Below are 128,526 nucleotides of genomic sequence, written 5' to 3'. Positions count from 1 at the left end.
GGATGGAAGGATGGGGCAAGATTTGGAGAGGGTGTAGGTTGGAAGTGGGAAGAGACGCGGCAAGGCAAAATGCAAGAAATGAGGCTTCTGTGAGGAGAAGAGGAAAATAGGAAAATGAAGCAGAACTAGAAAAATGACAAAGTGTTGAGTGCTGATTTATTGCAGAAGCCTCTGGTCATTTCCATATATTGAAATGCGCCCAAGCGGCCAGTCAGTCAATTTCTTTTGAGCTGCTGCCGCCGCTGCCCACGGGCTGCCCACGTGACTCCCCCTCAGTCAGCCTCTTTACCACCCAGCCCCTGATACAGAGAGGAGGAAAGAAAGAGAGTGTGGGGCAGAGGAGGCATCTGTGTACTCTAGTGGGTGATCTGGAGAAGCAGACGTCCGTGTGGGTCTTTGGGAAAGGAGGAATGTGGCCTAGGGAGGGGAGAAGAGGATTTCAAGCTCCATTCAAGTGTTACATCGTTACCTCTCTCTGTTTGGCATCTTTCCATCTGTTTCTCTCTCCTCTATGTCTCTTTTCTCTGACTTTCCTCTTTCCCTCTTTATCTCTCCCCTCTTGATGGTTAAAAAAGGGGTCAGAATTCAGAGATGGAGAAACCCATCTATCTAGAAATAGATAATGAGGATGGGTGTGGAGATGTAGGATATTCAAGTCAGATTTGATTTTGGTATCTTTGATACTATCCATTTCTTTGGTAGATTTTTCTTAAAGAAAGGCACATGTGCACACATGCACACACACACATACACAAATCCTAGATAAAAGCCAGTGAGTTGTTAAAAATGAATTTGCAGCATTAGAGCTGTTAGCATCATTCAGCAAGCAGGAAGCTTGATAATTTCCAGGTGTTGGGGAAAGCCGTTGTCCGGGAGCTCTTACAGAGCTTATAAATCCCTGTTGGGAGGGAGAAAAAAATCTTCGGAGGTGAATGAAATATCAAATCACAAGACTCCTATGTAGATTTATGATTGCATAAGAGGCTTGATCATTTCCATATACTGAAATGTGCTGTTCTCCTGAGTCTGCCTAGCCCTTCCAGGAGACGAGGCGCTCCGTTCTGCCTTGATCAATGTTGACTATGAAGCAAAAAAGGAGGGGGGGGGGTGGTGGAAAGCAGGCTGGCACCAGATGGAGCGGGGTCTCGGAAAAGGTCAAGGTTAGCCCAGGCTGCTATTGAGTCGGTAGCAGCCTCACAGATAGATCTCTGCCTCGAAGGCACCCACTGGGGCTTCTCAAAATCAAATCTAATAGAAAAGGCAGTCACAGAATGAAATCGCTTCATCTGAATGCTAAAATTGTTATTAGGCTACATTAGAGAGATATCAGGCACGTGGTTACCAAAAAAGGGAGCATGCCTAGCAGTTTGTGTCTGAAAGAAAAGCTATGAATATGTTGATAACATCAGTAATGGGCAAGTAGAAGGGATGGATATCTTTTTTTTTTTTTAATCTGAAGACAGATTAACATATTAAACGAATATTCCCCCCCACCCTTTAGCAGGACTACCTATAATTCTAATTGCTTAGAGTTCTTCTTTGAGGGGGGGGGGCAGTGAAAAATCATTCATTCCAGCAATAGGTGATCCTTATTGATCCAGAAGTTTGACTTACTGGGGGAATTTGTTGAGGTTTTTTTTCCAGGTGTGTGCCTTTGGAAATTTATTCCTTAGGCATTACATGAGGGGTTGACACTGGCTGGAAATCAGTCTTTCTGGCTTTGGACCATTGGAAATCTGTTAGAGGACTCCTTCCCTTTCTTCTTCCCCCTCCTCTTTTTCCTTTTGCATTGTTTTCAGAGACTGAACTGTTTCTGGAGAAAATTTCATTTTACAGGCAAACCTCAGCCTCGGAGAATGCCTGGGATCAGACATCCATAGCCTGTAAGGGTAGCCACACTAGTATTTTTCAGACAGTCTCTCCCCCCAATTATCATAATGAAACCCACATTAGCTGTTTTTAACCTACAGCACAGCCATATCTTAAAGAAGGATTTAGTCTTGTAAAATAAATGCGGGCTACACTAGATTAAACATGATGACTGCACTCCAAGGGTTAATAAATTTAGAATTAACAGATCATCCCAGCTTGATACAGCTACTATAGATGATTTAATATGCAGCCTAAGCAGGTTGACAGTCAGCTCACAGATGCAGATAAGATCAAACAGTCTCTTGATTCAATAGATTGAATGGTTGTACGGAGTGTCTAGAAGGTGAGCGACAGAGCATATATGGCAGGGGTTCTGGGAAAGAGGAGCTTCCATTCCCAGCTGCTGTTTTGTGCATGCTGGTTTTCTTTTTCTAACAGTTCACCTTCTGTGGCAGTAAAACCTGGAGTAGGGGTTTAAAAATTCTCCTCATCATATAGAGTGATGGGTACTTGTGTAAGTTTTGGGTAAGGAAAGGATTGGTACCTTTAATATCAGGATCTATTTCTAATTAGTTCTGCCTGGTAAAAGCATCCACCAGTTTCTCTTCCTTTCTCTCCTCGTGGGCCCTCAGGTCAGAGTGCAACACACAGGATACAAGATTCCTGGATGGTGCAGATAAAGGCAGGCTCATTGCTGAAATTACATAGGTAATTTCCTCAGTCCTCTACTTTGTTGTAGCTGTAAAGATCTGAATATGGAAAAGAAGTACAGAGCTAAGTTGAAATTCAAACTTCAGTATGTAGCCACGGTGAGATGTTTACACTAGGAGAGAGCTTATATTCCTAAAACTGATGTTAAAAAATAGCAAAATTAGGGAGCGTGGGGCCTTGGGGAAGATTGAGGTGAGTCTAACAGAAAAACTTGAGTGTCTTTCATCAAGGCTTGCCTTGGTGGCTCAGAATCTAGAGTTTTTAATGTACACCTGAGTTTCTTTTGGTAGGTTTAATTTCCTTTTATCTATTTCCACTTTAGAATTTAAATAAGACAAAAAAAAATACCCAATTTCAATAGAAGTATATGTGATTTGATGTGATAGACAAGTTTTAACAGTTTTTATGATTTGATCAAGAGCAAGGACTCCTCCTCAACCCATTAGATTCTGTCATGTGAATATATATTCAGGCAATTTAAAAATGCATATTATATATTCAATAGACCATCACAGGTCTGAATTGTAACATATTATTCTGTTCTGTCAGCTACCCCCCGCCCCGCCCATCTTAATATGAAAATCTGTAATAGAGTGACTATAGAGCTTTGGCCATCACTTTTTCAATGTGCCTAACTTGGTTGTTTCATTTATTTATTTTATTTCATTTTATTTTGAATATCAAAATGTCCAGTCTACACTATAAGCTAATGGGTCACAAAATTTTCCTTTAATAGATAAAGCCATTTAAAGCTGTGTAATATCTGTACATGCTGTTAACACTAACTTTTCCCTTTCTGTTTTAATGTCCTAGTAAGTGGCAGGAAATTCTTCTAATTCAGAATTTGTTATCATTAGGTAACCTCTAGGAAATTCTTAAAACATTTCATTCTTTGAAAATGCTGTTTGGGATCTTGGTGAGATTTTTTTTTTTTTAAAACCTATCTCTATGTAACATGCATCTTTAAAGGGTTTGAGATAAAAGCAAATCTTCCAGATTTTAGGCTGAGGAATGTTTAAAGTGGAATTGTGGCTGATGAGAGGAACTCTGAACTCAGGTATGGCTGTTCCTGGAGCAGGGGAAGTGGGCATTTATTTCACATATTAACCAGATCTAAATGCTTCTGAATTTTATTCTCCCTTTCTTGGACAACCTATGATTGCAGCAGGGGGCACCACCAACATACGAATTACTTGAAAGTAGGAAGCTCTGGCTTTCCTGTTTCCCTTACTACTTGGAGGCATAACCACTGAAAACAGTTATCTCTCAGAAATTTGCATATTTATAGTGCCTCCTGCAGGTTCCTGTGATTGCTTTACAGTCAGGAAAGGTAACAGAAAAATATATATCCTCCTTTAAAACATGAAAAAGGATCATATAGGAACAGTGACTCTAATAGGAGACTAATCCTTGCAAAGCCGGTAGCATGAAATTTGTTTCCTGAATTTTTTTTTGTTTTGTTTTTGGATTTGAAAGGAATATTCTGAAAGTTACAGGACTAAGTCCCTGATTCCTTGGAAATAGGTATAGGAAAATACTTAATGTTTTGAGAAAAAAATCAGCATAGACTTACTTATTCATTGAATGACTACCTCTAAAGAACAGAAAATTCCTTACAGTTAAGGAAAAGCCATGCAATAGATCATTTAAAACCCTAGTTCCATGGCACATACATTTTTTTAGTTCTCGTCATAAGCAAAGAACAAATGTGCAGTGAACCTCTGGATATAAAAGTTAATTAGGTCTCAGAAGAGAATAGTTTCATTTTTATTGGCTCTGAGTTCCAAGGATACTTTTGATATACCTTTTCTTTCAGCCCTTCTTGACTGACCCTCTTTGTGGAAGCTGTCCATGGTCCAGACACTCAGGCCTGTTTGGTTGTGGATGCCAGATTTTTGTTACTCAGCTTGCTCTCTTGAAAACCATTCCACCAAAAATCAGCATCATAATTGAAATTATACCCAGAAAAATCTAATCTTATCTCCACCTCAGGACCAAGGTGCAGTTAATCTGCTGTTTCACCAGGGGTTTCAGTTCAGTGAGAGATTTCATATACTCTTTAGTTGGCGATACTTGGACACAGGAACATTCAGGGAGGATGAGACTGAAGCTTTAATTCTGAGTCATCCTGCTTCCTCCCTGTATCTTTACCAGAACCTCTTTCTTATTTTATCACAAGTCTATTGTACTTAATTTCCTTTTCTTTTAAAAGGCCGGTGTACACGCTGCTAATAGAACTGGTATCAGCAATCATCAGCACATCCTTCGTGATAGTGGAATTCCATAAGATATGGCCTTCGCTGTATCTTACCCTTTCTGTGCAAATGCCTATCAAAATCAAGAGGATAAAAATAATTTTTCCTGCAATTAGGTTTTATGTAATAAAGATACCATGTAGTAAAAATAATATGTGCTATCAATAATACTGGAGACACAAATGCCCAAACAGCAAGCAGAAGGATTCTCTTATCACCCATTAGTCACCACAGCACTACGTGTTCTTATATTCTACCTCTCAGTGTAACATTAGGTGATCTCTCTGCTTGTTACTCTGGCTGGGGAAATTTTCAGTGAAATAATTACTGCCATCATCTTATTATTTCAGTGCAAGTTTACACACAATGTTTAGGCATTTGGTATTATGTTGAAAAAAAATGTACCTCAGGATTAATATTTGTTTCCTGGCTGCTGGTTAATCTCATCCCTAAAAAATTAATAAAAGATACCAACTAAAATCAGGATCTTTTTTCCCTTTTAGCATCCATAGTGACAATCTTCTTCCTTCTAGAATGTTTAAAAATTGGAAGTATTGAAGCACTACTTTTTAGCATTGTCATAAATGTATTGATTTTGGTTGTTACTACAAAGCAGATATCATGTCAATCTTACTGAGGGTAAAATAGCTGAAAACGCAGTCTGGACTCAGCATTTGAATTTCTTTCTTTGTCACATTAACTTAAAGAGATCTAACCCCTTATATGTGAAGATCAGTGGAAAGAAACGATCCATCTTGGAATTCTGAAGACATTACTAAAGCTAAAATCATATCATTTTTTTTAAAGAAAGGAGTTCCTTTTTGGTTTGAGGCTGCTTCTCAGTTTATTTATGCTAAAATAAAAGAAAAAAATGGAGAGCTGCATGTTCCTATGAAGGAGAGTTGATTTCTTATAAAACATGTTTTTAAATGAGCATATTTAAAATTTTCTAGAACCTTTATATCAATACAAGCAGAAGATCTATAATCTTCAGCAAAATCCCCTTATGTGCTTAATATTCAAATAATGTATATGCTTCCCCCTAATATATTTGTAGTCAGAAGCTGAGTTTATTTTAAAAATCTACTAATTTTGTGTTTTCTCCTACTAATTAAGCTCTGAGTTCAAGATTCAATATTTTGAGAAGAGGAGGTCATACTTCTTTCTTCATCATATGTCAAGAGCACATAGTGATATTTCCCTTGCTCCCTGAGCCAGGACAGAAAATCACTGTTTGGGGGTGTATGGGAAGGGGGTTGCCCATATCAAGCTCTGTGAGCTTTGCCTGTTGCAAATGAAAACCAGCTAGACAGGTCTTGATATTTAAAGAACGTAGTGTCTGGAGAATCAGCCTCCAGAATTAGTCTCTCAGAGTTACTCTGTTATGATGCTCTTGAAATTTGGCTCTTTGAATATTTTGCTGCATTTCAAAATCTGAGAATTGAGAACAATAAAAAGGACATTTTGTCTATGGTAGATAGGATTTTGAAGTTCCTGGGAATCTAAGTGGTTTACTTTGTAAGTCTTTGTTCATGTACCAGACATTTTCCTAAGGTTCTACTCTGTGCTGAGGGAGAGAAAGATGAAAATGACAGAGACTGTGCCCTGTAAGCCCTAACATCTTAGGACTTGGGTGATGTGGTAGCTTTTATGACATATATACAAAGATATTATACACACATATATACACAGATATTATATGAAATATACACAGAGAGACACGTAATTGTTTCCCGCTGATGGAAGTGGGTGTGGAGTTTATAATATGTAGGTTAAATAGCAGTGCAAATGGCCCATGTTTCTTAACTATTTAAAAAATGAAATAAAATAATTTTCTATTATTGAGTACTTATTAGTGAGCAAACGCAAATACCCATGTCTTTTTCACTGGCAGCAGCAACTGAAAATATATCTGTGGAATTCATTCCTTGATTCAGCAAATGTATTAAGTGCCTACTATGTGTTAGGGAACCAAAATAATGTCACTTAAAAAATGGGCTGGGCGCAGTGGCTCATACCTATAATCCCAGCACTTTGGGGGACCAGGCGGTTGGATCACCTGAGGTCAGGAGTTCAAGGCCAATGTGGTCAACATAGTGAAACCCCGTCTCTACTAAAAAAAATACAAAAATTAGCCCGGCATGGTGGTGGGCACCTGTAATTCCAGCTACTCAGGAGGCTGAGGTAGGGAGAACTGCTTGAACCTGGAGGCAGAGGTTGCAGTGAGCCAAGATTGTGCCACTGCATTCCAGCAGCAACAGAGCGAGACTCTGTCTAAAAAAAAAAAAAAAAAAAAAAAAAAAAAGGCACATTCACAAATACATGTTAGGAACAGTCCATAATATTGCCTACAAAATAAGTGGTAGCACAGAAAGCTCATTTCTCAAAAGTAACTAGTTAAGCCATTTGAAAACATTATAAAAACTGTGATAGTGATAGATGATCACAGATATCTATGACCAGACCTCATTATTTACCATTCTCATTTAAGGGAAATCAAGTTTTTCTCCAGAAAGTACAAATCTGGTGTCAGAGTGACCAGATCTGTGTTGCTTCACATAGATCCTTGCTATAGGTTTAGAACCCCTTAAATCAGTAATATGAAGCTAGGGCTATACAAAATAGGATAATAGTGTGCATTTGTATGGCTTTGGCATGTATGACTGGTGAACTTTATGTGAAATGCTTGTGCCTATGTATGTGTGTCTTAGTGCCTTAAAAAACAAAACAAAACAAAACAAAACCAATCATCCAAAAGCAGGGACCACATCTTATGTTTGCACAGTGCAGTGCTCCATAAAGAAGGAAAGAATAACAATTCTTAGGACCAGATTCTTCATTTTATAGGAATCTGGAGGTTTAGATAACTGAACTTGTGCAATGATTTTTTTTAAGAGAAAGAGAAAACAGGCGGGTTGTGTGCAACTGGGAATGGGAGAATAGAGAGATTTGTTTATTCTCTACTAAGCTACCAAAGAAAGATGACAGAGGGATAGGTATTTTATCCCAGAAAAGTTCCCTTTGCTGAATTTGACAAGGAAAAAAAAAAAAAAAAAAAAAAGACTTTTGACTATCATGGAAAAAAAAAAAAAGTCTTAATTTCTAGAGAAGGGACCAGAATAGTCTGGGTTGTGCAGTGCCCTCTGGGAATGACTGGCATGCAGCTGGAGTGGTTATGGGGCTAGGCAATTGTGGAGTTTATGAGACACTGGTAGAGAAGGAACTTGAGCCTGGTGACATGTTTTGATGACTGCTTCCCTTTTATCACCCATTGAATTCCAGAGGAGACCAACTAAAGCTATTGTGAAGTGAGAATGATCAAAGCCTGTGGTCCTCAGTGGTCTAATTTGGTGGTCTGATCCCAGTCAGAGGGAATAGAGGAAAGGAACTGCTCTTCTGAAAGTGGAAAGATTTCTGAACGCACATGTGGTTGCTGCAGAGCTCTTGGTGGGCCTTTCTGTGTGAAGTCAGTGACCTTAGGGGCTGCCAACAACACCCAGCCAAGGCCACATCTTGGTGGAGGGGCCATGAGCTCATGCATTTAAAAACTTCACTTTAACTTGTCTGCCACCTGATCTTTATTATAGAGTGGCTTTTCTAAAGCAACAAGATTTGGAGAAACAATGTGTTAGAGCTTCTAACCTTAGCCCATCTTTCATCCTATTTCTACTGCCCTCTGGTGGACATGTTAATTAGAGAAACTGCCACTCCCCACCCTGTCAGCACTACCTTCTCCACCACCATCACCACCAGTATCATCACTGCCACCACCGCCACCCCTATTGCCACCATCATCATCGTTACCACCACCATCCTTGTTTTCCTCATGCACATAATCAGCATCAGTCACATCATCACCCATAAACATTAGTTTCATATTGTGGTGATACACCAGGTTAATAGTACATATTTCAAAACTCTGGTCCACCGCATAATACAAAGTAAATTCTTCATCAATCTGTCAACAATCAAAGTCAAGCAGAGAAATACATGGTGTTTGTGTACAGTCCTTGGGTAGCTCAGGGATGACTGCACCATGCTATTGCCTTCCAAACAAACCAAGCGATGCTGGAAAGCTATACCTTTTATGAAATAAGATGTGAATACTAACTCTTATTTTTACCACACGGTTGATAGACAGGATTAAGATGATCTGAGGTGCTTTATTTTTCCTTTCTGGTAAGTTCATACTTTTTCATCAGAAGGTAGCACAGAATACATACCTCTGTGTATATGTATGAGGTCGCAACATTCCTTGGCATATAATCTTGATTTTTAAGTTGCTTCTTTCTGTGTGTGTGCCTATATATATGTAGGAATACACACACCCACACATACATACTCCAGGACAAAATAATAAAAACTTATAAAATGGCAAAGAGTACTTGTCCAAATAAAGGACTAACCGCCTATAAAATTTCCTTTTAGACAGTGAAGTCATAGCTAGAAGCTGGCAATAAGACCATCTGAAACTACTAAAAACATTCTGAAATGTTCTGGAGGAGAAAAAGGGAGAGAGAGAGAGAGAAACAGGAGAGAGAGAGAGAGAAATGGGGGGGGGCGGGGAGAGAGAGAGAGAGAGATCGATCCAAATCCAAAAGCTTCCTCAGCTGAGTTATTCTGCCTTTTATAAAACAACTTCACATCTGGACTGATAACTTGAATTCCACCCAGTGCCATTTAAATAGCCTAAGTTATAAACCTCTTAAACTTGGGGTTTATAATAGAAACACTGACAGACCCTTAACTATAGTGCCTCTATAGTAATGAAAGCACAACTATTTCATTATAGCAGTGTCTGGCAGGGCTGCTATAATTAAGAGTCTGTCAGCGTTTCCATTATAAACCCAAATTTTAAGAGGTTTTTAACTCACATTGTTTTAAATCACATTGGGCTGAAGCTGGCTGTACAAAATGTCAGACCAGATGTGTGTGTGTGTGCATTGCTTTTCTTTTTATTTACGAGAGAGAGGGGGAGAGAGAGAGGCATATAGGTGAAGGTTGTTTTTAAGATTGGGTTTGAAAAACATGTATTAAAAAATTATTCCCTTGCTAAAGGTAAAAGATGCATGGGGTGGGGAAGCATAGAGAATCAAGTTTGGAATACCTTTTATTTTAGATTGTTTTGATTATATATTTTTTTCCTTTAAAAGTAGTCTCATTTGAGAAAGCAGATCTGTACGTATCCAAAAAGGAATGTTAAAAAAAAGAAATCATTTGATAACAGGTTATTGATACTGGCTTATTTGGAAGATATTTGATAACGTATGCTACTGGAGATGATGGAAATATCTTGTATTGTTACTTGTTCAGCTGCTCTGATATTCGAGATAATCTTTTCTGAGCTCACCATCCTTGGTGGGAATCACTTTTATGTTTAAACACACTCTTGGAATAGGGTTGCCTGATCAAAGCCTTATTAGTTTTTGGGGAAAATGAATAGAATTTGGATGGTTATGTTGGTTTCATGTATGTGGTGATAGGATTTATTAATTTCTTATTTATCAAATTATTGTTTATCAAATAAATTTATTAATTTATTATTTTTCAAAGACCATTTATTGAGCATCTACTGTGTGCTGAGTATTGCACTAGGAACTCTCTAGTGCAGTACATTCATTGGACTGGCAGCATTGCCCAGCACCTACGTGTCTTTGATGTCAATATTAGGAAGCTAAACTGAGCATTTGTCATTCAGTAGTGTTCTAACTAGAACTCTTTGTCTCTTCCAAGGGGCCCCTTACTTATGTGGTAAGACTACTGCTCCCTCTTCCCCATACATTGTTGACTTAGCACACAGCAGCCTCGTCTAGAGGCAAGTATAGACTTAGAGTAGATTCAGCACCTACCTTCCTTCCTTCCTTCTTTCCTTCCTTCCTTCCTTCCTTCCTTCCTTCCTTCCTTCCTTCCTTCCTTCCTTCCTTCCTTCCTTCCTTCCCTCCTTCCTTCTTTCCTTCCCTTCTTCCTTCCCTCCTTCCCTCCCTCCCTTCCTTCCTTCTTTCCTTTTCCTTTGGATGGGTTCATTCAGGTATTTGAAGCGCTGACTGCCAGCTAGCTAAAGGCCTAGGAAACCTGGAGAGAAAGATGCCAGACTAATGGTTCTCCCAGGAGCCTCCTTGGGGGAGGTCTGTGCCTTTGTAGAAGGTATAAATACTGTCCTCCAGGGACCTCCCAGCCTCTGGGTCACACTGGGAATAGAGGAGGAAAAAGAGGCTCACCCTCTTCCACAAGCAACTCCCCAACATTTTTATTATTATTTTTTTGAGACAGGTTCTCACTCTGTAACCCAGGCTGGAGTGCAGTGACATGATCTTGGCTCACAGCAACTTCTGTTCCCCAGGTTCAAGCGATTCTTGTGCCTCAGCCTCCCAAGTAGCTGGGACTACAGGCCTGCGCCACCGTGCTCAGCAATTTTTTGTATTTTTAGTAGAGATGGGGTTTCACAATGCTGGCCAGGCTGGTCTTCAACTCCTGACCTCAAGTGATCCTCCTGCCTCAGCTTCCCAAAGTGCTGGGATTACAGGTGTGAACCACCGCACTCAACCATCCCTAACATTTTAAAATTCATTTTTCCTTTGTCTCAACAGCAGCCTAGCACTCCCATCCTTGAGAACCCAAAATACAAAGCCTATGCCAAGCATAGAATCCAAACCTAAGTTTTATTTATATGAAGATGACGGCCTGTTCTCTATTTTGTGACCTGCTGATTAGGAAAAACAAAACAAAAAATAAAAATAAAATAAAAGAAATAAAAAGAAGAAAAAAGGCTAACGTAAAAATCAAGAAGGGAATGATTGTATTTTTAATCATTCGTTCAGTCATTCACTTATTTATCTTTAAGTCTATGAAGGTGTTTCCCCCTAAAGGCAGACAGCGAATATTTTATTTTAATCTTGTAGTTTCCATCCTGACAGACCTTTTAACCCTTCATCTTCCAGCTCAGCCCGAGTCCCTCGCGCCAGGCGATCCTCAGTCCGAGGCTGGGACTGTATTAAGTCTCCCTCTTCGAGCTGTTTGTTGACCACATTCACGTTCAGAGCCCTGGAGCTAAAAGCACTTTACACCATAAAATAAAAGCACTGTCTTTTTTTCTAAAAGGTTACGTCTGGAGGCCACGCGGCTCATACTTCATACCGAAAACTACTGAAAGGACTATGAAATCCTGTATGATTTACACTCTCTCACTGCATTAGGGTATAGATCTACTCAACTCTAAAAATACGGTGGGTTTCTAACCGACGTGAATATATGTACATTATTTCAGAAAGTCTGTTAGAAAACTTGTCAACACATTATAAAGCATAAACTAGGACTTGGCTATTAAGTACGGAGATCAGAGGCAGAATATATACTGCAGGAAGTCCTGGGGCGTCTCCTCCGCGGGCAAGATAAAAAGGGGGAGGAGGGAAGGGGAGGGGTCGTCTGCTGGCCTGGAGTTTACACGCAGTGTCGTCACCAAAGGTTTGGGAAAGAACCCACGGAACGTAATTACCCTTTCAATGGGAGCAGCAACAGCTCCACAGCCCCAAACGAAGTTAACTGAACGGCCAGAAAATAATTTTAACGTTGTCATAAATTATGACTTTCTAAAAGCCATTTCTGGAAAGGTAAATATACTTACTGTGTATCCAAGTGTGCGCATTTAAAGTGACCTTTCACCCCCTCTACAAAACCACCTGCATCATTAATCAATACTTATGTAATATTTTAAAATCTCTTAAAACGACACATCTTTCTTTAAACACACATACAAACCCTCCCCTCCCCCACTTTCGGGCGCTTTAGCGAGCATCCAGCAGTGCTGAGGGAGGGGGTGTCGCCGTAGAGGAGGGCACCAGGGGCCGAGGAGGGGGGTCAACGACCAGGAGGGATCAAATGCCGACACACAGCCGTGGTTTTCTGGACTGGGTGAAATCTGGCTGGGGGAGGGGCGGAAGCGGAGGGCACTTCCCATTTCACCCTGGGTATATTATGATGGTGAAATTAAATATATGTTAATCGGGGAATAGTCACTGCTTACCTCTCCATTGGCACCCAGGGAAAGCAGCTGCAAAACTGGCTTTTTAACGTATGTTTTAAGATGTGGTTTCGGAAGGAACCCCCGGAATCTGAAACAAGTGCAATAACATAGCAGACCTACTTGTAACTAAGTGCTTAATTTCCTATGATTTTTTTTTAAAAAAGGAAAATCAATAAAATGTTGCCAGTTATTTATTGGAAATAACCACAGATAGCGGCCCTGATAGGGTGCCGTCGTTAGAGCGCACACAATTGTGTAATGAATTGTAATTCAGAAGACTGTTAAATGTGAACCACAGAACCTTTCAGAGGTAATAAAGTCATTACTTTTTACACTATAGCCAACCCCAAAAAGCTTTACACACACCATTATATATAAACCACACATATATATATATATATTTCCACAACACTCACTCGCTCATTTCTATATCTTCGTCATAGATGGATTTTTATGGATGGGTGGGAACAATATTCAAATCTGAAAAGCCTGGTTCTGAAAGAATCTGGCTCACTATTGTTACCTGAAGGGGCTTTTCTTTTATTTATTTATTTTTCAAAGGCCTCCCAGTTGCACTTTCTTCTTCCCTCTCTTCACCTTCCCTCCAATTGTCCCCCACTTCGTCTTCCCCCGCCACCCCCCAAGAAGACATTCTTTTGGTGACTCCAAGGCTGGTTTAACAAGACAAAAAACAGACTGTGATGGAATAGAGATGCTGACCTGCTCTGAAGAACTCAGTGAAAAGGGGAAATGGTGTCACACACAAGCTACAGAGCTTAAGTTCTAGTGAATCTTCCCGCTTCTTAAACAGAATTTGAGGTCTCACCGCCCCCCGCAAACTGGAGGGAAACAACAACAAACAACAAACCACATTGAGACAATCCCAGTCCAGCCCACATCACTCTCAATGTTGAGCATCAAAACCTCCTTTTCTTCCTTAGAGGGGTCCGAAGCTCCACCGAGCTAGGCAAGCCAGTCATTTTCTAACACAGTAGACTTGAAACTTTACTAAGACGACACAGGAATAAACAGCCGCTTGCCGGTAGGGTTGCGGGATGGGTGAGCGCGCGCAAGCCGGGGACCCTCGCTTAAAACAATAAAGCCCCCCACCGGGTGGGTGAGTTTCCGGAAACGACACCCCTTAGACTGAAGAGGGGGATGAGAAGACGGGGGTTGTGGAACCGCTCCGAGGAGAGGGAAGGAGGGCTCCTCGCTCTGTAGACACACTCACACATATCCACCTGCAGCTCAGGGTCTCGCGGGCCGTGGCGACCCGCCACCACCCTGCACCCTCCGCACCTCCCTTGGACCTGAGTTCATTCTCCTCTCCCCCCAGCCCCTTCCGGATTTGGAATCGGACCGCGATCTCCCCGGCGGCGGCGGCGGCGGCTGCAGAGTGGTGCTGGCAGGCAGGGAGGCTGGGAGGCGGGAGGCGCCGGGGGACTTTACAGGCACGTTTCTGAATAAACTTTCCAATCGCAGGGGGTGCTGTTGCTGTACATTTTACGTAAAACTGAAAGTATCCCACGCCAGAGTGAAGCCCGCTTTTTGACAGCGGCAGCACGCGCGTGTGTGTGCGTGTGTGCATTAAAGAGACAGGGTTTTATTTCCAACAGGTCTTCCCTAATTTCCAGGGAACGTCTGCAGAAAGGCGAGAGGGGGCTGCTGGCTCCCGGGTGTGCGCCTTGGCGGGCGGCGCCTGGGGAGCGCGGCGCTGACCCGGGGCGGTCATCTCACCACCGTAGCCTCCCCGCTGCTGCTGCGAGCCTGTCGCTCTCTCTCCATTCCCCATTTTCTTTTTCCCTGGGTAACAGCACAGGAACAGTTGTGTTCTGCCCGTAAGAAACATTTTCTTTCCATCCCTCTGTGCTTTTGCAGTTGCTCTGGAGTGGGAGGGGGTGTGTCCCTCCCAGGGACCCGGCTTGGGGACCTCCCGCGGCGCCGGGAGCACATTCCCAGGGACTGGGACTCCCGGGACTGCCCGCGCTTTGTCCTCGGCCGCTCAGAGAGGTGGACGCCTCGGCGCCTCTCTCGCCCAGGCCCCCGGCGCTCCCCTCCGGGGGCCAGACTCTGGCTCCTCGTTCTTTATTCCTCGTGCTCTCTTTCCGCGACCCTTAGGAGCCGGGGACTCGGCACTTCCAGTTGCATTCAGACCCAGTCGCTTGGCGGGGCGCTCAGATCCCAGATCCCTGGCTCGGCCTTGGGGGCGCCCTCGGGCCCTGGCCTGCGCCGCCTCCCTCTCCCTGGTCCCCTCTTTCCAGGCCGCCCGGGCTCCTGGAGACTCGGGCGCTGCCCTTCCGGACCTGCAACCCTCCAAACTTGGGCTAGATTCCGCGTTGCCGTGCGCTCCCTCCCGTCTCCCCTCGCCCGCTGCGGAGCTGTAACTTGGAGGCTCAGCTCTCAACTTCGGGTGATTTTTCTTTGCTGTCCTCTCCTCGGGCAAAGTTTCCCGAGCGCAGCCGCGGGCTCGGGGCTTTTACTTCGGCCCCTGGCGTCCGCACGCGGGGAGCAAGCGCGGCGGCGGCGGGGAGGGGAAGTGGGTGTGCGTACGGAGGAGGGTGTCCGGGAGCAACTCTACCTGGCTTCCCTCCGCCCGCGCTTCCCCAGCCCGGGGCTGCAGCCTCCCGGTGCACTCTCGCTCTATTTTTTCCTTTTTTGAATAATCTTTCATTTTAGGGCCCGCGTGTGTGGGGGGGAGCAGGGCGCACGTCTTGCTCCCCCCCACCCTTTCCTCCCACCCCTGCCACCCCTTTCTTCTCTCCCGGCCACGCCACCGCCGCGGCGCTTGCTGCGGCCACTGGTGAGCCTGCGGCCCCAGCGCCCCCTCCCCTCGGCCCGCCCCTCCCCCGGGGGCCGCGTCTGGCGTCCGCGGAGCCCCCCGCCCCGCACCTCCCCCGCCCCGCACTGGCCATTGGCTTGTCCTGGTCTCTTTTTCATGTCCAGCCCCTGATGTGTGTCCATTGGTGTGAGCTTCCCCTTCCCTCCTCCCCTTCTCTCCTGCTCGCCCTGCCCATGTTTTGTGTGTCTCTGTCCATCCAGACTCCTGACGTTCAAGTTCGCAGGGACGTCACGTCCGCACTTGAACTTGCAGCTCAGGGGGGCTTTTGCCATTTTTTTCATCTCTCTCTCTCTCTCTTCCTCTATCTCTCTTCTCTCTCTCTCTCTCTCTCCCTTTTTTTTTTTTTTTTTTTTTTTTTTGCTTAAAAAAAAAAGCCATGACGGCTCTCCCACAATTCATCTTCCCTGCGCCATCTTTGTATTATTTCTAATTTATTTTGGATGTCAAAAGGCACTGATGAAGATATTTTCTCTGGAGTCTCCTTCTTTCTAACCCGGCTCTCCCGATGTGAACCGAGCCGTCGTCCGCCCGCCGCCGCCGCCGCCGCCGCCGCCGCCGCCCGCCCGCCCCGCAGCCCACCATGTCTCGCCGCAAGCAAGGCAAACCCCAGCACTTAAGCAAACGGGAATTCTCGCGTAAGTAACCCAATAATAGTAATAATAATTATTAATAATCACGAGAGCGCGCAGGACTAGAAGCAAAAGCGAGGGGGAGAGAGGGGTGTGTGCATGCATTTTTAAATTTTTCACGAGAAAAACCTCCGAGAGTCGAGGTAAAAGAGATTAAAGGGGGAAAAACCCTCATCCCATCTCGAACCATTGCCGTGTATGCACTTTTGAGACAGTACGCACCTTTTAATTTTATTTAATTTTACAAAAATTTGACTCCTCCTCTTTCCTCCTTTCCGCTGCTTTATTTCTCTTTTCGAAAAGGAATGCAATGATTCCACCGCCCCCCCTCCCAGTTTTGCAAAATAATGAACAATGCTAAGGATGCGAACAACTCACATGCAAACCTGGGGGTGGGAGCTGGTGGGGAAAGGGAGGTTGCTTCCCACTCACCGTAAGAAATTGGCGGGGGGGGGGGGGGGAAGTGAGTGAGTACAAGTCTAAAAAACGATTCCCGGGGAGAAAAGAGGTGAGACTGGCCTTTGGACACCAGCGCGCTCACGGTCAAGTGTGCAGCGTGAGGAAAGTAGTCATCCCCACAATAGTGAGAAAGTGGGACTGTGGAAAGGGGCCCCCGGCGCTCCTGAGTCCGCCGAGTCGGGAGAGGGGCCGCGGCGGCGGGGAGAGCCGTGGGACCGGGAAGGACAGGAGACGCGGCCGGCACTGCCGCCTTTTGTTCCGGCCCGAGGTGGGTGTTTGTCCCGCTGCCTTTTGTGCCGGCTCCTCGCGCTTGCCCTCCCGCGCCGCCGCCGCCGCCGCCGCCGCCGCCGCCGCCGAAGGGCAGGAGCCAGGGCCGGGGGAGGAGGCGGCCGGGGGCACGCGGGAGAGGGAGGGAGGGAGCCGGGACTGCTGCCGCCTGGGTTGCCGCTGCCCTCCCCTCCCGACCGAACCTCAGAGGCAGCAAGGAGAAGACTGGCACATAAACAAACAAATACATAAAAATAAAATAAATAAAACAAGGCAAGAGAATGTACAATTTCTTGCCCCCAAATCGAAGCCAAACGCTCTGCCAACCCTTTTCTGTGACGGCCTTCTCTTTGACTCCCCCACCAGCCCCCCTGCAAAAATCTCACAATCTCTAATCCAGAAAAAAATTTACAATCACCCTGTTCCCCAAAACCCCTTCAGTTGCAAACTTAGGGCGCCGGCGGCACGGAGAGGGAGAGAGGAACTCCCTCCTCTTACTATTTTTTGGAAGATTTTCAAAAAAAGTGGAAGTGGATTTTGATTGGGAAAAATCTCGTGTCTGAATGTTTACAAGCACCGCGTGTGCGGGAGCCTCCTGCCAACAAACAGACAGAGGACCGAGCGCGGCGCGGCAGCCCCGGAGCAGGCGGCAGCGGCGGCCTGGCCTCGCCCGGGCCTTGCCCCACCTCGCCGCGCCCCAGCCCAGCCCCGGATCGCCCACCCGGTGCCCGCCGCCCACCCGCCAGGCACGGCGGCAGGCCACGCAGTGACTCCGCGCTAGCCTGGCCCGCGGTCCTGGTCCGCCCCCAGCACAATGCCCAGACCTCTTCTCGACCTCCCAGACTGCGAAATCGGCTGGGTGAAACTCGGCTTTGCAAAGCATTTTTATTTTGCAAAGCAACTGTAAAAGCGCGTTCTGCGCCTCCCCTCCCCTCTGCCCTGGGTACTCTCTCAGATGTCTCTTGTCCACAGCTCGGGACCGCGAGGAGGTCACCACGTGCTTTCCCTGCCCACCCCCCACCCTGCCCGGTCTGGCCACGAGTCCCCCTGCTCCCCGAGCACGGCCAGGCCAGGTGGCGGGGTTGCCGGGAAAGGGCAGGGCAGAAGTGTGTTTGAGTATGCATTTTGAGGGTGCTGGATCCTGGGACCCCGAGCACTTCACCCTTTGGGGCTTGCCCTCTTCCCCAGGCCTGGCTCGGTCTGAGGTTCTTGTGAGTCTATATAAGAGGTGGTGGTGTTGGCTGTCTCCCGCTGACTGCGCCTGAAAGGCGGGCGGTGGGCACTTAGGAAAGTTTGGCAGCAAGGGAAAGAAAGGCGTGAGGGCCCACATTCCCCCCCTACCCAATTTATGATTCTTACTTTAAATTTTTGATGCAGTTTTAAAGGACCACCTATACTTGGTTCTGTGTTTTTTTTTTTAAAAGGGGTGGTGGTGGGGGGTGCGCACAGGGAATTGAATTTTTCACTGGGCCCTGGAACTTGTCACACACTTCGGAAGCTCCCCCGCCCCGGCACGTTGCGGGGCCCTCCCTCTCCCCACCCCCTCGCATCCCTCCCTCGTCGCTCTCCCCCGCCCCCCACTCCCCCGGCCGCGCCGGATGCGGATCAGACGCGGCGCGCGGCGGTGTGAAGTTACAGCCCGGCCAGGTACCGGCGGGAAGGAAGGGCAGTGTTCGCAGGACTCGGGAAAGTCAGGCCCTTCTTCGGAAGGATGCAGTGGGGGCTCAAAGGACAGACTGGGGCGCGCAGTCCGGGCTGCTCCCTCGTACCCCTCTCCCTCTTGGGTCCATCTTGGGACACTCTAGGCAGGGAGGGTTAGTTCCCCTTCCTCCTGTCCCAGGGTTAAAGGGCCAGTTTGGGAGGGGATGAGGGGGCTACTTTCTCTCCTCATTTTCTGGGTGCGCAGAGGGGGCAGGAGCCATCCCGGTCCTCAGGACCACCCCCCCGCCCCCCGCCTTTGCTCTGTGGGCTGAATGAGCCATTCGGTCGCTAGGAGGCAGAACAAGATCAAGAAAGCTCAGCGAACTTGAACCTGTACCAGAGCCTCCCCCACCTCCTGCCCGGCGATTCTCGTCCGGGGAGGAACAAGCTTTGCGAGGGTGGGGGTGGGGGGAACGAACGGTTAGGCAGAATTCCCTTTCTCTCCCCCATCACCTCGTATGTCTTTGTTCTTCATTTTGACTTTAAAAATGCTTCTGGCAGGGGCCGCGGAGAAGCGACCCGGCGCGCGGCCGACACCCCCGTGCGCGAGCTGAGACCAGCGCGCGCCGGGCTTGGAGCGGGGTGCAGTTTTTGCTTTCTTTCGCGGCCGGCATTTTTGGTAGGGAGGAACCGGGAGTGCGCGCTTTAGGGCTTCGGGGCATGGCCAAAGAGGGAGATGTGGCAAGTTTGCACTTGGTCTCCAGGCTCACTTCTTCCATCCCCTCACCCCCATGGAAAGCACAGACCTCGGTGGCCTCGGCTGGCTTGCTCGGCGGCTCTGCAGCCTGGCACCCCCCTCCCCGCCTCCCGTGGCTCTCGCCTCGGAGCTCGGAATCACAATAGTAATAGTTATCATCATAATGATGCGGGCAAGCAGCGTCATTAATAATGAATAACCGCAGCCACCTCTGCGCGCACACCCAGTGCTCAGAATTGCGGGGGAAACGCATTTGCAGAGATCCCCCAAAGTAAAAAGTGTAAGCTTGTGGACACAGAATGAATTTCAGGACCCGCACTTGAGGTGTGTGCGGAGATACTGAGACTGCACCAGGTTAACCAGCCGGTTTTTCCAAACCTCACTTCCTTTTTCACCCACTGGCGGGCCCAGGGAACCGTCACCCCGCGGCCGAGCTGGACGGGCATGGAGGCAGCAGTCAGGGCCCCTGGCTGCCCTCTGCCGCCGGGCCCCCGGGCCGCCGGGCCCCAAGACCCCGCGGTCGCTGCTGCACGTGTTCGCAGCAAGCGCGGCGGGAGCCTGCAATCAGCACGCTGCTCGCTTTGTGCCTTAGAGTCCCCGCGCCCAACTTCACTTTCTGCACGGTCCACCCCTGCCGGGCCCCCTGCCCCGGGCCCGTAGCCCCCGGCTTTGCTTTTGTTTCTTTGCTTTTCCTCTCTGAATTTCAGCCTCCTTTTGCTTCTTTACCCTGTTAAGACAATCAAGGGGAAGGACTTGGAAAGCAAACTTGAAGACACATCTCCCTTTCCCCCTCCCCCTCCGCTCCTCGGCAGCTCTCGTTTCCCTCGCTCCTTACCAACATTTCTTATCAGGATTATTTTTTTTTCGTTATATTTATTCTTTTGCAACTACACAGAGAGGAAAGAGATCTCAGTCTGCCACCGAGAGACATTGAGACGTTCCAGGCTGTCTTGCTGTTTGAACGTAGAAGCATTTTATTTTCTATTTCTTCCTCCCCTCGTAGAAAGAATTCGCGGCTAATTATTATGATTATTTGCTCACTCCCTTCCACTTCAATCGAGGACTCCCTGCTTTGTAGCCGGAGTTTAGGCCGGAGCTTAGAAACGTTGGTATTATTGGGGCGAAGGAGGATGGAGTTGAATTGAGGGAGGGGGTAAAATGGCTGAGGTTAGTAAGGTTTTTAGGGAAAGGGGAATTTGCATTAAAATGCAGAGAAATTATCAGATGCCCAGAAAGGAAATGTTGATTGCCACTGAGAAAAGATGTCAATGCAAATCAGTAGACTACACTATGAGAATTGTGTTTTCATATTTTCTTTGTGTCCCACTTTGTCTGATTTTTAATAATATAGCAGCAATATTAAAACACGGTTTGGTATTTCTCTGAACATCACTAGCCAAATGTTTTGCAAGGAGACCGATGTTAAACGTATTTCATACATCAGGATATAATTCTTGTTAATTAGCAATAATTTACGTTAAGAGCATAGAAAATGTTGAGGTTACAGGTTTTATATCTGTACATTTGATCATCTTGTTATTTTCAAGAACTTTGCCTCCTATAAAATTAATTAGGTGAAATGTGGAGGTGTAATCAGCAACCTCTGAATTACCACTTCATTTCCCGGTTTTGATTGTAAATCAGTTCAGTCACTACATTTAGAAGACTTTAACCAAGTCTGTTTTGAACCACATTACTTTTAACTATTTGATACCTAGGAGAATATTTCCTTTTGCACCTAAATAATATTCCCACTTTTAGAAATGTGTCAGGCCTTGGGAAAAAAAAAAAAAAAGAATCTTAACGGTGGAATTAAAAATTTTTTTTTTTGCAAAGGTTCTGTGTACTACTAACTTTGATAAAATAAAATATTTTCCTGAGTTTTCCTTCAGTCTGAAACCTCAGAACTTGCAGCTAATGCTAAACAAAAAAGCCACATTTATCAATGTGTACTTAAAATCCTTAATTCAGACAACAGAAATATTTTGAGAATGAGTTCCCTATTCCTCACTTGGTCAAAATGGAAGCAAATGTAAGAGAAGAATGACATAAAGGCACAATGCAGAAGCACTTCCGTTTGTCTTCTTTTATTTGAAAAGTATGCATATGTATTCTGTATTTATCTTTTGGCCAGTATGTTGGGCAAATAAACATAAATGCTTACTTTACTGTCTTTATTAGTAGGAATATAACCTTCATATTCCTGTGGTGACCTTATGTTAAATTAGGAGGAGTACCAGAGGCTAGAAATTATGAGATGTCCTACTTGAGCACAGGTGCAGCTAGGCAGGGCTCTCTCAATATTATTTCACCTAGCACATCTGGGAGTTACTCCAGATCTTCCCCCTCAATATTCAGCCTGGGTAGGGTTGAAATAAATTTAACCTGAGTTCACTGGATTTTTGCACTTTATCAAAATCTGTTCCAATATTCTACACTCAAATTAAAATCTATTTTTTGATTCTCTGTGGCTTTAAGTTCATTAAATGTGAAATTGGCAGCTTGCTAAAGAAGGTCAGACTGATTAACTGTTTAAGACTTGTACATTTTCTGCTTCAGTTTTATTAACTGGCAGCATCCTGGATGTGTTTTGTATTTTGTGATTTTTTTTTTTCTTTTGATAGAGCAAGCATAAGATTTCATAAGCAGAGACTTACCAACTCTCTTTTCCCCTTTGGAAGGTTAAAAAATGATAGAAGCTGGTAAAGTAGATGCTGGAGTATTTTAATACAAAGTTAAAAAAAAAAAGCCAACAGGAAAAAAAGACATGGCTACCTTGTTATACCATCCGCTGGTGATTATGTGTGCAGAAATAGTCACATAATGAAGCATTTTGGAGCTCATTCAGAAAATTAGTCAACTTTGACAACATTAGGTGAAGTATTTCAAGTCTAAAGAAAGGACTTCTCAGCCTTGCTCTGAAATGTGGTGTTTGCTTGACCATTCTGATTTTTATGTCATGGATGCCACCAAGTACAAACATATTTAGAATATTTTAGGCATTCCGTTTCTCAGAATAAAAAAAAAAAAGACTAATTGGCTTATTTTCTTAAGTACTCAAAAGTATCCCATTTAGCTAATGTGTCTGAGAAGTATTGCCAGTGAATTTGGTATTTCTTTGATTTTGTGGCACTGCTGAGAGTGAAAGCAGAAAGGTTTTTGGCAGTGTGAATTATGCTGCGACATGATTATTATTTAGATCCGTTTCATAGGTGCATGCAGTCGTTTTCTTATTACGGCAGTGTAAATGTGGCACATTTTTCGTGTGACATAGTAGCTTTCTAATTTATGAAGCCTTGTCTGTTTACTTAGGAGTATATACATTCACACACAAAGGGTGTGTGTGTTTATTCACCTCTCCTTTCATTCTTTGGCACAATGGACAACTTAGTGTATAGGAAAAAAGAAACAAATTTGGTTTCTCTCCATTTTTTTTTTAACCAGTTTTTCTTGTAGTTATTATTTAAACTTCCTTTATGTTCCCTGTGTTAACTATTTAAGTAGCATTCTTTCTAAACTTACAAACCAGACACATTTGTTGCTGTGTGTGTGTGCATGTGTATATGTGTGTGTGTGTGTGTTCTCTGGAGTTATGCAAGGAAGACTGTTTTCTATACATATATGATGATTTGCCTCATTGATAAATTTGCTCTCTGGTTGATAACCTTCACATCCTTGTACATCTTGTATACTCACATTTTCTGGGTATTACATAGAGAAGCCTAGAAACACTTTACATGATGTGGTAGGATGGCATGGGGTTGAGATGTGCTTTTCCCCCTTTCTCTCCTCTCTGGCACTCTAATAATTGTGCTTTTGTTTTTCCAACCACAGCCGAACCTCTTGAAGCCATTCTTACAGATGATGAACCAGACCACGGCCCGTTGGGAGCTCCAGAAGGGGATCATGACCTCCTCACCTGTGGGCAGTGCCAGATGAACTTCCCATTGGGGGACATTCTTATTTTTATCGAGCACAAACGGAAACAATGCAATGGCAGCCTCTGCTTAGAAAAAGCTGTGGATAAGCCACCTTCCCCTTCACCAATCGAGATGAAAAAAGCATCCAATCCCGTGGAGGTTGGCATCCAGGTCACGCCAGAGGATGACGATTGTTTATCAACGTCATCTAGAGGAATTTGCCCCAAACAGGAACACATAGCAGGTAAATGAGAAGCAAGGAGAAAAGCTGTTTGCATGTTTTCTTTTCATTTTCAGAGGTGCTGTAGCCAAGCAGTAAGGAGTGGTAAAGTGCTTTCTCTATTTCTCCATGTGACTGTCCATGACAGCCCTGTAATGTTAAAATAATCATTTCTGTTGCTTACGTCCAGAACACAGAAAAATAAATATTTTCCACCTAACTGAATCAGATGTAGGCAGGACAGGTACACACACCAGACACCCTCTCTCTGGATCTGTCGATTTTGGATTTCTTTTCTTCCCCATCCCCACCTTCTCATTTCGAAGTATTGAACTTTACTACACCTAGTCCAGTTCCATTGTCCATTTCCAGACTTGGTGACATGTCAGAGGCAAAGTGGCCATATAGGCATTTGCAGTTCAGCTAACGACTTGTTTGACTCAGAACATCTGGCCAGGCCTCCTTAGGGGTTCAGCTCGTTCTCAAGGCTTCCCAGAAGTAGACTAGGCTGGCAGGGTAGTTGGAGGAGGTGGAAAGAGTTAACTGAGCTTCAGGGCTAGCCTTGGATCCATATTGGCTGTCAGCCCGGATGGGGCTGTAATTAAACACAGCCCCGTGGTGGGATGACACCATGACCTTGACTTTAAGATGCCATTTTCGACTGGCCAGGCCAGAGTAGAGAGGGCAGTTGCTGAAGCGCACAGACATGCTTACTCGAAAAGTTTAAGGGCATGTTGGAAATTTCAAAAGGTTGGTTTGACAGGAACGGCTGCTCCCTGCAGCCTGCCTCCTCAGCTAAATGATAAATGCTTCTCTGTGCTCTCTCTTGTCTCTGATGTGGTTTTGACAGATGTATCTTGATTTTGTTTGTGGTTTACACAGCCACATGTCACCCTTACAAATGTCCAGTCCAGACTCCACTGTTTCTGCTATAACACAATGTAAAAATTTTCTTGGAAAAATCCACACGCATATTCAACAGCCCTCCCTCCTTCGGTTAATTTTAGCAGGGAGGTAGCTAGGTGTGTGGGTTTCTCGGCAGCTCAAGGGAAAAGGAATTAAAGGCTAGCAGTGGGACTTAAATTCCCTGCTCTAAGTGATGAACAGCAACGCTATATAGTGACCCTCAAAACATTTTTTGATTGAGCACATTAGACAAAGTCGATACAGATTCTGTGATGACCGACATGCCATGCCTGTTGGTGGATCGCTTTCTTCCATCTGCCCCCCACCCAGCTCCCGAAAGGCAAGAGGTTTGTTCAGTTTTAGGAAAGGTGGTGCATATCATCAGTTGATTCACTGGAACTTGTCTCTCTGACCTAGTTTGACCACAGAGTTGAACCATAATAGGTCAGTGGTCCAGAGGGGATTAAATGTCATATTATTTCTCCTCTCCCCCTCTAGAATTTGATCATTAAAACCAAACGTGGCATTTTCTTTCTTTTTTTAATGCTTTCTGTAATAACACTCAGATACACTCCCTTTAGTGAAATGGGAAATCTGCTACTGGGGAAGCTGCATTTGCAGAGTGTATTTCTTGAATCCACCACATTTACCTTATGTGACATGTAGGTGAAGATTTTATCTTCCCTACCCCCCAGTAGGATGTGGGAATGACCATTTCCACGTGTTGTCTTGTGACTGGAAGGAAAATGAACAGAAGTGTAAGGCATGATTAATGAAGCAAGAGCAGGCGGAAGGGGATTTGTCGTCTTCGGAGATCCAAAGCCTTGCTAAATCACCAAATATGGAGTAACACTTGCGTGATGTAACATCGTATTTACATATCGAGCTGCTCGTTTAAAAGACAAAACACAGTGTCTGTCAAGCAAGAATTAAAACCACACTTCTTACTGAGGTCCCAAATAGGTTATTCAGTCTCAGATTAACCAGCTCAAAAATTCTGTGCCTCTGTATTTGGAGGAGGAATCTAAAAGCTGGGGGGAAGGCCTTACGTATAGTTAAGGCTTTTACTGCTATCGTTGTGAATCTATGTAGGGAAATAAAAGATATTTGCTTGAACTCCCTGGTTGTCTAAAGGTTCTGTTTTTTTTTTTTTTTTTTTTTTTAAAGAACAAGTACAATAGCAGAACCTGGAGAAGCCAAAACCAAAAGCAAATTTAAAATATATTTTATAGAGCTAATAATCAATTGTTTAACTGAGACGAAAAGCTCTCTAAGATGTCTAAGATATTCAGTGGGTGCACAACAAGTGCTGCGACCCAGGTGAGGTAAACCTTTCGTGCATGAATAATTACAAAGTCTTGATTTCTTTCATTGTGTTTAATCACCTGTTCCCACCCTGGAACTGGCTGAACATAAATAGTGTGGTCACATCTCAAAGTGAGATGTCAGTAACTAGAATCACGACTTCTCATAATTCACAGTAATGAATTAAGAGTTTCCTATGGTGAAATTACCATTCTACCATTGCACATAAATTCCGATGCTCTGGCCCTCAGGTGCCCCTGAAGCGAAGTTCTGGAAGACGGCTATGTGTGTACCCCCAGCCCATTTCTCTAAAGCACGTCTCTGCAATTCCAAGTCTGCTTTTCTTTTTATGATGAGGAAGGAAACAATAACAGTAATCATTCAGTAGATATTTGAATTGTGTCACAAAAAGAAAAGAGAAGCAATGCTTTTGTATTAAGGAAAGAGATATATTGATGAATCTCTAGAAGAATATGTTTGGCAACCACATAAAAGATAGTCATTTAAGCGTGCTGGGTAGGAAAGCCTTTATTAAAGTGATGTAAGTTGGATTTGAGTTCACTGTGAGCCTGTACCATTTTATAGGCAGGAAGCAAGAATAAAACAGTGACAGATTCTTCCTAAGATAAATAAAACTTAGAATTCGGGGCTTTCAGATAGGAGAATAAGGCAGAGTTCTTTACATCTTGAGTAAAATGGTATGCATTTTCACTGTACTCAGGCCTCTCCAAGCTGAGGTTTTTTTTTTTTTTTTTTTTTTTTTTTTGAGACAGAGTTTTGGTCTTGTTGCCCAGGCTGGAGTGTGGTGGCATGATCTTGGCTCACTGCAACCTCTGCCCCTCTGCCTCCCAGGTTCAAGCGATTCTCCTGCCTCAGCCTCCCTAGTAGCTGGGATTACAGGCACCCGCTGCCAAGCTTGGCTAATTTTTGTATTTTTACTAGAGACGGGGTTTCACCATGTTGGCCAAGCTGGTCTTGAACTCCTGACCTCAGGTGATCCACCTGCCTCAGCCTCCCAAAGTGCTGGGATTATAGGTTTGAACCACCTCACCTGGCCCAAGCTGAGTATTTTTTAGAGAGGATTCTTTTTACCTGGTGAGTAGATGGGTATGTGCTCCCCCACTTCATCCATGCACACATATGAGCTGTACACATAGTTGTTAATCAGGTTGATTTTTTCATTTTATTTAAATATTCAAAATATTGTGTGATTGTGACCCATTGAGATAATTGAAGTAGTGTTAATTTAGCTGGGAATTAGCAGCTTATGTTGTGTGGGCCCAGTTCATCAATGTGTGTGTCAAATATCCACCCTCAGATATCAGCAGCCTTTGACTTGCAGTCAGAGCTTTCAATAGGGGTTTTGTTTTGTTTTCTTTTATTTTTAGTCTCATATGTTATGATGGGGGAAATATTCATGGAAGATGACTGAATGTGAAACTGCTGTTCCCTTATAGAAAAGACCCAAGCATGATCCCATCATGTCAGATTTGAGGTTTTGGCTTATTGCACATAGGAATCTTTACATTAGGTTTGGGCTGTCATAAAGTTCACTTTTTGAGAGACTAGAGAAAAAATATGACAAATCCTATAAAATGTAGTAAAGTCTGCTCCTGTTCATATGTAACATTTTTTTCTCTTTAAAATCATAACATAGACATTTATATCAGGGTATTTAAAATTATTTGCCTAGACAGTATAGCTGGTATTTAAATAATTATATATCAGACAGATACTCTAAAGAAGGGAGATATACTAATTCAAAATGGAAATACATTAGCATGCTACTTAAAAGTAGATCAAATATAATATGCTTTTCAGAATTTAGAAAACTAACTTACCTTTTCTTTTTGTATCCATTCTGATTCTCTCCTAGCTCAGACTGAACTGGAGGATGTATTTGTGTAACTTGTGGTATAAATGTAAATGAGACTATAAATTATAGTATGCTGTTATGACTACTTATTTTTCTTTTCTCTTTATTTATGTGATTCTGAATAAAAACGACTGACCTCTGAATTTTCAGCATGGCAGTTAAAACAAAAAAACACCACTACCACAAAAACAATATACTGGTGAACATTTTATTTACCTTCAGAATCCAGAGAGTAGAGAACATTGTTTCCTAATAAATACCTAGGATTTTCATAGGGAGCCTATGTTTGCGAGGCCACTATCCAAAGACTCATGTTCATGAAACTGGGAGTCCTATATACAAGCTGTATTTGTAAATAAGACAGAGAAAGGTTGTGAACTGGCAGCTTGGATGTTTTGTCAAAGTACAATGTCAGAGAAACTCTTTCTAAGACAAATTGTAAATAGAACTGTCACAGTGATTGCATGATTGAGCCGCAGAAGTGTCCTACAATTGTTGGCATTGTCAGGACTTTTGAAAGCTTAATTAAACACAGTGGCCCGCATGGCTGCTAAACTTACTAAGGAAAGCCAAAAGGAAAAAAAATATATATCTAAAATGTAGCAGATCCTAAAGATCCCAAACTTCTTTAGACATTACCCTTGTGGTGACACAGAAAAGATGCATTGTGCATTTTCCTAGTCATCTTTTATAAATAATAGTTTTGAGAATAGGTCCACGTGATATGAAGATCATCCTGTGTGTGATGTGGAGATTGTGTTAGTTTTTCTGTCTCCTGCTGTTACAGACAGTTAATGTAAAAATGGCCTTTTATTGGAAACACAAATATGTATTCAATTCAAGAACAGGAGCAGAGGGGGACAAAGTTTCCCTCCCGTTCTCTGTGTTTATTCTGTGAAAGCTTAAAAAAAAACAACAACCAGTGCTGTAATTTCTTAAATCACCCCATTCCTTGTTGTGTTGCAAGTTGTGCCTTTACTAAGGATCTGAAATATGTTTTGCACACCTTTCTCTTAGTGAATGTGGCATTTAATTGTGGAGCTGCACATGGACTGGAAAATGCAACTGGGTGTAGAAACGTGCAGGCAGGGTCAGGACAGGCAACCTTCAGCTCAGGGAGGAGGCGAGTTGGATGCATATTAATGGCACCTTTTAGAGTCCTGGAAAATCATTAATGTCACACTGCAGCCTCCATGTAGTTTGGCTAATGTGGGAGTACTAAATTGGGGTACATAACAAACATGCAAATCCTAGGGAAACATTTTTTAGATTTTTGTGATTTCTCAATGAAAGTGTTTAGTAACAGAGAATAGGTGAATGGTGGCTTTGCGTGCTGGTCAGTAAGAAAGGAAGAAAGTTTGGCTTTCCTTTGTGGGGAGATATTAAATTTAACCGAAGTAGAAAGCATAGCGAGGGAGATGCACCAAGATTGCGTCACTCGATGTTAATTTAATCTACTTTGGTTGGTCTGTTCACACCCTTTATTGCACAAAGAAATCATTTGACAAAATTTACCCCAAGTCCAAGTCTGTTTTTACATACAGTAGTACTAGCTTTGTGCAATAAAAAGCACTTAGCATCAAGCTGGACCCAGCCTGGCACCTTGCCACTTTTTTAGCATGAGATTTAATCACCAAGGATCTTTAGTACCTTTCTGCTTGTTCAGATTTCATTTGGGTCATGGCTATGTCAGCAGTGTTGTTATTTCAAGGATTAAAAAAAAAGATTCTAACTTAGAGCCCACTTTTAACATTATTTCAAATCAAGTAGGTTTGTATGTTATGTGTCAATTTGGATGACATTAATAAAGTTCATAAAATACGTTCAGCCTATATAATTTAATGGATAATGACTACTATTTTTATTTGTAATACAAATAGGAAATTGACCATTGTCTCCCTCCCTCCTTGGTTCTTTTCTCCTACCCAGGTAAATGAGCATCCTTAAACAGCTTCTTCCTTTTACGACCAGGGTACAGAACACTGGCCAATATCAGTAAATTTACCTTTGTAATTTGCCACGTAGTTTTTACAACATGACCTAATTAATTTGAGCACGAACCATATTATTGCTACTGGAGTCATTTTCTGTCACAAACTTAATTTCCAGGAAATGTAACCTGACAAATAAGAATTCTTTAGCTCTCTCCATGTGCTCCTAGAGACCAAAGGCAGATTTAAAATAATAATAATTTTAAAAGTGCCAGCATTATTAAAGCCAGTATGCTTGATGCCAAACTCAATTTGAAGCCAGTAAACATCAGACTGTATTTCTAATCAGTTTTAGAATGTAACGTATTCCATATTGGATTCATTGGAATTTGTCTCCTTGCTTTTTACTGGCCAGCTGCACTCCCTATGCATTTTTAAAACATTTCAGCAAAGGCTTTTGCTGTTCTTAGCAGGGTTAGTAACTTGGGGTCTATTTCTGAGCTCATTCGTCATTCTGCAATGGCATTGAGTTAGGTTGGCAAGGGAAGGATTTGAGGCATGGGGGGTGGTGAGGTCACTTCTGATCCCAGCAGGGAATAGGTGAGCTTCATTTGCCTTTACAATAGGCGCACAGTTACTGCACCTTGGAGGAGCTCTCAGGTGCCGCTCAGATGGGCGCATGTAAATGCCCTGTCAGATGTGGAGCTGGAATATTAATGCTTCTTCCACCACCGCACCATAATAAAGCTGTACACAGCAAGCTTAATATGCAGCTAGTCTGGGGAATTGTATAAACTTAGATAGCCCAGTGTGAAAGACAGCAATGGAAAAATGCTCGATATGCCACAGTTTCCATTCTTGTTCTCCTTTGATCTATAGCAAAATGAAAACATCATCCTTTTCTTCTCTTGGAGTTGTCTCCCCAACTCTGCCACCTCCCAATTCACCACCAGAATTTTTTTGCATGTGCTGGTATGGAGAAATGCAACATAATTTGTTTCATATGGTTAATTACAGGCGTTTGAATATTTAAAATTTTAAATAGCCACAGTTCCAGCTTTTCCTGTTAAAAGTATGTGATTTGAACAAAGGGAGTACAGTGTAAATATTTGTGGTGATTTGCAACACCCCTCTTTCCCCATTAAACACACACACACACACACACACACACACACACACACACACACACAGAGAGAGAGAGAGAGAGAGAAACATTCAGTTTAAATCTAGTACTGATCTAAAGGACTTCTGCACCTTCATTTGTACTTTTTTTTTAAAAAAAACTTTCAACTGGAATTCCATTAAAATATTTCACCATTATATTTTTGAGTCCACATTGCTTGAGGTTTTAAAGAAGATTTTTATGTGTTCATTTAACAGAATCAACAGCTGTCAGAAGCAGTTGTGGTAGATCCACAAAACATATAAAGAAAAATACATGTTTCCTGAAACAAAACACTTGGAAAAATAAGCTGCCAAGAACTGGCGAATTAGAAGTTTGCAGACAGGGAACTGAAGTGTCGTCTCTTGGTTCACCCTGGAGACTGATGTGAGCGGATCTGATGCAATGCTGCTGGAAGATTTACCTGCGCAGGTTGCTCCTCTAAGGCAATGCGCAGTGCACGATTGACGTGTGCACCAGAGCTAAGCTGGGCCTCAGCTCACTCCATCTTCTGCCCTATTTTTTCCCTTTTTGATCTCTTTAGATAGATAAAATACCAAGTTCTCAGAGTGCTAAACAACAAATTATATGTACCTAAAGGTGAGATGATCAGGTTTAAACTTCCTGTAAAAGAGGCGAGAAGGCGCCTTGCACACTCTTTTCCAGATAGGGCTGGCAGCATGTTATTCAGAACTGAATCGGTCTCCGCCAGGGAATTCCCAGTGGGAACCTGGAGCAGGTATGTTGATGAAGGGGATACCTGGGGACCTTTGGTCACTCACAATGAGTTTTTGTTTGTATTCTGACTGTTGTTAGCATTGCTGATGAACAATTACACCTACAATTTGATTTTAGTTTTAGATAGAGGTGAATCTACTGATTAAAAACTCCCATTAAAATAAAAAATGGAATTATTGTGAAACCTGCAAGGGTGCCTTCAAAAAGAACACCGGTGTTGTTGTGTACCTACCTCGCCTTTCTATTTGCTTTTTGAACATTCTAAAAAACAAGGAAGCTTTTTGCTAAGCATCAGGGCATTTAAATTTATTTATATTCATCAGTTGTTCATTTTCTTAACATGTAATGATGCATAAAAAAGCTGCAAGGAAATCACATCTGTTAATTTTTAGAGAAATAAGGTGTAGCTTGGATTCTTATGTTGGAGCACAAAGCACTGTGTGCCAAGTCTGATCCTGTACATTTTAAATATAGAGTTTTAATATTTGGCCAATCCCCCCTCTCTCCAAACAAAAACAAACCTCAAAAAACTAAGAGAACCAAACCTGAAGTATTCTCCTTCACCAACTCAGGGTATACCTTGATTTTATGATTTATTTACTTTTAGGGGGGAACTCGTCAGTGAACCATTTACTCCCCATTTTAACTTCCCTGCCCCAGATCTTTTCAGTTCCCAGTTAGAACAATACATTAACCAATGTTAAATCTTAAATCGCATGAGTTTCTCTCTCCTACTGCATTGCACCCTAAGATTTAAAAAAAAAATTATTCCTTTACATTTAAAAGTGAACATTGGCTACTGAAGAATGATTTAAAGGCTGAAAAAAATTTTAATAATAAATCGTAACCTCATGTTATGTTTTTGTTATGTTAAGGGGAAAAAATCAATAAGGAAAAATTTAATTCTGATAAAGATACTCTTGGATCTTTGAAAACAACTGCTGTCCTTTTAACTAAAACATTTGAGCAGCTTCAAAGACTATGTATTTCTTCTGATCTTGGAGCTGTGTGACTGGTAGCAAGAAAGAAAAAAAAATCTTATTCTACATACAAGTGGATTGCTTAACAAGTCAGCACAGACACGTACTTGTTTGTACAATAGAGATAAAAATTCCTGTATAAAAATAATTCAGCTGCTGACAGCAGGCATTGTTGTTGGACCTGTCTTTTGTGCTTGTCCCAGCTCTGGGCCCCCCTCCCCTCCTATCTGCTTGGGGCAGCCTGCTGCCTGCACACTCCTGACCAGAAGTTAATTGCTATATATTAAGTATATAGGTATTGTATTTAAAGAGGACTATCTCAAGGCTTCCTATATGCATTCCACTTTACTTTCTGATGTGATTGCGGTGTTGCCAGCAGGGGGGTGGCAGGCAAACGCTCTAATAGGGAAAATCACTTGAAGGCAGTTAGGGGAAATTTGGCCTTCAAGTCCCATTTGCTCTGCAGTGTAGCATCGGTTTCTAAACTTTTGTTTTTAATCTAATTCTGATTTACCCTGTCACATCCCATATCAACCCTCGTTGAACTCTACTCATGTAGAGTAACATTAGTGTCAAACGGAATTGGTCAGGACTGTGGACCTGTGGCTCATACAGTTGGTTGTGGATGTGGATTCCATGCAGCTCTGCATCCTATCCTTTCTAATAAATGTTAAAATGTGGCACATTTCTGAACAGCGCCCAAGGATAAGAGAGTTAAGAAATCAGGGAGTAGTACCTGAGATTTTCTCCCTTCTCTTTCCCATTTCCTTGATAATATCCACATTTCTGGTAAGATCAACTCTAGGAGAAAGTCTGAGGCTGGGGGAGAGAGGGGGAAAAGGGTGCGGAGAGAGGTTCTTGGAATATTCTTCGATAGCAGTTCAAATGAAATCCCCACAGCAGAGAGCTTTTGGGTCTAGCAGTGGAGCGGTAAGCTCGGACACGTGGCCTTTCGAAGCTGTTATTCTCAGTCTGACTTGCACACCAGCTGAGATAGGACTTAACATATACTTTCTTGCTTTCACCTGGGTTGGAGAGGTTCGGGTTGGGTGGAAGAGGAATTCATTGGGAATTCTGTCACTAGAATTTTTTAAATGTCAGGAGGTTAGCAAGGTGTGGGTTAGCATTCAAGCAAAGGATTCTTCTCCAGACTAGTAATTGGAAAGCCTGAAAATCCAGGTTCCCACGATACTCTAATAACTGGGGTGGGATGGTGGTGATGGGTGGACACCACGGCTTTCTGAATGTCAGCTGATGTCTGCATGACCCGTTCACCATGGATTCAGTGTGGCTAGTGCTGAATGGGGGAAATCAGAAAGGCAGATCTCAAGCAACAGGATATGCACTCCTCAGAAGTAAACCAGACCTTGCTCCTCTCCCTCCTGTGCCTCTCCTTTCTTGCTGGTTTCCCTTTGGAAGCAGAAACTTCTAAAATTAATGCCACTCCAAGCCAGTGAAAAAGCTGTTTTTATACCACAGTGGATGTTTACACAGGAGAGACAACTTGAGGGGGAAAAGGCTTTTTGGGAGGGTGGAGGGACTCGAGTTAATCTGTTCTGTTGGAGGACTGTGCAGTATTGCCTATGAGCGACTCTGGGCTGTTTTTGATAAATTACCATGTTTAGAGATAGGTTTGGCTCTTAAGGGCTTAGTTTTATGAACAAAGTCCGTGACGATGTTTGCAGCCTCTGTTTGTCTCTGAGCCCCTTTGGCTTGACTAGAAGCTCTATGTTTAGTTTAAGCTCAGTCTGGAAGATATAACAATTTTGCATTAAAAAAATGAGGAAATCATAGGAAGAAAAACCCTTTGCTTTTTGGATGAATCTTACTGATAATTTGCTAAAGCTCATTTGAATTTTAAGCACTTCTTTAATCTTCAAAGGCTAAATTGCTTTATGAATATGCATGGTGTGGGCAGACTTCAGTTCATTACCTAGTTGTAAATTCTAATGACCATTAGGTCCTTCCAGTAATTGCGAATTGTTTTGCATTTTTGATTGGCCTATTAACATGTACATTCGGTGCACATCAGGCTGGCCTGTCAGCCTGCTGAAGGAGAAAAAAAAGGTGAAAATTGTTTATAGCACCAAGATTCTTAGATTTTCAATCTTGCAAAATTGATGATGTAAAAAAATTAAAGCAGTGTTTTTTCTTCTCAAGATTGAAAGTTCACCAAGAGATTTGACATATTTAATTTACATGATGACTTTGCACTCCTTCATTAATGCAATTTGCATATGAAGCTGTTGTTAATCACTTTTGATCATGTTTTGTGTATTAGCTGCCTCAGTGGCTCTCCTCCTCAGATGCCCCAGTAGAAAGGAGCAAAATGATGCATCTTCTTGCCAAGTTTCCTTTAGTGAATTGAGGAATTAGAAGTCTAACCTTGAGTAATTACATATGTTTTATCCGTTTTCTTTTAACGTTAAGTACAGTTTGTGAACGTGTTGGCTGGAAATCGTTCTCATTTGGGGAGAAGACTGTAAAATTTAAGTATATGATTGAGGCACTTCCAGATACATAGAGAAATATGTATTGCCTGTTTCTGTTCCCCACGAACGTTGCAGGGCAGTTTTATTGTTAGCAGTTTGATGGCAGGAAGCCTTGGCTATTCCAGTGTATTAAGACATCAGGTTCCTCCTTTGGAAGAGGGAAGGCTACAGAACTACAAACCTTTCTAACAATGCTTTAGATTTCTTCTTTAGATAGCACCTAAAGAACTTGGGCCTGGGTTTGGCTGACTCTTTTATCTTTTAGATCAAGTAAGTTTTCCCATTCAGCTGCTGCTCTGAGCTACAATGTGTCCTCCCCTCATCACCAAAGTATATCCTGGTCTCCAGGCTCCCTGGGCTCCCAGTGTCTCCCTCAAGGTACACGAGTGCCCTGGTCGTGAAAACAAGGTGCTAACTAACGGTTTCCAATTTTTGAGACCCTGTGATTTTGGTGTTTGCCTTTGCTGTTGAATAACCTGTGCTGTATTATTGATGTTCATCTTGGGTTTGTGAGTTTATCACTGGTTAACAAGCAGAATCAGAACACTGAAACTGATATTCTGATTAAAAGGAATGTTTAATGAAAGAAAATAAATTGTGATGGAAAATGAACAGTGTGTAAGAAACATAACTCTAATTTTAACCTCCGAGGGACCTAGCACTGCCCTACTGCAACTTCCATCTATACCATGCTAAAAGCATGCTTCAGTTTAAAGTTGTTAATATTCAGCTGGGAAACAGTATCCAGAACACAAATAAATTATTAAGTGCATGAACTTTTTAGGCAGTAAGATGAACTGATGGGGTCCATCTGTGAGATCCAGGGGCTTTTTATTTGTGTGTGTCGAGCGATTCTGCCCTCTCCGACTTCACAGCCTTTGGTCTCCGGCCAACTGCATGCATAATTGATTCCACACGCACTATCATTTTCTTGATGTAATTGCTTTACTAAGATATGATGAAATCTAATGGATAATTTGCTATTTGAAAATGGGCAAAAAAAAAAAAATCTTCATACTTTATGTGGGACTGAGTGGGCAGTAGAGAAAGGGGTATTCAGCTGACCTGGTATTTAAGAAAACAAAACAAGCAACACTGACTTATGCATGCTGCTTCAGTTGCGTTGGCTGTGGATAGGAAGGTCTTTGTGACATATGGAAGCCAGTGTATAAATCTCTCTCCTTCTATCTTGCATCACTCCCTTCATTTCTTCTCTCTTTCTCTCCTCTCTCTCTCCCCCAAACTTTACAAGAAAGGGATCCTAACAAGGTAAAAAGTAAACAATTTAGTCATCACAAGCCTTATTATTCAGTCTATCCAGGAGTTTTGCCATGTCGGTTTATTTAACTTCCAGGAATGTAAACACTGACACAGCCCTAGAAGCAGCAAGAAAGATTACAGTATTAGAGTTAAAAACATGAGCATGGAGGAGCTGTGCTTTATACTCTGCTATAATAACACTTTACATTGAAACATAATGGTAAGTCAAAAGCGGACTGGAAACTTCTGCTTATATGGAGTACAAATTTCATTCTAATAGATTGGCATAATCTAGTGTACCCAGGGTAGATTGTTATATAATGCAGAAACTGTATAAATGTCAAGGACACAAATAATTCTACAGGAAGTAAATGAAAAGTATTAGAATTTCTTAAGTCACCATTAAATTTTGTTGGTGGGACAGTCTCATTAGCTGCTTCAAAATCATGTGGCTTTGCATAAGTCTTTCGAAAATGTATTTTCAGGGAATTTAGACGGTGAAACATTGTTTTAATCCAAACCAGTTCATGCTTTAAATATACCTTTAAAAAAATTGTACGGTTTTTCAAAGTACTTAAAGGGAGTGGAGGGGTAGAAAGCATATAAGTGAATCCATCTCACTGTGGCAAACTGTTTTTCAAGTAAAGTCATAATAATGAACAACACATGATCTGAAATTTGATCAGCAAACATATACTTATGCCAAGGAATTTTCTTTCTTTCTTTCCTTTTTTTTTCTTTTTCGCCATTCACATAACCAAGGTTCTGTAAATCAGTAAACCAGGCAGAGAGTAACTATTGTAAGGGGGAAACCAAACCATAATACCCAGAATGGCCCAGAAGCTGTCCTTCTGAAGAAACATTAATGCCACCACCACCAAAAAAAGAAAAACCAAAAAACAAAACAAAACAAAACCTTTTTACAAAACTGGAAATGACAGAATCGTTTTAAAAGAAAAAAAAAAACCACCTTCTGATGCTCAAAACTTCAAACTATTAATAGACCACCAGTGAGATAGACTGTCTTTGTGCCTTGAAATGCAAAATGAGGGAAATAATTAGCAGAGGAACAAAATTCTCAAAATTTGAAGAACTTCTGTGATTACTGGGGGTACAGTGAAAAGAAAATGCAAATTTCTTCCTGATCTTAATTAGATTCGATTGTGCGGTGGGTGTGTTGGATTTGGGGGGAGGGGCAGGGGCAGGGAGTGCTGGGGTGAGGCGTGAGGCAGAGTGTTGCGGAGACAGGTTAGCAGGGGCCTGGCGGTGTGGCAGGAACAAAGGCAGCTTCCAAGGCTGGTGCAGGATTCCGTGCCTTAACCCAGATGCTCATGGTGCCCCAGTCTTGAGTCCTTCATTTAGGTGGGCTTATTTCCCACTGGGTCTGGGGGATTTCATTTGTCTTTTGAGGGGCAGGGTGGACACTGACAGAACAGCTGCCTGGGGAGCCTAGGAAGAGGGAAGCAGCCTGTGGGTAACTTTTCCTGATCACATGGGAAGGCTAAGACGTTATGGATCCTGCCTTGGGCACTGGGTCAGCGTCTCCTGGTGGTGTCTGCACAGGGCCCCCCCAGTGCCAGGGTACTGCCAAAACACGCTCTTGAGTTTAATGGTAGTGGTTGGTCTGAGTCCTGCCGAAGCGTATGGAGCAAGTTTCATTGGCTGGACTTTCCCTTTGCATGAAATAATAAAAGACCTGGCCAAGGCTTATGAATCTATTTTTGTTTCATTAATATTATTTATTATGTATTTTATTAATATTTTTAGGAGGGACTGCGCTCTTATTTGACCATTTGTAGTTATAATTAATACATTCCGTACTGGTTGTAAAAAGTGTACTTGCATTTAATTGCAAGTCAGGGTAAATTAATGGATATGATTTAAAACAAAACTCACTTAAAATATTCTTGCAGAAAGCAAAGGAGGGGGCAGTCCCAGTATTTAATTTATTTTCTGGGTTAGTGTCAGTGGTGAGAGGGTCGAAAAGGTTGTGTGGGTCCAACGGGATTTGTGTCTGTGTGTGCAGGACGGTGGGGGCAACACACAGGGAGGAGGAAAACCTGGGCCGGAGGAGGGATAGCCAGGAGCTCTTTTTTTTTTTTTTTTTTCCTTCCTCTAATTTCTGAGGTTGCCAGGAGGGGCTTAAGCAAAGTGGTCAAGTCCATCTGCTCCGGAGAAGGTGGTAAAGAAAAGAGGTTAGTGGCAAGAGGGAAGGAGCACAAAGGGAAAATTGTACATTGGGAGCGTTACTCTCCCTGGCCGTGGTGTAGCCAGACTGGTTTAGCAGACAGAATGATAGATTGTTTTGTCAGGGGTCCCAGGGTGCGCCCTGAACTTGAAGCACTTTGTTTATCTTGAATAGAAAGGGAAAAGCGCAGACATAATCGATGTCTAGTTTTTAGGAGCTCGAAAGAGGTAGGAGAACAGAGAAGACTCGGGAGGGGTAGTGGGAGGTGGGGGAGGTGCGGGCCTTGGTTGTGGTTGTCCATTAACAGATGAACTTGGCCGAGGGCCAGGCTTTAGATGAGAGCGTGTCAGGGCCCCAGTGCAGCCAAGCCTTTTCAGTGTTTTTTTTTTCCCTTTTTCTTTCTTTCTTTTTTAAATACCTGCTGACTGTACATCAAATGCTCCCTGGTCTTTTGGCTAAAGGCAAAAAAAATAAAAAAATAAAAAATAAAAAAATAAAGAGACGCACAGCTCAATTTTTTCCCTCCTCTGAACCAGTTGAGGCCAGTCTTTTGGCTACACACGCGGGTTCTATCATCTTTCCTGGCTTGCCATTGGGAAAAAAAGAGTTGTGATAGCGCCAGTAACCCGAGGGCCAGATGGGAAGGGTTTGGTTGTGTTCCGGCGACCAGGTGTGAGAGCTCGTGGTGCAGTAGGGTGGGGCGTGGCCGGCGTGCCTGCGTGTGCAGGTAGGAAATCAGTGGAAACTCTTTTTTTTTTTTTTTTTTTTTAAATGGCTGAAGTTTAACTTGTTGGAAGGAGCCTGTGAATTAAGCTGTCGGTGACTGAGAATAATATGCAAGGAAGGCTCAGGAAAGGCCAGGGGTGGGGAAAAGGTGCTCTTGCTAGAGGCACAGCCTTTCCTGGGCAGAACCGATGGCAAACCCATGTGTTTGGGCTTGTTTTGTTCTCGATTTTCTTATCTTCTTGGCCTCTTCCTGTGTTTTTTCGTTTATTGTGACATTATGCATTCATATATGAATGTTGGCAAGCAAGAGTCATCATCCCAATAACTTCCTGACATTTTTAGCTCTTTTAATGTGCAGTCTTTGCCCTCCTGCCACAAGTGGCGAAGTAATTGAATTTCCCTGTTACTAACTGGCAGGAGGCATGTTCTAGTTCCCACCAGAGGAGCTGCTGGGGCTAAAGCTGAGTTCATAGAATCCCACCTAGGGGACACCAGGGCTTTCGAGTGGTTTGGGGACCTGTCTGAAATGAGATTCACACGATATAAAATATTTTTCCCATCATAGACTTGAAAATCACCATTGTGCACATCTATATAAAATGTGATAAAATCACATTTACTTCTCCTGGCTGAGGCCTCATAAGGGAGGCGGGATTTTCTTCTCCTTTTCTAGTAGCAAATAAAAACTGGGAAAATTTGGGGGCCTCTGGGTTTATCCCATGGATACCCCCCCAACTCAGTCAAGCCCTTAGAGGCAGTCTTCTCTCCCACCTGGGTGTCTTTGTAACCTGAGCTGGTAAGAAAGGGAAGAGGGACTGAAAGAGGGGAAATATGCCCTTAACATATGATTTCTCTCCTTTCTTTTCTTCTTCCCTTTGATTACATGAAATAAAATGGTTTACGCTGAGGGTAAAGAAGTAATACCATTTCTAGTTGTGTGACCTTGGGCAGATTTCATTCCCTAAGCCTCCGTTTCCTCAATCTGTAAAGTTGGGTGGATCACGGGGCTCGCTTCATAGGGCCTTTGAGCATCCTATGAGAGCACGTGGGGTGCTGGGCTCAGTGCTGGGCACATGGTAAAACATGTCACAAAAGCTCATTACTATTACGGTTATGACTCATGGCTTGGAACTGTGTGCTCCTGGGGTCTCAATGTAGTTCCCCCACTATGGGGTGAGCAGGTTGGGATGAGAGAAGAGCAGGGCAGGTGGGGCTCTAAAGAGCTCAGGGCCTCATTATGTTTCTGGTGGCAGTTCCCTCAGTGGGTGGGAGTCCCCTCTCCCCATAGGCATGTGCTGCCTTGTGAGAGTCTTGTGCCTGGGTGTGTGACGCAGTTACTCTGGGTTCAGATTTGTACATCACCACTAACTGGTTGGGAGAGTCTGGGGGAATCATTTCACCTCTCTGTGAAATGGAGACAACTCAAGGTCCCTTACCTTACAGAGTCCATGTGAGAAGTAAATGAGGGAAAGCACAGACATTACTTGCTCCGGGGGCTGCACCTCCAGAATTGCTGTTGTCATTACCATGTGTCTGACACATTGATATTCCATCCCACAACAACCCCGGAAAGGAAACACTCCCATTAGCCTCATTTGGTAGAGGAGAAAATTGGGGTTCATCAAGGGTTAAATGACTTCACTGAGGGTCCACAGTTGTTCAATCCTTTGGCCTGCGGCCACCATCCTCTTCTACCGCCTCACTACGTGTGCAGCTTTCTTCGGCGGCACCAGGCAACAACTGGGCAGGAAGCTCTGGTGCTGGACAGTTGTCCCTCCCATGGGTTCTGTGGTCAAGTTTTTCAATCTTCTGGGAAAGAGAAGAATGTTCCCCTCCAGTTCTGGGCATATTGAAGGAGCTCGGAACTGTTGGGAAAAGTTGCAATGTAAGGAATTCTGCTTTGCAAGTAGTCATTTCCCCATCTGTCCAGAATGAGCCAGAAATCGAGTGAGGGTCCTGAAAAACAGAGGGAGGAGGTTTTACTGTTTGTGTGTGGCTTGGTTAGGAGACTGCAGTGGGCTGAATGAGAAGCCAAGCTAGGACTTTTAAGGAGTGGTGAGACTTGGCCTGCAGCAGTTCTGTATGTTGTCTCTGTGGCATTCACTTCTCAGATTGTACCTTCAAAGGGTGGGGAGAATCAGAATTATACAGGGAGGGAGAGACTGTGTGTGAGTGAGTGTGCATGGCAGGGGTGCTTCTGAGGACGATGGGTACTGGGGGATCATAATCTGCTTCGAGGAGGTTTTCATTTCTGGCTGAACAAGTGCTGTGGTAAGGCAAGTCCGGAAGGCATGCTGGAAACTTGAGGGAAGTTTTGAATGGAAACTGCAGTCAACAGCTCCGTATGATCCGCATGTGGCTTCCCCAGAGGCAAGTTTTCAGCTGCATGGTGGCCTCTCCCAGTCACTCCACAGGCTGCCCTGACACTATTAATATTTGCTGAAGCAAGACCTGAGATTCGTTGCAGATGGATTACACAATGTATTCCAAAACCGAATGTCACTGTTTTCCTGTACTCTCCATCCTTTCGAATTGGCCGGGCCATCATAGACCTCCACTGATAGAATTTCAGAATCATTTGGTAGTTGAGAAGCGCCTACTGCATGTGGAGGCCCCGTGGGAGGAGTAGAAGAGTTGGCCTCGGCACTGACGAGTGTTGGATGGGAGCTCTGCTCACTTGGTAAGTCCTTCTGCTAGAACCAAGAGAGGCTGTTCAGATCCATCACAAAGAAGTTGTCGCTCACATCCAGGTTGTCTTCTGAGTTTGAGGTAGGATGGAGGTGGCTGCTGAGAACCCATGTGGGTCAAGAGCTCCAAAGCTTCACTTTCACTTCACACTCTGTCCCGGGGCATGGATGTCCTCAATGGAGGTCATGCAAGCCCTTCCCTCTCACCCCTTCTCTTGGCCCTCTTCGTTGTCTCTGTATACCCCTGGGTCAAGAGTGTAGTGGTTCTCCTTTGTCACCCTGGAGGAGAAGCTCTTAGTTTTATTTGCTGAGTCTCCTAGACCGAAATGATAAAGCTGAAATGATAAAAAGCATATCATGGCCTTAGAACCCTTCTTATTTCCCTTGCTCGCACCCCCTAGTTTTCCTTCTCTTCCCTTGAAAATCAGTGAAAATCAGGCCACATCTCTGATGATGGCCTTTTGTTTCTTTTTCTTTTTCTGTTTCTGCCTTCGTTAGGTAAGTACAAATTTAATGTCCCAAGAGGCAGGCCGGTGACCCTTCAGGCCAAGTGCCTGGATGTGGCAAAGCTACAATAAATATCGAATGGTGAGAGCAATGGAAATTTAACAAAGCCATAACCAAGGAGACCTCAGAGGGGCAGTGGACTGGTTAAGAGGCTGTTGGATGAGCCGGGTAGTATTTCTACTTCAACCTGATTGAAATGTCGACGAAAAATCAATGCTGTTGACTAGTGATAATTTACAACGTTCCTGGTGCTAAGTAGTTCCCCGCTTAAGAATGCGTTTGCTGGGCAGAGATTAGTGCAGGGAGTTGTGTGTGTCACAATGAATCAGACGCATTATAGGTCAGCCCTTTATTTGTTTCATCATGACTTTTACACAGTTGTCATGTAATTTATGGCTGCTTTCACGTTGTCAAACATTTTCATTGCATCTTCTTCTTTAACACACTCCTGACATAGACACACTGCACTTGAAGGCTTGGTATTGTTTCATAATCCGAGAGGAGGCCTATAAACCATCAAATTACACTATCTTTGGGCTAATCTAAATGCGCTGCAGATTAAAATCAGAGCTCATTTGTCCCTGATGCAAATTATTAAGTTCTAATTATAAATATCCATTTAATTACCCCATACGTTTTTATTTTGCGGACCCTTTTGAGCACTGCTGTCTGCGACGCGGAGGGGGTGGGGGGAGATGCATAGGAGACAATCTGCGTAATTAATGTACACTTCCCAAATGGTAAAGGATAAACATATGCTGCTTTGTTTGTCTTATTTATTGATTGATTAGATGTATAGAGACTTTGGCATGGGCACAATCTGAAGTTGAAATCCTTTTAAAAATGAAAACTATTTAAAAATCTTTTGGGGAAGAAAGAGCAAAATATAGCCAACCAATGGCTTTCTGCTAGAACACATCATCCCAAAATATGGGATTCTGAATTTGATCAAATCACCAGTTTCTGAATTTGATCAAATCTAGATTTTGCAGAAGTTCAGGGTGAGAGAAACCATGCCTGTTTTATATCTAGAAAGTGAAATCATTGTTATAGAAAAAACCTACTGTGGTTAGAAAAAAAACCACATTCTTTTTTCCCAACTCTGCTGCCATTCTCTACCAGAAAATAACAGTATCTGCCTGTAGTATGAAGACCTTCCAATTGAGAGCATTATGATAAACTATTTTTGATTACCCAACATGAATGAAGGAAGAAGATAACATAAAAATTAGTAAAGGCCTTCCAACTAGACATTTACCCTTCTGTGAAAACCATGGAGAAATTACCAAGACTGGTTTGCGGGGAGGGCATTTAAGGTCTTTTGGGCATTACAGATTTTCTAGAACCAAACTTTGACTTTTAGTGTTAACAGAGAGACACTGATCTGAAAACCAGGACACCTGAGTTCTGACCCTTATTGTGTCGTGCTGTGAGATTTGGGGCTCCCTTCACCTGTTAGCATTTGTTTCCGTGTGTTGTAAAGTAGGTAAAATAGATGGTTTGAACTGGGTGGGCCTCTAAGTCCCCATGACGTTCTAGCATAGTATGAACACCACTGACCAGTTTCCTCCCTGCTATATTTTGGAATCTAGTTGCTGAATGGGGCTCACCTGCAAAGACGGCAGAATATTTTCTTGATTTGCCTCAAAGATGGAAGCTATGGTGGAGATTAAGGCTTGGATTCATGATTCCCCAACAGAAAGCTTAAAGGCATCTTTCAAATTGCTGGAAGCAAAACTGAAGTGCAGTATAATGGAATGGTGATAATTCACAGAAGTTTCCAGCCTTACAAGCTTTCTCCATCTTTTAATTGTTGCAAGCTGTTTTTTTGAAAAACTCCAAAGAATGTAATGTGTATTTTCTCCAAGTTTGCTTTTTTGGGCAAATGTAACTACATCAAAATAGAAGTACGTTTTTGAAAAAGAAATAGTTGAATTCAAACAACCAGGTATTTTAAATTCAATTAACTGACTTAATTCAGTGATATTTTCCTCCTTCCTCCTCCCAAAAGCTGGTTTCTCTGTATGGACATAGCCTACATATGCTGAGTCCCTGGAGTTAGGAATTTTTGCTTGTTAAAGGCATCCGATGCAACATGTTTAGAAGAATTCTCCCTCTGTTAGTGTTGAAGACAGCATAAATTGAGGGAAAATGTTCTTTTTTTATTCATCATGTAGGTAAAAGCATATGGCCTGTTCTGGGACATGCGATCTTTGCAATCCATTTTTTAATCTTGGTGTTTACCATTGGCTTTTAGGACGGATGTTTCTGTTTTCCACACTGTCCAGCAAATACCATTTATATGTGGCATTGAATGAGATATGAAATGATGTTTTCAGAAGCATGCTGAGAAAGGGCATTCAAAGTTATCCTTTGGATAATGATGATCTAAAACTTTCTTTTATTATCCCATGTGCTCAGAGTAAGGGGCAAATGAATCAGTTGTGAAATATGTGTTCCTTGTAGGACACAGGCACTCTTGAGATCTATAGCTTCAATAAAAAAGTAATTTATTTAAATTACTGCCTCTTTAATTTATAATGTTTTGGGGATTTTTAATAGGCGTGCTCTATAAGGGCACTGATAATCAGCTGTTTCCGATTTCGCATGCTCTTCTATCTCTGGCAAAAAAATAAAATCTTAAAAAACAAGAAACAAGGAAAAAAAAAAAAACCAAAAGCAAGGAACATGAAGTTTAACCCTAACCCAACGCAAAAGCAAATAACAGGCCAAATGAGTGGCAGCCTCCCAGAGGTTCTACTTTCCCCTTCCGTTATTACCTGAAATAAAAGCATGATAACATTCATGCCAGAGATAGGTGACAAAATTATGTATTCAGATATGAAGTTTAGGATTTCATAGCCCGATGTTCTCTCTTCCCCCCCCCCCCCCCCCCCCCCCCCCCCCCCCCCGCCTTATTGTGATTGTGTAAATGTATCAGCCATTGTATTGTTAATGTATGATAAGAAGCTGCTGCTAGGACAGTCTTGGCTCACTAATGGGGTCAGCTATGTCACAATGTGATCTATGGATTATATTTACCATGGCATATTTTGTTTGCAAGCTAGGTTGTGAGATGGGAGTGGATGATAACTGAAGATACCCTCCAGTTTTCACACTAGTTCCTGTGGTCCCAAGTCTCTAAAACAATAAAGCACTCCTGATAATGGAGAGGTATTTATGGGAACATAATTGACTTCAAAGTTTTAGATTTCTGGCTGAAGTTTAAGATGGGATAGTCCATGACATTAATATCTGTGCTTAAAGCTCCTATTTGTCTTAAATAAATTATTTAGGGTTTACTGCTAAAACCTTGGTTAATTCTTGAAACTTTGGGCTAGTTAAGTAACTTTCCAGTGACTTTCTGTGCCTTGGTGATTCATTTACTTGATTGAGCTCCTGTGTGCTCATATGATTTCTAAATTTATTTCTCAAGTTTTGTCTGGCAATGAATGATTTTGCTTACTGGAGTCTTGTGTGGTACACCTATACAAGGCTTATTATCTCTTTTTGAAAAAAAATACCCAAACATATCAACACTGTCATCATAAGATAAAGCATATATACATATGCATCTATATACACACATATGTATATACATACTACATATATACATATGTATATGCATGTATGAATATATGTATTGGTTGTGTGCGTGTGTGTGTGTGTGTGTGTAGAAAGGGAGAGAGAGAGAGTAGGAAAGTCTTTAGAATTTACCACGATTACATCAAACCAATATAGAAGTTTTTGAAAGCTGTCCATGTAGAAACCACTTTTCATCAAAATCTGACTTAAGCAAATTATCTCCATACTGTTTATCTGAAAGTCTATTTTTCACATAGCCCTGGATTGAGGATCATAGTGGTTAATTTAGGAGCAACAGTCCCAAGCAGGAATCCTGGATGGCAGGCTGTCCTTTGTGCCTCCCCTGAGTTGAAGAGACTGGTGTTTATTCTTTCTCTAGGTTGCAACACGTGTTGCCTTGAAATCTCCCGTCTTTACAGTTCTGCCATGAGTGTATTTTCTGTGACCTGCCTCTGCATCTGGTTAAATGGACTTCAGTAATCTGTACACAGTTACTTCTTACTTATTTTATGTCCTGAAAGATATTAAGTCCAGCAAGCTTTTACCCACAGAGTCTACAGAGAAAACGGCCAGGCAATTTTTGTTTCAATCTCTGTGTCTCTCTGGAGCACTAGTTCCAGAGGCTGATCAATAGGTTTTATTGTAGACCTCACTGTCTCTAAAAGCATTGTGACCTTATCCTGTCTAAAAATAGTATTTGCTCTTGCCTGCAGAACCTTGACCTGTGAAAACCCATTTGGAACATAACTGACATATCTAGTCAGCTGTATATCCAAGACATGCTCTGTGAATGAATTCTGTGCAGAACCGTCCAGGAGAACACTTTCTTCCAAGACAAATGAATTCCACTTCTGAACACTGGGAGTGCACCTGCTTGTCTGATGTGGTGATGGGCCACATGGTGGGGAATGAGGGAGACACAGGGCCTGTGGGGCAGTCGATGTGGGCAGACTGTCACAGAGACTCTCAGAGGGTGCATTCAGCCCTGAATAGGGCAAAGGACTGCAAGGGGCAGGAGCTTGGGCTGACATGCAAGGTGGCTTTCCACAAGGCCCCTTTTAGAGAGTGTGATTCTCTGAAGCTTTTCTTGGCAGCTTCAGTTTTGAACCTCACTGGAAGGGATCCTCCAAAACATGACCCAGATGGAAAGAAGTATTTCTAAGTTTAAAGTAACTCCCTTATTTGGTAATGCAGGACTTTATTTGTCACTTTATTATTTTTAGGTGTGATAATGGTTTTGCGGTTGTATTTAAAAGAAAAAAAAGTTCTTGTGTTTAAAAAATACATACAGAAGTGTTTACTGATGAAATGATATGATGTCTGGGGTCAACTTAAATAATAAAATGGGTTAGGGAGGCGATAGGGTTACAGAAGACAAGAACGACTGTGAGCTGTGGTGGTTGGAGCTGGAAGATGTGGACCTGGGGACTGATTTATAACATTCTCTCTACTTTTGTAGTATTTGAGATTTTTCCAGAAAATAAAGACATTGCCTGACTGGTAGAGAGCAATATGACCTTGTTTAGTTGGTGTTGCTTCTTCACCAAGGGTTTGGCTCAGAGGAAGCAAGGGGACAAGTGTCATGTGGGCAAGAAAGTACCTGTGAGCTTCAGTAAGTTCATTGTGAAGGGGTCATTTCAGGATCTGTACTGTGCACTGTCGCCCATTCTCCTGGAAGAACAGAGATCCCTTGGCTTTTTCAGTGCATAAGGCAGAGTCAGATGTGGCGTTTGCTTGAGTTTCAGCACAGGTGCCTCTGTGCATCGTGGTGGGCTCAGGAAGAAGCAGCTGGGACGTGCTCACTTGGCTGGTAGTGTTGATGAAGACAAGGCTCTGGGACCTTCCTTTGGCCATTTGATCCCTGACTATTAGAGAAAGATGGTTAGCCTGAGAGGAGATTGACCACACTCTCAGAAAGAAGGGGACAAAGAACATGTCAAGGGTTAAGCAGCCTTCCCTTTAAGGGAGGACTGGGACACAAGATGGAAGATGAAAGGGAGCAGAGTGACAGTTGCAGAGCTGGAAAGGGGCATTTTGTTCTTTTGGTTAGCAGAAGCCAGGACTGTTGCTGTATGACTTGAAAGCTAGGTCACTGGTGGGCTTCGTGCAGCCCATCACGCGGGAGCCATGGTGGGCCTGGTCTCTGCCGTATCTGCTGCCTGGAAGCTGAGAGTGGCCTAACCACATCATGCTGTTCCCAGGCCCAGGCCCAGGCCCAGGTCCCTCTGGTTTTACAAAATGTCCGCTCCCTCTCGCTTCACACCAAGGCTATTATTAGCAAGTGTCACTCAGTTATCTGAGAGTGGCGCTTTTAGCTGCCATCTAAGTGCCCGATACTTGGGTTTACAGCAGATTAAATTAAATTTTAGGCTGGTTTGGCTTCACTGGCAGTAGACAATGGAAGGCAGCTGTTGTAGAAATGTAACCTGGCACCCTCAAGGATGTGTGTGAGTGTGTGTGTGTGTGTGTGCGCTGACCACTAGGCTACACTTTTCCTTTTCCTTTTCCTTTCCCCTTCATATCATCCATTTCCAAAAAGTGTTTAGACAAATAGTTTCCCAGACTTGGTTTTATCATGCTGGGTTTACAAAGGTTGTGTACAGAGCTGGAATAATGTTTTCTTCTGTCTACTGTTAGCACATCAATATCTTTTTTCTGCAAAGAAGGGGCTGAGCTTGCATGAAAACACCGGTGGGAACCCACTGGAGAAGGGTATGAGTGGTTTTTGGTTCAGTTGGTGGCTGATCTGATGGGTGGTATAGGCAGAATGTCTGGCTGCCCCTTCGGATTCCTGTAGGTTCCGTAGGCGACCAACATGGGGTGGGGGCGGGGACTGTCTGCTCTTTTTGATGCAAATATCTTCACTCCTTGGTGCTTCTGTGGTTGTGCCTATGAATTTAGGACCTTATGCCTCATAATGTTGAGTCAGAGCAAAGCAGTGTACATCAAAGGCCACTTATTTAATTTTCCTCAGAAAACTCTGTGAGGATAATTTCTCCTTCTTATAAACGGAATGCAAATGTGTACATTATCCCACCGAAGGGTGATGCTCTTTACTTTTATAATCTAGACTTTTAAAAATTTGGTGGCACTTGATTTCAGGTCCTCAGACTCCAGAATTTATACTCACTGATTAGTAATGCATTATGCAAATAATTCAGTTTACATATCCAAATACTGTTTTGCATCATTCACACCTCATGTCTTGAAAAAAAAAGTGAAATGTTTCCTCAAAATAAACAAAACCTGCAGGAGAGTTTATTGTAAGGGTGAAAATTAAAGAGGCACCCATTTGCCTGGGAACTTTTGAGGAAAATTTTAATACTCCTACATAAATAATTTTGCAATTATTTTTGATTCCTACCCAAAGGATGTGCCACTCAAGGTATATTCTGTTATCTTTGGCTTTCTGAATTTTTCAATTTTCAGAAAAAGAAGCCATAGTACTACATCATACACACATTTGTGCATAAATATATAGGCATAAATAAAAATTTAGGCTGAGTTATTTGAAGAGGATACAATAATTGCTTGCCAGTGACATGATTCTCCTGCCAGAGAGGGGAGAATAACTAGGTGCAAACTTTTAACACTCCAAGTCTAGAGAGAATTATCCAAGCATAGCCATGAGTTCCTAAGTTATGGATTGGCAAACGGCAGTGCCCTACGAAAACGATCTCTTTGTCTTCACTGAGTTTTTATTGTCATTGGAGTAATTCAAGAGAATACAGGATGTGACCTGGAGCCCTTTCTGAATAAGCACAGTCCCATGCCCACGTGAATTCCTAAAACAGTGGCTCCCAGCTTCGTGTGTCAGAACAGAATTGGCCTCAGAAATCTACAAGATTCCAGTGGTTCCAGCCTCACTCCAGTGGTCAACTTACTGCTGTTGCAAAGCATGTCAGATTTCAGGAGCAATTTCCCTTGTAAGGAAAGAAGGCAGGCAGGCAGGCAGGCAAGCGAGGACCTTATTTTTTTCTCTGCAGCATGAGTGCAGTCACCTTTTTCCTATGATGCTCCACACCCATCTCTCCTTACAGGTTATAGACACATTTTTGGCACTGCGTAAAGTAAGCGTTCCAACGTGTTTTTAATCTTTAACTTTCACGTCATTAAAAGGCTGATGTACTGACTTTCAGCTGCCTGGAGATAGTTCAGGGTCCAGCACCTGACAGGTGTAATGTTCTGTGTTTTATGCCTCTCAATATGGAGGTTATAGAATCAAAAAGACCGCAAAATGCCTTAAAGGTGTTGATACCCATAGACAGAGCTTGCATAGTCCTCAGGTTCCCTTTCTTGCCCCGCTTCCACACCTACTTCTTTTTTTGTAGCACCTGTATTTGAAAGGGGTTCCTGGTGTACTTGGGAGAAAAGAAGCTTCTTGGTTTGGTATTACTTACCAGAGACTCCCTGTTTCCTGCTGGTATCAGGATTGAAAAATCCCACTTCTCTTCATTTTCTCTCAAGAGTTGAGAGATGTGTGCCATCTCTCTTTTAAAGAAGGAACTCTCCTTTTGCTGTGGATTGTAGGGAGCAGATTTGGTGCTTATTGTGGCTTCAGGACCCACCTTGAATGACAGAACGTCAGTAACAAGCAGCCCCAGAAAATACGGCTGGTGGTGAACGACTGCCTCTTGATCTTTGCCCATCCAGCAGCAGCATGTGGATGGGGTCTATCCAGCTTGACTTGACTTGAACTTGAATAGTAATTGATGAGTCCTTAAAATCTACCCCTGGCCCCCAGGAATGCCTTGTGGCATCCCATCCCACATTCTGATTCTGGATGGACTTTTAAGTGAACTCTGTAATGATGAGTAGGCTCTTAAAACTCTTTCTCAACATTCTCTGCTGGGTTTGTGTGTCACCTCCCATGCCCTCTCTGGCGTGTGGTGATTCTCAGATGTAGAGCAATGCTTCCTGTCTTGTCCCACCATGCCTTTGCGTGTGGGAAGATAAAATTCACATGTGTGATGCCCTCCCATGTGCCATTTTTACCTGGTCCCTTCTGCTCACTCTTTATTCATATTTAAATACAGGTGAATTGGAATGTCATCTTACAGGCATAATCCTGAGTCTGCTCTAACACAGACATTTTAAAAGCAAATTAAATGTTAGCACTAAGTAGTAACCAAATTCTCTGAGTCTGCTTCATGACAGGCTGTAACACACTGGTATGGAACTGTAGGTCTAATCCTGTGACTCCTTTATCTGTGATGTTTTATGCATTATGGGAGCTCAGCAGACGTTGACAGAGGGAATGAGATGATGATTTTAGGTCTAGGTTTGATAGATAAAAAGCTGGGCCAAATATTATATTTTCTTTAAAAAGATAGCTAAATCTCAGTAATTATTTTATTTTGTTTATTAAGCTTTTTGTAGAGACAGGGTCTTGCTATGTTGCCCAGGCTGGTCTTGAACTCCTAGCTTCAAGCAGTCCTCCCTCTGTGGCCTTCCAAATTGCTGGGATTATAGGCATGAGCAAATGCCCCTGGCCTTCAGTAATTAAAGTCTTTTAAAAATTTTCTCTTCTCCCCTAAAATTGGCTTTTAGAGTAAGGTTCTTGTTCCTCTAGTCGACAAGAGTATCTGAGGAATCATAGAAGAAAGTACAACTCTTTGAGCATAGATAGTTTCCTTTGTGGAAAGGCAAAGTGAATACTTATTGAGCATCTTCTATGTAGACATAGACTTGTGAAGTCATATCATTAACCATGTCATTTTACAGATGAGAAAGGTTGAGGCTAACAGGGGAGTGAGTGCCAGAGGCTACTTGCTAGGCAGTGGTAGACTTGGCCCAGAGCCTGGGGCTTCCCACTTTTATTCCTGGCTGACTGTACTAATCACACATGGCCTTTCCATGGCCAGCGGGAGCCAGAGGTGGCTCGCATGTGCTTTGCAGAGGAACTTGCACCCACACTTTCATGGGTGATGGCTGGAATGATTTTCTTAACTGAAGCTTTGTTGATGAAGAGCCTGGCAGTGCTAACCTGGGGAGCCCGTGATAAAACCCAAACAACAAAACCACCACCCAATCACCTGTGCTGTTGCAGAGAATGGTCATGTTCCTTTGCCCTTTCATCTTGCCTTGTTCCTTTCTCTGTTTTCTCTGCCCTGTTTCGGGGCTGGTCTTCCTACCACCTTTCCTGCTAGGGCTCCCAAAGTGTGGCCCTTCTGAGGTTTACATGGTGTGCCCAGGGAATAGCTTGGCTTTTTAATCCAGATCATTGGAGATAATGGAGTAGACGGAGTTGGGGTGGTGAAGGAATGTGTACCCTCTCAGGGGCAGATGGACCTCCAGAATTGGCCAGCCCAACCACTTCCTCACCACCCTAGTTCTATTTTTAAAGACACCTTTCAATCACAGGAAATCCTTCCTTTCGTCTACCTTCGATCCCTTATGCTCCATTTTGAACCCATTTCCTCTTCATTCCAGAGAAGACAAAGTATCTCATCACCACCTTTGGGCTGAAATGCTTCATATTTTAGATTCTTCACTCCATTCTCTGACACTATTTCTTCCTAAATAATCTCTTTCCTGAACCTGAACTCATGGATCTATTATCTTGTAACCCATTTATTGTTTTTGTGCCTCTCTTTAGAATCTGCTCGTTTTCCAGCTCTTTTACTCAAACATTAGTCTGATTACTGCAGAGTCCAATGGCAAGATACCTTAGTGTTTTCCACATTCTTTAGTCTTATGTCTGCCCTCTTACATCCTGCTTGCTGTTTAAAAAACCAGTGCTTCATTGATGACTCATGCTTGGTGTCCACTAGGAATGCTAGATCTTTGTCAGCCATCTTTGAGGGCAGTTAAACTTTCACTCCCAGTTGTCCTGATGCCACATTTCTCCCATCCCAGGTGCCCCTCTCTGTCCTTGTCCATATTGAGCTTAGCTCTCCACTCCCGACACAAGTTCCCTGACTTCCTCTCTACTTCCCCGGATGACAGTGAGTTACGATCTTGTCTCCGAAGGTGCCCCCTCCCTCTTGGCTCCTCTCCCAGTGACAACTTCATGGAGGCTGAGAAATATAGTGAGTGGCCTTTCTTGCCTCACTTACTGCTCGGTAAGTTAGCTCAGGGGGAGAGCTGTTCATAACTTTACGCTGACATCTGGAGAACAAAGGTTTTGGAAGAGCAGAGCCCAGATTCACTGTGAGCCAGCAGAGCCAAGTCTTTTTTGAGTTTCCAGCAAAACCTGTGTTATAATAATAGGAGTGGGTCATTGTGTTTAATAGTACAACAAAACCTAAGTGCACATAATAAGCACATCTTTTCTGTGTGCTGGGGTGAGAAGAGGTGACAGTGAGTGTGTAGGATGATATGAAAAGCATTACAGACATGGGAAAGCATCTTAGAGCACACAAAGGTGGCATGAGTCATCACAGGCTTATGGCCACAAGGCTAGATTTTCAATCCCTGCTTCCCTTTTTCATACCCCAGTTCAATGAAGATGTAATTGAAGTGGTGAGAAGAGGGGCCACCGCCCTTCAGACTCCAGGGTATTTGTATTCCAGGACCCCTCCGTGGGTGTTGGCCAGGCGGTGCCCAGAGAATATCCCCTGATTGGATCTTTCTCGAATTGACTTGCTCACTTCCTGTTCTGCCCAGCCTGGTTGTGACTCGGTAATCCCCACAGTAAGACCTCACAGTGGGCTGAGTGGCCTGGGAACTCAAGTCAGGGGCAGAAATGGGGAAGCTGGAAAGTTGGGTGATCAAGAGTCATTAGGAAGCCCCTGTGTCTGTGTCAGTCCGCTCACATATCTGTCCACCACCCACCACCAATTTCTCCCTACCTGAAAGCACTGGGCTGTGTTTCAGAGAGGTAGCTGGGTACCACAGATATTTATGGAGTGCTTGTTTCTGTATCTGCTTCCAGTGGACTGGACCTCCCCAGGCCATTTTTCTAGGTAACTAGGAAGGCCTGACTCTGTCAACAACTTGGCTTTCTTTGGAGGAGGTGTCACTCTGAGATTAGTTAAAAGGGGATCAGTGGTATTCACATTGGCTCGTGAGTGTGTTTTCTCCTCCTCAAATTATAACCTTTTGGATAGCGGGAGTCGTGTTTTATTTTTTGTGCTTTCTTGGTGCCTCACATAATGCTGGTTCACATGTAGTATTTAATCTGTACTTTGCTCAGGCTGCTTGATTCAACAGAAAAAGACCAGGCTTTGAATGGATCCCCAGTTCCCTGTCCAGGGAAGGTGTGAGGCTGGACAAGTTTATTTCCTCCTTTCTCCCTGTGGAGAAAGTGAAAAAGTGAAAGGGTTGGGGTTGGGATAGCGGGTGGTGTCTTTGTGGCCTTCACCCCATGGTCAAGCAGTGAACTCTGCTGGCAGCTTCTGTCTCGCTCACCTGGAAGCCAGTGTTGGGGGAAAGCACATGGGGGAGGATCCTTAGGTGTGGGCAACACTTTGGAGTTAGGGGGTCCGTTGGAGGTGTGGGAAGCTGGTAGTGGCATTCTGGAAACAGGCTAGAGCCTGTCTCACCAGAGGGAGAATGGCTGAGTTCAGAAGGGACTGGGGCCTGCTTTCCTTTGGGTGGCTCTGACTGGCTCGTGGACGAGTTTAAAAGGTGATTTTCTCTCTCTCTTTCTGTCTGTCTTGTCTTTTCTTTCTTTCTTTCTTTTCTTTTTTTTTTCTGTTTTGGTGTATATGTATTCAAGACCTTTGCTATTTGAGTAGGGAAATCCTCTCTTATCAATGGAATTCACAGCCTCTTATGGTGCCTTACCCTTTCAGTGTGTTGTAAAGACAGTCAGACCAACTAGATTTATTTGCACAACTCTGATTTTTTTTTCCTAAGAAGCTCCCCCACCCAATTTAATTTAATTTTTTTTTTTTTTTTTTTTTGAGATGGAGTCTCGTTCTGTCACCCAGGCTGGAGTGCAGTGGCACGATCTCAGCTCATTGCAACCTCAGCCTCCCAGGTTCAAGTGAGTCTCCTCCCTCAGCCTCCCAAGTAGCTGGGATTACAGGTGCATGCCACCACATCTGGCTGATTTTTTTTTGTTTGTTTGTTTTGTTTTTAAGTATGGATGGGGTTTCACCATGTTGACTAGGCTGGTCTTGAACTCCTGACCTCAGGTGACCCACACGCCTCGGTCTCCCAAAATGCTGGGATTACAGGCATGAGCCACTGCGCCTGGCCATTTAATTCTGTTTTTAGATGGCTTGTTCTCCAAGTCTTAGGACTGCCCAGAAATGGGTTGCCCAGTAGGCCTCGTGGCTCAGCACTTCGATCCCACCAGTGGCCGGGGTGGTCCTTAGCCTTCTAGTTCAGTTGTGGCCCTTCTGGGATTCCTTTGCTACCAGTTTCCACCACACAGCTGGAGGTAGCCCAGCCTGGAAGCCTTTCAGAGAGTCCTTGGAGCGCTGCTAGCTGCATGTGCTCTCAGGAAAGTCCGCAAGGAGATGGCTGGTGGCGGCTCAGAGTCCTTGTGTGCTGCCTCAGCCCATGCCAGGCTGCCTGTGACTGCCTGCCCTCAAGCCTGTCCTCCTTCTTTGACGATGTAGGACCATGAACCTAGAGAATTCAATGTAGTGGAACTAGAATCCAGGTCTCTTGACTCAATCCAGGGAATTTTGCTCACCACAAGCCAGGAACAGCTTCTCTTCCATGGAGGTGCCTGTCTGGAAGGCAGCGAATCTCTGGCTTGTTGAGGAGAGCAGCTACCCTACAGACTGAAAGGTGTTCACTGCATAGGATCCTTTGTAGGTGCCGACCCAGCTGTGCCCAGTGCTAGAGCTAGGACTCAGTTCTAATTTCCCAGAGAGTAGTGTGATGGGAGGCTATTTCTTTTTCTTTTTTCAGTCCTGATCAGGGACGAATCTGTGCTGTTGGGTTTATTCATTTACTTTAGGGTGTGAGTGGGGAGATGCATTAGGTAGCAGGCCCTTGGAAGGGTGGGAAGACTCAGAAGAGAGAGGGCAGGACTGGGAAGATCCAGACAGGACATGAAGAACTGCTCCAAAAAGAGAGAAGCAGCAGGAGTTCTGGCTAGAGGCTGACCCAGCACCCACACCCGGCAAAGGGGCTCCCATGGGGTGGCTGGCTTGAGGGGATCTGGGTGCTGGTTTCTGCTGTGGACAGCCTCAAGTGGGGCATGGAGGCAGCATCTTCCGAAGCACCCGGCAGATGGCTCCTGAGGGATCAGGGACTCCTTCTAGTGCCACTTCTGGGATTGAATTCCTTGTCCCCTCCTTGTCCCATATTTAGTATCTTGGAGCAGTGTCAGCTGCAGAGACTGGGGTCTGGGGCATGATGGGGATGTACCTGAAACCTAGTGAGAGTCATCCTGACTCTGGGGAAGAGTCTTTCAAAGACGAGAAAGAGAAAGTAATTTACCACCCCCAACCCCTCACAGGCAGCCATCCGTGGATTTCGGTGGGGTGGTGAGTCCTCATGATCCCTGAACCTCTCCTCAAATGGTGACTGTTCTGGGGGTCCTTTCTCCGCCTTTCTCAGGGGGTAACCAGAGGTGGTGGTGTGGTCCAGTGTGACTTGTCAGCTGTTGCTCTGTGTGTTCATTTTTGAGAAAATATTAATCTCTGAGACGTCTAAGAGGTGAAACTCCTTTCTCTATGTCTCTTCCAAATGGATGCCATGTGGGTGGGCAAAGTGGTTGGGTTTATTCATTTACTTTAGGTGTGTATTGTAGTAAAACCTGCTTGTTCTCCTACCCGTCATCAGAGGTGACTCATAGTTGAGACACTAAAAGAGAATAAACCATCTTCATCAGGCTGTGAATGCCGCCAGATTGTGAACCAACTTCAAGTAACATAGGGATGCCTTGATAATTTTATTATTGAAACCATCTCCAATTAGATATGCAAAACGAAGTTTCTGGGGGCTTCAGTTTTCTTTAGACCAAATAATTTAGAGCTGAGAGGAGAGGCAGATACCATCTAGTCTCACTTTTTACAATTTAGCATTGGGTTTGTTGAGCATGTACTCTCTGCAGAGCATTGTGACAGGTTCTGGGTTGGGAGGGGAGTCCGGAAGGCAAGCATCCTCTCTCAAAGCTGACTTTCTCATTTGAGAGGTGAGTGTGTGTAGCACAGGGGCGGGTAGAAGGGGACAGATCCTTTATACTTGAGAGCAAGATGTGCAGCCAGGAAAGCTCAAGGACACAGGCCAAGGGAGGTGAAGTGACTTGCCCAGGCCACCCAGTTACCTAGCACAGCTCAGCCACAAACCCAGATGAATGATTCTGAGTTCCACATCAGCATATCAGGCAGCCACTGTGAGCAGTTCCACGGTGACAGGTGGGGCTCTAGGTGGCTTCCTTTAAAACGTCTGAGGAAAGCAGGCTTCCTCTCTGACAGCTCTCTGGGGTGGTGAGCACAGGGGTTCCTCTGCAGCTCCCCAGCTCTGGTGCTCCGTAGCCTTCCAAGTTGTTTGAATTAAGTTGCAAGCCCAGGTGGCTGCACACGTACTCATTTTGGAGTGACTGTGACGCTTGTATTTCCTGGGAAGCGTTACTGTGTCTTTGGCCAAGTAAGTATTATGCCATGAGCTGGTTCCCTTTCTTTTGCCTTTGAACACCTACATTGCTGAGAGGATACCTTAGTGAGTGTGCCTGGGCCACTGGGCATAGCAGAGGAAGCACCTCATCATTTTACTGATGTATTTGAAAGAAAAAAGCTCCCCCCAACCCTTGCCTTCATAGAAACAGAATGCTGAAAGCTTGGAGAAGAATTAATGACTCCCCTGCCCCTTAGTGTCTTACATTACTAGCTGCTGCTTTGCCTACTGCATTTTCAACTTACTTCAGCTTTTCTATGGCTTGGAAAATACGTTGACTGAGTGATGATTGTTTTCATGAAATGGTGCAACATGTAAAGCAATGGTTGTCATTAATAGTGCAGTTATGTAGAGTGTAGCTCTTTGAGTCTTCAGTTTTGAATCAGATTAGCGCTCTGTTAACTTAAAATAGCCCCAAAAAAGAAGAAAGAAAAAAAAAGAACTGTCAGAAATCAGAGGGAAATATTAGCATTATGAAACATGTTAACAAGTGGCCATTAGCACTTTATGTCTGCATGAATAGCATCTTTAAGTGTTTTATTGGTAACAGAATAGAGTGGAGTCACATAGAATGGCATTACTTCCCAAATTGGCAAGTTCTTTTAATTCAGACTTCTCCTTGTTATTGCCTACTGGGGAGCACTTATTCACCTGTCAAAATGTATGCTAGGGTGGGAAAGGGTATTTCAGCCTTTCTGGCTGCATCCTGGGCTCTCAGGTAGAAGGGATTTGTCCCTTTACCATGGCCTTCTTCTCTCCCACCCTCCCCAATGCCCCTGCCAGGAGGAGGGAGAATCTGAAAGCAAGAACGGAGGGAGAGTAATGCCGTGGAGGCATCTGGGATTTGTGCCCGGCCAGTGCCCCTGCACAGTATTGGATATGAGTATGGGCATCTTGGTGTGCCTGGAAACGCAGTTGGCTGCACAGCCCCAGTGAGAAGAGCTCTGAGGAACTGCTGGTGGTTGGCTCTTCCCCAGGCTCTGAGCCCCCTCTCTTTCTAGAGGCTCCACCTAAGCCTTAGGAAAATGACTCCCTTTTGGTTTTTACTGGCTCCTGTCAAGGGTTCCCCCAAACCAGCTCAACCCCTCCATTTATATTATAATGCAAAACCTCTTCCCTCTGGGCCTCAGGGCCTGTGGGGAAAATGGAATTTGGCTCAAACCCAAGATCCAAAGCCAGAGTGCCCCCAGGTTGGGCTGCCTGACAGTTTTATAGATAGGGCATTGAGTGGCCTCCTGGCAGTTTGGAATTGTGAAGGTTTACTCATTCATTTTTCAACAAATATTTTGAACACCTGCCACATGGCTGGGAACGGTTCTTGGTGTTGGGCATAGAGCAGTGGTCAAAGCCTTAAAAACTCCCTGCTTTTGTGGTGCCCCCTTTCTAGCTGGGGAGAGACAGAAGACGCACCAATAAATATGTGAATTATACAGTATGGCAAAAGAAGATCAAACTGCCTGCATAAAAAAAGGTGGGGAATAGGGGTAAGGGGTGCCTGGTGGCCATGCTTTTAAATAGGACGATTAGGGGAGGCCCACTGAAAAGCAAAGGCTCCAAAGAAGTGAGGAAGTTGGCCATGAGAATTTCGAGAAGATGGTTCCAGAAAGAGTGGTAGAGAGCAGAGACCTTGTGTGTAATATACCTGGCTGCTGGAGGAGGAGCGAGGGCCCCTGAGGTCAGAGTGGAAAGGGTGCAGGAGGAGGAGGAGAGGAGACCAGCTGGCTCCTTGAAGGACGTAGAGCAGGGATTTTTGGCTCTGACTCCAAGGGAGATGGAAGCCACTGGAGGAGTGATGTCATATGACTTGGGTTTCCAGAGAGTTGCTTTGGCTACATTTTGAGACTTGAGCATGGGAAAGTGAGGCAGAAGCAGTTAGAAGGCAAATTCCAGGCAAGTAATGGTGGCATGGACCGGGGTGGTGGGGACGTGAGAAGGGGCTGGATTCTGGACATATTTCGAAGGTAGAAGCAGCAAGATTTGCTGACTGATGGGATGGGGGGTATGAAAGGAAAAGAGGAGTCAAGATGGACCCCCAAAATGTGTGGCTTGGTGACTAGGGGAATAGAATTGCTGTTTATTGGGATGGGCTAGAAAGGTTGTGGAGGTGCTCAAAGGATGGGCATGTCTGGGCTCCTTCTCCACTTCAGGTCTTCGGTGGATGCTGGACTACTGCCCTGTTGAGGAAGATCATGAGGGGAAAGAGAATATCCCCCTGATTGCGGCTGTTAGGAGAGCCCCAGTTGATTGCCTATAGCCGAGATGATTTAAGTCAAACTCTAACTGTAGTTCTTTAGGGAAGGCCAGGTGTTTTTCTTCTCCTCCTAATCTTTTTCCTTCTCTATTGTTCTTTAGCTACCAAAGACAACTTAATCTTTTGATCCAGAAAGATGCGCTTTTTTTCTTGCATTTCTTTCCCTTTGTTTGTTTCCTCAGGTCTCAGGTAGACCATCGGGCTGCTGTTAATTGGTGATATTTGGGAATGGGTTGGAAGCTGCATCTTTTCCTGGACTTCTCAGGACTCTCACTGCCACGCGTCTTGTGCTTCCACAGAATGCTTTTCTGAGATGTCCGTGTGGCTGTGCTGTGCTCAGGTCCACGGTTAGCCCCTGGCTTGGAAATTCTTCTGGAAATCCGTTGTCCTCTTTTCCACAGGTTCTCCTCCTCCCTTTCCCCATTCCTGGAAAGAAGTGGGCTGGCAGATAGAGCCTTTTTCCTTGAAAGGAGAGTGCAGAGCCCTCTAATGGAAAAGTAAAAAAATTCTTGGAATCCTCATAACATCCAAGCCAGCCAAAGCTGAGACCAAGTAAATTATTGGGGGGTAATTTGCAAGAGCCTGAATCAAACAAATTGCTTTCTTGTTTCTCAGCTTGAATCTTTAGACCAGAAGCCTGTGATTTCGGAGTCTGATGAGAAACAAGAGTCAGTGTTTCTGTCTGAGCCACTTTTCTTTGGAGGAGGTCTTCTAGGCTTTAGCAATCACAGAAGAACCAGTGACAGGTTCCTTGTCATAGGAGAGCTCCTTGGTCCTCAGGACTCAAAAGACACCTTAAATAGCAGTGGTTAGAACATAAATTTAACATCCCTCAAGGTAGGCCTTAGGTTTCCCTCTGTCCCCTCTATGGTGCTGGCTTTGCCACATGTAGAACAAACTCTTCTGGAATCATAGGTGACCCAAGGGGGAGCTCAGAGAGGAGTCCAGGCTGCCAGTGCAAAGGTCCAGCCCTGTCGCCAAGGAGACCCTCAGGGAAATGCACAGGCCTCCAGCTATTCCCACGGCCCCTGTAGCTGAGCCCCAGCTTCTTCCTGGGCCAAGCTGAGGCTGTTTCCCGCCGTGTCCATCCTCCTAGCAACACTTCTCTTTGGCCAGTTTGCCGTAGTACCTGAGGTAAGTTTTGTCCTTTGCCTGCCAATCAAATACTTTACATCCCGGAGGAAAGCAGAGTCCTCTTCAGAACAGGAAAAGTCCAGCGCGGTTCCACACTGTGCTATTCCAGAACCTCCCAGTGCATTCCTTTGCCAACTAGGTAATGTGCTAGGGATATTTGTCTTACAGCAACTGGCAACCCCCTGTTTGGGTAAAAGTCAGACTCGGGGACCTGGCTGCAGTGCCTCCTCCTGTGGCCCCTGCAGGGAGTGTGGCCCAGGATGTAATGCTGCACACCCAAGAAGCTTCTCTGTCTCCTCTTTCACATCCGGCCTTCCCTGCGTTCTGAACCAAGTGTGGATGAGTTTGATTTTCCTCCTAGTTTTTATTTGTGTAATTGGTTGTTGTTGTTGGGGGGTGGGTGTCGACAATGCTGGGCCTGTCAGCATTTTAGGTTGGTTCTTTGAGATGAATAACTACTTAGCTGTTTCTCAACTACTTTTGTTTGTGAAAGAAAGGACAGTAAGCACCGTGACATGAGAGAATTTCAGGTTTATTGTGATTTCTTTTTTGTGTTTGCATCTGTCGTGCTCAGTTAGGGCATTATCCGTAACCCCATAGGAACCAACACCGAAGACCATATGATTTTAAAGCTTTAGAAATCTGCGTGTGTAATATGTCTTTTGTGAATTTTTTTTTGTTCTTTTGCTTTAGAAACTGTAATAATAATCCATAGTAATTATCCCATAGTATGCTGTCCTTTGTTACAGGAGCATTGGATTAGTGCAAAAACGTGTCCTGTATACAGTTTCAACAGCTTGATTTTACTTCTTCCCTTCTCCCCGCACCCGTTGCCTCCCACCCCACCCGCTTTCTGTCTTGTGCTATTTGGAAGACAATTTCCACATTTCTGCCATATGTCTTAGAAAAGCTGGGGACCTAGAAGCAGTAGCCGACTTAGGACGGCGAGCTCAGCTCAGGTGGGGAGGCAGCTCTGTGTAAGAGACTCTGTTATGCAGACAGTGATCTGTTGAAACAGCTGCATGTGGAAATAGTTCTTCCCCTTGCCTGTCCTCATTTCTTGAGAGACTCCAAAACATCTGAAAATGTACAAGCACTTCACCAGGTTTTAACTTTTCTGGCTTGAATGGAAGCAGCTTCAAGTCAACAAGAGCACAGCAGTCTTTGTAGGTTTTGGACAGTTTTCTAGCTTTTCAAGAAAGGCATGGGCCCTCCCTCTCCCTCCCTCCCTCCCTCCCTCCCTCCCTCCCTCCCTCCCTTCCCTTCCTTCCTTCCCTTCCTTCCCTTCCCTCCCTTCCCTTCCTTCCCTCCCTTCCTTTCTTCCCTTCCTTCCTTGTCTTGTTTTGCATTCTGCTGTACTGGAAGAGCATTTAATCCTTGGCCCTCTGTCTGTTGGGATATTATGTTTTTTTAATAGTGCTTGTTTATGACTAAGGTCAAAGACAGTATTTCAGAACAAAAATTAGAGTTAGTTCATAATTGAGTACATATGTATGTTACTGTTTATTTTTATAGTTTGCTAATTTATTTTTAAACAGCTCAGTTACGCCAACATGTTTATAGCTCTGTTCATCACATGCCTTAGCAGTCAGGGTGTTAAAAGGCACATGCTTTTCAATAGTTTGGATCCCAAGTTAAATTAGATAATGCCATCAGGTAGCAATTTAATTACATTAATTGAATGTTTAGGCGGAAAGGTAGTTTTGTAGAGGCTATAATGAAGTCACATTTATAAGTACCCATGTATAAATCTCAGCATTATAGACATTATTTGAGGTTGCTGACAGAAAAATGGATATATTTCAGGCGTTTAGAAGGAAACACTCGGGGGGCTCTCATCACTGGTAAATGCTGCCTTCGCAATTTAGGAGACTGCTGGGCACAGTCGTTTCCTCAGTGAGCTGCCTTTATCATTAGCCCGCTAAGCAGCCATGCACAAAGGTGCTTGGGTGCTGTGTTTTGTATAGCCAGGGCTTTCCTGGGACTTAGCATGCCAGCTTGGGCCGGCTCACTGAGGCTGGAAAAATGAGACAGTCTAGTGAGGTCTTTGTTACCTCGGAGGGTCTGAGGATTGGTGCGCTTGGGTTGACCCGTGTGGCGTCCTCAGCCAGCTCTGTCCTGGATCTGAGGAACACTGTCTCAAGGTTTGCAGGGGTTTGACAGACCAGAATGGAGGCCACTGGCAGGGCCTCGTGGCATTAGATGTGGCAAGTCAGACCACAGCTGGCCTGTGAAGGTGACTCTTCCTCTGATGCAGAGAGAATTAAATGAGGAGGCCAGAGCCCTAGCCACTGGCCAACTGCCTCCCCTCCATGCCCTCAGACAAGGTGGGAGCGCTGGCATTTGGCTAATAGGACAAGCTATTTTGGGCCCAGGTGTTCTTTCCGACCTCTCTGTGATTTCTATGGTGGGTGTCAAAGGCTGGCTGGGAAAAGGGGATTTTTAGGTGTGCTAACAACATCCCTTGCTTGTGAGTGATTCACTGTCTTCTTGCACCGTCTGGTTTCACCCGGGCTGCAAAGCCTAGTGTGGTGTCCCATACCCTGCAAAGCCCTGTTTGGGTTATTTACCAAATGCCACCATGGCACCTCCACGGCGTCTGGCAGATAAACCAGGTGGGGCTGCTATTGCTTCTGGGTATTTTACGGGATGCAGATTTTTCTGCCCACCATTGTTTTGGAAGGTATTTCCCCCTCCCTCAGGTAGAGTTTTTCTCAGAGATACCTGTAATTGGCCCTTCCCATTTAATAGTCAGCCACGAATGGCTTATTTTAAAATGATAGACCCAGGTAGAGAGGTTACCCACTCTCATCACAGAGTGGCCAGCTGTGTCCCCTGCCTCCGGGAGGTGGGAATGCATGCAGAGGGGTCACTGTTTCCTAACTCTCTGCTCTGGCAGCCTGAAGAGCTGTCTGTGCCCTGAACAAGAGCTTAGGGAGCTGGAGGAAAGAGAAGGAGGTGTGCATTTGAGGGAGAGAGGCCCACTGGGTTGGACAAGAAGGTAAGAGAGGGCTGGTTTGGCCCCTGAGGGAAGGACAGGAAAGCACTCGCTCATTCTCCTGTGGATGCAGTGTTTGTCCAGCTGAAGGCAGCCCCACTCGGCTTACTACCTGATGAGTGATTTTCCCCAAGCTGACAGCTGCTCCAACACATTTCACCTACAAGTCCTGACAAAGTGGTGTGTTCTTTTGGGGCTGTTATTACTTCAGCAGGCATTTGGAACAATCTGGAAGAATGGGGTGCCAAAGGACACCCTTGAAGCCATTTCTGAGTGTCCTGTCTCTTCTCTCCAATCCTCTAGCTTTTTTGGCTTATGAAAAATTGGGCCCATCCCTTTCGAATGTCCATTGTGCCGTTAATAATGAGGATAGAGATAAAAATCACATTTTTTTTTTTTGAGTAAGCCCTTTGAGGAGTATTGTCAAATGGAGCCTCACCTCATGAGTAACCCTGTGAAGAGGCAGGAGAAGGGCTAGTTGAAGCTTAGAGAGGTTAAATGGCATGTCTGGTCTCACGCAGCCGCAGGGGTAGACTAGGGATTCTGATCCAGAACTCCTTGTGCCTCTGGGTCATCCCCACGCTCCACAGCCTGTACACAGGGTAGGGAAGTCGCAGCTTGCAGAAGGCTGGTTTTTTTGGGGAAGCTCTGTTTTAATAGTTTGGAGCAAGGAAGCTGGTGGTGGGCGCTCACTGGTAGGGGAGGCATCAAATTGATAGGAATCAATTTGATCTTTAAGCATTTTCGGGGACAGAAATGTACCTGATATTCCACCTCTCTATATAATTTCAAGACTTGATTGGCATAGTCCCTAAGCACCAGTAGAAAGCTTGAAGAGGCTTCTCAGTAAATACATCAGCTGTATTTCCAGGTGAGCAGTACCTGCTGAAATGCTGAGAGAAGGTTCTGACTAGGAGGGCTTGGGGGAGATAGAGATGGAGTTGGCTGTTTCAGCAGACTCATTCTTCTATTTGCTTTTTGCCTTGGACATTATTTTTCCTGGGTTCCCCAATGCTGAGCTCCCACTTTAAGAAAAACATTGGTATAAATTCACAAGCCATGTATAGTCAGAGGTTGACTTTTTTGTTCTGTTATTCCTTCTTTGGGTGAGCAGGCTGGCCAGGTGGAAGGTTCAAGTGTGTCATATCCTAGCATTCGGCTGGGTGGCCTCCTCTGCCTTTTCAGTGGGTGGCTGGGCTGGGTGAAACCCCACAGTGACTAAGAAAAGGAAGGGTGAACCTAGGCAGACCCAGAAGGTACTGTATCTTCATCATTGATTCTGCATGTGTGCCGGTAGGCAGCAGTTCTGGAATTACTGTGGAAAACACAGTGCAGCATGAGCCCTGGGGCCTGCTCTCTCGTGCCCGGCTGAACATCTCTGTTTTGTTTGGGGAGTCCTGCCAGGCAAGTGTGAGTCGAAGAGGAGTCCAGGGCCCTGTGGCACGGGGGCAGTGTTGGCTGAATGGTACTCTTCAGAGTTCTCAGAATGTACCACTCGAAGCCATGTGGGCTTCCAGCAGGCTTCTAGCAGGTGGGGTTTTGGCTGGGCCCTCACACTCACTGTCTTTCATTCCCTTTCTGCCCCTTCATTCCTCTCCTGCCTTTCTTGCTTTCTTTTTTTTCTAGAATCAGTGAAGCAGCCAATAACCAATTTGGGGGAGGTTTAGATGAGTGTGAATTACTGTTTAATATACAAATTTTATTAAGATTATCAAGCTCTGACAAAAGATCCAGAATATCGTACCTTGCAGTGGGCTTTAGGGTTGCATCTTGGCTCCTAGATCTTCTAGGTGGGTTAAATTAGTCCTCACAAAATGTCACATTTCCCTGGCAGCTATAGGTTTCCAGGGGGGTGAACAAGGGCTATCTGGGTATTTGCTGAGGGCTTTTCAGTCCTGGGTAGGAACTGCTGGGTGTGGAAACCACCAAGGCTTTGTAAGCCTGAAATAGCCACTGGTATTGGGAGCTCGATCCGTACTCAGACCTGAGCGCCACAAATTCTTTTCCCAGATTTGAGCAGTCTAATGGATAAGAGGGAGGGTTATGCCCCATGCTGGGAATAGGTAGAAGAGAGGGTCCAGAGAAAATTGTTGCAGTGCTCAGAGGAAGCAATAGCCTGCTGTCTTCCAGGGAGATATTTGGCTCCTGGAATGCCTGTCTGTGCTGCGGTGGGTGGCATGGGTAAGGGTTTTTAATAAAAAGTCACAATCCCTGGAGAAGTGAGGCTCATTTGCAGCCACCTGCCTTTTCTGTCTTGGGTCTTCTGGTTGGACTCCAGTCTGACTTTCCACCTGCTCAGAGCCTGCTGAGGCTGCAGAATGGCACTAACATGACCAAGGGTGATATGGCTTCTCCCTCTTGGGACTAGGAGTGACCAGGTTTGGAGGAGGTGGACTCCTTCCTGCTCCCATTGCCAGGACAAATGCAGAGTGGATCTGGGTCTGTCCCTTCCACACAGACACCTTCATTTCAACAGATTCCATGTGTATTAAAATGACAGACACGTTGGTTTTGCTCCAAGCCAGTAGCCATCCCCCTAGACAGCCCAGGCCTTAAAAGACAAGGAGGTGTTCGGACAAGAGCAAGCAAGAAGTCTGGCTGTGTCTTCTGGGAGCCCCAGACAGACCAGTGTTCTTTCTCACTGGTTCACTCCTTCCCCAACTCATTTTACCCACTCGAGACTTGACTCTCTTAGAGATTAAGTACCTCCCCTGGTCACATAGTTTCTGGGTGACAGGACTAGGATTGATTTCTTTTGATCACCAGTTGAGTGCTCTTTCTGCTCTACTGTGCTACCATGATCAGAGGTAAATTTGTTTTTCTCTGATGATGATTGAAAACAGTTTTATTAACGTATCAAGAACATTACAACAGAAAGAGTTTCTGGTGTAAAAAACCTCTTTTCACTGGTATTTCTTAAATTCATATTTTAATATTAGAAAGCATGGGATTGGGTGTGAATACTGCTTTTTGATGTCGGAGGAAGATGAGCGAAGGAAGCGGGCTCTTCCTTTAGGAGCAATACCTGAGATCCCGGAATTCTATGTACAAAGTGTGTGATGGCAGAGCTCAAATCTGTGCTAGCAAGAACCCCCTGCTACTCTTCTGAATCCGATGAAGAAGTCATTCTGTCTGTGCAGTTTTATGAGGCTGAGACTTTTTCCGATGGTTTGTTTTTCCGTTCGCTCACAGACTGTAGAGGAGAGCCAGGAGGGAGCTGACATGTTCCCACTGTCTACCTACTCCCTGACTTTGGAGCTCAGCGAATCTGCTGTCCATCGTTTTGTTTCACCAACTTTTACAAAGCAGGATAATAAACTGTAAGCTCATTTGGAGGGACCTGATCTCTGATTGTTGCTTTGATAAGTATCTATACAAATATTGATATCATTCTGACAGTCTTGAATTGCATTGTTACAACATGCAAACCTGTCAGTTTTCCAGGACTTCTGGTGGGACAGCTTCTCTGTGGAGTGAGGGATATTTTTGGTCTGGCCTTTCCTCCCTGAAGCTCTGTTAACCTGAGATTTCACCTAGTGCAACACAAGTTGTGTAGAAAGAAACATAATACTACTTTATCCCATAATTAGCTAGAAAATATTAGAATAAAAGGCAGTTTTGGAATGTAGAGAAGCAGAGGGGCTGATAGAACTTTTCAGAACGCATCTTCCTGTTTTCACCTCTTAAATTTTTATGTGAGATGAGCACATTGCTATAATTAAGAAAGCAGTGTAAGACTGGGCGCAGTGGCTCATGCCTGTAATTCCAGCACTTTGGGAGGCCGAGGTGTGTGAATCACTGAGGTTGGGAGTTTGAGACCAGCCTGACCAACATGGAGAAACCTCGTCTCTACTAAAAATACAAACTTAGCCGGGCATGGTGGCGCATGCCTGTAATCCTAGCTACTCAGGATGCTGAGGCAGGAGAATTGCTTGAACCCAGGAGGCAGAGGTTGTGGTAGCCCGAGATCGTACCATTGCACTCCAGCCTGGGCAACAAGAGCGAAACTCTGTCTCAAAAAAGAAAGAAAGAAAAAAAAAAGCAGTGTAAGTACTTGCAAAAGGCCTTTCACTCTTGCCACTCAGGGAAGCACCTGAAACAGAACTTATAAACCAGGTAAAGTATTTGGAAGTGATTAATCATATTACAAGAGTGTTCTTCATTTCCCCCAAAGGACCATGGCTTCCTGTGACACTTGCCTGTGCTCTTATAGATATTAAAGACAGAGCTGCTGGACTGTGAGCTCCTTGAGGGCAGGGATTGAGGCTCATTCCATTTTGTTCTGGCAAGTAGCACTACAGGTTTGGACCAAATGAATGAAATTGGCTGCCATTGAATCAAAGCAGAACAAAGATAGTGTTTCTGAAACAATAATATAAATAAGTGCAAAATTGGATGTTTACCAACAACTTTCCAGAAACAGGTCTTGTTTCAGAAGATGTGCCAAAGATGTCTCATGTGGGCAGGGCTCCTGTGGAGACCTCTGTTGTTGAGCGAGTCAACCAGGAGGTTGGCTGAGCAGTTCGGGGTTCTCCCATTTTACAGAGGAGGATGCAGCGACCTGGAAATGCTTGCAAGCCCACCCAGCCAGGCTTGCTTCACGGAGACTCTTTTAACCAGTTCCATCAGCAACCCCAGGTTGGCCATACAATGTCATCATGCACATTTTACCAGTGAAGAAACTGAGGCTTGGAGAGGTTAAAGAGCTGCGCTGAGGCATACAGCCAGGAAATGGTGGTAGATGAAGATTCCAGCTCATCTGTCTAACTTGGGAGCCTGAGTGTTCATCTTACCGACCTACCAAGGCTTGAAGTGAGGTGCCCTGACTCTGAGTTCCGGGTTTGGTGCCTACGGCCCACTAGCCTTATACCTTGTCTTGTACCTTAACTGCTGGAAGGTGCTGTCTCTGTGTAGCAGCCACCAGCCTGGCTCTGAACCCTGTCCTGAGGGGTTGGGAAGTGTGGGGTGTCTGGTTTATCCCATCAATACATGTAGTCTCTTCCATTCTTCCCCCATTTTTTCTCAGGGGCTTCCTTCCTTCCCTGGCTTTCTGGTAGGCTGCCTGCTCTGATGTAATTTCCTGCCAGGATGATTGCTCTGGCCAGGCCCCCAGCTGCTCCCTGCCCTTCTCTGAAGGCACATCTGTCAGCCCACAGAGGCGCGGTTCACGGGGGCGGGGAAGCAGAGGCAGTGTGTAATGGGGGAACTGGCCCTAGGAACCTCACCTGCCCTATCCCTACCTGCCTCCTGTCCCCTTTCCGCCTGGGCTAGACTTGGCCAGTTTCACTCTCAAGACCACCCCTCTCACACACTGCTCCTGTGCTGCCCTCACACCTTTGCAGGCTGCTGGTTTTCCATCCAGGGCACAGCTGCAGGCCTCTGGGCACCCCAGCCCTCAGTGCCCAGGGAATAGCCCTGACATGCAATCTCACTGGCAGGCAGCCTCAGGCAGGCCTGGGCAGAGGACCGAAAGGAGGAGAGGAGGGAGGGAGCTACAGTAGAGCAGACAGGAGACAAACACCAGCTAAGAGTAAACAGCCTGGCGGTGGGGTGGGTGCCTGGCTGGAGGGGCTCACCCGGGCTGGCCTGCCTGGGAGGAACCAGGTCCGCGGCTGCTCTCACCCAATCTTAGTCCTGCTCGAGGTCTAGCAGCTGTTGGAGCTGCACATGGAGCTTGAGGTCTGGTGCTTATGGGTTAGGAGGAAGAGAAGAAGAGAGAGATGGCAGAATACCAGGCAGCTTAGGAACATGTCTCCTTCCGCACGCTGTGGCCCAGGTGCTGCGCAGAGCTGTTTCACAGCAGCCTCTGCTCTCAAGGTTGAGCAGTTTCCTTCAGTGCTGTCCACCCCTTTGGTCCTGGGAGCCTCATGTTCCTGGGCCTCGCTGACATCTGCATAGGTCTGGTGGGGGGGGGGTGTGAGGGGCTGGAGGGGTCTCTTTGCTAGCCCTGGCCTGTGGCAAACACTGTCTTGAGAATGTGGGACATTGAAGGAGCTTGGACTCTAAAGCCAGCTACACGTGAGTCTTTTCACCTGCTGGCTGGGTGGCCCTGGACAAGTCGATCAAGCCCATCGGGCCTCAGGCTCTTTATCTATAAAATGGGGCTAATTTCCTTTTTTGCCCCGGGAAGAAATGTACTCAGAGGAGTTACAGAATGTGCAATCTTTCCCAGGAGTATTGCTCCTGAAGGAATAAGGCACGATGAGCTTTGACTTCAGCCTCCAGCACTGTGGCCCAGAAGGGTATATGGCTGGGCAGGGGCGTCACACCCCTGCGGCCCTGTGGGGGTGACGAAAGGGCGTTATCCACTCGCCTTGCACACGGCAGTCGTGCTTCACCTGGCCAGATACTGTTCTCCAGCTCTTTGGCTTGGGCCCCGAGACCAGAGAAGATAATGGCAGCCCAGAAACCTGAATACTAGGGAACACATTGTAGGGTGATCTCCCAGAAGAGCCAGCGAGAAATGGACTGTGGCTGTAGCATTCTTCCCTTTGGATGCCTGTGTGGGGACAGAATCAGTGGAAAGGAAAATGGAGAAGAAACACTGGCCCTGCCTCTCATCAGTGCCCCCCAACCGCCCACTACCACCACCTGCTTCCTGTTCTATCAGACAAACGTAGTTTCTGGATGAATTGGGCAGTCATCTGAGTTTGATCAAGATTTACAGGTGATTCAAATGTATGTATAAGGTACATACATATTAGTACATCCATCAAAGAGGCTTCCTTAAGCCACACAGTCTCTAGCTTCTCAGAGAATTGACAGTCTGTCAATGGGGGGGGGGGGTTGGACGAACTTGGACCTATAGATGACCTCGCTGGCTTCTCCCTTTGTCACCTCATCTTCCTGCTTCCTTCTCTTTACTGATCTTATGTGAGTAGATAGAGGGGTCAGATCACCTCTGCTCAGCTCTGCTCAGCACACTAAACCTATTTGCTATTAAAATTTGAAAAACAAATCCAGGTGCCAGAGGTGGCTAAATGATGAATGTCCCAGGCCAATTCTAGGAAGGGAAGTGGGTATGGGGCAGCCATTGCCTTCCTGGTACCAGGATGATGCAATGCTTGGAGGCTGTGAGCTCCCCACCTCCTCGGGGCACACCCTGTGACCTTGTGGGACCCCTCTGTCCAGCCCAGCCTGGGTGTGCATCTTGTGTGCTTGGTCAGCACTGATAGGGGTCGCAGTGGGGAGGAGTTGTCAGCACACACTGCTGCATGTCCTGTGAGCAGTCCCCAAGGCTGTGCCCAGCCTTCAGTGTCCAGGGCCTCTTCTGCCAGGGCCTGCTGGTTATCACTGTTGGCATTATCTCCGCTCACCACCTCTGTGCCCAGGGCTGCTGGGTCCCCTTAAGGAGCCTCACACCCGTCTACATAGAGGCCCTTCCTGCTCGGAGTCTGACCCAGTTATCCCCTCCATGCCTCCCTTTTCCCAGACTTTTGACTCACTCCAGCCCTGCTCAGAGTGATGTCCTCCCCCAAAGACAAGACCCCTGCTCTTGAGGGACTGCCAGGTGGGTCCTTCATCTCCCCACCTCCACGGGCAGTCTCTGCAACACCCTGACCTTTATGGGGTCATCCTTGGCCAATGAAGCGTTGGGTCCAGGCTCCCCCTTCTATCACCTGGGTCACTTCCATCCGCAGAGGAAGCTTGGTTTCATTTAGGACAATGTGCAGGATCCTTTTGATCATTTCTCTACTGGATCATCAGCAAAGGGAAAAATGAGACAAAAGAGGCCACTGAGTCCTTTGGGGGAAATATGTACCTATAGTAAGGTGATAGTTCAGAGAAAGGGAAGAGTAGAAGGTTGGTCCTGAAGGCTTTCCAAATAAAGTAAAGGATGTTAAATTGCTCTGGAAGATGCAAAGTGCCATCCAGTGAAAACTATTATTATTATTATCATCATAATAGTCATTATCATCACCATTATAGGATATGGCACTGACATAGGTAGTGACTGGTAAGAGCCAATTGAATTTCTAGCTGATTCCTGATGTTAAGGGCTGTGAATCTGTCTACCTGGAATGTTCTAATTCAATTCAGGAGTGGGAGTTTGAGTCTAGACTTCAAAGCACTCTCATATATCCTTGGCCTGCTAACCTGAGGGCTAGTTTCTAGGGATCGATTAACTTGAAGACAGTTCATATATGCCTGAATACTAGTTATTCATATTCTGAAAAATCTGACTTGATCAAACAGAGCAGTTAAAGGCGATGCTTCATTTTACAAAAGATTTTTCCCCCCACTTTACAAAAGGATGCACAGTGGTATTCCTCTCGATGGAATGTTTCTCTAGCTCATTAAGTGTTTACAGGTCATTAACTACTGCGTGGAAGGACTTTGCTAGAGAAAAGGAAGGCTGTGAGGAAATAGCTGTGGCTCTAGCTCTAGCTTAGGGGATGCTAGCTAAAGAGAATTAGAATTAGTTGGCCAACAGGTGTCTGCGGTGTACTCCCTGTCCACTCAGCACTGCGGCGGGGAGTGGAGAGCTTGCTTCCTTCCGTGTGAGAGCTTACAGTCCCTTTGGAATCTAGATTTATCGTGAAGTAATCGTGAAGACAGAAATTAAGTGCTAAGTTGTGTTCACTCATCTCTTATGACTGTCCATGGGGAAATGGGTCCCGCTTTACAGAAATTCAGTTTGCATGCTGCTTTTCAGGCCTATATCTGTGGCATCCAGTGAGGGAAATTTGAGGAAGGGGTTGATGTAAGACTCCTCTTGGGAGCATAATGAGAGAGAGAGAGAGAGAGAGAACTCACAATGGAACCCAGAGAGAGAGAGAGAGAGAGAGAAAGAGCGAGAGTGAGCTCACAATGGAACCCAGAGGGGGAAAGGCTACCTGTTGGCTGTCCTGGCATGTAAGTCTGTGTGGTCAGGGCTTGCGTTCCACAAATGGCCCAGGCCCCTTCTGGCTGCTGGGAGAGAAAGTCAGTGAGGAGAGAGGGTTGTACAAGACAGGAGAGATGTACTTACCAGGCTCTTCCAGAAGGGGTAACTGGCTCAAATCCTTGCCTTGAACCTGCAGCAAAGTGGAGGATGGGTGTTATCCTCCTCTCTTCCCTCTCTCCTGCTCCCGGCTGCTCTGAACTCACTTTTGCTGTGTGTCCAGAGCTGACCAGAGGACAGTGGCAGACTTATCGTCAGACTGGCAGCACCAGCCTCGTGCTCTGTCTCTGCCTGGGAATTGGTTTCACAAAGCTCCAGTTCTGCCCTGGACACTTGCCTCATAGGGCTATCCCTTTGCCCCTCAGTAACACCACTGGGATGGTCCACTCCCACCCTGTCCCCCATCTGTGGCAGTCTGTGTTGCCTTGTGGGACAAGGCATTCTGTAAATGTGTATTGGACTTCCATTGCTTACGTCATGATTTGTTTTTCCGACTTCCAGGACTTCCCCGGTTCTGGTTTTCTGGGATTTCATGAACAAGTCCCTGTTTCCCTAATCCATTTCCTTCCCATGTGCATTGCTTTCAATCATCTCCCCTCTGGTTATCCTAAAGCCTTCATCATCAGTTCACATAGGAGGGTGACCTCTGGACCACTTCTCTTTGGTTTGTTCTTATTTCCAGATCTGCAGTATGTTTCTTAGGTGTTTTAAAAAATATGCTAAGAAGAATGAAAACACCCTTGTAATTTAGAGACTCTTAGAAAAATGACAGCACTATTTAGAGCCTGGAATTACAGTTTGACTTCCCTGTGCCTTCTCTGCCCCAGGCTCCCATGGTGGCAAGGGTTTGGGTTGGGGGAAGGGATATCGAATTGCCTGTCTCTGAGCAGGAAAAGAATTAGGGTTTGCCAGGTACCTTTTGTGTATATGTGCCAATTGAGGGCCCATTTGGAACATTTTGACTTTTAAGGAAGCTCCAAACTCTCAAACCGCAGGGATCACAACACGTACATGTGTTTGTTATGACGTTATGTGTAAGCATCATGACAGACAGAGAATGTCTGCACCCCACCCCGGAAAACAGCCTGACTGTCCCCCATGGGCAAACCAGACTAGTTTATAGGGGGTTCTGCTCTGAGGTACTGATGGACCCTGGGTCCTATCCCTGTGATACGGAAGGCAGCTAGACAGGACTTGGGATTTATCTTTAGTGAGATGGCTGAAAAGAGATACGGGGCTGGTTCTATGCCCCAGGTGTGCATAAGTAAGAGCAGATAGCTTATTCCAGTGCAAAGTCCATACAGGTAATAACATTGGCCAGAAAGAGATATGGCATCCACTCTTAGACATAACACACCAGGGTCAATACAACTTTGAAGCTACTCTAGTGCAGGCTAACAGTTGCTTTTATCACAGGCGCCAGGAAGGGTTTGGCCTCTGGTTAGGGTGGGGGCGTGGGTGGGGTGGAAGGGGACTGGCAGACCTCTCCGTCAGTGGCCGTTTGCCCAGGGGGGCCTCTTCCAGAAGGCTCTCTTGCTGATGGAGAATTGGATTTTATTTCTCAATGGGAATAAAATAATTTGTATGCCATGCTGTGTGGACTCTCAAAATTGTAAAGGAGGTGAAGGTTCCCCTGTCTGCACTCTCCCCTCCTCATCACTGTCCATTTATGATCTGTCGGTCTGTCCACCCATCCATCACATATTGGCACCTATGAAGTACCAGCTACTGTGTTAGCATCTGTGTTCCCAACTGACTTGCCTCCCCCTGACATATATTCTTTTCCTTTTTCCTCTCCCTCTTCCCTTTTCTTCTGACCCAAACTGGGAATTCGGGAAAGGGCCTGATGATCTTGTTTGTGCTGAGGTGTAACTAATAAATACCAGGAGGTATGCGTTTTAGTTCACAAGCTCGGAGCACTTACTCTGCTCTAGGAATTTACAAATACACACTCATTTTATTTTCATACAAACCCTATGAAGCAGATACTATTATTATTCCTATTTTACGGATGAGTCCGTTTTTTAAATTCCAGCTGAAGAAAGTGATTTGGTGATGAATCATTAGGAATGAGCTAGGAGTTATTTGTCATCACAGAACCAGTCCGTGTTGCCCCAAGTCTGGCTTTGCCAATTGGAGATTAGGGAGATGGAATGAATACTTTTCCTCCCCTTTGATATCTCACCTCACTGAGCTCTGGGCCGTTTCCACTCTTCTTTCCCCATACTCCCATCTCGGCAAAAATTGCACAAGATTTATATGACATTAGGGTATTGGAGATAATTTATTACAACCTCCTACAGAGGGGCAACCCAGGTCCAGAGTGGGGAGGTGACCAGGCCATGGTCACTGCCCAGTTTAGAGGCCATGCACAGCTGAGAAGCCAAACTCCCAGCTCCCAGCTCCCAGCCCATATCTTTCCACTCTCCCATATGGCCTGTCAGCATCATCCTCTCTCACTCTTGCTTAGCCTGTGTAGCTCAAGAAGGATGTATTTATTGCCCCAGGCATAAGAATGTGCTCAGGTGTCTTAAGTAATGTAGGTGTGCCTTACCCATGGGACTTCACTTTCTCTCTGTTTATTGCCAATAGTGGTCTCTGTTCTGTTTTGTTCAGTTTCTCCCCCTTGCATTGTTGTCTAAGATGGCTGTCCTGTCTTTTGTCCACTTCCCCTCCACTTCCTGTGCCTTTCTTTAATCAGCTTCCACCACTGCCTGGGGCCACTCAGCTCTGGTCCCACTGGAGGGCCTGTCTCCCCCAGGGGTCCTTCTGCTTCCTGTTCACCTCTGGTCCTCCAGCCCTGCCCTGGCTCAGCTGATGAGGGTGAGGGAGGGAGAGGGAGGGGGAATCTTAATTTCCTGCACCGCTGCTTTGCTGTCCACAGCACTGGGCAGCAGCTGCCTCCCGGGAGTGTTGTGTGAGACCTTGATGCTGTCTTTCTTCCCAAGGCCTTTGGCAAGGTAGAAATCATCCCCTGGACTCTCTATGCTGCTAATGGGCGAGGTCAACTAAGCCCATCTCTGAGCTAGTGAGGGTTCTTAGGACTCTGAACACCATAGTTAAGTTATCTCTGACCCAGAGTCCAATTCATTTGGCCTGAGTTCAAATGAATGCCCATTTTAAGAATGTTTTGGGGTATCTTCCCATCATTTCCTTAGAGTAGTGGAGAGGTTTCTGTTTGGAATAGGATGACATTTGGTAGCTGAGCCAAACAGATGACTGGGATTCAGGTTTGGATTTGAATTCTCCAGGGAATGGGGTGGGAGGGGGGCATCCTGGAGGATGACAAAATGAGGGCTCCCTGGACTCTCAAACTCAAAACATTTTCTGTGTTCTCCTTGTGCCTTAGATATTTACCTAAGAGAAATGTAGATATACATTCCTATAAACACATCTACATAGTGTCTATTGTAGCACTGTTCATAATGGTCAAAAAGTAGTCACAATCCACATGGCAACCAATAGGTGAATGAATAAACAGCCCTACGGTGGAATACAACTCAACAGTAGAAGAATGAAAGAGTAACACACGCCATACCATGGATGAATCCCAGAATCATTCTGCTCCATGAAAGAAATACAAAAGACGACATCCTGTAAGAGTCCATTTACACCAAATTCTAGAATTCTCAACACTGTAGTGGTAGGTGGGGATTCAGTGGTTAGAAGGAAGGGGTCAGAGGGTTAGGGGAGGGGATTGACAGCAAAGGGGCAAGAGGGGGCTTTCTAGACTGGTGGATGTGTTCTGTATCTTGATTTTGGTGGAGGCCACACAGCTGTATACAATTGGCAAATTAAATCCAACTGTACACTTAAAATGAATGGCTTTTGTTGTATGTAAATTATACCTTAATAAAGCTAAAATGAAACAAAACAAAATACCCATCACGGGAGTGGAACCAAGTCTGTCTGTAACCTTTAACTGTTTGGGTCTCCTCAAGACTCTAGCCGTCTTTCAAGGTAGCACCAAAGTACATTTCAGGGAAATGAGAATGCCCTTTGGATTCTGAGATTTTATAGAAGTTGGTAATGAGAGAGAGAGAGGCCCACTGAGATGGGATTATCCACCATAAGCACAACATGTGGGTCTGAGAAGCGCATGAGCACTGGTGAGTGTGTGAGGAAGGAGAGAGTAAGGGGAGGAAATCTATTTTCCTGGAATTCCAGCAGGCTTCAAAAAGTAAAAAGGGAAGGGAGTACCCAACTAAGTTTTTTCTTCCCGAGAAGTAAATTTATTCTAAACATTACCCCAATTAGTTGTTTTTTGTTTGTTTGTTTTTGAGACAAGATCTTACTGTGTTGCCTAGGCTAGAGTATAGTGGCATGTTCATAGCTCACTGCAGCCTTGATCTCCTAGGCTCAAGCCATCCTCTCATCTCAGCCTCCTGAGTAGCTGGGACTACAGGTGCACGCCACCATGCCCAGCTAATTTTGTAGAGATAGAGGTTCTCTATGTTGCCCAGGCTGGTCTTGAACTCCTGGGCTCCAGTGATCTTCCTGCCTTGACCTCCCAAAGTGCTGGGTTTATAAGCAAGAGCGACCATGCCTGCCACCAACCCAGTCTTATTCATCAGTGTATCTTCTCCTTAAGTGGAGATGCTAACAGTGTAACTGGTGAATTCTTGTAAAGTAAGGGTTTTTGTTTTTCTTACATCCATATTCCTCTCCAGATTCCCTCTCAATTTCCAAAGTATTTAGCATAAATGCAATATCTGAACTTCATTCGTTTGTTTGGCAGATTTGTGTGCACTACCTTTTCTGAACCTATTTGGGTGCTAAGCACTGTGTAGATTTGGGTTCTTAACATGGAAAACGTCTGTGCCTGTGTAGTGTTGGGTCCTACCTGGCCACACGCCAGGTCTTGGCTCTCTACACAGAGTGAGGATGCCCAGGGTGTTTTGATGTAGACAGTCAGCTCAGCCTGGAGAACTGAGTGGAGCATTTCAAATGATAGTTAGGACTTCCCCTTACCATACTTAATGGCTGAAGGGGGCCGAGAATGTCCATGTTTGCTGCCCTCTGGCATCAAAATGAGGTGCTTTTTAGTAGTGCTGCATTTAAAAGAGCATTAAAAATATGTTTTTAGAACTTCACTTTTTGCATTGAGGATGCACAGGTGGCTGAGACTAACTTCTTTGCAGATGACCATGGTTGAAAGTCAGCTACAGAGTTGCACAACCATGTAGCTGGGCTTCACATATAGAAGATGTTGTTATTTTTTGGTAACTCAGTCAGACTTGACCAACCTGGCACACAATCTGGTTGGCACATGAACTTCACATTTGCTCTTCTCCAGGGCATAGGGTGGCTGTTTAAAGAGGGTGGATATTCATGCTAATCTTTGTGTAGCATAACATGTTACTGCAACTTGCTTTTTTTTTTTTTATCTGAAAGTTCAAGTAGATATCAGAAGGGAACTGTTTGTGGGTGCTAAGAAGGTTAAAATTACCATTTTGAACAGAAATGATATTTGGAAAAATAACTTCCCTTTTAGGAGGTAAATCAGTCATTTATATGCTATTTGTTGAATGCCTAGGATATATGAATATCATGTCACATGCTGTGCTGGTACTTTCAAATATAATAGAAGCAAGTAGGAGAAAGAGTCCCTGTACTTAAGAAACTCGTTGGGAAGACATGGAATTAATTAAAGGCATAGAGGGTTAACCAGCAACATAAGGCCTAGATATGAGTCGGGGTGGTGCATGGGATGAGTGCTCTATGAGGTTGGAGAAGGATGAGATTGATTCTTCTTGCTAAGGTGACTAGGTAGGCCTTCAGTGAGGCCTTGAAGTTTGAGCAGGATTCCAGGAGGTAAGAGAACAGGAAGAAAAGCCAGGAAGGAAATGAGAACGGAAGGGATTTTTACTTGGGCGGAATATTTTTATTGATGGGTATAGGGAACTAAGACTGGAATAGAAAATTGGAGTTGGATTGTGGAGCTCTGGAATGATGGCTTAAGGAGTTGGACCACATCCTATAGATCAGAGAGGGCTGCTGAAATACTCTGATCAGAAGACAAAGGCAGCATGCTAGGGGATGTTAACTGAGGACTCTGCAAAGTGGGTGGATGGGTTGTTGAAATTCTCTGAAATACCCTTCATGCCTTGTTCTCTCCTGTTGACTTATATGTTCTAGAGGATGGAGTTGGTTGACTGTAGGGTTTCCTTTCACAAGCAGAATGGAACAGATATTGTAGGAGCCTAGCACATGGGTCTGTTACTAATATAGAGGACTGTTTAAATCTTGGAAAACTTTCCTTTTGCTTTTGCCCCCGTTGCAGATGGGGAGTGAGCAGGAATGAAGTTCAGAATCAAGGGCCCATCAGGGTCTGTATTGGTCCCTTGTCCCTCTCCTCCAGTCCATCCATGTTGGGATGCTCAGGGCATGGATGGTGTTTCATGATAGCATGTATCATTTAGATGGTATGTGACAAAACAAGGCAGGCATCAAAATTCATATCCCTGTGATCTCTCTTTAATAGTGTCCTTCTGCTTTGGGGGTTATTAAGCTAGCCTGAATTTGAGTAAACATTTTTGGATGGGGTGAGAGGGGGCCTGATAAAAGTGGTTGGTAAATAGACAGTTGGAAAGGAGAAGGGCCTGGGGGCTCAGGAGATGAGCCAGGGAACAAGGAAAGCAGAGACACTAGTGACCCAGAGTGTCCTAGAGGGGAACGAGCCTCTGTTAGATTTTCAAATATCAGACTTTCTTTTCAGCCTCCTTCAGGTGCTTCCTCTTCTAGTCAGAATTTTCTTTTGAGACAGGTGCTGGTCAAACAAGCTTTTGTTTGTGGCTGATCACTTGGCACACAGTGTGGCTCTTTGTCATCCTGGATGATGAGGCAGCTATTTTAATGGCAGGCAGGGCAGCTGTGTGTTCACTGCCAAGAAATAAGGGCTTCTAGGAGACTTGGTGGCTTTAGGAACAAACTTCCAGTGGCAGAAATTAGTTAGGAAGTAGAGTAGCACTGGGTTCCAAATGCTTCTATTATATGAATTTGGATATGTTGTGGGCAAAATGACATAAAAGAAATGGAATGAGAAATAGTGTGACTGACAAGGACCCCACTGGCAGGTGGACTAGTGTTGACTGGCTCCCACAGTGTGAATTTAGTTAGGTGTTTCCACTTTATTTTCCCCAAACTCTAAAGCAACAGTTTAATTGGGGTCTAAGATATCCTTTAGAAACCTCTTGACCACCTATTATTTAGGACACACAGCATTTTTTTTTCTTTGAAGATAAATTTGTTTTGGGTATGGCTGGGCGTGGTGGCTTATGCCTGTAATCCCAGCATTTTGGGAGGCCAAGATGGGTGGATCGCCTAAGGTCTGGAGTTTGAGACCAGCCTGACCAACATGGAGAAACCTTGTCTCTACCAAAAATATAAAAATTAGCCGGGTGTGGTGGCGCATGCTTGTAATCCCAGCTACTCAGGAGGCTGAGGCAGGAGAATCGCTTGAACCCCGGAGGGGGAGGTTGCAGTGAGCCGAGATTGTGCCATTGCACTCCAGCCCAGGTGACAAGAGCAAAACTCTGTTTCAAAAACAAAAAACAAAAAACAAACAACAAACAAACAAAAAAATTGTTTTGGGTAGCAGTGGCTTTAGGCTGTTTTTGGATCTTTGGCTATTGATATTGATTTGAAATTTTTTGTTATTATTTTCATGTTAAGCAAAACTAGAAAGTTTTACTGAATTCCCCTGCAGTACAATAAGTATTTTCTTTCACTGGGGGAAGCAAACTATTTACAGCCATAACAGGGTTTCCAGTGAATTGTATAAATAGTACTGACTTCTGTGTCAGCAAAAAATGAAACGAAAACTGATCATAGATGACATTACCTAAATGACAGTACCTACGTGTGTCCTTTCTTTCACATTTGCTGTAATCCTGTTAGGGCATTGTCCTATTATCCCAAGTACTGTCATCTTTAAATGCTGTCAAATTGTAACTGGATTGCCAAGGACAGAGGAGAGGAACCGGGGAGGACACAATAGCGATTCCCACTACACCAAAGAGATGGTCTTCTTCCCCCTCTCACAGTTTGAATTCTTGGAGAAATTGTTCAGTTAAAATCATGACTCAGGTATCTTTTACAGGCTTTGATGAAATAGTCAGATTCACTCCTCATGTTCCTAGAAGGAAAGGAAGAAACTCTTTGAATCGCCCGTAAGACAAACTCTTCCAGGATAATTTAAATGTTTCTACAAAATGAGAATACATTATAAGTGTTACTACGTTTTTTTAACCCAGGTCAAAAGTAATACCACAGAGATGGATCTATAAGCATTTAATATCTAATTGTTCATATATTGCTTCCCCAGGTTTGGATGGGGGCTCCATTCTAGAGTTGGGAAAACCAAGTCAGTAAACCTTTAGTGGCAGATGTTATCAGGGAGCTGGAGTTGGAATACTTGCATTTCGTGTTTGTGCCAGCTGTCCATGTTCCTCTTCATATATTTAGACCAAATTCTTATCCAGATTTCCCATTAAAGGTTCATAAATTTCCAGTTTTCACCTTTCTGCAGCTTCCTTAGATAGAATGGTTGATGGGAAAATTACTGCATTAAAATTAAGCCTCTTGCTTTTTACATGCTGCTGCTCATAAATAAGGGAGTGGGAAATGGTTACTTTGAACACCCTCATTAAAGGCTGGTTTGGTTGTCAGAGAATAGGGCTAGCTTAAGGGGGATCCGCTAAGCCTTCTTTTCCATGCTTTTTGTTTTGTTTTGTTCTGGATTTTATAAAGGCGTCATTTAGTTTTCCCTTAATCTGAATCTGTATTCATTTTTTAATATCTAATGTTGATTAGTATGTTCTATTATTTATAGCCCTCCAGAAGGATCCCAAGGGAAGATAATCTCGATTTGAGAAGACGATTTCCCAATTTCCATACAGATGACGAAAACGTTAACTGCCCACTACACCGCTCCCCCTGCTGAATTTTCTTCTTCCACTCTCGGTGTGTGGCATTGTGGGGTGCAGACACCCGAAAGCCTGACTGGAGATGTAACATGGGCTCCGCTGACATTAGCATGAAGAGCTTGGCTAATCGACTTGCAAAATATAGGTTAGGGAGTTTTATAGGATATCAAATTATCTTACTCTTTCATTGATTAAAGACAAAATATTACATTAAGTAGATCATTACGTGGGTAAAAGGTTAGAACTTCACACACTTAGGGGTGTCGCACTATCCTTCCCTCTCCTGCCTTGTGGCAAATCACAGGTTGGAGGCAGGGACACTCACTGTGCCTAGCACTCCTAAATGCCTGAATAGCAACATTAGACTTAAAGGAGGGGCATTTGCCTTCGCTTTGAATCTCCTGATTCTTTTTTATTCTGATAGAATAGTAATCTTAAAATTAAATATTAATTTGTTCTGATTCCATTTCTGTTAGCAGGGGAAAGGGTGAATACATGAAAGGGCGTGGGCTGAGCCGTGGCCAGGTTTGAGAGACAGAGTGATTCGTAGTAGTCTTCCCAGGGTGTTGAGTGGGAACGTCTCCCTGAGAAGGGACGTGGTCATTCTCAGACTGTGGGCTCAGACTCTGTCACACTGTAATACCTCTGTCAACCATCTAATGCTATCAGGGTCTTCTTGAGAGAAGTTTCAGGCCCAATCCTGGTGTTGAGTTAGCATGTTCACATGTCTGATAATAATCTGCCAGCTAATCCATCATGCTGCTCATTTCTGTGCATTATTTATCTCAAAGCCAGAAGATCTCATGTCCACCATAGGACTGTGGTCTGTGGACAGGGAAAATTTCAAGGCTTTTCTGGGCCTGATGTAGCCATTTTCTTTCAATATCTTAGATTGGTAGGTCTTTAGAAATTATCTCTCAGAATGTGTGTGTGTGTGCCTAAGTATAGTTTTCTTGAATTTCTCACTTCAGTACTTAACTACACATATGTGCAGAAAGTGAACTCTTAGAATTTGGCTATCCGTTCTTTCTCATTGTGTGAGAAGGAGGCAAAGTTGCCAAATTGGAGGTGGGGCAAGGTGGGCCAGTAAAGCTGTGATTGGTGTCTCATTTTGATGTGTAGGAGAGAGAACAAATCACAAGTCATTCTCTGGAAAGGAGCCATGGTCCACCCACAGAACAAGGACCCTGAAATCCCCAGTACCAGTCTCCCTAGGATGTCTTGCCTTTCAGCAGCTGTTCAGTCAAATCCATTTCAGAATGGAGAACAGCTTGTCACAGTTCTCTACTCTTGACCTGCTAATAGAACAAGGGGCTTGGAGACTTTGGGTAGATATGGAAATAGATCCCTAAACATACTAAAAAGATTTTTTCGTACGTGTGGTGGGGGAGAGGAGAACCAGAGCAGAAGGTTGGAGAAAGAAAGTTGGGGAAGGAAACTAAAATGTGCAATCTCATTCCTCAGCCTTCTTGTTGAAAATGAGAATCAGATGCAGCAATGTATATTTCCAAGAGCTATCTGGTGATGGGATCCATCTGGTGAAGGGCTACTTCTAGGGGACCTGGAATTGCTGTGTGACCTTTGGGAAACACTTGCCTTCTCTGGGTTGAGCTCAGCCCGTAGTTCACAAGGGGCATTGCTGATATTTATAGACTGTGTTTGACAGTCCCAAGTGAAAGGCAACTTCACTTCTCACCCCAGAATAGCAAGCGTTGTTTCTCATATCTAGGTTGCTGGGACAGCTTCCCAGGAACCTAATATTCAGCAGCTTTGTGACGTTGGATGGAGGGTTTTTCTTTTTAAATGAGTTGATTGGCTTTTGCCACTTTACACATTATTTTCCAGGTCTAGGCTTGTTTTTCCCTTATAGGTAGAATCTAAAAGAGTATGGGGTCTGCCCTGGCTCACACCATTCTGTTTTTGCAGTTAGCTTAAAGGCATGGAGGACGTTCCTGGGGCTGGCATCTGCTAGCCAAGAACCAAGATGACAGCAGCATGGCCGTAGAAGCATGGGCCCTGCTGGGGCTAGTAGCCTACTGTGGTGGCGGCGGCTGCTGCTGCTGCTGCTACTGCTGCTGTCCTTGGCATTCTTGCTGGAGTGGCTTTGCTCCACCCTGCCTGGTCACAGTGCCGTTCAGTCTGGGCTATGGCCTCTCACCCCACCTCATCCCATTGCATTTCGTAAGCCAGTAACTCCAAGACCAGACTTCCATTACCCTCTGGACGGCTGCATTTGTTTGCAGGAACCTCAAGCAAGAAGGGGCCTGTTTAGGGAATTGGGCATTGGCCTGGTGAGAAGGTCAGCTTGGGAAATTGTGGCTGCAAGGGATGCCTTTTTCTTGCAGGGCTATGCCTTGGTGGTGGTGGGACTACAGGTGCTCGCCACCTCACCCGGCTAGTTTTTTTGTATTTTTTAGTAGAGACGGGGTTTCACCAATATTTCCTATTTTGATTTAAATACTCTTCTTTTTTTTTTTTTTTTCAAAGTCCTAAGCAAGTGCCACAGAGGATTTCTTTTTGGCTTGAACTTGAAAAATTTGGAGCACACAAATTTACACACACACAGTCATGAACACACACCCCTTCTCCTGTCTCCCCAGACCCCCAGCACATATATTCCATAATGAGGTATTCCTAAGTGAGAATTCCTATAATTTGAGGTTTTACACTGGAATGGTGATAAGGGCAGGAAACCTCAGCCCATATGCATTTTTGCTTGAGTGGTTAACCTTTCCTCTCTTTCTCCTTCTTTTTTCGCCCCCCTCCAAAGTCCCCCTTCTCTTAAGAAAAAACATGTGAGCCATGTTGGAAGTACGGCCTTGACCTCAGCCTCACCAGGTGCGGCTGCTGACCGGTGCAAAAAAATAGGAAATATTATTTAAAAGGCAGGGAGGGGAGAGTTTCTGTTCCACAATCACTGCTGTTTCAGTGAGGAGCAACCCGGTTTATCTGTAAAACCTACTTCCCTTTCTGGTGAATGTGGCTGTTTTTGACAGCAGAGGACCCCAGTTGTTGGGGACTAAAGAGAGGGAAGATGAGAAAGAAGATGCTGGAAACAGAGGTTGGAGAAAGAGAGGCAAGGAAGTAGAAAGGAGGAAAAGGGGAAGAGAGGAGGCAGGGGGAGAGAGGGTTGGAATTCGAGCTATTTTCAGCTGAATGTGAGTGCAGATTTCATCAGGCTTCTGGGCTGCAGGGAAACTGATGTGTGCAGACCTTCTGTGTAACTTCCTGTGAAGCGGCCGTGGTGACTGCATTTTCTGACACTGTCAGAGTCTGGACAACCCTGCCAGCTCCTGGAAGGGCAACCCGACAACTGTCACAGACGAAGCATCAAAAGCATGAGCTGTCGATAGTGACCTGCATTTGCAGAAAATCTGAGGGCTTTCTAATTAACAGAGGAGCTCTAAATTAGAGTAAAGCTGTTCGACAAGACCCCTCATACGCGGTAAGTGTCACAATGCAGATAATCATTACATCTAACAAGCTTCTGATTTTTAACAGAAGCTATGAGACCAACTCATATTTATAATGGTTCAATTTCAAAGAGGGAGAAAAAAACAACCAAGAAAGAAAAAGAAGGAAAGAAAAAAGAGGAAAGGAAGAAAGAAAGAACAACCAGAAGAACAAAATAGGAAAGAAAAATAAAAAGAAATCCTCCTTCAAGTGCTTTGGGCGAGCGCTTAGACCCAGTCCCCAAATTCTTTCTTTGTTGCCTGCTGCAGCATCCAGATACATCTTCTGTTTTAGATTTTTCTTACTGTAATCCACGTCTGCTAATATGCCAGCTCATTCATTTGATGTTTCCTGGAGACGAGCATCCTCTCTTGAGTTATTTCTGACAATTGCAGCATTCCACAGGGTCTGAATTGTTGAACAGAGTGCCCTAACTTAAATGTTACAATCAAAACACATGACATAGCAGTTGATTTGGGTTCTTCCTTGGACAGAGAAACAGACCGGGGCTGAAGGGACTGCAGCTATACCTGGGGACTTGCCTGAGATCATTTGGGACTTGCCTGGTCTCAAGTCTCCTGACCTTGGCCAGGACTCTTTGCACTGGGCAGGGGAGTTTGAGTCCCAGTTTGAGGCATTGATTTAAACCACGTTTCAAAGGCCTGAGTGGAGCTGATTATTTGTGTGTCTTCTTTTCCTGGTGTTCCCCTTGTCAAGACCATTTCTCTACCATGGGTTATATATTAGAGGGGAAAGGGCTGTAAACCCTGATTGTTGGCTAGCATTGTTCAGGAAGTGTAGCATTAAGGAGCAGCACTTCTGTCGCCTGTGTTGATTCTCCTCCAACTACCCACACTATCCTTGCAATTATTCATGGGAAATAATATAAATCACACGGCCTGATTCTTCTCAAACATCTCGCACAGTAATCACAGGCGGAAGCGCAGGTTTTCTTGCAGTGCCTTTATCAGTAAATCAGATTTTGAGCATTTATCAGCAAAAGTTAGACTTAAGCATCATCATTTCTGTAATGTTTGAAAGAAAGATTTGTTTCAGTGGGGACTCTGCCAATCAATGATCTTTCAGCTCGACTCTGCTATCAATTATTGCTGCAATTATTTGTCTAGTTGGATATTTAAAATGTCATCAGAAAGAGATGATTACATATTCCAGAAAGCAAGGCACTGTATAATCACATGAACTGAATCCAGTTAAATGTAGTGTGGTACTAACCTGTCCTTCAAAATAGAATTCTTGAGCTACCACCGAAGCAGTCTTCTGCCCTGTTTTCAGGAAGCTGATCTTAACCTTGGGATGCAGTGTGCTTTCAGGGTCGGGCGATACTTAATTATGGAGAACTTTCCAAGTCTGAAAATGGAATTGCTCCTTCACATACACGAGAAGTGCATTTTGGTTATCTCATTCATCTGCAAGTCCATAAATAAGCAGTCCCTCTATTCTTCTTGCTTCCTGTGGATTTAAATGCCAAATCCTGATTTGTGGTAAAGTTGTCACATGCCCCTTTCCCACTCTCTATGCCTGGTGCCCAGGAACTAAGCAGTGGCAGTGGAAATTACAACTGTTTGGAAGCCAAGAAAAAAGCTCCATTTCTCACTTTTCTCCAGTTCCGGATATTCTCGGCTCTGCTCCATGTATCAGCCTCCTCCCCACACACCTCCTCCACTGCACACCCTCCTTCTGTCCGCTCCGTGAACAGGAAACAGAAATACAGCTCCAATTTTTTTTAATGGAGGAAGAGAAACCACAACCCGAACAAACAACCCAAAAACTAAACTCCAACAAAACTAAACTCTCAAGATAGAATCATGAGAGATGCAAAATATCCAAAATGTCCTAAGTGGATCAAACCACCCTCCCCGACCCCTGCCCCTTAACAGGTCTGCCTCTCTTCCTGGGAGTCAGAAGTGACCTTGATGAACTGGATGTTAGGTCCGAAAGTGACAACCAAGCCCTCCACTGGGAAGCATCAGTCCAACCGCCTTGTTTTGACACCAGGACTAGAACAAACCAGAGGTTCCAGAGAAGGTCTCTATACCTAGGTGGGTTTCCTGAGCTGGAGAATTTTCCGTGGGGCTGTCTGTGTTGAGGCTTTTCCCCATTCACTTTCCCAATTCACTTCCCAGAGAGCATGCTGAGCTCATTCCAGGACACTGTGATAGTCAAAAGGCTCTCCCACCATCACATAAAATGTACTGGGGTTCTGTTAGAAAATTAATCTCACCTGTGGAAAAAAAAATGCCTTTAAAACACTGGAGCCCTGAGTTGTGTGTGCTGGAGCATGTGGGAAAAAAGAAGGATGTAGGGGGTGGAGCATTAAAAAAAAAAAAAGACAAAAAAATTCACGAGCCATGGAAATGGAGAAGAAACACTGTTTCTGCTGCAGTTTTCTTAGCCAGGGGCCAACCGTGGACAGCACTGTCACCTTGACCCCTGTCCTGCTTCACCTGCCAGCTTGTGGCCTAGGTGGCTTCAGTTCTAGCCCTGGGTGACCCTCTGACTCTTGAGAACATGTGTATGTGCTTGTGGTGGGTGGCGTGTAGTGCGTTAAAGCCGCAAAGCAGAGGTGTGAAGGGCCTGGTGTAGCTCTTGGGAGACACAGAGAAGGCCCTGGGTTCTGAATGTTTTTACTTTTCCTAGGATCCCTGCTTCATTTTTGTTTTCAAGGTGTTACTTGTTTCTCTCTTCTTGCCTTCCAGCGTGTCCCAAGCAGAGGTGGGTGGCTAGGTTTGGGAATGGGGTGCTGGGAGGGGAGGGATATCCCATTCCAGGGCCCTTCCCAGTTTTTGGGCTGGGAAGCCTCAATCTCCTTGAGCACAGCAGGGCTTTGCCTTCTTCCCTGAGCTGTGGCCACCACTGGGCTGCACCAGGATCTAGTGCAACTTGGGTGACAAGGTGTGGGTGGCTGCAGGTGTTCTCCCTGCATCTGAGGCAGGGAGGCAGCTGGGGGCTTCCAGCCAGCCTGTAATGCCCCTCCCAGGGCAGTCTTCCTAGCCTTATTTTTAAGCCCTTTTAGTGGAGCAAAAACTATTTAGAACTATGGGTTCAAAAATAGGGATTATTCAAGTGGATGTACTTCACACTGTTCTTTCTCTTGGGACAGAGATGGGGGTGCAGGTAGGGGATGAGAATAGAGGAAAATGTGGAGGATTGCTACAGCAAATTGAGAGAGGAAGGAGAAAGGAACCCAGACTAGTAATTGAGACCAGTTCATCAGAAGACGTAAGGAAATTTGACATCCACTGTAGCTCTTCTAACTGTGTAATTACACAGCATTTGGAAAGTGAATGATTAACCCGATTGTCCATAACAACAATTGAGCAAATACACTATTACAGATTGCCAAAATAGTACAGTGAAGCGATGGACCAGCAGCCACTTTGAAGGGGCTATAATCCTCTCCTGGGTCAAGGCTGGCCCAGAGGCTCCTTGGTTAGTGAATCATTTACTAGGGAAGGTTTCCCCAGGTCACTGCTGGCTCCATGGCCTGGTCCTTCCAGCCAGGTCATTTAGAATGGCTCTCCCGGAAGAAAAGTTCACTGCACAGTGCTTGAATCCTAAGTATTTATTGAGGGGGTCTTCTTTGCCCAGCATGGTACTCAGAGGTAGACCACTGAGACTTGGTTCTTAGAAGCCTTGAACTTTTAGTTGACAAACCAGTGGTAGATGCTTGCTGATTACAGGGAGACCTGGATCCAGGAGAAATGGAGTGGAGAGCCAGGGTCAGAAGAGAGACGTAGCCTTTGCAGGCCTTTGTGTTATCTAGCCAGTGCTTTCATGTCCCCAGCCCCCTGGCCTCCAGCCCCTCCGCCCCCACCTTCCCCCCACTGTCCTTGGTGCAGAGCAGGGCAGTCATCTCAGTGGGGCCTCCTTCGGGGAAGTCCACAGCCTTGCTCCACACTGGAGGAGCCGCCAGAGTCAGCCAAGAGCCGCAGGCCATAAATGCAAAGTATGATTTAACAAAAGCAGCTTTTGAGTGAGAAAGCTGAGTGGAGTTGTCCCAACCTGTCAACTTCAGATTTCTTTCCTCCTCCCCATAAATCAAAAAACGGTTGGTGGAAGGGAGGGACAGAAGCGTTTCATTTTCAGATTTTGTAAGAAAATAAAATCAAATCAAAAGAACCTGTCCCACGCTGATACCTTACATGCCAGGTTTGAGCCTGAGGCAAATTTTTGTGGCCATGTAATAAGCCTCTTTAAAATGGTGACAGACCCTTGACTCTTTGCCTTGAATTACATTGATAAAAGACATTTTATTGCATTAGAGCCGGGGCAGGAATACAGGACGGTTCTTGCCTGGTCGGCCTCTTTGAAACTGTGTCAGCCTGCTGTCCACACTCTCCACCGCCTGACAGGGTTTGAGTGCGATGGCGGCTGAGATCTGTGGGCCGGTGACAGAGGGGGCTTTCTACCTAGCAGTCGAAGGTTGAGGCCCTGGAAGCAAAAGGATTTCAGCCTGAGGGGCTTGTTAAGGGAGAGTTATTCTTTTGTGTTCCTAGTAGACCTGAGAGATCTTGACATTGGTGGCCTCTGGTCAGCCTCATGGTTGGGACTGCATGGAAATGCTAGACCTGAGAGACCTCATTTTCCAAGCAGTCTTAGAGAGACTCAAAACAAAAGATGATCCCCGGGTCCCACGGTGGTGTGTGGCCCCTGTGCCCACAGAGGCCAGGTGTCCATAGGGCTGAGTCCCCAGGTGGACCTGCTAGGTGGGTAGAAAGGAGTTGAGGATGTTGTGCTGTTGGATGGAGGAGCTTGGAGGTGTCTGGGAACATTGGATGTTACTCATATGGAATCAGCAGAATTAGTAGTCCCAAGAACAGACAGCAGTGTCCCACCCCGTGGCTGGACTGAGGCTTCTCCAGTGATGGCAGGTTGTATCTGTGGGCATCTCCGATTTGCTCAGGGAGCCCTTTCCAGATTGGTCAGCGGTATAAATGAAGGATTAGGAAATTGGGTAAAAAGCCAGGGAGGAGGGGGAAAAAAAACCCGACAAAGCCAAGGCCTGTGTTTTGTTCTGTGGGACTCTGCCAGAAAGATGAGGACTGAGGCCGGAGCTGGGCTGCTGTGTGCCTGGGAGGTGGGAAGGTGCTGAGGCACTGCAGAGAAGCAGCTGCCGTGTGCCCCGGGCAGAGGCCTGTTTCTGAAAGAAGGACTTGCTGTCATGGGAGGAGGCCTGGCCTCGCAGCACCAGAGCTCTCCTTCATTCAGCCTCACCTCAGGCGAGAGGGCAGCCTAGTTTTGTTCCTGAAGAAATGTTAGAGCCTGACCTGCTAGACCATTTTTTTTTTTTTTTGGTAGAGCTTTGAAGCCTTAAATTAGTTCTCATAATTTCCGAGCAGCTCTGTGTTAACCATAGGACATAATACGTTTTAATTCTGGAGAATGGCCAGTTCTGGTTCTCAGAATCTCTCAGCCAAGACTGTCACAGAGTATTAGGCCTGTGAAGTGCCTTCCACACTTCCCCTGAAGTCCACACACCACTCACTCAATAGTGCCAGAAAGGCAAGTGAGGAGATTGCCTGAAAGGGGCCGTAAGACCAGTGTCCAGACGACACGTTTCTGCCGCGGCCCTGAGGTGGCGGTGGGAGGGGGTTCATCGGAAGGTGGGGCAGAGTTCTGAAGCCCAGCCCTGTCCTCCCTGCCCGCAGCAGGACACTTCTGAGATCTTCGAGTTCCTCACTGGGAGGTTAGGCTAATACCTTCCCTCATTCCACAGGACGACTGTGGGGGCAGGATGTGAAGAGAGAGTACTTTGGAAAGAATATAACGCTTTCCACCCAGCCTGGGCAACATGGTGAGATCCCATCTCTACAAAAAATACAAAAATTAGCCAGGTGTGGTGGTGGCGCGTGCCTGTAGTCCCAGCTACTTGAGAGCTGAGGCAGGAGGATTGCTTAAACCCGGGAGGCGGAGGTTGCAGTGAGCTAAGATTGCACCACTGTACTCCAGCCTGGGCAACAGAGTGAGACCAAGTCTCAATTTTTTAAAAAAGCTTTCCATAAAGGCTAGGACAGATGTGCTTCCTTAAGAAGGGCTGGACTTGGAGGCCTTGCCCTCCTCTGGGCTTATTGGCCTTGAGGGAGGCCTGAGAGAGCCTTCCTGGGGCTGCTCGTCCTTCTGGCCCCTTCTCTGTGCACAGACCAGTCTTGGATGATAAGTCAGGAAAGCCCTCCAGCTGGCCAGGCTGCAGTGTCGCTGGGGCTGCCCACACCAGCTGACCATGGCTCCCCACTCCCTTGTCACTCACAGCACCACTGCCCCTGTTTCCACAGTGCCCACAAACAAAACATCAGGAGTCTCTTGGAAACACCATTTTTGGTTATTTCTTTATTTATTATTTATTTTACTTTAAGTTCTGGGATACATGTGCAGAACCTGCAGGTTTGTTACATAGGTATACATGTGCCATGGTGGTTTGCTGCACCCTTAAACCCATCATCTACATTAGGTATTTCTCCTAATGCTGTCCCTTTCCTTGCCGTCCCCCCACCCCCCGCAACGTGTTTGGTTTTCTTTAGCTTATTCTAGTATTTTCTCAAGACCGAGTGAAATGATAATATAGAGGCATAAAGCACATTTGTTGTGAGTTGACGCAGATAAAAAGGCTCGGGGTGGCCTCTTCAGAGTAATTTGGGAGTCGTGTGTTCTGCTGGCTTTGATAGACAAGCCCTTCTCTGCCCTGGCAGGTGTTATCAGAATCAAACGTTTGCAAATGGTCATTCTCATCGCATCCATCTTCACAGCCCCATGCCTCTTCCTGAATGCTCAGTTGAAAATGCGTATTTCACCTTCCTCAGGTATCTAATACTTAATCTGGGAGAAACGCAAGTGTGGTTTGCAAGGCTTTCCAGGTGTCCGAATGATGATTTTCCGTCCTTTTCTTCACTTCTCGAGTGGGGTAGGGAGGCACTGGGGTGTTTGTGATACATTTGTGTGAAGCTGGACAATTCGGGTGACAGAAATATGTTCAGGGCAGCGTCTTTTATCGTCCCTTCTAACTACAAAGGCATCGATTGCAGTTGAGCCCCACTTTCAGAAGGCCGAATACACACAAAAATCTCATTAATGGAAACTGATAAATTAGAGAGTGATTTTTCACATTACAGAAAGATTGTTAACTTTTCAAAAGGTTTCACCACAGGGTTTCTTTAAATAGTGAGCTCCCCCACTGAATTTAAAGTGTTTGTTTACAGATCATTAACTACTTGACAGAAAGGATATTGGGGGTTGGGGGGAAGGAAGACACACTTAAAAGGTAAAATGTTAGAAGCCCTGCCAATTTTCAGTGAGCCTGGAAGGGTGACGAAACATCTCTGAAATTATGTTGGTTAGCAAATGTGATTTATTTTACAGAAATTCATTTTACACATGGCTTTCCAAGAACTCCATGCTGATGGGGTGTGGGGGGAGGGCAAGGACCACAGGGTGCTGGGCTTTGCTGTCCTGGTTTGTGGTCGCCGGGGAGAGGACTCCCTTTTCTTAGAGTCCTGTGTGTGCCTTCGTGAGCAGTGGGTGCCAGGCTCTGGCATGAGGCCGAGTTTTGCTACTGGCCTTCTGGCATGAGCCACTGAGACCTTTTCCCTTGACATTTAGCCTGGGTTTGGGGAAGTTTCTTCCTGGTTCTCTGACCTTCAGTCTCATTGGCTCAGGACACACCTAGGTTTCCTCCTTGAAGCTCAGACAGGTGAACTTTGCAAGACTGTGTCCCAGGAGGTTGAAATCCACCATCAGGCTCACTCTCTAAGCCTAAGGATTAGCCTGGGGACCGAGCCCAGCCCCAAACTCTCGCATAAGGCCCTCCTCATCCAGGTCAAGGTCGTGAGGGGAACAGGTGTATCCTGGCCAGCTTCTAGCACGGCCTATCGTAGGTCTCTTGGCTGGTCCGAAGGAGGCCTGGACTGGCATGGGAGGCAGAAGAGAGAAGCCACCCATCTAATCCAGTCTTCTCCTTTTAAAGATGGAAACACTTAGGGCCAGAAAGAAGAAAGGATTTATTCAAGGTCACGAAACAGCTGGTGAGTTGCAGAGTTGGGGCTGCAGAACTTAGGTTCCTGACTTCCCTCTAGCAGTCTCTCCAGAGGAACAAGTCCCTGCTTCCTCAAGGAAGAAAAGAAGCTGGGGAGTGGTGGCAGTGGGAATACATGGAGCAAGGGCATCTCTGAAAGTAGCTCCCAAGTAACCTGATAAATACCTTGGACGGAGGCAAGGCTACACCCCTCTCCCTGCCCCCACTACACACAGACATCCTCAACTGAGGATTCAGAGCAGGAGTAAGGGCACCTCTATCCTCACCATGGCTTTGAAAAGAAGAAAGAGGGCAAATTTGGAGGGATGGTCAAGTTGATGGTTGAAGAGACAAAATAGTGTAGGAAAATCTCAATGTTTCTTGCACAGTCATTTGTTGAAAATGTGTCAGCAAGTACAAGCCCATCTTAAACTGGCAATGAGACATCTGAAATAGATTATTTAAGCCAGGGAGGCAGTATTGCAAGGAAGAACATGGCTATCAACACTTGTTTGTCTGACTCAGAGGAATAAAACATAGTAAATTTTGCCTTAGCGGGCCACCCACACTCATTGGGGGAAGAAACAATTGAGGTGGGGGAAAAACAGAACAGATGAACCTTCATGGAGTTTCACAAGAGTCCACATGGCTGTGTCCCTTATTTTCAGAAAATGTGAAATTGGAAAATACGCACTTGTGAAAACGGAAGATGTCACAGAAATCTTCAGAGGATTTATTTAAATGGTCGTATCCTCTGCTGTCAACTGGATGAATCAATGTGCAATATTTTGATGTGAATGTAACCACCTATTGGGCCCCATTTACTCTGTGCCCACCTTGGGCTTTGGTTCTCTCTGAGCATCTTTACCTGCTTTTTCTTTTTATCTAGGAAATCCTTTCTCTTGGCTCTCCGGGTTTAACTCATAAGTTTTCCTCTTTCCCAAAGCCTCTCTCCCTCCCTTCCAAATGGAAGTAATTTATCTTCCTTTGAATTTCCATAGCAGCTCATCTGTACCTCTCTCATGACACACTTTCTGCATTGGGGTAGAGCAATTTCTGTGCAGGCTTTACCTTTTCTACTAAATGAAGCCTGCTGTGGGAGAAAGCTGTGTCTGTGTTTTCTTTGTACTGCCCACAGTGGCTAGCCCATTGCTTTGGGCATTGTAGGCACTCAGTAAATATTTGTTGAATGAATGCATGAGAGGTTGAATGAATGCATGAGAGAATGAATGAATGGAATTTATCCTGGGGGACACACATTTTGCATAGTGAGGTATGTGATTAAACAAACAAAAAAAATTGTCCTAAGACAATTTGTCTTTTATATGCAGCTGCCCTCTCAGTCTCCTAGATAAGTTCCACCATTCTAAGGCAAAAGCTTAAAGTATAATAAAAATTTATCTAATTCATGATCAAGTGAAAATACTTTGGGCCCAGAGCCAAAGAATATTATTGGAGTGAACTTTTTTTTTAACACCCTAAATTTAACCAGCTGGAATTCTTTTTTTAAGTACCATCCTATTCAACCTTTTGAAATGAAGGATTTGCCTTTTAGTGGGAAATCTGCATTTCAACACAAAGATGGAACACAATGTCTTTGGCTTAGTTACTCTTCAGAAAAGCAAGATTTTTTTTTTTTTTTTTTTTGGAATTATATGCTTTGCTTATGTTAAAGACACAACTTGCAGAAAAATTTTGTTTAGGCCTGACAGATTGGTGGCTGGCATTTTTATAGATAAAGGGTCACGCAAAATGTCATCTCTACTTCCTCCGTTTATCGAGAAAAAGCCTAGGATGAGAACTCTTAAAAGGTGAAGTTAGTAACCCGTTGTTTGAATAATCAAGGCTCTGAGAGGATAGCATTGATCAAAAAAGAGTTTTAAAATGAGTGATTGATGTTATTTAAAGTCACTGGTGAAGTATCAAGGAATCTAAGGACCATGAGCGAGTTTCTAGGAAGAAATTCTATATTGTAGTGTCTATAATTATTGCTTTCTTTTGTTTTTGCAGAATACACTTTTTAAAGAACATCAGGATTTGGTAAAACCTTAGCCAATAAAAAAGCAATGAAGGAAAAAAATGTTCATGTAAATGCTCATTTCTAGAACAAAAGAGAATGCGATTTTGACAATATCAGAAGGTTAATTAAGAAGTCTGTGAGTGATGATAAAGCTGGCACATTTTCATTACAGATTGACACAACTCAAGACACAGGCATAGCTAATGTTTGCTCTATAATACTCTGATAAGTCAGAGAATCTAAGCAAGAAGAACTGGTATCTATGGTAAACATAGGGTCAAGAGCTAGATGCGGCTGAATAGAAAGGACATTTACTTTGCAGTTAGATAAAGAAGCTTCTAGCTCAGACTAGCCGCACTGTTGTTATTTGTGTGACTTGAACCTAGTAATCGGATTCAGAACTGGAATAGTTCCTTCAGGGTACTTTACAAATGTTCAGGATGCATTTTAAGTGTAGTCTAGAAGGTCGCTACATGGAAGGGCTGAGGGACTTGAGGTTTATGGACCGGGAGAGGACTGTAGGGAGTCCTGTATTTTGGCCTGTCACCAATATAGAGATCCCTTCTCAACACAGTGTCATCCATTCTCTTTTTGAAGTCCCAGGGTGAAAGAAAGGGAGGTCACGGCGTCATGAGATAGCCCATGCCATGTGGGACAGCTCTACTGCTTTTGTGCCTGTCTTACTGGAAAAAAACAAACAAACAGGGAAATTATCTAAAAACATATGTTTAGGAAATATATACACATTCACACACGTACACAGACATGTAGGCACACACATATACACACATGCATGGACACGCTCACACACATGTGCATGCATGCACATGCACACGCTCACACCCGCACTTGCACACGCTCACACGTATATACACACATGCACACGCTCATACACATATGCACACATGCACTCATATACACACATATGCATACATGCACACACTCACACATGCACACATATGCTCACAAACATACTTGCACGTGCATGCACACACACATACAGACTTATGCATGCACATGCTCACACACACACACGCTTGCACACGCACACACACATACTTTTTAGTGAATGGCACACATCTATATACTCCTGTGGAGAGTCCTGTGGTTTTAGTACCTGTTGAAATTGGGCTCCCAAAGCAGTCATTAAATGTGTTGGAATGATGCTTTTTTGCTTAGCTGTTTTGGCACATTTGGAAATCTGCAGTATTACCTATTGATTAGTAGACAGTAATGTGTCTGTATTACACACCCAGTGATTAGTTTCAGAAACAAATAGCATGTTAATAGTCAAGGAATCTTTGAGACGTTCTTGAGGAAACCAAAAAACTTGATTTAATGACCTTAAATTCCAGGAGCATCCCACTGGGCTTAGAGCTCTGGGTCAAAAGTTGGTATCCAATATATGTAGAAATGTAAAGTGACCAAATGTATAACATTAAATCAAAGCCATTCCCAGTTAGTTGCATATTTTTTAATGAGACCTGAAAAATAAGAGTCATTATTTTTTAATTCAGCCATAAGGAAACTTTGCAGCCTAATAATGTGTAAGGCATTTCTGAGGCCCCAAGTGGAAATGCTGGGTCTAGAGAGATCTTTATGAAATAGAACAGGTTGAAACACCTTCCACCAGAAAAGTGTAAGACATTTGAAAAAACATTGAGTCAGAAAAGGGAAATGTGTCCCATCTGAAAGACCAGAAAGGGAAACAAGAGTCCAGTTCCTGCTCTGTCCATGCGGTCGCCACAGCTGCGTTCTCTGACATGTCGACTTTTATGGAAGCAGTGAGGACACAATCTGACACAAGCTGGTTTGGGTGTTGTCTCATGCTAAGAAGGCCCTGGAACTGATGGAGAGCCTGGACCTGTTCTCTGTCCTTATCAATGACAGACGGAGGGTGGAACCTGAATTTCCTAATGGAGGGACCCTTAGGGATTCCCTAAGCTTAATTTGATTTTGACTGTTCCAGTCCTAAAGGAGGTGGGGTCCTGGACAGGAGGGAGAACAGCCTCATGGCCCATGGGTCTCTGCGCAGGGAATCTCAAAGCTTCCAGCGTTCATACTTCCCTTCCCCTATGACAGCAGTGCTGATTCAACTTGAGTGTGTATCAGAATCACCTGGAGAATTTATTCAACATAGACTGCTGCTTCCCGCCCTCAGTTTCTGATTCAGTAAGTCTGAGGTGGTGCCCAAGAATTTGCATTTCCAACAAACTCCCAGGTGATGCTGATCGGGGGTGGGCTTGGGTCTGCGTTGTGAGAATCACTTGCCTAAGAGCACCAACAAAGAAATAAAGAGGACATAACTAGATCACCCACTTCCTGGCCAGCAACCAGAGCCCATCTCTGTCTGGGCAGAATGAAAGTGAAGGTGGGAAAAGAAGAGGCCCTCAACCAGGGGCAGCTCTTCCCCCATCCTGCCCCCTGGCCTGGGAAGGCAGAGCTGCTCCTTGAGTTTGACGCTCAGAAGCATTAATTGTGATACTTTACTTTGTCTAAGCCGTGATGAAATAATTGAAGGCATCATAGCAAGAAGTTAAGCCCTAGGGAGGCTATTAACAATTTAGCATTTCCAGTTCATGTGGGAATGTCGATTCTACTTACCAAAGAGAATATTATGGATGTGTTTAGTGGAAGAAGCAGCAGAATCAGCTGGGGTCCTCAATTGGCTTTGCTTTGACCCTCTTCCTGGAGGAAGATAAATGCAAGGGTTAGTCTCACAAAGACAGTGTGCTTTTTTCTAAAGTAAATAGCTTCTTAGGCTGATAGAAATGGTTTCAGCTGTCTAATTCTGCAGGGGAAGCAGAGGTAGAGGGTGAATACAGCAAAGGTGAGGCCAGGAGGCCCAGGCAGCAGAGCAGGCCTTGTTTTCCAACTGTGAGACCAAGTCAGTTCATTGGCACCTTTTGAAAGCCCCATGTAACACTGCTGGGCTGGACCCTCCCCAGGACTGTTAAGTACTGCCTAATGGATCAGCAGAAACAGGACCTTCTTATTGGGCAGTGAAGACCACGGCAGTAAGAGCAGAGGGGAAGAGACAGATTCCCAGGAAAGATCACTGGATCAGGAGTCAGGAGATGAATTCTAATCTTCACATTGTGGTTAACCATCAGTGTAGCCATGGGCAAGTTGCTTAATTTCTCATGGCCTCAGTTTCCCCATCTGTAAAATGAAGGGACCGACTTGATGATAGCTAAGGTTTTCTACAACTTAGAAAACAAAAACAAAAACAAATGATGCTGCCAGATACTCAGATGAGACCTCACTGTGCCACATGGCCTGACACTATAGAGATCTGGTCCTGCAGTCAGCTTGTTTAGGGCTAATGGGTTTGTAGACGAGTTTGCCAACCAGAGATTCATGCGAGGGGTTAAGCATGGATTAGGTCTGCAGTTCTCCCATTTCTTGCTGGAGGCCTGCTGAAGCACTTCAGGGTCTCTTCCCAGAGTAAGTGGCAGGGAATTTGAAATTAGATGCTCCCCATACAAGGATCCAAGTACCTGTTGCTTTTATGCTGGGATCACAGAGATACCCGGGTTGCGTGTGTTTCCTAAGAAAAGGATGTCTGTTTTGGCAGCAAACTTAGTGAACGGCTGAGGCAAAAACAAGTGCAAAAATGGATTCTCAGATTTCTCATTGAAAAATGCCATGACAAAATCTGTAGTAATTTTACACCACACTCTCAATTCAGTTGACATAAACAGTCAAATGTAGACATACTTGTTTGTTAAGTCCGGTCTTCCTGCTTGTGTTGGTTCACTTTGCGGTTGTTTATTTTGTTTTAGGGCAGAGAGGATGAAATGTCTCTGTAGACAGTCTCAGGCTAGGTGGTGCTTCCACCAGGGCCTCCCTCTGCAGGCCTGGTAACAGCAGACCTATGCTGTCTGTGTAAGAGCCTTCTCAGCAGCACACCATCGTTACCCACCAGGCTCCTCACGAAAGGAAATCTTGTCCCAACTGCCTTGGCTGTGCTTGGCAGTGTGCTCTATATAAGGAGAACAGGATGTATTTTACACTTGAGACCTGCTATCCTAGAGTACAACAACAACACTTCTAAGTGCTCTTAATATTAAGCTAATGGAAAACATACTGTTTATTCACCATCAAAGTCTGTTTTTCTTCTCTCCTGCCCTCCCCAATCATCACGAACTCCAAACCTCTAGAACACACAGAGCGTTTCCTGCACCATCTATCCTCCAGTCTGTCTCAAGATGGACAACTACATGGTTAGTTAGCTAGAGGAGGACTTGGAAAAGCTAGGCACTTACCACATAAACCATAAAATCCCCAGAATGCACAAACCAAATTTTCCTCTTCTCAAAAAAATCTCAGTGCTAGAAATGTTTTGTTGACTATCAGATTCATTTTATTAGTGTGAAAAGTCACTTGTCTTCACCAGAGTGCAACAAAGTGCAATAAAATGGTGAAGGTGGGCCAGGGTTTCTGGGTGCTGGTATTATTGGAATGCTGGTTCTTTCCTTGTCATGTAATGGCCAAAGTTATTTGGACCCCAGAAGTCTAATCTTTATCTTCCATTGCTTTGTATTGTGAGAAGCCACATCTGTACAGGGTTTCCCGTTGACAGGACTCTAGCATATGGCCCAGGTCAGTCCAGAAATGCCCAAGGTTCCCCTGTCACTGAAGGCTCTATCATAAATATAGCATGGGAAGAGGGGGGCAGAGGGACAGAGAAAGCAGAATGGGACTCTGTCCCATAAAAAACGGTTCACAAATCTACTCATTTCCTATCAGCATTTTGTTTTTTGCTTGGGTTTGTCTATAAAGTAAAGTTAATGTATGCATGTAAACCAGCCTTGCAGATAACGCCCACCCCCATGTTTCCAGGCTACCCACAATATTACCAGTTTTCCCCTTGCTGTTTACCCATCTCTTTCCACAAAACAATAATCAAACAACAAATAAACAAGCAAATGAACCAAAGACTACCTCTCCCCATTCCGAAAACAAACCCTTTCCCTTTTGTCAAAAAGACCGAAATTGAAAACAAAACAGAAACTGTGGGAAATAACTCTCCACTCTTCTTTTGTTTCAGGCCTTGGGCCTGTTAACTATCTGCAAGGCTGTTGTAATGATGTTAATCTGTTTTAATGGAATTGAAATGTGATATCCTGTGGTTTATGATGCACGTTGTTTGTAGCTGTAGTGCTTGATTTTGGGTTTCTTTCACAGATAAACTTCTGCACTGGAGGGGCCTCTCCTCCCCTCGTTCTGCACATGGAGCTCTAATCCCCACGCCCGGGATGAGTGCAGAATATGCCCCGCAGGGTATTTGTAAGTTGAGCCTTATTTCTTCTACAAATGTCCATGTGTATAGAGATGACAGTTTCTGGAAATTGCCCTTACTTTTTAAGTACTGAACGGAGTTACTTCCAAAATAGATTGTCATATGTATTATTCCATTACTCACTTGGCAGACGCTCCCCACTCCACTCAGCCCCAGAGGGACTTCTTGCCTCCCCTTTTTCTTTCCTCACTGGAGGCTGGGAGCTGAAAGTAGCTCATCCCTGTGGGTCTTCTCCCCAGGGTCTTGTCTGGCTCCATGGCTAGTGATTGAATATGCCTGTGCCTTTGGAGCCCATTTTATTACTGGACATTCACTCCTGTGGCCTCATTTAGGACTTCGGGTATAGTCCAATGCACACATCTTTAGCCAAGGCCAGAATCAAAAGCAGTCAGTTTAGGGTTATTCCAGAGTTATTCTAATACATATTCCTTATGTATTTACATGTATATTTGTACATAGTATATTTTATATATACATGATCACACATAATTTTGACTTATTTTTCTCCTAGTTTTAGAGGAAAATGCACATCATTTTAGTTAAAATGTGAAGGTTCTACTATCACCACCACCACCACCACCACCATCACCACCATCACCACCACCACCACCACCACCACCATCACCATCACCACCAGTACCATCACCACCATCACCACCACCACCACCGCCACCACCACCACTACCACCACCATCACCACCACCACCATTTACTTGTTCAAGCGAGCTTTTATAGTAAGGACCATTTTATGAAACTTAAATTTGTCCATTTATACAAATGTTTTCTGAAAGATACTGTTTTAGAAAGTAATACAGTTTGCTTCTCTGTGTAGGAAGACATGGTATGAATCATGCATGGCTAAAGGGTTGGGGGGTGGGCAGTGATTCCGCCCTAAACACAAAAAAGCAGGTTCAAGAAGAAAAGAAGTGTGACCTCTAATTTTTATTTGAAAGTAAATGAAAAATAACCTGCTGTGGAAAGAAAAGAAAAGAAAAGGAAAAGGGTCATGGAAAGAGAATAACAAAGAGCAAGATGCCAGAGTTAAGGCTCTAAGGGGGACTGTTTTTAGATGGGAGGGAAATGACACTTATCCACCTTGTAAATGGTATCTGAAGAGCAGGGCATGCACCCTGAGACCAGAGTCAAAGCCAGTTGTTTATTTTTGTTAACTCCTAGGTAATCCTAGGTAACAAAGAGTTATTGTGTGAATTTCATAAGCCCTCAGGTCCTGAGGGCTGGGTGGTTCAGGGGTTAAAAGCACCTCATCTGCCCCCCTTCCCCAAGCTGGGCCTTAGCCTGGGTTAGGTCACAGATTGCAGAGGGTTTAGGGGGTTGGACTCAACGGTTTCTAGTCCTTGCATGCTGGCTGGGTGGGGAGAGCTCTCCTGTTGCTGGGGGCATCTGGGGCCTGCATGGGGCTGTGGGAACGGAGCCACTTTTGGAGGGAAGGGAAAGAAGGCAGTTGAGCAGTTGAGAGGAGGGTGGAGTTGAGAGGCCAAGGGCTGCTGGCCAGGGAAACATAGTTCTCTGTCTTCAGCCTGGTCTTCCTGAGGGCTGGGAGTTTGATTTGACTGGTAGGAAAGTCTGAGCTTGATAGGGAACTCCTGTCCTCTCCCACCTTCCCACAAAGGGAGGGTACATAGTTTACTGGTGCCCCTGCCGGCAGGACCAGTTTAGGAGTGACCAGAACAAGGTATGTGGAAATGGGTTGTGGGGGTCCAGAAAGCTCTAGAACAAATCTGATGCCCATTCCACTTGGTGGCATTAACCTGCTGCCCCCGGCTTCTAGAGCTCATAGCACTTCCCTTCGGCCGCCCTGCTGTGTGCCAGTCACCCCTGCTCTTTCACTACAGCCTCCTTTTGGCCTGGGTTAAGGCCTGGACTGGGACCTTCCTCTGGAAGCCGTGCAGGGTGTGTAATGTGGTTAGTCATTACCCTCAGTAATTAATCACCCCTGGTAGTAATGAAAATTCACATTCATGTTGGACCTGATAGTTTACAGAGGGCTTTTATATACTTCTGTCATTTGAACCTCCCAACAATTCTTTATAGGTACTGTTTTTATGCTCATTTTACAGATAGGAATTCTAAGACTCAGAGAAATCAAATGACTATCCCAGAGTTACAAGCTGGTGAATAATAGAGCTAGGGCTCCAGTCTCAGGCCTCCTTGTTCTTCTGAATCTTGAGCCTTAGATCACATGACTTTTTCACATTGGTGACATACTAGAAATGGGGGTCATTCCTTCCTATAAAGTAAAATGAAATAAGATAAAAGTCAGTAGGTGGGCTAATAGCTGATTTTAACCCTTTTGGTGCCTCAAGTTCCTATGCTTAGGGGCCAGGTGTCAGTTTATTGCTCTAAATCAAAACAATCCCTGTAAATGCCCAATGAGGCTCTCAAATTGAGAAGTTGATTTTCATCAGAGTAAATGAAGAATATTATTATATTTTACACATCAATAAATCAATGTAGCCCTAATTTTGCCACACAGGAAATCAATTCTGGTCTTTCTAAATCATCAAAGATGTTATGAACAAAGTAATTTCACAAATTATGGCAAGTAACACATTTATTGATGACTGCAGTTTAGGAATTTAGAATCTGTGAGCACTGTAATATAATATGGTACACCGGCACGAGCTGAGTGAAATACAGATTATATGGTGAAATTGTAATGCATCATTTGCTATTAGTGGACTGGTAATAATTACCAGTTTCAAAGCAGCTCTCTCCATGTAATCTTTAGTCTCAATCGTAACAGCCCTTCTCATTGACATTATGATTACACTAGCTGCCCTCATGATCTAGAATATCTAGTTGATGGGAATACTAAAATGCGATAGTGAAAACTGTATGTTGTATGCTCATTATAAGATAAAATGCCATTTTCTCTGACCTGATGTATGAGAGAGAGGGAGGATAACATCACAGTGTTAACATACTGTAGCATGATCACATAACTAGCTCTGAAAAAAAGTTTAGGACGCTCAGGGCAGCAAAATAAAATGGACTTTTCTCATTTAAGCCTTTTTGAAAGGATACAAATGAGATCCTTGATGTAGTGCTGTATGCCACAGATTTTGGCATTTATCAATGACTACATTCATGGCACATGTGAAACCAGCACCACTAATTATGAGTCCAGTCCTGGATTTCTATCGATTTTTTTATAAGGTAAAATATAATTTTAAGGCATTTGGAGTGATGAACGTGTTAAGGACTTGCATTATCAGACAAATCTTTTTACTTGCCCAACTCAGATTGTCGGGCTACATGGGTATGATAGTCATGCAGAGACCTAGGGAGGACAAGGAGGAAGCCACAGAGGATCATGTAGTTGGAACCAGATAATTTTTTTTCCAGCCTATTTGGGACCCAAGTCATTGTTCAACAACAACAAAAAATTTATGAAAATGCTGTCAATGAAGCTTTTTATTTCCCTTTGAAGAGAGGAGGCAAACAAAAATAGGCAGATAATGTGATACTAATGTCAGCGTTTTCTTTCAAAATCTTTCTGCCTTTTTTCCCCCTTCCACATTAGACAAATGTTTGAAATCTAATTTTGGTATCTTACCATCTAATCTTGTTTAAGAGATTTACCCAGGAGTGGGATATATTGAGTGGGATTATAAATGCATTGTAAAGTAAATTACAAGGTCAGGGCAGGAGTCCATTATTGAGACAAGTGCTTGAGCAAGGCTGGCTTGTTTTGGAATACCAGTGTTTGGGGGCTCCTGAGAAGACCCTGCCAGCTTTTCTTTCTGACTTGCTAAATGGAGGCATCATATAATTGATTAATTCCTCATTCTCACTATTAACCTCCCTGGTAGATTTTTATTTTTTTTTCCCTTCTTAGAAAGTTAACTGACAAATACTAGCTGTGGCCTTAAGGAACTCTCGTAGCCTTTCTTTTAAAAGAAGGAGAAAAGTTTGTTATTTCTCAGTTGTATTTTAAGGTTTTTTTCAGAATCCATGGGAAGTTTTCTGTTTTTCTCATCCTTGTCCTTTGGCTACCATTACTTCTGCCCTTTTTAATGTTGTACTTGACTAGTAAACTGTTGGTTAGTTATTCCATATATATATATATTTAATTTAGCTATCTCCCCATATATATTTAATTTAGCCATCTCCCCAAATGAAAGATTTTGTGAAGTCAAGCTGGCCCTTCTTTGCCAAAGTGGCATTTACCACTCTTGGGTTCTTTTCAGCAAGGGAAATAATGTGACTTAAGCAGGGCCCCTCTCCAGACGGCTTGGCTACTGGCCAGAGTTGACTAGCTGAACTGTATCTTTCTGTTTCTTTCTCAACTGGAGCTGAGTCTCAGCCGAGGGCGCAGGATGTTGTATAATTTGGTTCACGTTGTTAGCCTCTCAAAATAATGAGGAGGAGGATAGTGTAGCATTTCTCAGCCTGCTGCCTGTCATGGTGCTGGCTGCTTTAACTGTTCCTTAAACTAGGATGCTGTGTCTGCTTAAGTCGGCACCAGCCACTCCTCCTAACTTTTCCAGACTTGCATTTGTCTGACTGGGGGACAACTCCTAAAGATTGGATACAGCCTATCCATTAGATCTGAATGAAGTTTTTCTTTCAGATTTTTAAACATTATTTGAGATAAAAATGGGCGTTACCATGGGGTGTTGTGGAACCAAAATTGGGACTCACTGATCCTCCCACAGTCTGGGATGTGAGAATGTTGCTAGTCTTTTTTCCATGGAAGTATTTTATGAGTACCCTCTCATTTTAACAATATCAACAATTAGTGTGTTTCAGACTAAGACTGAAAGCATCTCTAGGGCCATATAACATTGTAGTGAGTTGACCTTCTCCCCTTTTTTTGAATCTCTATGAAATGTTTGCCTATTTAGAAAGTTCACCTGCCACCCAGGGGGGAATAGAAAGCTGGGATTTAGGAAGCCAAAAAGTTTCCTTGGGTCACCTTGTCCAAGTTTCTCACTTAACAAAGAGGAAACAGAGGCACATGGAGATGAGATGGCTTGCCCCAAACTACAGCTGATGGGACTGGAAAGTTTAGAAGACATTTGTTTAGGTGCCTAGAATGTAGGGACCTTCATTCTCAAGCCAGAACTGGCCAGGATTTTTCTGCTTTGGGGACTGGATATCAAATTCCTAGAACTGAGTTTAATGGCAGGAAGACTGATTGGACCAATATTTACTGGGTACCCATGCTCAGACGTGCCAGGCACAGGAGTAGGTCAGTGAGGGTTTAGGCCTTGGGGTTGAGGGGTGGGGGCAGGGAAGGCTGGAGGTGGAACATAAATAAGCAATTGCTGATGCCCGCCTCAGTGATTAAACATTGATGTTGGTGTTGTATTATTTTGCAGGTAAAGATGAGCCCAGCAGCTACACATGTACAACTTGCAAACAGCCATTCACCAGTGCATGGTTTCTCTTGCAACACGCACAGAACACTCATGGATTAAGAATCTACTTAGAAAGCGAACACGGAAGTCCCCTGACCCCGCGGGTTGGTATCCCTTCAGGACTAGGTGCAGAATGTCCTTCCCAGCCACCTCTCCATGGGATTCATATTGCAGACAATAACCCCTTTAACCTGCTAAGAATACCAGGATCAGTATCGAGAGAGGCTTCCGGCCTGGCAGAAGGGCGCTTTCCACCCACTCCCCCCCTGTTTAGTCCACCACCGAGACATCACTTGGACCCCCACCGCATAGAGCGCCTGGGGGCGGAAGAGATGGCCCTGGCCACCCATCACCCGAGTGCCTTTGACAGGGTGCTGCGGTTGAATCCAATGGCTATGGAGCCTCCCGCCATGGATTTCTCTAGGAGACTTAGAGAGCTGGCAGGGAACACGTCTAGCCCACCGCTGTCCCCAGGCCGGCCCAGCCCTATGCAAAGGTTACTGCAACCATTCCAGCCAGGTAGCAAGCCGCCCTTCCTGGCGACGCCCCCCCTCCCTCCTCTGCAATCCGCCCCTCCTCCCTCCCAGCCCCCGGTCAAGTCCAAGTCATGCGAGTTCTGCGGCAAGACGTTCAAATTTCAGAGCAACCTGGTGGTGCACCGGCGCAGCCACACGGGCGAGAAGCCCTACAAGTGCAACCTGTGCGACCACGCGTGCACCCAGGCCAGCAAGCTGAAGCGTCACATGAAGACGCACATGCACAAATCATCCCCCATGACGGTCAAGTCCGACGACGGTCTCTCTACCGCCAGCTCCCCGGAACCCGGCACCAGCGACCTGGTGGGCAGCGCCAGCAGCGCGCTCAAGTCCGTGGTGGCCAAGTTCAAGAGCGAGAACGACCCCAACCTGATCCCGGAGAACGGGGATGAGGAGGAAGAGGAGGACGACGAGGAAGAGGAAGAAGAGGAGGAAGAGGAGGAGGAGGAGCTGACGGAGAGCGAGAGGGTGGACTACGGCTTCGGGCTGAGCCTGGAGGCGGCGCGCCACCACGAGAACAGCTCGCGGGGCGCGGTGGTGGGCGTGGGCGACGAGAGCCGCGCCCTGCCCGACGTCATGCAGGGCATGGTGCTCAGCTCCATGCAGCACTTCAGCGAGGCCTTCCACCAGGTCCTGGGCGAGAAGCATAAGCGCGGCCACCTGGCCGAGGCCGAGGGCCACAGGGACACTTGCGACGAAGACTCGGTGGCCGGCGAGTCGGACCGCATAGACGATGGCACTGTTAACGGCCGTGGCTGCTCCCCGGGCGAGTCGGCCTCGGGGGGCCTGTCCAAAAAGCTGCTGCTGGGCAGCCCCAGCTCGCTGAGCCCCTTCTCTAAGCGCATCAAGCTCGAGAAGGAGTTCGACCTGCCCCCGGCAGCGATGCCCAACACGGAGAACGTGTACTCGCAGTGGCTCGCCGGCTACGCGGCCTCCAGGCAGCTCAAAGATCCCTTCCTTAGCTTCGGAGACTCCAGACAATCGCCTTTTGCCTCCTCGTCGGAGCACTCCTCGGAGAACGGGAGCTTGCGCTTCTCCACACCGCCCGGGGAGCTGGACGGAGGGATCTCGGGGCGCAGCGGCACGGGAAGTGGAGGGAGCACGCCCCATATTAGTGGTCCGGGCCCGGGCAGGCCCAGCTCAAAAGAGGGCAGACGCAGCGACACTTGTGAGTACTGTGGGAAAGTCTTCAAGAACTGTAGCAATCTCACTGTCCACAGGAGAAGCCACACGGGCGAAAGGCCTTATAAATGCGAGCTGTGCAACTATGCCTGTGCCCAGAGTAGCAAGCTCACCAGGCACATGAAAACGCATGGCCAGGTGGGGAAGGACGTTTACAAATGTGAAATTTGTAAGATGCCTTTTAGCGTGTACAGTACCCTGGAGAAACACATGAAAAAATGGCACAGTGATCGAGTGTTGAATAATGATATAAAAACTGAATAGAGGTATATTAATACCCCTCCCTCACTCCCACCTGACACCCCCTTTTTCACCACTCCCCTTCCCCATCGCCCTCCAGCCCCACTCCCTGTAGGATTTTTTTCTAGTCCCATGTGATTTAAACAAACAAACAAACAAACAGAAGTAATGAAGCTAAGAATATGAGAGTGCTTGTCACCAGCACACCTGTTTTTTTTTTCTTTTTCTTTTTCTTTTTTCTTTTTCCTTTTTTTTTTTCCTTTATGTTCTCACCGTTTGAATGCATGATCTGTATGGGGCAATACTATTGCATTTTACGCAAACTTTGAGCCTTTCTCTTGTGCAATAATTTACATGTTGTGTATGTTTTTTTTTAAACTTAGACAGCATGTATGGTATGTTATGGCTATTTTAAATTGTCCCTAATTCGTTGCTGAGCAAACATGTTGCTGTTTCCAGTTCCGTTCTGAGAGAAAAAGAGAGAGAGAGAAAAAGACCATGCTGCATACATTCTGTAATACATATCATGTACAGTTTTATTTTATAACGTGAGGAGGAAAAACAGTCTTTGGATTAACCCTCTATAGACAGAAGAGATAGCACGGAAAAAAAATCTCTATGAGCTAAATGTCTGTCTCTAAAGGGTTAAATGTATCAATTGGAGAGGAAGAAGAAAAGGCCTTGAATTGACAAACTAACAGAAAAACAGAACAAGTTTATTCTATCATTTGGTTTTAAAATATGAGTGCCTTGGATCTATTAAAACCACATTGATGGTTCTTTCTACTTGTTATAAACTTGTAGCTTAATTCAGCATTGGGTGAGGTAATAAACCTTAGGAACTAGCATATAATTCTATATTGTATTTCTCACAACAATGGCTACCTAAAAATATGACCCATTATGTCCTAGTTAATCATCATTTTTCCTTTAGTTTAATTTTATAAACAAAACTGATTATACCAGTATAAAAGCTACTTTGCTCCTGGTGAGAGCTTAAAAGAAATGGGCTGTTTTGCCCAAAGTTTTATTTTTTTTAAACAGTGATTAAATTGAATGTGTAATGTGCAAAAGCCCTGGAACGCAATTAAATACACTAGTAAGGAGTTCATTTTATGAAGATATTTGCTTTAATAATGTCTCTTTAAAAATTCTGGCACCAAAAGAAATAGATCCAGATCTACTTGGTTGTCAAGTGGACAATCAAATGATAAACTTTAAGACCTTGGATACCATATTGAAAGGAAGAGGCTGACAATAAGGTTTGACAGAGGGGAACAGAAGAAAATAATATGATTTATTAGCACAACGTGGTACTATTTGCCATTTAAAACTAGAACAGGTATATAAGCTAATATTGATACAATGATGATTAACTATGAATTCTTAAGACTTGCGTTTAAATGTGACATTCTTAAAAAAAGAAGAGAAAGAATTTTAAGAGTAGCAGTATATATGTCTGTGCTCCCTAAAAGTTGTACTTCATTTCTTTTCCATACACTGTGTGCTATTTGTGTTAACATGGAAGAGGATTCATTGTTTTTGTTTTTATTTTTTTAATTTTTTCTTTTTTATTAAGCTAGCATCTGCCCCAGTTGGTGTTCAAATAGCACTTGACTCTGCCTGTGATATCTGTATCTTTTCTCTAATCAGAGATACAGAGGTTGAGTATAAAATAAACCTGCTCAGATAGGACAATTAAGTGCACTGTACAATTTTCCCAGTTTACAGGTCTATACTTAAGGGAAAAGTTGCAAGAATGCTGAAAAAAAAATTGAACACAATCTCATTGAGGAGCATTTTTTAAAAACTAAAAAAAAAAAAAACTTTGCCAGCCATTTACTTGACTATTGAGCTTACTTACTTGGACGCAACATTGCAAGCGCTGTGAATGGAAACAGAATACACTTAACATAGAAATGAATGATTGCTTTCGCTTCTACAGTGCAAGGATTTTTTTGTACAAAACTTTTTTAAATATAAATGTTAAGAAAAAATTTTTTAAAAAAACACTTCATTATGTTTAGGGGGGAACTGCATTTTAGGGTTCCATTGTCTTGGTGGTGTTACAAGACTTGTTATCCATTTAAAAATGGTAGTGGAAATTCTATGCCTTGGATACACACCGCTCTTCAGGTTGTAAAAAAAAAAAACATACATTGGGGAAAGGTTTAAGATTATATAGTACTTAAATATAGGAAAATGCACACTCATGTTGATTCCTATGCTAAAATACATTTATGGTCTTTTTTCTGTATTTCTAGAATGGTATTTGAATTAAATGTTCATCTAGTGTTAGGCACTATAGTATTTATATTGAAGCTTGTATTTTTAACTGTTGCTTGTTCTCTTAAAAGGTATCAATGTACCTTTTTCGGTAGTGGAAAAAAAAAAAAGACAGGCTGCCACAGTATATTTTTTTAATTTGGCAGGATAATATACTGCAAATTATTTGTATGCTTCAAAAAAAAGAGAGAAACAAAAACGTGTGACATTACAGATGAGAAGCCATATAATGGCGGTTTGGGGGAGCCTGCTAGAATGTCACATGGATGGCTGTCATAGGGGTTGTACATATCCTTTTTTGTTCCTTTTTCCTGCTGCCATACTGTATGCAGTACTGCAAGCTAATAACGTTGGTTTGTTATGTAGTGTGCTTTTTGTCCCTTTCCTTCTATCACCCTACATTCCAGCATCTTACCTTCATATGCAGTAAAAGAAAGAAAGAAAAAAAAAAAGGAAAAAAAAAAAAACCAATGTTTTGCAGTTTTTTTCATTGCCAAAAACTAAATGGTGCTTTATATTTAGATTGGAAAGAATTTCATATGCAAAGCATATTAAAGAGAAAGCCCGCTTTAGTCAATACTTTTTTGTAAATGGCAATGCAGAATATTTTGTTATTGGCCTTTTCTATTCCTGTAATGAAAGCTGTTTGTCGTAACTTGAAATTTTATCTTTTACTATGGGAGTCACTATTTATTATTGCTTATGTGCCCTGTTCAAAACAGAGGCACTTAATTTGATCTTTTATTTTTCTTTGTTTTTATTTTTTTTTTATTTAGATGACCAAAGGTCATTACAACCTGGCTTTTTATTGTATTTGTTTCTGGTCTTTGTTAAGTTCTATTGGAAAAACCACTGTCTGTGTTTTTTTGGCAGTTGTCTGCATTAACCTGTTCATACACCCATTTTGTCCCTTTATTGAAAAAAATAAAAAAAATTAAAGTACACATTGTAAGCTTCTTGTGTCCTCATTTGACACACTCTGTAAATTACTTTCAAGAAAATAACAGGTTTTAAGAGAAGGCCAGTCAGTCTTTTTCAGGATTATTTCTATGGGCATTCTGATGCGTGTATTATACCCTAAAGGAACATAAAGTACTTACTATATTAAAATAGACATATCTCAAACCCTGGACATAGTTTTAAGGCTTTACAGTTCTAGAATAGTTTTAAGAAATGGAAGGTGTTTTCAGTCTGATGTTAAAAACTTACTCCATCTCTTAGCAGAAATCCATTCAAATATAAGTGAAAAAACTTGCTGGTAATAGCATCTTAAACTTTTATTTCCTTTAAATTTTTTGCTGTTCTTGTTGTCTAAAAGTTCTTTTCTATTCTCCCATCCTTGCTTTATCTTAGAACATAATGTAAAATATATATATATTTTTTAAATCAGCTCTTTGGTTTCCATGTAAGAGTCTTTTCTTGTAACAAAATAACCCCACTTTTCAAATCTAAAAATCTGGAAACAAAGGCATCAGGTTTTGTTTTTTGGTTTTTGTTTCTTTTAAAAGGGGAGAAAAAAAGAGAGAGAGAGAGAAAAGAAAAGAAAGCAGCCACTAGGGGTTTAGTCAGACATAGTGAAATCTTTGGAATCAGCCACTGATTTCCTGAGATGAGTAGTGGTTTGCCTTGTGGTTCTGAGATCCCAGGAACCCTAGATGCTACAGATTACTTTAGGTGTTTTGATAGGGTCTTCCTGGATGACAGCAAATAAGGGTGGGAATACCCTTCAGTTATCTTCTGACCAGCCAGTTAGGTCTATTTTAAAAATCCTTCCTTAGAAATCTGTGTTGTCGATTTTACAAATACTGCATGTTGCAGCATCTATTTGCTTTACTAAACACATACCTCTGTGATATCGTCTCCCTGTTCCCAGTGTAGATGAACGAATACGACATTGTTCTTATTTTTGTAAAAAACCAAAACAAAAGCCATTCTGTTGTCTTCTTGTGGTAGCATTTTTTGTTGCTCAGTTCTTATGCCCTAGTGCCTGTGAGGTGGCCTTTTCATGTCATGCCTTTTATCTGAGGCAAGAATAGTTTTATCTTTCTAAAGTGTAGAGAAAGTCAATGTTTTCTGAAAAGCCAGTTTGGGTGGGAAGGAGAGAGTGGGGCTAGAGGAATCCACTGCGAAAGGATGTTGGAGAACATTACACAGGAGTTGGGGTGGGGCTGGCGTGCGGTACCTTGAGAACTTGATGTTTGTCACTGAACTTAGAAAAGATATACTGTATGTGTTTTGGATTAGGTTTCTCCAAAACTGAACCCAAAATGCTGCTCAAGACAGATAGAAATAATTCCCCAGTGCCATGCCAGCTTTAGATGTGGTGACTTCAACTCCACCATATTAAATGTCCATAAAACCTCCGTGTGTCCCTATTACTCTTTTATTAGGAGCTATGAGTGCAACTGTGCAGGTTTTATATACAGTATTCATTTTAATTTCTCAGTATATGATGCTCTTAGCATAATTAGGTTTTGCATCCTGACAGACAGAATTAATGGTGGATATTGTATACTTGTCTGTTCAAATTTCTTAAATCAAATGGGGAATGGGGAGGAGTGCAAACATCTGGTGATAAATCACAGATTATGTTTGATTTACATGGTCCCAAAGTTAAACAAATTTATTGGGAGATGGGTTCTTCAGGTTACTCAGTCTCCTAACTTATTGAAATCTTCTGATAAAATATTATTTCTGAAGCTGATGAACAATAGAAGCATGAGAACCTAGCCAACATGAATATCACTTATAAATGACACTTTGTATCCAGAACTCTAAAATTTAAAACCTTAATATAAAATAACATACAAATTTCCAACAATAAGATGAATTCATGATCTATTTTTTTTAAATGAGGAACTACTAAGAACATTAATGTCTCTTAAAATCCTCAAGTAAGTTTTCGTAACAGGCTTGACGTGCTGATGGAATGTTTCCTACATACCTGAAGTCCTGATGCTTAAAATGTTCTTTTAAATCTTCATTTGAGAACAACTTAATAAACAGGAATACAGCAAATTCTATTTCTCACAGATTTTAAATCAGAAACTCTTCCAGTGCCTCTGTTACCTCCTTCCTGAACCCATTTGCTATCCTTTCTTTGTTTAGGACCTACAAAAGGGCTGGAACCAACACGTTACAAAGGTTACTAAGAAGTGAGGTGACCACAGTTCTTCATTTGCACTGGCCATGGCAGGAAGTGTGAAGTAGTTGAGTTTTTCCCAGGGCATTCTGTAGATATAGAACTGTTTATTTAAATACCGTTTTTGTATATGCAATAAGTACATATTGTATATATTCATAATGCTAGAAGTGAGAATTTGAAAGGAAGTGGAGGGAGGTGGCTTAGGTATAATTCCAATTGGAGAAATAAGGAAATGAGGTGGTTTATTCACAGACACAGTTTGCTGAAAAGTACTGGGATTATTTCGGGCCTTCCTGAAAAGGAGTTGAGAAGCCTCAGGCCCCATCCTCTCCTGCTTGTAGCCCTTTGCTCACAGGGACTGAGGGAGGAAATACAGTGTTTTCTTGTTTTAAGTCTGCTTCCCCCTCCGTACACACACGAACATGACTTCTTATGACTGTGTTGTAACTGTATGTTCCTCATTACGATTCTGTTACTCCATTGTCCCTGGGCCTGGTGTGTTCAGGAATGTACCCATCCCATTCTCTTTTTTTCAGACAACTTCCTGTGAAAAAAATTGTGGGAACTTTGCCGATATGAGGATGGGATTGGCAGAGTTCTCTCAACCTGCTTGGAAAAATGTTTCTTAAAAGACTGCTAACTTTTAAAAGGCATGAGCCATCTAGCAGATTTTCCTAGGTGTCTCCTAAAGCCCTGCATCTTTCCCAGTTGAGAATAAACAACCCATTGTTAGAGAAATGGACATCAGAACACATAGAGGGAATTGAGATGATGTGTATTTACTCTAGGGCTGCTATAGCTATGAACTGTGGACATGGGTTGTCGGGTCTGCACTTCTGCTTGCTGGCATCTCGTTATCCCATTAGCCTGCTGTTTCATTTACTACATACAGCACATGGGCAGTGACTCAGCCTTTAGAGGGATGGGACTGTTTCTCTCTCTCTCTCTTTCTCTCTCTCTATTTCCCAGTGTCATCTACAGTCATGGGATACCATTAATTCCTCCCTTCCAAATGGGAAAGAGACCAATCCAGTTCACACGGGTCATTGTACTTAAGAACCTAAACTTGGCTGAATACAGCTCGATGGTTGATCCAAATACTGTTTTTCCTTTCTGTAAAGTGGCAAAAACTATTTCAAGGGAGCACGTGTATCAGATCTTTCATAGGGATGGTAGAAGAGGCAAATTAAGCCATTTCCCCAAGTGTCCTCTAAAGCGGGAGCCCCTAAACCCTTAGGGGGCTGTGCTTTTTTAAATAGCTGTGAACGTGGTACATGCCCATGATACACTTTGTCTATTAGGGCTTTGAATATTGGTAGCAGGTTGGACGAAGGGGTTTGATTGGGTTTCAGCTAAAGGGGCCTCGACGACAGTGACTTAGCGCTGGACTGGGAATGGGATTCCCCAGAACCCACCTGGACACAGCATGCCCCTCAGCCCAGGTCTCCGCTGCTCTGCTCAGGGGTGGGATGCGTGAGAGCAGCTGAGCTCCAGACCCCGGGCCTCCTGCGGCGCCAAGTCAGGGGAGAGGAGGCCCCAGGCCCCTGCTTCGGGTCGCCATGGCAACGAGGCCTGGAATGCCACAGTGGTAGCCCTCTTCCTCGGCACATCCGGACTCCCAGTTCTGCTGCTTCAAGTCAATGTCCACAGCAAGGGAGGAACCCCGGAGGAAAATAACCACTCCCTTCTTCCCTTCACCATTGCCTTCCCCCTTCCAAAAAAGAAAAGAAAACTGCATGTTTGAAAGAAACTACAGGCAGTTTTTGGTGCAATTTGAGAGCAACTCTTTTGGGTTCTGGTTTTCTCTTCAGAGATTTGTTCGCCTCTTGTAAATCATTGGCTGCTTTGACGTTGAACTTGATGACATTTCATGTTTTCGTTGTGCTGCTTTTACATCAGTTTTAATTTTTTGTTTCTTTATAATTTTATTATTATTTTGAGAAGGTGTCCCCTTTCCCTCCTCCCTCTCCCGCTCTCCTCAACCAAAGGACTGTTTCTTACTAAGTTTTCTCAGTCATAAGGGCAAGTGTTTCCTTCCAGGTGTGTCCCGAGTTTATTAGGACTATCATACAATTGGGCAGGGGTGGGGGGACCTGGGTCCTCCTTGGGGGGACGGAAGGGAGGGAGGCGTGGGAAGACCACTCAGTGGTCAGAGATACTTGGGGAGGGGAGACTGAGTTTGAAATCATGCTTAAGATGCCAGTGGCTCGACCTGTGGTTGGTTTAAGTTCTAATTTTTAAAAGCTAGTTAGAGAACAGAAAATCATTGGGCCAAGTCACACCTGTATTTTTTTTTTCCCCCTCCTCTGTCTCCAACCTCTTTCTAGGTTCTTCACACACCCCCATTCGGCGTAGTACCCAGAGAGCTCAAGATGTGTGGCAGTTTTCGGATGGAAGCTCGAGAGCCCTTAAGTTCTGAGAAAATTTGAAGCCCCCAGGGGCGGGGTGGACGCGTGCCGCCCAGTCGACGTCAGCGTGGTCTGTCATCCTGCTAGTTTGTGATGTTTTCTGACAGTAGCCTCCAAGAAGCCGTTGTGCGAAGACAGAGTCCTGCAGAGTCCTTCCAGCCTGGACCTGCAGTGCCATTTTATTTATATTTTTTAATAAAAAGTAAAAACAAAAAAACAGACCCACATTGGAACAGTGAATCAGTCCCATAGAGAGGGCCCGTGGACCATCGCTGTCATGAGTGATGCCCTGGCCCTTCTGAAACCAGCCAACCTAATTACCCGTATTGTGGAAATGCGCATGAGTCCCCACCCCTTGTTTCTATACATTCTATGTTGTCTTTTAAAAAGTGTGCTTAACATTGACACAATAAATGTTGGAGCTTTAGGTGGTGTTTGCTTGTTCTTTAATTTTTAATGCTTATAAGACAATGCAGCTGCTTATGACTTTGTATTTCTGTACCCGTTTCCTACAGACACCCATCGGGTGGGTAGGAGGAACAGATTTGAGAAATGGGCAGGAGATGTAGGAGGGGAACTAGGTTACCACTTATCAGATGGCATAAATTTTCAAGGAGAATCAAAATGCAAAACTTAGGAATAAATCATAGCAATATCATAATTAATGTAGTAGTAGTGTTGCTGTTTATTAATGCTGAAGTGTGGTTTTCCTAACTGTCTGACTTATAATTTGCATACCATTAAATAATGCATAAAATGGCACGCCGAATCCTGTTTTTCAAATATATGCTTTTGGTGGCTACCATGCAGGATTTGAATTTGTCTTTTAATTTAGCTTAGGAAAGATAACGTCACTGGGTGAGCGGTAAATCCTAAAGAAGGTGATAAATGTCAGTAGTTGCTCATTAAATATTCTAATTTTAGGTTCCCAAACCTTCAGGAAATATATCTTAATGCAGAAAACAAACATAAAGCTTCTTTAGTACTTACATCAGGAAATTTGGGGCAGATTTTAGAGGGGTGAAATTATAGGAGGAAAGAGGTTCACATCAGAACAGACCATTGTAATCATAGTAATGCTCCATTCCTTAGAAATTAGTGCCACAAATAAGTTACATCTACAAACAGGTGGTAAAAATTCTTTCTGGCCCAGTTAATTTGCACAGAACTTTTCTCAGTTTGGTATTTTTTACTGCTTGGAGATCCAGAAGAGAATTAGAAACAATATAGCAAATTAAAATAGATTTGTCAATAATAGAGCTCAGACACCTGTGTGCTGTAGATTCACATACAGAGCATGCACCTAAGTGGGGAAAATCTTACCCATCCACCTTCTGGCTAGATTACCTAGCTTAGTGAAAAGATAGCTAAATAATTGGCATCTGAATTCTTTCCTGCTTATTCATAATAAATGATGACTCCCTACAGTAGTGAGCTACCTTATACTTTAATACAGTGCTGTCTCGTGCATTATTTCACCTGCTCTCTGGGACAGAGCTCACGAATTCCACTTTTTGGAGGTGGAGACCGAGGCTCGCCAACGTGAAGGGCTTGCCAGAGGCCACATCAGTAAGAGAGAAGGCAGGGAAGCCAGGTTTTCTGGTTTCTCGTTCAGAGCTAATTTCACCAAACTCTGTTTAACTGATCAAAGGGAGTGTCTTTTCCTGTGTTAGCACATAAGTCATAAATGTTCACAGACACACACGTGTGGCTTACACATACAGACCCAGGATGGCCTTTGGGAAAGGCATGCAGAGTTGCCTCTTCCTACCAGCAGATGTGTGCACCGAGAAAGGGAGGTTGCAGCCTCCTTGCCATCACCTTTCCCCCGTGGCTTTTTCGCGACAAATAACCCTGATTACACAAGTGGCAGGTTTGTGATTTCCTCTCTCCTAGTTGAGTGTGAGACTTCTAGACAAGAAGTTATTTCATAAAGAAACCCTCTCCCTGCCCCGTTCTCTACCTATGTGTTGCTGAAATATAACCATTAGGGTTTCTGTGATGGCATCCTCCCTAAATGTGCTAAACTCCTTGCTGATGCCTCAAAAGAGTGGCACCACTTCCAAAGGGAGGCCAGAATTGAAACAACAATCCTGGGTCTTGAGACAAGTTCAGCCTTTGTAACTGCATTTGGTGGTCACTACACTTTCATTTCTGGTCTGTGTATCTACCTCCACTTTTTATTTCTTCTCAGAGTCAGTTTGTAAATAAGTAGATATCTCTAAAAGTGGGATTTTTAAGGGGCAAGAGGATAATGGAAGTGGATAAAAGATATCTTTTTTTCCTCCCCACTTTGGAGAAGAACCCCCCCCAGAAAAAACAAACAAAACAAAAAGACTGTCTTTTCCCATGGCTTTTCAAGTTGAAAGACAACAAAAATTTATTTACAGAATTTATTAGGAAATGGTATTGCATTAGGTCTAGCCTTTTGCTTTCTTTTCTGTTTTCTTTCTTTCTTCCTTTCTTCCTTTCTCTCTCTCCCTTCCTTCCTTCCTTCTTTCCTTCCTTCCTTCTTTCTTTTTTCTTTTCTTTTCTTTCTTTCTTTCTTTCTTTCTTTCTTTCTTTCTTTCTTTCTTTCTTTCTTTCTTTCTTTCTTTCTTTCTTTCTTTCTTTCTTTCTTTCTTTCTTTCCTTCCTTCCCTCCCTCCCTCCCTCCCTCCCTCCCTCCCTCCCTCCCTCCCTCCCTCCCTCCCTCCCTCTCTCTTTCTTTCTTTCTTTCTTTCTTTCTTTCTTTCTTTCTTTCTTTCTTTCTTTCTTTCTTTCTTTCTTTCTTTCTTTCTTTCTTTCTTTCTTTCTCCCTCTCTCTCTCTTTCTTTCTTTCTCTCTCTCTTTCTTTCTTTCATTCTTTCAGACAGAATCTCGCTCTGTCATCCAGGCTGGAGTGTAGTGGCAAGGTCTCAGCTCACTGCAACCTCCCCCTACCGGTTCAAGGATTCCCCTGCCTCAACCTCCTGAGTAGCTGGGACTACAGGCACGTGACACTATTGCCCGGCTAATTTTTTTTGTATTTTTGTAGAGACCGGGTTTCACCGTGTTAACCAGGATGGTCTCCATCTCCTGACCTCGTGGTCTGCCCTCCTAGGCCTCCCAAAGTGCTGGGACAAGAGGCGTGAGCTACCTCACCTGGCCTAGGGCTAGACTTTTGAAACCCCATACAAGATTGATAATTTGGGAAGACATCTCTCAGTGTGATGAGTCAAGGTCATGGTTATCCATGAATGGCGGAAACAGGGAAGGGGCTCAACAATCTGCCTGGGGTCCTCACTGTGTCCTCTCTGCAGAGTGGAACTTCAGATTGCAGAGAGATAAATTGGTTGCCTGACATGAGCACAGATTAGAGGACAGAGTCCCAGCCACTCGGATGGAGGAGACCAAATACAGGGCATTGTTTTTACTTTCCCAAGCCTTTTGTGGTCTGTTCAGATTATTATTTTTATTATTTTTGAGACGGAGTCTCACTCTGTCGCCTAGGCTGGAGTACAATGGCACTATCTTGGCTCACTGCAACCTCCACCTCCCGGGTTCAAGCGATTCTCCTGCCTCAGCCTCCTGAGTAGCTGGGATTACAGGCTCGCACCACCTGGCTAATTTTTGTATTTTTAGTAGAGACGGGGTCTCACCATGTTGGTCCGGCTGGTCTCGAACTCCTGACCTCATGAGCCACCTGCCTTGGCCTCCCAAAGTGCTGGGATTACAGGTGTGAGCCACCATGCCCGGCCAGATTATTACACTATATAAAAAAGGTCTGTTAGACTTTGGGTCCATGATGGGAAAGAAAGATACTCAGAGCCCCTGCAGCACCCAGCATCCAGCCTGCTGAATATCAACCTGTTTGAGAAATAATTGTTTCAAAAACCAGTGATCATTTAAAGAAAACTCTTAGGCAAGGAGTGCAATCTTGGAATCTGCTGAGGTCTAACTGAGTGCCCCAAACCTTGGCAGCATATTTCCTGGGCACTTTTGCTTAGAGTTTCCAAGAGCATTCATATTAAAATCAAGACCTTCAAGTCGTCAGGAATATCTTTCAGGTTTTGTGTGCATTGACATGATTTTTTCTTTTTCTTTTTTTGATAGTGAGGTTAACATTGACGAAGATGGCTATTAATATTAACATAGTTTTTTTTAACCTAAGTGTCAATATTCCTATTTTTAAAAATTCTTATTTTATAAATCAGTGTCCCTGGACGTAGTAGTAGGATTAGAATGGAAGTATTCTGTAGGCTGTTGGTTCTTTTCTTACAGTATGCCACATAGCTTTGGCTCCTTTTTGAGTATAGTGTGAAGGAAGCAGATTTGAGGAATTTCGAGTCTGGTGGAAGTTCTGAAACAACCAGTGATGCAAGCACACCTTCCTTCTTCAAGAGTTCATCTTGAGTTCCTAACCAGCAGGGAAACAATATTATATTTCTTTCTTCTGACTGCCTAGGAGAGATGGTACTCTTCAGTTTGCATTCCCCTGGAGTTAAATTAAGTCATGGAACTTCTCACTTCCAGTAAAATCCAGAAGCAGTCATTGTCTGTCTTCCTATCTTAGTTTAGAGTATCTTATTACTAACCACATTGCCTTTCTTTTTGCTTTGTATTTTAAAAAATGCTCCCAGGAAGTACTTAAGGTTTATACAGTACTTTTACATGCATGATAGAATCAATTTTCCTTGTGATTCTATAAATTAGATAAGAAAAGAATAGAGTGAAGTTGCTAGTAATCACCCATTTTAGAGATCAGAATAATAAGGGCCCAAAGATGAAGTGAAGTACCTAAGATCACAGTGTGAAAAAAAAGGTCATAGCCAGGCTTGAAACCACACAGTTAGTGGCTGAGTCAGAATTGGAATCCAAGTCTCCCAGCTCTTGTGCAAAGGAATTCAAGTGGCAAATCTCTCCCTAGTGACCCGCTAAATTCAGAAATAGGAATAGCAGAAAAGTATGCATTTCAGAAGGATTTAAGAATGAACCCTAAAGCTTGTTTTGGTAGTGCCAGTACTAGTAGGGAACATGTCAGCCTGCCCCATATGGAATACGGGTTTCTACAATAGTATTCCTATGACCGAGAAGATTTAGGTCATAACCTGAATGGATTCTTCTTTAATTCACCCCTCCAATGGTAGAAATAAACCTGGGGACCAAGAATTGATGAGAGACAGCTTTTAAAGTTAAAAGGGCTGCTCATCAAACCAAATTCATCTCCAGTGGCTTAAGTGGATCTCATAATCTGTTCCATTCTCTAGACAAGATATGAGAGAAACACCCACTGAATTTGAATTTCAAGGCCACATCACATCCTGTTAGAGAATCCAAATAACCAATAGCATAACCTGTATCTTTTTTTTTTTTTTTTGAGATGGAGTCTCGCCCTGTCTCCCAGGCTGGAGTGCAGTGGTGTGATCTTGGCTCACCGCAACCTCTGCTTCCCGGGTTCGAGCGATTCTCCTGCCTCAGCTTACTGAGTAGCTGGAACTACAGGCACAAGCCATGATGCCCAGCTAATTTTTTTGTATTTTTAGTAGAAATGGGGTTTCATCTTGTTAGCCAGGTTGGTCTCAAACTCCTGACCTCAGGTGATTCACCCGTCTTGGCCTCCCAAAGTGCTGGGATTACAGGCATGAGCCACTGCACCTAGCCTCTGTGGCCATTTCTTTTCTTGCCAGTCACCCTTTGATTCACATTTATTTCTAATGGACATGGGTTGACTCCGAATGTCTTGGGGCCCGGTAGGGCAGCAGTTGCTGTGCACAGCAGCTGTTTAGAGCCTGCTCAGGCAAAGTGCTCCCTGAAATAGGAGCAAGACAGCGGGAAGCCTCACCGAGTAACAGCAAATCAAACATCCCTGTTGAGGATGGTCTGAGAGGAATAATTTGCCTGATTTTTCCCCCAGTGATAGTTCCCTGAATTTCCTTAGATGGTAATGCAAGCAGGCAACTCCCGCTGCCATTTCTGAACCTTCTGCTTCTCTCTCCCTGCTGATTTGTCCCTCTTCTAGAATACGTAGAAAGTCAATTGAGAGGTACGCAGAGATTAGCTTCCTTTGGGCTCTAAGATTTGCAGCATTGCTCACGCTTCTATTTCAGTGACTGATTTTACCTGTTGCTTCACCACACAAAGGGGAAAACCCAAAATGCAAATATTCCTCTTCAGAAACTCACCCAAATCTCAGAACTCAGGAACACAAGAGATTTTTCTTTAAAGCGGTCCCCTTTGTGTAGATTTGCCTGTATCCAGCATGCCTTATTTGTGGAACTCTTTTTATTTTTCAGCTTCTGTGAGAGCACATTTTATTTTCCCTCTGACACAGGCCTATGTGTCGTGGCAGGATGGGGTTGGGGTTCCTGTGGTTTTGGTCTGGACTGGTAAAGGTGCTGTTCTCTGAGCCCACAGCTCAGGGTTATGATCTTGGCTTTATCATTGCCATGCTGACCCACCTGGCATCCCCTCTCTCTGCATGTGACACATGTGACACATTCAAGGCCCGTTCCTCCTCTGAAAAAGGAAGGGCACAATCCTACCTCCTACTTCCCAACAGCACACAACAGTCACAGCAGTGGGAGACATTCATGTGTTCCGGGCTCTTGGGACTGGAGCATTGACATCCAGTCTTGATGGCCTTGGGGATGTGGGGTTGTGGTCCATGTCAAGGGTGGGCTTTCCTTTGCTTTTGACTAGTAAACCCATTTTTCTTTACAAGCTTATGTCACAGAAAAAAAGCAGCAAGCGATTTTTGTTTGAAAACTAAAGCTGTCATCATGCACACATTTTTTACACAGTTGCTTGTACAGTGCTCAGTGGCCATCTTATCACTTTGGCTGTACCTTAAGGTTGGGGTCCCTCTTCACCCCTTTTCCTGCTGGAGGGTAGCATTAGTGGACAACCCTCTCCCACAGGCCCATGGTATCTCACTGAGGCTGGCAAAGCACCAAACTTCTTCGGGTGCCTGGAGATCCAGGCCCAGATGTTTCTGAAATGTGATCTCTGACTGAGAACCTAACCCTTCTCGTCCTTGACTGGCAGACTGCTCAGGGCTTGCTAAAGAGGAAAATGTAGGTTAAAGTAGAAATAATCATATCAGCTAGTGTTTATTGAGAATTTACCACGTTCTAGGCACAGTGATAAGGGCTTTCTATGCATGTTCTTTCTTTCTTTCTTTTTTTCGAGATGGAGTTTTGCTCTTGTTGCCCAGGCTGGAGCCCAGTGGCACGATCTCGGCTCACTGCAACCTCCGACTCCCAGGTTCAAGCAATTCTCCTACCTCAGCCTCCAGAGTAGCTGGGATTATAGGCATGTGCCACCATGCCCAGCTAATTTTTATATTTTTAGTAGAGACATGGTTTCACCATGTTGGTTAGGCTGGTCTCAAACTCCTGACCTCAGGTGATCCACCACCTTGGCCTTCCAAAGAGCTGGGATTACAGGCATGAGCCACCGTGCCCAGCCTCCATGCATGTTCTTATTTCTTCTTCCTGATCATCGTGTGGGATAGGTACTATTATTATTTTCATTCTACTGAAGCTTAGAGAGACTAAATGACATGTCTAAGGTTTTGCAACTCGTACTACTACTACTACTACTGTCATATAACTCCAGAACACTCACTCCCAACCTCTACATATTGACTCCTAGTATCTACCTCATCCTGAAATTTTGTCACCACTTGTAATGCCAACGCTGAGTTTACCATCTTAAAAAAGTTAACAGTGCTAATTAAACTGATTAAGAAGTCTATTCAAAGTGGTTTTGCTTTGAGGGCTCCGGTTCTGCTGATTATGGAGCAAGGCTGGTGTCATTTCTTGCTGTGGTGCTTGCATTTCTGTCCATTTCTGGTGATGGGAGGACCAGTATGGTTTTGTGAGGCATATCTGAGGAATTCACTCCCCAGTCTTCTCCATCTGCAGTATGGCTCATTCATTTGTTCAATCAACAAATATTTATTAGATTCCTGCTATATGCAACCTGCTGAGTTAACTGCTGGGGAAGGGATGCAAAGAGGTAAAAGGCACAGTCATTTTGAATCAGAAATTGCTACTAGTGGAGAATTAAATTAATTAGAATCCTATTAAATAACTGGTCGCAGTTAAGCTGGAATGGTGAGAATAGTGAGCTTTAAAAAATGCTGATATAGAATTCACTTTGCCTGTGTAGCCAGCAGTCCCAGGCAAAGGACCTGAGTACTCTGGAATGAATGGGAATATTATTCTTTATACTTTATCAGTGGTACACGCACTTAAAACTTGTTTTTCAAATGTAGGGGTGAGTATACATTGGTGTTTCCTCACGTATTTGGCCCAGTCCTTCTTGTAAATAACAACACCAATGATTTAGAAAGAGGTTAGTAATAGGAACACAGTCTTTGTCCTGTGATTAAAGATAAAATAACTGTAACAGAGGATAAGTCCATGTATTTTAACCTTCTGAGCTGACCTCTAACTGATTACCTGCCACTAATTCATTCCAAATGGAACAAGACAAAGAAATCTTTACTTTTCCCGTTTGCGGTATTATCTTTCTCAGATCACCAGAATAAGCAAATATTTCCCCCCACCCTGCGGTGTGCAAGAGGCTCTAGGCACTGTGGGGAATTATAAATAGGTACAAGACCCAACCCCTGTCCTCAAAGGGATTACAGTTGGTCCTATGTGGGGGCTAAAATTATATGCATAAAAGCACATAACAATAGGAGAGGGCAATATGATTAATCCATAAGTGAGAGATGTCAACTGGAGGAATGTAGAGGAAGATAATTTCTCTGGGGCCCACAGAGATGTTAGGCTTTTAGTCATCAAAGACAGGCTAGGATTTAGATGATAGAGAGAAATGATGACAGCAAACCAGTTCAAGGCAGTACTGCAGTATTTGGAGGGCACTGACCAGACCAGTGTGGCAGGAAAATGTTTGTCTATGAAACTAGTGGAACATAAGGTGGGAAACAAATTTAGGGCCATGTTATGGAGTCACTTTGACAATAGGCCAAGGGGCTTATATTTTATCTTATAGTCAATAACATTTTCTTCAATCTTCTTTTTTTTTTTTTTTTTTGAGGCTGAGTTTCACTCTTGTTGCCCAGGCTAGAGTACAATGGCATGATCTTGGCTCACTGCAACCTCCGCCTCCCAGGTTCCAGCAATTCTCCTGCCTCAGCCTCCCGAGTAGCTGGAATTACAGGTGCCCGCCACCACACGCAGCTAATTTTTTGTATTTTTAGTAGAGACAGGGTTTCACCATGTTGGCCAGGCTGGTCTTGAATTCCTGACCTCAGGTAATCCACCCGCCTTGGTCTCCCAAAGTGCTGGGATTACAGGAGTGAGCCATCGCGTCTGACCTTTCTTAAACCTTATAGTCAGTTAACGGTTATTCAAAATCATGTCCATAGAAAAGTTTTGGAAGAGTGCAGCAGGGCATGAAATACATTGAAAGGGAATTCAAAACAAACCAAGAGACCGGTCGGAGGTTGATCCTGGAAGGTGTTGGCTGTTTCATTGAAGGATTCTGCTGTGCATGCAGTACTTGGGTTAAACTATGTAGTCATCCTTGACACATTCAAATAGACATTAACCCTATTGTTTGAAGCTGTATCTAAATTCCCCATTTGGGCTGGTCTAGACCCATCCCAGACTGTAGAAGCTTGAAAAAGTTCTTCCTTATGGATGAACACCACACCACACCACACCACAAACAGCCTAAAGATAAAGACCTTGAGGCCCAAACAGGTCAGTTAGTTCCTAGGGATTGACTGTTTTCACAACGCGAAGGACGACTTCGTGTCTCATTAAGCACTTAATGCTTTAGCATCATGTCTCAAAGCAAAATGATAAACCTAACTGAAGAAAGACTAGAACGCTACAAGAGTTTTGCAGATCGGAGAGGTACAACGACTTCTTTTTTAGGGGGAGATTTAAGAATTTTTTTCTTTTTGTAGACACAGGGTCTTGTTTTGTTGCCAGGTTAGTCTCAAACTCCTGGCTTCAAATGATCCTCCTGCCTTGGCCTCCCAAAGTGCTGGAATTACAGGCATGAGCTACCACCCAGCTGTGATTTAAGACTTTTTTGATTCTCCTATTTGTAAAAGTTATATTATATTGTTTTTTCTTTGTAATATGCTTGTTGGTACAGGCCTGTGTCCTGTAATAATATTATTTTATTGCTATTTGGCCATAACATTAGATGAATTTCATAATAAAGGCATGGATTAGAATAAGCAAGCATGTATATACATAACCAAAGAAGCATTCTCTGCACAAAGTAAGGCAGTGCAGGCTGGGGCTTCACTCTCTTGGAGCTTGCATTTCAAAAATAGAGACTTGGTATTTTTGTACTGCAGTCATAAGTCATATCATCTGGTGTCCTTCCCTATCTCTCTCCCTCATGCCTACTATCCTGTTTCTCCTGGAAGCAGTACTAGTCTATGACTGTCCAGTGTCATAAGTCAGAATATTTAGGGCATATAAAGAACTCCTTTTTGGTGCTGGGTTGCAAACTCTCTATTTCATCCTAGAGTTTCTTCCAGAGCTCCGGAGTCTCCACTCCTGTCACCTGCCATGGTCACAAGTCTCAGCAATGCCCCCCTGCAACACTCCCACCTCAGGACGGTGGCCTAGGAGCAAGCGTGTAAATACAAGCTAAGGATCAGTCACAAGGGAATGGCCGGGAGGCGTCTGAGGGGTTCAACACACATGGAAGTGTTCCCCTGAGGTGTGAAAGCACTCTGCTATTACCGGGATGCCCCATATTTCCCCTCCCATTGAAATTTGGTAAAGCGTAATGAAAAAGTGAGGTATAGACCTTAACGGGGGACAGGGAGGAAAGCAAGGCCTGTGTGAGAAGAAGTCTGTGAGCAGACAAACTTCCTTCACTAGCTAAGCACCTTCCTTCATGTCAGCACAAGGCTCAATCCGTGCCTCAGCAAAACATAATCACTAAAAGTCATACATACAATACTTGGGTTAGGAAATGCAAGCATGTGTTCCAAGGGCCTGTTTGCATAGATTCATTCTTTTCCATTTGCCCATGAGTCAGAATCATGGTATATGTATGGGAAGTATGCACATATGCACAGTCACACATATAGTTCCTTGTGTATATACCTATTTATAGCACATGCATATTCATGTGCCTCCCATATACACACATCTAGACAGAAAAAAAAAATGCCTCATCTGTAATGACTATGATGATCTCAATGACATTACTGGCCTTGATCTTTAATAGTCATTATCCTCTAGTTTCTGTAGTCTTATCCTCAGAAGCTGTATTCACTCTGGGCTCCCACTCTTCTGGAGTTAAAGGTAAAGGCTAGAAAGCCAGGCCAGCAAAGGTTAGCATATCCTCTTCTGGCCTAGGGAGTCCTTATGTCCATAGAACAGATGTAGGGTGGGCTGGAGCCGAGTAAACCTATCCCCTCTTCTACTGGAAATCACATTGAATTCTGACCCAAGGGGCCTCTGTGTTGCAAATGGAAAGGTAATTAAGCCACAAGACTTTGAGCCTTTTGGGGCTAAGAGGGCTTTTCACATCCAGTATATTTTTGAAGGGCAGAGGGTAGAGGTAAGAGAGACATAAGAGGCCTTGAAGAGAATAGAAACAAGATAACAGGTGTTGGGTGCATTGCCATTAGGGGGCATGGATAAACAGAAAACACATTTAAAAATTAATTTTACTTTTAAAACACACTGAGAATTCTACCAGCATTCTTGATGGTGTGACAGAAGCATGGGGTTACCAACTTGCCCAGTGAGTGTGCTGGGAAGATGGATGGGTTGAAGTGCTCCTTCTGCTATTATCGTGATTATTTTTTAAATGATTATCATCGTGGAAAATTTCACCTGCAGAGACCTGGAGTGAGACCTCGAAGGACAGGAGCCCTCCGCTGGTAACGACACTTGGTTGTTAACCAACACAACCAAGGATGGAGCCCAGTATCTAGAGGGAGGTAACCAATCCCCAGGAGCAGCCCCCAGAGGAATGTCGGTCCCATTTCAGCCACTTCCAACAAGGAGAATTCTGCTAGCTGTGACTCGGTGTTGATTCAGATGATTCCTCTGGGATGCATGGCTGCAGTAGAGCTCGGAAAATCTGAAGCAAGCGAGAGGACTTGAGATTTCCATTTAGGAATGTTGACACCTTCCCATGTTCAAAGGACGTGTGTGTGTGTGTGTGTGTGTGTGTGTGTGTGTGTGTGGATGCATGGGTGCGCATGTGTGTTGGGCCTGTGCAGAGGGTGAGAGTCCATCCTTTCTCCACTACCCAGCTGTGTTAGGCTTGCTGAAGTGGAAGGTGCTGCCCGTAACTACTCACCCTCTCCTATCATCTCCCTTCTTTGGAACCAAGCTGACAGAACTCTTTAGCATGGGCACTCTTCGTTTTTTTTTCTTTTTCTTTTTCTTTTTTTTCTTTTTTGATGGGCCAAGCTTACAGTTTTCAAAGTGCTATGACAGGATGGTTGCAAAAATAAAAAGCTAGTGAAAGCTTAGTCACAATATTTCTATAGCTGGCAATCAAAAGATCATATTGCATGCAACTGGCAAAATCATCATAGGGAAATTATGCATTTTCCAGAATACCTTATTCCCTTCTGTGTATTAAACATTACTTTAATATTCTGGTGACAATGTTTTATAATTAATCTAAATGTAAGGGAATGAACACACCAGAGATTATGTCTCAGTGCAAAGAGGTGAAAAAGGCGTCTTTGCAGTGGCAGACCGGATTACAGACTCAACTCCTTTCACTTACAAGCAACCACAGCTATCACTGAGGGCTAATATCCTGCCACATCCTCCAGTGAATGCAAACATTCTGTACACTTTGGGGAGTAAAACTCTTTCACTCATAAGGGTGTTAATGTTAACACAGAAGAAAAGTGTTTTAAAAATTGCGTTAGTTCATAGACTTATATTGAACTCAT

General features: G+C 44.2%; 1 protein-coding gene and 1 long non-coding RNA gene across 19 annotated transcripts; one reads left to right on the top strand and one right to left on the bottom strand.

The window, feature by feature from the left end:
• The first annotated feature begins 13,730 nt into the window (after positions 1–13,730).
• On the top strand, positions 13,731–116,062 carry LOC105465088 (BCL11 transcription factor A). 17 transcript variants are annotated; one of them, XM_071076750.1, is made up of 6 exons: positions 13,731–14,696; positions 16,148–16,332; positions 23,285–23,614; positions 100,340–100,441; positions 105,800–107,822; positions 115,555–115,662. In XM_071076750.1, the coding sequence occupies exons 2-5, from the start codon at positions 16,278–16,280 to the stop codon at positions 107,818–107,820; spliced, it is 2,508 nt and encodes an 835-aa protein (XP_070932851.1). In that variant the 5' UTR covers positions 13,731–14,696; positions 16,148–16,277; the 3' UTR covers positions 107,821–107,822; positions 115,555–115,662. The 17 variants fall into 17 exon arrangements, with proteins under 17 accessions (XP_070932851.1, XP_011711617.1, XP_011711619.1 ...); XM_011713314.2 differs by lacking the exon at positions 13,731–14,696 and having other exon boundaries at positions 15,727–16,332; positions 105,800–107,694; positions 115,555–116,062; XM_011713312.2 differs by lacking the exon at positions 13,731–14,696 and having other exon boundaries at positions 15,727–16,332; positions 115,555–116,062.
• Positions 92,953–99,009, bottom strand: LOC139357859 (uncharacterized). 2 transcript variants are annotated; one of them, XR_011611764.1, is made up of 4 exons: positions 98,870–99,009; positions 98,650–98,742; positions 97,754–97,837; positions 92,953–93,090 (listed from the first exon to the last, which is right to left on the bottom strand). It is a non-coding gene; the product is annotated as an uncharacterized lncRNA (long non-coding RNA). The 2 variants fall into 2 exon arrangements; XR_011611765.1 differs by lacking the exon at positions 92,953–93,090 and adding an exon at positions 96,515–96,633.
• Positions 116,063–128,526: the final 12,464 nt, after the last annotated feature.

The sequence above is a fragment of the Macaca nemestrina genome, chromosome 13, assembly GCF_043159975.1.
Source record: "Macaca nemestrina isolate mMacNem1 chromosome 13, mMacNem.hap1, whole genome shotgun sequence".
Taxonomy (NCBI): domain Eukaryota; kingdom Metazoa; phylum Chordata; class Mammalia; order Primates; family Cercopithecidae; genus Macaca; species Macaca nemestrina.
This window is presented reverse-complemented; position numbering and strand designations above follow the sequence as displayed.

Bases quoted from the DNA above. Each gene is read 5' to 3' on its own strand.
- LOC105465088 (XM_011713312.2), top strand. From the start codon at position 16,278: ATGTCTCGCCGCAAGCAAGGCAAACCCCAGCACTTAAGCAAACGGGAA. The intron at 16,333-23,284 runs GTAAGTAACCCA...TTCCAACCACAG, and splicing joins AAGCAAACGGGAATTCTCGC to CCGAACCTCTTGAAGCCATT. The intron at 23,615-100,339 runs GTAAATGAGAAG...TTTCTTTCACAG, and splicing joins CAAACAGGAACACATAGCAG to ATAAACTTCTGCACTGGAGG.